Source organism: Archocentrus centrarchus, chromosome 1, assembly GCF_007364275.1.
Source record: "Archocentrus centrarchus isolate MPI-CPG fArcCen1 chromosome 1, fArcCen1, whole genome shotgun sequence".
Taxonomy (NCBI): Eukaryota; Metazoa; Chordata; class Actinopteri; order Cichliformes; family Cichlidae; genus Archocentrus; species Archocentrus centrarchus.
The window spans coordinates 1,212,034-1,328,340 of record NC_044346.1 but is presented as its reverse complement, the minus strand read 5'-3'; the positions used below and the strand labels follow the sequence as shown (position 1 = coordinate 1,328,340).

Here is a 116,307-nt window from a genome sequence, read left to right as displayed (position 1 = left end):
GATGCAGAAGATCTCAAAAAGAAACTACAGGAAGTGGAAGAAGCCCTAGAAGAGGAAGTCAAAGGAAGACTGGAGGCTGAAAATGAAAATGGGAAAATAAAGAAGGACTTGTTAATATTATTGAAGGCACTGGAAGAGGAGGTAAGGGAGGTGCAAAAAACAAAACATTACTGTGAAAATGCAAAGGAGGAAGTGGACACTGTTAATAAAAAACTGTTAGAGGTGAAGAACACATTAGAAAAAGAGAGAAGAGAAAGAAAGTGGGCAGAGTACGAAACCAAAAGTGTGAAGCAGAAGCTACAGGAAGTGGAAGAAGCCCTAGAAGAGGAAGTCAAAGGAAGACTGGAGGCTGAAAATGAAAATGGGAAAATAAAGGAGGACTTGTTACAATTATTCAAAGCATTTGAAGAGGAGGAAAGGGAGCGGGCAGAGGACGACACCAAAACTGGGAAGCAGAAACTGCGGGAAGTGCAGCGTGTGCTCCAAGAAGAAATGAAAGAAAAGCTGATGGCCAAAAAAGACTCAGAAGATCTAAAAAATGAATTATTGGCCACAAAACAAAAACTAAAGGTGGAAAAAATAGAAGTTTTTATAAATACAAACATGCCCGAGACTGAAATGACAGCAAAAGACTGTAAAACAGCTCTCAAACAGCTGAAACTAGAACACAAAGCAGCCAAGAAGAATTTGAAAGTGAAAGCAAAGAGGCCAAAAAGAAACTGAAAGGAAAAGTGAAAGAGGCCGAGCAGCAGCTGCTGAACACAATGAAAGAGCTGAAGAAGCAGAAGAAATCCACTAAGACATGAAGTCCACTTCCTCCTTCTCCTCCTTCCCTCTGTCTCCTCATCCCCCCCTCCTCATCCTTCCCTCTATCTCCTCACCCCCCCTCTCCTCATCCTTCCCTCTGTCTCCTCACCCCCCCTCTCCTCATCCTTCCCTCTGTCTCCTCCTTCCGTCTGTCTCCTCATCCCCCCCCCCCTCTCCTCATCCTTCCCTCTGTCTCCTCCTTCCCTCTGCCTCCTCACCCCCCCCTCTCCTCATCCTTCCCTCGTCTCCTCACCCCCCCCTCCTCATCCTTCCTTGTCTCCTCCTTCCCTCGGTCTCCTCATCCTCCCCCCTCTCTCATCCTTCCCTCTGTCTCCTCCTTCCCTCTGTCTCCTCACCCCCCCCTCTCCTCATCCTTCCCTCTGTCTCCTCACCCCCCCTCTCTCCTCATCCTTCCCTCTGTCTCCTCACCCCCCCCTCCTCCCACACGCCTTTCTCTTTAACACCCCCTAACCTTCCATTTTTTCCTCCCTCCCTTTCCCTCTATCTTCCCATCTCCTTTGTGACTTGTTTCAAGTTATATTTCCTCCCATTTTTTAGTTAAGTTTCCTTTTTTAGTGATTGAGTTTCCTAATGTTAGTTGTTAAGTTTCCTTTTTTAGTGATTAGTTCCTAAATGTTAGTTGTTAAGTTTCCTTTTTTTAGTGATTCAGTTTCCTAATGTTAGTTAAGTTTCTTATTTTTTAGTTGTTAAGTTTCCTTTTTTTAGTGATTGAATTTCCTAAATTTTAGTTGTTAAGTTTCTTATTTTTTAGTTGTTAAGTTTCCTTTTTTAGTTGTTAAATGTGATTGAACTGTATTGTGTTTTGATGTCTTCATATAATAAATGAATACAAAGTAAACAAAAGAGGTTTCTGTCAGTATGTTCAACAGGACGAGAGGAAGCACTAACTCATGTTTTTGTGTGTATGTCCTCATGGCTGCATTAATGGTGTACAACTCATTTTGTTCACAGTTGTGTATCACAGAAGTTACTATGAAGTGTCCCCACAAAAACTTTTGAAATTGCATTTTTTCACACAAACATCATTTAATTCTTCTGCTTCATTTTCAAACACATTCATCATAAACCACCTCAGATAGTAAAGAGACTCGGGACCAGATCCATCCTGATGTATCACAGACTGTAATGGATCTGCAAACTGGTCCGGATCAGAGTCCATTCGCCAGCGGGATGAATCCAGATGGATCAGATTTATGGATCAGGATCGCTCCTTGTACTTTGCTGCACAGCTGGTTATAAGCTAACGTTATGGCAGCTAACGTTAGGCTCGAGTGTCCTAAAAAGCCGCTTTCTCTCCGATACAGTTTGATAAATCATCACTTTGTGTCACACGACAGGTCAGTTGGAAAAACAACAGATTTGTGTTCACTGAAAGTTTTTGTTTTATAAAGAAATCTTTATTTCACATCATTTCATTCAGGAGTAAGAATAAAACTCCCCACTCCACAGAGTAGGTCCGGGGACAATTTCACTGCAGCCAATCAACGCATACGAGGTGAATAAACCCCTTCAATGATCTTTAACTCTAATTAGCATCACACTAAATCTCCAAAACAATTCTCCACGGCAAGAGCAGCTAGAGGCTCACAGGTGTGCTGCAGGGAGACAAATTTACACTATTAAAGGTTTTATTAAAAGACATTTAAAAACAGTTTTACTGATACACACTAAAATACCTGGTACCTCGATCTGCCCCTCTATTGACTACCAGCTTCCTCTACTACTGCCTCTACACAGATCTGAAATTAGGTCATCTATAAATACACAATTTCACAAAAACTTCTGTAAGAAATAAAACTTGAAACCTTCAGATATTCATGCCCAGGATTATGCCGCTCACATGGAGTGAGGTGTGCACCCGCCTCACTCCAATGGCCTGATCCCACTCGTAAAACTGTTTCTACGTGCAGTTGATTGTATATTTACCCCTGGAAGCACTAATTAAAGGCACAACCCCCCCTTTTTCCTTCAGTACCAACTGCCACATTCGTATGAGTTTATTCTCCAAGTGTCGCAGGTCAGTGATGATGGATCTTCTTCACCGCTAACAGCAGCAGAAACACCAGGGCTCACTGACAGAGAGGTCAGGATGTCCTCAGCAGCTCACCTCAGTATCACTGACACTGCTCAGCAGAGCTTCACTCACTTGTATTGAACTCCTTTTCCAAAGTTTTCCAGCCTCCTCCAGAGTAACACCTGGAAGCTTCTCACCGGCTCACTGACAGCTGAGTTACTGACAGCAGCACTGACTACACACAACATTTAAAGGAGCTTGTTGCAGCCCATCAGTGTGATGTTCACTGAACAATGACTTCATAAAGGAAATGGTCATAAACTGTGGCAAAAGCATCATCTTAAACATTTGAACTTCAGCAACAGTTGAAGACATTCAGACATCAGTTTTAGGCAATTAAGCTCAAAATCATTATTTACACGAACCAAACTAAGGAAACCAGTCAGACTGTCTTAAATTCAAGTTTGGAGTTATGAAACATCCTCATAACTCCAAACACAAAAAGAGCGCAAATGTGCGGGAACCACTGAGAACTGTGTTTGACTCACCGAGTAAGCTTCTGTTTGCATCTCATAACAGAAAGAGGTAACTATTACAACACTCCAGAATAACATGGAGCTGGGATAGGCTCCATCCTATCAGCAGATGGATGGATGGATGGATGGATGGATGGATGGATGGATGGATGGATGGATGGATGGATGGATGGATGGATGGATGGATGGATGGATGAAAAAGTAATGCATCCTAAAAGAAAATAATATTCAACTTCAGCCCTCAGCATTAACAATGGTTAGGCTCAGGTGACAGTGGAGAATTATGAGTGGGGCCCCTTCAAGGCTTGTCCAGCCCTGCTCTAGCTGCAGCATTTTGGATCAGCTGAAGGCTTTTCAGGGAGCTTTTAGGACAGCCTGATAATAACGAATTACAATAGTCCAGCATAGAAGTAATAAATGCATGAATTAGTTTTTCAGCATCACTCTGAGAAAGGATGTTTCTCATTTTGAAAATATTGCGCAAATGCAAAAAAGCGGTCCTACATATTTGTTTAATATGTGCATTGAAGGACAAAAATGACTCCAAGATTTCTCACAGTGTCACTGGAGGCCAAAGTAATGCCATCCAGATCAATCAATCAATCAGTTTTATTAAGTCTAAAATGACCCCTTTCAGGGTATGAGAGTACAGTTAACAAATGTTTTAACCTTTAACCTCTCTTCTTCCTCTCTCCTCCTCCTTCTTCCATCTTTCTCCATCTCTGAGTGAACTTCTCTCTCTCTTTTCTCTCCCTGGAAACACAGCAGCTGTTCTTTAAGCTAGCAGACACACTGTGTGACAAACTGCACACAAACAGTTTTTGTGTTTGCTGATATTTGAAATTACCTGCAACACGTTACTTGGGTCAATATCACCAAAAAGTGCATTTGGGACTTCGTAAATCGCCCCCAAAAAAGTTTCAATTTCCCAACTAATTTCATATCCATTGTATCAAGTTGACCTTTGGCTGTTGTAAATAAATGTTGGTCAAGCTCCCACACTTTGTATGAATTTACTGCAAGCAGGTAAAGAATGAGCACATTGTAAAATATGTCCACCCTGTCATGGACAAAGTCAAATGAAAATAAATACATTTTCATAACAATGTGATTACAGTGGCTTGCAAAAGTATTCATACCCCTTGAACTTTTTCATATTTTGTCACATTACAACCTCAATCATAAATATTTTTCACTGGAATTTAATGTGAAAGACCAACACAAAGCGGTATACAATTGTGAACCACCTTTTGCTGCAATTACAGCTGCAAGTCTTTTAGGGTATGTCTCCACCAGCTTTGCACATCTAGTGACTGACATTTTTGCCCAGTCACAATTAAGATCTATAATAGGATCTAAGGTGGCACTTATCCGCAAACAGGATAAGTGGAAGAGAATGGATGGATGGAAGGAATCTTGTAGCAACAAGGATGTTACTTAAAAGAAAAAAGAATCTCAGTTGTACTGATGCATTTCTCCCACAGCAAGTTAAGGCAGCAGGACACTCCTCTCTGTCTCTCTCTCTCTCTTTTTTTTTCCATTTTGCCCCCTTCTCTGTCTCACTGAGCTCAGGGAGACCCTTCTTCTTTCCAGTGTTTCTGTCTTTATCTCGTCCTCTGTCTGGAGCAGCATCATGGTGTTCCCAATATTGCCGTGCTGTCTCTGCTCCACCTGGACTCATTGCTTTAAAAAGACAACACAACACTCACCAATGATTGACCCTTTTTAGCAGTATGAGCCTAATTTGAGAAAAAAAAGTTCAAAGAACTCTTAAATTATCACCATCTCATCAAAATATGTAAAAGAAATGAAAGAAAATCCCAACTTTACAATACAAAGTCCACCCTGTCATGTGGGGTTTGGCGACAGGGTGGACAATGACAGGGTGGACATTTCTGGATGAATTTAGTATCTAAGAAGCACACGGTGGACCATCAGCTACCAAAGTTATTGGTTATTGAAGGAGACCACCTGCTGTTTTCAAAATATATTTAAACTTTCTGAAAACTTTTTCTATTAATCAGCTTTTCCTCTGACAGGGAGGACATGTTAAGGTTGACCACACCTAACTACCAACATAATTACATGAAAATAAGGAAATATAAGTGTAGCTGCTCACTGTAGCTGCCGCAGTTGTTTCAACCTCCTTGAAGAAAGACAGATTCAGGGTGTTGATGTTACTGATTTCATTAGTTGGTTTCTTAAAGGAGCAATTACTCAATGAGGACAGGGTGGACAGTAGTTTTAGGGACGTGCACAAAATGTTAAATAAAATAATAAGAATAGAGACAAAAAAAATCAAAATGGTTTGTTTTACCCAAGAATTTGGTAAGAGTAATAAGAACATTTAAAAAGTATTTTCATTTTGTGCCATTTAATACCTTATTACACTGCTTGAAAGGAGCAGACCAGCGTGTGGGACATAGCAAAAACAGACCAAAGAAAATGGTATAAAATTAGTGAAATTCATTTTAAGAAACTTGTTCTTGTACTGATGTGTGTGTCAGTGTATCCACAGTTATAATAATTTATTGATTCTGATGAGGACACCAAAAGGTACTTTATACTGATATTGACCCACTCCCTTTATTTTCACTCCTCTTCTGTAGCTCTAGATAGATGCTGAAGTACCACGACCACAACTTATGGACATCTGCACTCAGTCCGGCCACTGTTAGCCCCGAGTACAGAGCTATAAATGATACAGGAATGATCTGGTTTTGCCTCTTTCATGTCTTTTTATATGATAAAGCCTGGGGATGGATACACCAATATGATTGTCCCCTGCCAGCACACATAGGTGGGCCCCATATGGGATAAGGAAGGGAAAACATTATCTATTAAACACGAACAAATTCAATTTAATATTCTTCAACCTCATATATTATACACCATACAGACTGAGTAAACTATCACTGACAAATGCCAAAGGTGTAAGATGTCTGTTGGGGATGTTCTCCATTTGCTTTGGAGTTTTGCATTCACAATAAATATATCTAAAACAAAAAGGTGGATTCTTAGCAAAGAAAGAAGCAGTAAACTCTGGAGCAGCTCTCGATCACTGTCTTAGTTAAGGCACTGCAGGGAGCTGAGGAACACGTTTGGCTGTGTACGGTTCAAATGCAGTGATAGACGAATAAAGATCAGGAGTTATCTTCAGAACAAAGTTCACCTCATCCGGTTGGCTTTGGTCTCATCGCCGCCATCGACAGATTGATAAGTGTTGTTCACGTCAGCAATCTGAAACAGAGAGACGAGTGATTCAGGCGTGGCTGATTTGACTTCTCCCCGAGGCCCACCGGAGCATCCCGGACGAACAGCGAGGGCCCATGAACCCGACACTCTTCACAGACTGAAGGACAAACCAAACAGTGGATACAGGCTGAATCTGGATCACAGCTTTCCCCTCTGCAGTTGCACAAGCACAGTCTCATAAGTAGGAAACTAAAACGTCTCTGCTGTACACTGAGCAGCAGTGTGAGTGTTAAAAAGAATAATCAATGAAAATGAAAACATCCACATGAAGCTGATTTGAAGGTAAAATGAAGAGTTTTTAATCCTGTTTTTAAGGATCTCTGTCAGAGACGAGACAGAGCCATGGCACTCAAGAGCCACAGACAGAAATATGGGAAAAAAATTTCTCTATGAGAGAAACATATAACAGCAAAGATTTTGTCCACTGGGAAACAAAGAAACTTTTACAAACACTATCTTGGACTGTAGCTGCCATCAAAATAGAAAAAAAGTTAGAGGAACAGCAGACACTTTGGCACCAAACTGGGAAAGAGTGGAGGTGGCACAAACAACATCAAACATGAAAAAAAAGTGGCTGCACATGTGCAATTATATACAGGCAAAAACATAAATACAACCATGGGACTGATAAGAAAGCACAATCCAGGACTTCAGGAGGGTGAAACAGAAGAACATGTATTATTAAGATGTAGGAAGAGCTAGAAACAAGAAACAATATGTAAGAAATGATAATCAGCTCACAGGAATAAGGTCCTGGGTTCAAATCCAGCCGGGGTTCTTTCTGTGTGGAGTCTGCATGTTGTTCATGCGGGTGCTCCGGCTTCCTCCCACAGTCCTGTGTGAGGTTAACTGGTGATTCTAAAATGTATGAACGGTTGTAACTGTGTGTTAGCCCTGTGACAGACAGCTGACCTGCCCATGGTGTACCCCACCTCTTGTCCTGTGGCAGTTATGTTAGACTCCAGCAACTCTGAACAATGTGGAAGAAGATGGATGGAAACTTCCGTTTGTCTCGCTTCTTTTGTGTTTAGGACTAGAATTGTAAGTAGAATTTAGGAGATGAACGATGAAGCTTAGAGTGGTGAAAGTCTTTGTGGTATAGGAACCTCAGCAAATTTGTAAGTAAGAGCTCCAAGCCCTCACACCGCCCAGCAGGCACTGCACCTAAATATCAACTAAAGAAGAAGAACATGAAGCTTATCTGCTCCACCCTCTTTGGGTGCACCTGAACCTGTTTTCTCACCTGTTCTCCAGCTATCTTACTTCCAGTCTGTTTCTCTGCAGCACCTTGTTCTCCCATTCAAGTAAATACAGATAAAGTTCTTTAGTTTTTAGCCTAACCTGATGTAGCGAGCATCTTGTGTTTGGACCCAAAGTCCTCTAAAACACAACAAGAAGTGTAGACTTTGGATTGGACCTTTAGCAGTTGATCCAGTCTCCATTTGGTTTATGAAGGATGTGACTCCACTTTGTTTCTGTTAACAGGGATGAGGTGGAGGTCAAGAGCTCAGAGATGTAATGGAATTTGTGTTCCCACAAACCTTTTCTCCTGGGAAATCTGATGCAGCCTCCAGTATTGATTCCGTTCATCCACTTAATCCTGACCATCAACCATCTCTTGAAGCAATCAATTCAACTCCACCAATTCATTCAGAATTTTTATTTACAGATGTGCTCACTCAGGGGCGCACAGTTTGGGGTCGGAGGCTAAAGCCCAGTTTGACCCGATATAAATAAAACTGAGCTGAATTTATTGAACTGTGAAGGTTACAAATCTGTCCCCACAAGGACGGATTCTGCCCGCTTTGATAGCCTCTCCGGCTCTCTGACAGCTGCAGATTTAGGGTCAGCGTTCACAGACCACAAAGGTTAAAAGGTCAACAAGCTGAACTCTGCTGTTTTTTCTGTTATTAAATGCTTTTACCTTTGAACTGTCTCATCAGCCTGTTTGTCATCTGTTCAGGGTCAGAAGTGTTTTTCTCCACACAAAAGCTGCTATTCAAAGATTTACTAATGTTTCAGAATCAAGTCATTTTTCTCCAATTAAAAACCGCTCATTCTGCAGGAGACTGCAGTTAAGTCCATGTTTTTAAGTAAATGACAAACATTCTTGGTTGTATTTAGATGCCTTCTGTCCTGTGAGTGGAATTAAATCATTTTATTTGTCCTCCAATCAAATCTATCGCTGTGAGTCTACTTGAAGTTCAGCGTTGTGGTTTTTCATTTGTCTCTGTGGGGGAGATTTGAGGAGAGCATTTAATTAACTTCACAGCAAGGTCAGCCCTTCCAACATCTTCTCATCCCTGTGTGTCAGTTAATACAGTGTTTTCAGATCCTGCCTCTCACCATTACTGCTGTTCTGCATCAGTATGTTGATGCTCACGCCCCTGGAAGATAGCCGTCCATTTTTTCCGGCATGTAAAGTCTGCATTAGGAGGCTGGATGGGCAGCGGTGGTTTATCTGTTTAGGTACATTCAAAAAACAACTTGGTTCAGATTAGGTTTCGTTTAGTTTATCAAGATCGACATTAGCTGCAGCAATGCAGCAGCTGTTCTTCCTGTGGTCACAAATCTTTACACATTGACAGTGTATAACACACACATACACAACATCACATCATAACCAAACACACGTACTGTACAACAAAAACAGCTCATTAGAACACAACTGATGCCCCATATCAGGATTTACTGGTGTCATCAGTATTGGTAACAAACTCCACTCCCTCAGAGGTCTGTATAAAACTGTTCTTTTCATTAAGTTGTTTTGTGTTGTGGGTAATAAAAGTTGTCCTCCTGTAGCCTGTCTGATAGAAAATTCACGTCCATCTACACTAAAATACAAAGAACACAAATTTTTATACAGAATAAATGGAATATTTGTAATATTTCTCATAAATAGATTTGAATAATAAATAATCTATATGTTATACTTAACCAATTAAGACATTTATGCATCGTTACCGTATTTGTTCTATGCCCAGAACAAAGAACCATTCGTACTGCTCTATTTGCAGTTTCTTAATCTGATTAAATTCTATTCTAGATTTAACAGGGAGCCAATGAAGAGAAGCCAATATGGGAGAAATATGCTCTCTCTTTCTAGTCCCTGTCAGTACTCTAGCTGCAGCATTTTGGATCAGCTGAGGGCTTTTCAGGGAGCTTTTAGGACAGCCTGATAATAATGAATTACAATAGTGCACCCTAGAAGTGGACTAGCATCACTCTTTATCATCTTAACAGATAAGTTTCCTCTTACTGACCACCTTGGTCAACAAGCAGTGTAATGCAGAGAGCTTGGAGTGCAACTCCTGTATTTTCTGGTTTATTAAAACAAGCAATTTGAACCAGTGCAGGCTGCACCAGCACTTAAGAATAGCATCTGTGTGAAATCAATTGGTTGGCTGAGTGTAAGTTTAACTAGCTGTCATGCTATTGTTTTTTTAAATAGAAATAATACATGTTGCAGTTCTTCAGCAAGGAAGGAGACCAGAAACGTGAAGACATTGATGCCTAGTGCACTAATACAGGTGCTGGTCATAAAATTAGAATATCATGAAGAAGTTTTCACAATATTCAAATTTTCTGAGATACTGAATTTGGGGTTTTCATTAGTTGTCAGTTATAATCATCAAAATTAAAAGAAATAAACATTTGAAATATATCAGTCTCTGTGTAATGAATGAATATAATATACAAGTTTCACTTTTTGAATGGAATTACTGAAATAAATCAATATTTTCATGATATTCTAATTTCATGACCAGCACCTGTATACACGAGACTATCAGCAAACATAAAAGAATCATTGTTTTTGGAATAATTTTATTTGTATGAGAACATCATTCTTAAATGCTGGAGTTGGAATTCAAATGGGAGAATTGACTGACAGATGCATAGGAAACCAATGCAGATGAATAAATGGTATCTTTGTGGCTACATCTGGCAAGAAGAACTCATCCAAAGACAGCAAACACATGGCTCTACCTCAGAGCTCCTGGTGACCATAACAAACCAGTGAGATCATATTTACTCTGGGTCATGTACTCTGTGACCCAGAGAAGCTCGCTGCTCATTAGCCATAAATCACAGCCGGTGTTCCTTCTTCCTGCTGTACATGCAGGATGATTTACACAGTGAAAATGTACTTCATGAGGGCATCTAGGGCAATTTTACCTTGTGGCATGCTGACCTCTTTATAACAAATGTTGCCCTCTTAGCTGCAAAAGTGGATTATCATATACATTCCCCCAGGAAGCACAACTGTGAAAGAGTCCTTTTTCTAAGCAGCCCACTGATGGTTAACTCCTGCCACCAGAGAGTGGGCTGATCAGGCTGGACCTTAATTGTATGGGACAGGTCAGTGTGGACAGAGCAGTCTCTTAAATCACAATCCCAGTTAGACAAACCAAAGCGGGGGAAAAGAGGCTAATTCAAGAAACCACTGCAGAATGTGTCACTTTGACTTTAAAGCAAAGTTGATAGCATGAGACAGAGCACAAAGATACCAGGAGGAACTCTTTCACTTCTTTTCTCTGCTTTTAAAAGATGCGGTGCAGAATTTATTTTACTACCAGTGAAAGCATACTTACAAATCAAAAACAGTTTAAAGACATGAGTTCGCCACTCAGCAAAGTGAAGGGTGAGACTCTTCTCAGGTCATTCATGACTAAATGTGCAAGGATGTCTTCTGAAAGCCAGTGTACAGCAGATTCAAACCCAGACCCTTCTTACTGGGAGGCAACATTGCTGAGCACTGCGCCACCATGTAACTGCAGTTCCTCTACAGTCCAGCAGAGGCACTGGACTCCAGAGGAATTGCAGTTTGTGACACTTCCAGGTGAGCTTCATTTTTCAGTTCTGGAGTTTGATGCCAGCAGTGAGTCAGCGCCCAAATAAACATGTTTACAGCCTGATACAGAAACTGTTCTGGTCTCTGTAGCTAACCTCCCCCTTCATAACAGCTGTACGGGGGCCTGTTTAAACTATAAGGCTTAAAGTTTGGGGCATGGCCGCTGTGATTTACAGATGTGATGATGCATTTGTATCCAGCAGCTGTCTGCTAGGCTTCACCTCAGCTAACTGGAGTCACTGAACTGGACCTCTGGACTGTGTTTGTGCTGAAGCTTTTTGGAGCCTTTTTAATTACCTGATTAATAATATGACTGCTGTGTAGTTAATGGTACAGACTGTCCAAGAAGGCTGAGCTCCAGTTTTGGTGCAGAGTGAAATTCTGGGATTTTACTTTAATGCCCTGAGCTATAGTCGTATGGTGGAAGGAATACTTCGAGGACTTCCTGAATCCCACTGACATGCCTTCTGTAGTGGAAGCGGAGTCTGAGGACTAGGGAGATGACTTGAACATCACTGGGGGTGAGGTCACTGAGGTAGTTAAACAACTCCTTGGTGGCAGGGCCCCTGGGGTGGACGAGTTTCGGCCTGAGTTCCTGAAGGCTCTGGATGTTGTAGGGCTGTCTTGGTTGACACCTCTGCAACATCGCGTGGAGATCTGGGGCAGTGCCATTGGATTGGCAGACCGGGGTGGTGGTCCCCATCTTTAAGAAGGGAGGCCGGAGGGTGTGCTCCAACTTTCGGGGGATCACACTCCTCAGCCTCCCTGGTAAGGTCCAGGGTGCTGGAAAGGAGGATCCGTCCAGGTTCGACTATCCGTCCGATAGTCGAACCTCGGATTCAGGAGGAACAGTGCAGTTTTCGTCCTGGTTGCGGAACGCTGGACCAGCTCTTTATCCTCTCAAGGATATTTGAGTGTGCGTGGGAGTTTGCCCAACCAGTCTACATGTGCTTTGTGGACTTGGAGAAGGCATTCGACCGTGTCCCTCGGGGTATCCTTTGGGAGGTCCTGCGGGAGTATGGGGTGTCTGGCCTGTTGTTGTGGGCCATTCAGTCCCTGTATAGCCGGTAATAAGTCCGATTCGTTTCCTGTGGGTGTTGGACTCCGTCAGGGCTGCCCTTTGTCACCGATTCTGTTCATAATTTTTATGGACAGAATTTCTAGGCATAGCCAGGTGGCGGAAGGCTTCTTCCTTGGTGGCCTCAGAGTCTCATCTCTGCTCTTTGCAGATGATGCGGTCCTGCTGGCTTCATCAGGGGGTGGCCTCCAGCTCGCAGTGGAATGGTTCGCAGCCGAGTGTGAAGCGGCCGGCATGAGAATCAGCACCTCTAAGTCTGAGGCCATGGTCCTCAGCCGGAAAAGGGTGGAGTGCCCTCTCCAGCTCAGGAACGAGTTCTTGCCCCAAGTGGAGGAGTTCAAGTATCTCGGGGTCTTGTTCACGAGTGATGGGAGAAGGGAGCGGGAGATCGACAGACAGATCGGGGCTGCTTCTGCAGTGATGCGGACGCTGCACCGGTCTGTCATGGTGAAGAGGGAGCTTGGTGTAAAAGCTAAGCTAAGCTTACCTATGGTCATGAGCTTTGGGTAGTGACCGAAAGAATAAGATCGCGAATACAAGCGGCAGAAATGAGTTTCCTTTGACGGTTTGCTGGCCTCTCCCTTAGAGATAAGGTGAGGAGTGCAGCCATCCAGGAGGGGCTCAGAGTAGAGCCGTTGCTCCTCCACATCGAAAGGAGCCAGTTGAGGTGGCACGGGCATCTGATTAGGATGCCTCCTGGCCACCTCTTGGGTGAGGTGTTCCGGGCATGTCACACCGGGAGGAGGCCCCGTGGTAGACCCAGGACACGCTGGAGAGATTATATCTCTCGGCTGGCCAGAATGTGTAAGCTAGAGCCAATGGGTCCATCCTTTATATACAGTCTGTGGTAAATATGAATTCATGGTTTAAATAAGGTTGATGTCAGGTCTTTGTAATGGGCTCAAGATGACTGTATGTCTTTTAAAAAGGCCAAAACTGATTTATGTTTAGACAAAAAAAAACACAAAAACAAAATCACACATTGTCATTTAATGTTTGGTGTGTGCAGATGACAGGAAGCTTTTTGTTTCATATTACCAGCCTTTTAAACAAACCCCTCAGGTGTATGGCAGATCCATCTCTGTAAATTAATCATGGGATTGCTCTAATTCAGGAAACACTCTTTGACAGATTTGGGAAATGGAAAACCTCCAGCTACAAACAGTTGGTCGCCCTGATTTATTTGCCCTGAGGCAGGTTTGGGTTAAGCTGCAGTGACATCTCTAATGATCATCAAAGACAGATAAAGGTTATTCAAAATCCCTTGGCTCTACCTGGTTTTACACACTCAAAGCCTGTTTGTCTTTTTACAGTACGCTATATCGTTATTTATTCCTATCTGTGAAGCAGCTGGAAGCGATATAACTGCTCATGATTAATGAGGAGCATTAATAAAGGGCTGGGATGGGATGAAGCACAGAGAAACCACGGGGCAGCAGGCTTCAGAGCAGAGGAGCGTGCTTCTGAGACAGGGAGGCACAACCTTCAATTCGTTCAACATTTCACTGTCAGATGGTGAATGGCCTCAATGAGGGTCATCCCTCCCTCAGAGGAAGGTCACCTCCGCACACACTGTGCGCATGAAGCACCGCATGTTTGGTGTTTGTCTGTCTAACAGATCATGACTGCTTTTCACTTCTGGCTGATCTTTTACGGATACACTCGCAGAGGATAGCGATTATCATTCATGTGATACTGCAATTTGCCTCACTGGTGGCAGAAAATCCTCCTGATTAACTCAGCCGGAGTCGGAGTGAGGATTTCAGCACTGCTAAGGCAGAGGAGAGCCTCCAGCACCAAATGACTGAAAACCAGAGGGACAAAATTTCAAGGTATGCCTAATAAAAACAGAAATGAACTCCTTTCCGATTGCTTGCGTTTGTTGGTTGCAGAGCTGGCTGTGATGCATTGCCACAGAGGAAGCTGTGAGGACCAGCTGGTAGAGGGATGGGATCCCACATGAGGATCCTCCCAAACCAAGCAGCATCCCTAAACCTGCCATGTGGAATGATTCATGCCCCGTTAAACTAACTCTTCAAAGTTTTCTTGTTTTAACTTTTCTTCATGGTTCTTGGCCTTAGACGGAGTTTACCCTCCAGTCTGGGCTACATTCCCAACCAGAAGACTGAACCCCTGGATGAGAGGGGCCGACGGGCGCCATCACTGACCTTCCACCATCAGCGGTTGGTTATAGTGTCCAGAGCGCATTTCTGTACTTTTACACATAGATAGACTCGTCACTGCCATACAACTGACTGCAAAACCCCTTAAAGTTCATGTGACAGATTTAGCCACCCTATAAAAGTCCCAAATAATCTTAAAGCTGTGAAAGCTCCTCTGAAAGGGGAGCTGTGGAGCTGGGCTTCACTTACATCTCAGCCACAGCATTAAAACGGGCACTCTCACCTGCATTTAGAGCCGTCCACTTGTGATGATATCATACGTGACACATGGTAATGCCAGTTGCGAACAAGGCCCAAAACCTTCAGGCTCACTTTAAACTCTGACCTGTGTTTCCATGGTGACACAGGTCCTGACAGAAGGGGAGGGGGGGAGGGCTCATGGTCTGTACTTTCCTTATGACGTTGTGCTGATTGTGGGTTCAGACAGTCTTTGTCTTCATTTTGCAGCCTTGGAGGTTTGTGGATCAGCAGGATTTTATATCCTGTGCTGTTTTCACAGCAGCAGCATCACCTTCAACCTCCAACCAGCTCCAACCATGAGCTTCTGGTTTGAGGTTGTTGTAGTTATAGTTCATTATTTATGTGAATGACATTTGTAAGTTATTTGATATTTCAAAATATTTTTTGTTTTTGGGGGGATCTAAAGGAGCTACTGGATACGGTCACTTCAGAAATGTGACAAATTATCATTAAATCCAAGTGAAACTAAAATCACAATATTTGAGAATTACAAAAGAAATTCACAAGTGTGGATACGTGTAGGTGGGGTGGACATTAAAAGAGTTCATGAAAATACATTTCTGTGTGATAATAAACAATAAATTAAGCTGGAAATGTTATATAAAACAACAAAGTTCCAAAAGTATTTCAGTATTAAGCAAAACACATTCTGGACCACAAATGACTCCAGATTCTCTGGCTGTTGTTCACTGCTGTCATCATTATCTCTCTGTTTATAATTTAATGCTCAGTGATATATTTTTGATTTGTCCTCCAGAAGTTTTGTAACAGAGAGGCCAGTCCCTTTATTTCTGCTGCAGACTGGAAACATTTGGGTTTGAGATTAAAAAAAAAAAAAATCAATCTGAGACAAACGATCAACATCTCAGCTTTTATTTCCAGGTGTTTCCATCAGGACGTTCCTGACGGTGGTACTGACTGTGGCCAGTGTTTCATCTTCTCTCAGCTTCACAGCTCTCTGGTTTCATGTTGGTTACTCCTCTAACAGGACACACCTGAGCAACAAAACACACCTGTCAGTCAGTGGGTGGGTTCAGATCAAAGGTGTTATCTTCTGGGGCCTATTCCTGGAAGCAGGTTTAGCTACAACTCTGGGTTTGTTAACCCTAAAATGAGGAAAACTCGGGTTTTCAGGTCCAGAAAGAGCTAACTCCAACTCTGAGTCAGTTGCTGGGGTAACAGACTCTGTGAACCTAACCTGGCAGGTTTTATCCAACAACCTCTGAGTGTCTCTCTGACTCCGCCCCTCCTGCTGCACCTGAATCACCTGTCTGACACTCCCTTTCATTTCCTCCTTCATAAAGTGGCTGTCAGAGCATCAGAGAAGTGAATTCATCTGCAGACGTTTATGTTTCTACAAGCACTGAAATCCCAGTTAGACGTTAGTTTGTTATTTCTGTTCGTAACATGAAGCTTTTACAGTCGTTCGCTCGTCAACAGGCTGTAAGGACGGAGACAGCGATGATGTCACAGATTTATAATGAGGCAGCTGCAGCTGTCAGACTGTCAGTCAGTTCCTCTGAAACACTTACTGCAGTTACTGCAGCATCACTGTTACATCACACTGATCTGGATGAAGCTGCTGACACAGAACACACTGTGGATGGAAAAATGTCCGGATCCTGGAGATGATGGGAATGTTTGAGTGAAGATGAGGCTGAAATGATTTGAAGACTTGAAAACTGAGCTAAATGGATTTAAAGTGACTTAAATGATGTAAACATGAAGGTTATGGTGTCTGAAATTCAGAATATGAATCTCGACATATTTTCCACTGAAAATCACCTGAATTGGTGATCATTGACTCTAAAACGGATCCGCAAACCGTGCCTGAGTCCACCTGCACAGCAGGAGGATCCAAATGGATCAGGATCACGGATTCAGACACGATCAGGTCCAGATCCAGTTCAGGTTCCAGTCATTTCCCAGCTCATCCAGTCCGGATACGTTAATAATGGATTCATTTTCCTAATATGATCTGCATTCTTTAATTAAAATGCCTCATCCTCCCAAAACTGCACTGAAATATTTAAAACCTATAAAGATAAAACATTTATCATAGTATGTTTGACTTTAATGGTAAAACTTAACATTCATCATAATTGCTGCTCTGAATGTTTTCAGCTAAATATGAAACTATAGCTGACCTCTGACCTTTAACAGTAACTCAGTGAATCATCTCTGCTGTGTCTGTCAGAGAGCTGTCATCTATCAGTGAAGCTGATCTTAGATCAGATTAGAAACAAACTGGAAACATTAAAGCAGTTTTTCTGTAAATCTCATTTTTATCCAGTAATGACAGAAATACTAAAATTCTCAATTAAAAAATGACTAAAGTGAAGTTGTTATTCCATCAATAGATTCAATTTTTATTGTATAATTATTTAAAGAATTAAATAACCATAAACTGAACTGTCATAAACTGCAGCAAAAACAGTTTTTATTAAGTAACAAACTGACCTGGGGTCTGCTGCTGTCTCAGTCTCTCACACACAGGTCGGTCAGTAAACTCAGTCTGAGCTGTTTCTCCACAGTTTTATCTTCACTTTCTGTCTCCTGCAGTTTGTCCGTCAGGCTGAATAATTAGATTTTATAAATCAAATGTAAAATCAGGATTCAGCTTCATCTGATGGAGATTCAAGTTGTGTAAATGATGACAGCAGATATTATAAAAGAAATGATATATTTGATAACAAACTTTGATTCTGTCTATGATGGTGACAGAGTGGGTCAGGCTGATTAAAGTGACTCGTCATAATCCACACTGACACGCGGGATCCTCCATCCATCGGATTACAATGGAGGCCCCGCCCTTTATTTACCCGTTGCCATGGTGACTCCATTGATGATGGCTTTCTTTCGTTACTCACGCACTCAGGGTGATCATACTCAGAGTGGATTGAACTGACTCTGATCAGCTGTTCTGGAACAGGAAACTCAGAGTTGCCGATCTCAGAGTTTATACTTTAGCACGTGCTCTAGAAGGGCTGTAAAGAGAAGCAACACATCTGGACCAGGACTTTAGTTCTCACACCTAAAACAAAAAAGATTTGACATCTCCTATTTGACATATGCTAGAATCAGCGCTAACTGTGCAGTGTGTGTGTGTGTTTGTGTGTGTGTGTGTTACTGGAGGCTCAGTGTTTTCATTCTTATTTGACTTGAGAAGCAGATCACATGATCCAAGAGTCCAGTCTAATGTTAGAGTGGCCTGTGAGGCTTAATGCCAGCTGTAATCTGCTGGACGGCTCGCTGCTGTGCTGCGCATCCTTCAGGATGTTTACCATGAGAGCAAAGAGGAGGTCCGAGGGGGCCAGTGGCTTCAGCCACAATGATTTGACTTTTATTGGGCTGCTGGCTATGCTTTAAAGTTCTTGGTGATGTAAAGGATGTGTCTGACAGGCCGCAGCAGATTTAATGAGGGTGGAGCAGTGTGGGGATCAGATACTGACATCATATCCAGCCCTGACTGTTACAGGAGCTCATGAGCTCCGATGTTGGATGTTTTAACAATACAGTTTTCTACTCCTAAAAAAGTAGAATCTTTCGAGAAAAGCAGCATTTTTTCCATTAGTTTCTTGAACATGGGTCGGTGTCAGCCATGATGATCAGTAACTGCAACATTGGGGGTTTTTTTGAGCATGAAGAAACTTAGCAAGTTCCATCCATAAACTGTATGGGAGCAATGAGAGCAATCAGCTGATTAGTGCTGATTAGACAGTAGTAACTGAAAACTAAAATGCCAGATTTTCGCTCACCAGAGCTGAAACACAGACTTCTTACATGGTCTGGTAGAAATATGGCACAGCAGCCACATTAATACATAAAATAAAGATGGATGCTTGAGAGCCTGCAATCGTTCCAATGACCAGCATTGTACAGCATTGTGCCTGTCTTGTACAGCAGTCTATGGGACATTAACCCTGCTGCTCAGTAAAACCTTTCCTGGTGGGTTTATGCTCTGAGTTGCTAATTTCAAGGCTTATTGAATAAAATATGATGTTCATTTTGGAAATCAAGTCTCATTAGAGTCAAAAGGGAGAATAAAGCAGAGGATGTTGTAGAGTGTGCTGTGACTGAAAAACTGCTCTCTTATTCAGACAGACCATCACTCAGTGGCAATGGTAAGAAATGCTCATGTTTTCTATCTCAATCTGTGTGTTGATGCACTAATGTTGGCTAACTTGCAGTAGACTCAACATGCTGCTGCGATTGTAGGATTTAGGTCAGAGAGAGCAGAGATGTAGCAGGGGGCAATACTCATGTGACTGAAGGAGCAGCACGATAAAAGCGCTGCATTGCAATGCTCAGAACCTAATGTCTAATTCATATGTAGCACATTAGTGTGATGATGATGAATGAATGAATGACGCTGCACACCTCCACTGCAGACTGAGGAGGCAGCCATGTTCTAGTGCTGCTGCCGAATTCAGGGGACACTGGGACTCTGCAGCCGCTCAGCTTCAGCCAGGAAACATGAAGGGAAGCAGCACCAGAAGTAACAGGTTTATCAATCCACATTTCCCAGAAATATATTTATTTTTTCTCTCTTCTGTTTTTTAGTTCAGTGGACTTCATGAACTGTTGGTAGAAGGAGGGAGCCATGCCCCCACATCCCCTACTTTGTGCTGCAAGCATACAGAGGTTGAAAATAATTTTAAGGTCGGAGTCAAACTCTGCAGTTTCCCTGAAGTCCAGCAGAGGCGCCAGCACTGAGTCAGTCCCCATAGACTCCCATGTTTCCAGCAGAAATAAACATGTTTACAGCTGCTAGCTTTCTGCTAGCAGCTACACCTCAGCTGCCTTGAGTCCCTGAACTGGACCTCTGGACTGTGTTTGTGCTGTTGGAGCCTTTTGGGGCATTTTTAATGAGATTATCTGACCAATAATATGGCTGCTGTGGCTTCATTGGACTAACTGACAGTCCAAGAAGGTGGAACTCCAGTTTTACTGAGTGAAATTCAAGGATTTTAATTGGATGTTACTGAGCACTGATTATCAGGTTTCTGTGTGTGTGCATTGCAGCCACACAGTTGACGGGTTCAGCTAGCCTACTAGCTTCAAATAACCGACACACTGATGACTATACAGCTAAAACAGAGTCTTCAAATTGGGACTTGACAAACCAAATACATGACATCCATCTGCTAGTTCTCCCTCCTGAGGTAATTTGAATGTAATGTTACAGTATCAGTGTTCGGTATCCAGAAAAAACTTGTGTTGTGTTATTTGAAGCGGTGAGTCTGGTGATTTCTGAGCTCCCAGCAGGAAATTTTAATGTTCCTAGAAGTCAGTTTTCTGACTCCGAAAATCAGAAATCTGTCTGTCAAACCGAAAGCACAGCTGTAATTGCCAACACAGGCAACCAACTTCAGCTACAAGCATTGCATCCCTCGAACCTTTGCACGATCAAACAAGCCAAATGAAACGACCATCACAGTTTGAAATCTCAGTGTGTATTTTATCATTCCTGCAGCTAAAATCCCACACAGGAAGTCAAATTACTGGATGCTCTTTTCACATATGGGCTCAAGCCAACACGAGCCTATAAACTTTAGCCACTCTGACTCAATCATCTAAATTCAAGCTTCCACTGCATGTGTTTAAATGCTTTAAGTAAAATACCCTGAGATGGATTCTGTGAATTGTTGCTATATAAATAAAACTGAAGTGATTTTAATTTGGTTTGATGACTGTCACCGATTCATTTCCCTTTCAAGAAGCTTTAATTCTGGGTCTGAGGATGAATGGGAGTAATGAGGAAATGTGACTGGAATGATCTCTAGCTGCAGCATGCTAAGCATGCTGCATTGGTAGGAGGTCAACCCTCTGAAAATTAGGGCATGTAAAACACAATCTCACGGTTACTGTGCAACACGCAGGTCTGTTTTAACCCAGCTCGGACAATGAACCAAAAGCAGAACAGAAAAACAGGCAGAAAGGCTGAGTAATGGGTGCAAACCGAGTAGGTCAAGGATGAGGTCAAAGATGACAAGCAGACAGTCAGTGGAGGACGCTGACTGATTAGACTAAAGAGAGAAGAGTTGAATGGTCTGAATTTTTTTTGCTTTTTTTCTAAAGTAAGAAAATGTGAACTGAGATGAGGGAATGAAAGCACACAGGTCAGTAATATTGATTGTGTTTTGCACTGGGCGGTGCTTGGAAATGTGCAGTATGTCTTTTCCTTTCTGAGAATGTTCCGACATACCCCAAAATCTCAGTAAACCTCTTTTGTGTCCCTACAAGTACGACAGGAATGCAAGCAAGTGAAAGGTGCACCGTTTCCTCCAGGTTTTAAAGTGCAGTGCCAGGAATCAGAGTCCTGATGCTGCAAAGACATGAGGTAACTTATTACACTTGTGCTTAGATTTAAAGATTTTACTGGCCAATTTAAATGAAAGCAAGTTTGCTTTGCATTGTTTCCTGCTCTAGTGCTGTTCTAGTTTAGATAGCACCCAGGTTGTTTTGTTTTTTAAGGTCATTTTTTGTATTGTTACATTAAAGGTAAAAAAATTGTCACTATCAGTTCAGGACTAACGGTGCAATAAGATACTTTATTTTCTGTGAGTGCGACTCACTCTCCCGCTGCATAGAGAGATGACTCCTCCTTAGCCTGTCTGACCAGCTCTCATCATGGAAGAGACTTCCTGAAATTTGGAGGCCATGCCACCAAACCCATGTACTGGTGGGAAACCAGGGTGGGTGGGAGTGGAGCATCAGAGGAGCTGGTGAATGGGGAAATGACACCCAGTAGATGAGGAAACAAGCTTGGAAATCTAAAGAACAGCCTGTCGGCTTCAGCTTCAGCCCACCCTGCAGAAATGGTTCCTGCTTGTAATTTCTTTACAGTGAAACCAGTGAAAGCTTTATCCCTCTATTTGAAATCCAAAGTGCAGGAGCAGAGCTCCGCTCTCTCCCAGCGGCCTTCACAGGGACAGGCTGCATCCTTGCCTTGGGGGGCTCTTGGTGTAAATCCGAACTTTAGTCCGCATCTCTCTTCTTCCCACGGCTGCTTCGGCCGCATATGGCAAACTGTCCTCCACACAGGCTACATTACAGTCGCCAATTACAACCACATGCGCCTCTACGTGCTCCTGCCTAACAGAGCAGAATGACAAGGAGCGCAGAGACAGATGGAGCCAGAAAAAGAAGAGGAGGAGGATGAGGATGAGGATGAGGGGGCAGGATGGGGCTGTCATATAGAGACATATAGGCACAGAAGGGAGGAAAAGGCGTAATAATGCACGGGTGGGTGTTTGAAGCCCAGCGAGCTGGATCAAATCTAATTTCAGATGCGCTTCAACTGGAAAAATTAACCAGGTTGGACACGATTGGCCGAGCTGCCTGTCAGTCACGCCAATCCGGAGCGGAGGGCGGGACTGTCTGCCCCCGTGCCTCACCAGGGCACAGAACGAGCCCAGAGCGGGTCTGAGCATCTGTGGCGCGCGCTGTCCGCTCTCCTTCAGTTACCTGCTTTACCGCGCGGTGATCGGTAATGGGACCTAACAGAACGCGCTGACTTCTGGGGAGTCTTCCGTTTTTCCGGTATGTTTGAGAGTTACCCCCGGCGTGCCGTCTGAGCACAGCTGGAGCGCGAGCGCTGTTCGCGGTGCTGAAAGCATCCAGAGGCGCGAGGAGAGCAGAGCAGAGGTTCCCCGGCCTCTGGAGAGAGATGAGGAAGAAGAGGCTCTCTGCGGCGGGCTGTCTACTCGCCTGGAAAGTAGTTCTGTTACTCAGGTACGAGTTTTGCCGACCCTCCCCCCTCTTTACCTGTTAATGAAGAAGAAAAGTCGCAGGTTCCGGAGTTTCCCCTTCATGTCTTTGAGTGCATGCTGCTGAGATTAGTACTTACATGCCTGCACCGCACGCACCACGTAACACACATTTATCAGGACTAAAGTATACATATTGAGTTATTCTTGTGTTTTTTTGTTTGTTTTGTTGTTATTTGCGTTTATTTACCTGTGAAATATTCATTCAGAGGTAAATAATGTGTATTTATGTATGGGATTCATGGCCTAATTGTAACAGTTTTTTACAGTTTGTTAATTAAGGACAATGTAAATAAATACTTCAAATCAGTGATAAGATAATTACTTGAAATACATTGCCCATCGTTTGCTATAAGAAGCATATCCCTAAGCCGAACCCTAATCCATATTAGCTCGCATACACGTTTTAATGTACTGCCTTATCTGGGATTAGGGTTATGATTTACACTGTGGGCAGAATGACCTCTGCCTCCATAAGTCTGCCACTTCAGCCCACTTGTCACATGATGCCCTACTGATTAAGGGAGCCTGACACGACTGACTGAGTGTTATGAACACGTGTACGTGATAAAATGTTTTTGTGACCACAAATGAAGCAGGTATTTATCTGATAATATATCATATATAGTGGAGAGAGAGTGTCTAACTTCTTGGATGTGACCAAGTCAGCCTCTTTGATTCTGCTGCACTTAAACAAACTTTAAATCACCTGTACAGGTAAACTGACATTTAGTGTTGAAGTCAAATCATTATATTATGAATCATTAATGAATTATAAGGAATTTTCTGCTGCTATTCTGGGTGTGGGTAGTGGGGACAGCCCATGCTTCCCACTTCCAACCACCTCTTCTGGGGTGACACTGAAGCATTTCCAAGCCAGCCAAGATATGTGATTTCTCCAACTTGTCCTGCATCTGTCACAGGCTTCCTCCTGCTGCTCAGACATTCCCAAAACACCTCATCCAAGAGGCATCCAGGAAGCATTCTGGTCAGATGCCCAAACCACCTCAGCTCCCTTTGGAGGAATATCGGCTCTACTCTGAGCCCCCCTTTAATGACCGAGCTCACCCTCTCTCTAAGGGAGAGCTCAGACACACTTTAGAGTAAACTCCCTTCTGCTGCTTGCATCAGCAGTCTCATTCTTTTGGTCACTATGCAGAGCTTGTTTGCTGTCAACAGATCGATACAGTGCCCACATCTCTGCTTTAGCTGTGCCAGTGTCAGTCTCCTGCTACTTCTTCCCCTCGCTCATCAACAAGACCCCAAGATACTTAAACTCCTCCTCTTAGGGCAGACACTTAATCCTGACCCAGCGTGGGCGCTCCACCCTTTTCCAGCTGAGAAGCACGTCCTCAGACTTGGAAATGTTGATTCTCATCCCAGCTGCACCTGAAGTCAGCTCACTAGCAACAAATCTGGAGGACACCTGTTTTTTTATGATTTCTGATGATTTTATCTTTTTTATTTATTTATTGTATAGCTAAATAGTATCAGATATATTTGAATTGCCTCAAATAGGGTTTTAGTCGAAAGTCAGTGATGTCTTTTACCTGCAAGTAGGCTGCCTGGGGCTTAAATTAACTTATTATTGGCATGTGTGTATTTATAATCTGTTCAATGTTATTTTATTTTTAAATTGAACATCAGCTGGTGATATTGTCTTCTGTAATCTTTAACCTCTAGAATTAATACTGGCTTAAAGAAATAAAGTGTTCAGTCTAAACATGTTTAAACTTACTCATCACTGCCGGAGCCCACCGGCAGTCTTGAATCAATCCAGGCTGTGTGACATATCATGTGACCACATCTCTGGCACACACTGAGTCATGCATACAGGGATCAGTGCGCACACTCAGAGGGCCAGTCGGGGGAGAAATGACTCCTTTTATAGGACACACTTTGATCCTGTTTACCAATTTGTTCACTCCCTGTTTGGATGATTGGCATTATGCACAAGAATAAATATCACCAAAAAGTGACGTGACTGATGATGACGAGGCTTAACTTGGTCCCTCTCTAGCCTCGGCCATCATGGCTGCGAGGTGGCCTCAGAGTCTCCCAGTCACTCACCAACTGGGTCACTCCTCCAGCTCTGGTGTGACTCATTAAATTGTCTCGTTGTTCAGTACCAGTTAGTTCCCAGCCAATCCGCTCACAGCACGCCCTTACATGCCGCGCTCGCTCTCTTTGGCCACGACAACAAGGGAAGCGGTTTTAATTCACACGTTTGGTGAGAGAAGTGGGCCGATGAACGAATGTGTGCAGGAAGGATTCCTAAACGAAACGTGTCCCTTAGAGAGAGCGGGAGAGAGTCAGGCTTCGGTCAACAGGACCCATCCAGAGGAAATAAAAGATGTAAGAGGTTTCTGAAGGTGAATCTGTGGAAGGAGCATCAGCGGTCGCCTGCAGCTGCCTTTGTGTTCAAATCTCCGAAGGTCTCGCATCCGTTTCTTTCAGCCAGCCTGAGGTCAGCAAGAGCTATCATTAAAAAAAAAGTAGTGAGGAACAAAACTGCAGAGGGATCACTGTCAGCCTCTCTGAGGTCGCTTCACTCTCAGTGTGAAGTGGAAGTGAACATTCAGCATTCAGTGTGTTGCTTTTACAGATGTGTCTGCAGCGTAGCTCCAGAGCCAGTGGAGTTTTTTCTCCTGTTTTTTTTTACGTTGGAGAATTTATTTGCCTTTTCATTAATTGTTTGGGAGGGGCATCTGTGCCCTGTTTTGGGCACTGTCCAGCTCTAAAGCTAATTTAGTGCTACCGAACCTTCACTCATCCTGTGGAACTGGCCCAGGATCAGTGTCCATGTTTCCTGTAGGGGTAACACTCATGTATTTGTGACTTCCAGTCATCACTGGTGATTCTTCATTTTTATATAGTTCTTGTAAATGTACAACTTTAATCTCAAAGTATTCTCTCACTCAGATCCTCATCCCCATCCTCCAGCTGCAGATTTTATTTCTGACCTTTCTAACCCTTTTTAATATCAACAGAAACCACCAGCTCTCTAATCTATAACTGCATCATTTAAAGCTTCATACTTTCGAAAGTTTTATTTAATCCAGTTGAGCCCTGAAGATTTACGAGTACAGGAAGGAAGTCTGGAAAATTGGGATCGGTTTCAGAAATGTCATCTAATCACAGGTGTAAAGGTGCGAGAAGCAGAACAATCCTCTGACTTTTCCTCAAAGTGAGGAAATCGAATATTCACATTTAGTTTGTTCTGACTGTAATTTCATGCAAGACATCAAATAAATGTGAACTGAAGGTCACGGCTGTCACAACAACATTTAAGATGCCAGATTCACATCAACTTTAAGAAAAATGCCTTTTTTTTAACCTGTCCTGTCCGACGGCTTAAGCAGGCAAAATTATAGTCTGCATGCTGTGTTGTCCTTTTTGATACTTGGTTGTATTTTAGTACCTCTGATCTATGCAGTTAATACAAACTCGCTTGTATTAAATGCACTTGTTTCAAATTAAAATCTCTTGTGTTTCACTGGACTGAAACATGTTATTTCTTAAGGCTTTTATTGTGAAACATTTTAAAGAACATGTCTTGGAAAAGTCAGTCCAGTTTTAACAAATCAAATAACATGAGATAAGTGGGGCAATTGTTCTATAGTGAAAGAGGGAAAGGACATATGCAGTTAGAGCAGTGAGATTTGAGCTGAAGACTTTAAATCTTTAAAGTCAGTCTCAGATTTAATTATCTGGTCAGTTCGCCTATATTTGACTAATGTCAGCTATAGGCAGTACTGCGAAATTGGACCTCTCTCACGCCTTCAATTGGCCCAGAATGCAGCCGCTCGCCTTCTTACGAGAAATCCTTAAACTGAGCACATCTCCCCTGTGCTGGCCTCCCTTCTCTGGCTTCCTGTGCGTTTTAGGATTGATTTTAAGATCTCATTGTTTGTTTTTAAATCTCTAAATGGGCTGGCCCCATCATACCTCACCAAACTCCTAACACATTACGTTACTTCAAGGTCACTGAGATCTGCAGACCAGCTACTTCTCAGTGTTCCTAAAGAACAGGGGGGACCGAGCTTTCTCAGCCATAGCCCCTAAACTACGGAACAAGTTGCCCCTTTATGTTAAGTCAGCTTCTACTGTGCACTTAAAGTGCGTCTTAAAACTTATTTTTATTCCTTGGCCTTCAAATCGGAGTGAGAGCTATCTCTCTGAGCTGTTGTGTTGTTTTATAATCTTGTGATTTATTAGATATATTTAGATGTGTGTCTGTGTTTGGTGTATTTATTTTATCCTAGTTTCCCCATGTACAACACTTTGGTTAACGCTGTTATTTTTACATGTGCTTTATAAATAAATTTGGATTTGGATTTAATGTGTGTAAACTGGCCCTCTGCTCACTCAGCTTTGAAAATGAGCTCACTGGTGAGGGTGTCATTGATGTTCTCCAGCAGTTAAACAAATAGTCCTACACCCCCGCATACAGTCATACACCATGATTCAGAAGCTTGTAGAACCATCTTTAGCAGCAATAAGTTGGAAGTGACGTGGTAAATGGACTAGTTCTTATATAGAGCTTTTCTACTCTAGCTGAGCACTCAAAGCTTTTATACAACACGCTTCCATTTACCGATTCACACAAGCACTTCCTTCTGCAACTAAGTGCTTACTCTATCTAACATTCACACAAGCACTATTTCAAAGTGCTCTGTAATTAACATTCACATTCATATTCTGACACCTGCGTCGGAGAGCATCTTGGGGTTCAGTATCTTGCATTGCATTGAACCACCAACCTTCAGATTAGTAGATGACCCAGCTAGCAAGCGAATGTTCAGAAGACGTTCACTGAACGTCCCCTGAAAGTCTAATGTTCAATGTTCAGCACATGACGTTCAGTGAACGTTCAGTGAACGTTCATTCATCATGGAAATTTTTTTGCTGTGCTTTTATTTCATCGGTTGTTATATCTTTTACATCTGCAGTGTTGTTAACAATATTTTTTCACCAAATTTCCATTTTTTCTCTTGGTGCACCCCTGACGTTCTCTGAACGTCCTGTGAACGTTTGGAAATAATGTCTAACTGTTTCTGTAAAATGTGGCTTATGTAAATGTTAGCATGTAATCTTCTTAAAATATTTAAGATATATGCAGAAATATATGCACAAATTTATAAAATAAAACAGGTATTACAATTACAAGTACATTAAAATACAACTAAAATACAACTGTACAACTTAAGGCCCTTTCACACGGATGCGTAAATTCCGTGCGAATGTTTCGTGCGTTAAAAATATATTTTTTAGCAATCTGTACTTTTCCCGTTTTCTTTCTGTACCTCACAGTTACCAGGTTTGAATTTCGCGCATAACAAACAACGCGATTACGTAGGAAGTGACGTGGTATCAGGCGCCAACCGCCATCAGACACACAAGAACGAGATCGAACAACGCCATTCCGCCATTTCTTCGCACGACTACCAGTGAACGTCCAACAATTACGAGCTCCAGAAATATTCCTTTATTTCAGCGGATACCGACCAAAACTAAAGTGTTAGGTAAGTTTATTTATCACTGTTTGTGTTTTGATCAAAAACATAGTCATTAGGACGTAAAGTAAAATTTATTACGGTAAATACCATGCTTTGTTTGAAAACGATGGCCACCGCGGCTGAGCTGCGTTGTACGTAGTACTCATACATTTATGTCCATACGGTTTACAACCTGAATTTTGACTTAATCATGCATGTAATTTGTGCATTGATGCTTAGTCAGGCTTAGAGACTTTTAAATTTTGTGCTTGAATCTTTATTTTAGAGCACATTCCTGTTGTGTTATTTGATCTTTTCACGTGATATAATACTGGACCTTGGCTTCTTCCTTTTACAATACTATCCAGATCACCAGCCTGATTCATTTACCAAATAAAGTGTTGTTACATGGTTGTTTGGAAAATATTTCAGCATTCCCTTTTGAGAATTTTCTGGGAAGGATTAAGCGCATGCTTAGGAAGCCAAACTCAGCCTTGTCACAAATCATAAGGAGACTATCAGAGAAGAGAAAAACATCTCCCATTCACCTGCCAGAGGTAAATGCAGCAACAGGGCAGCATTTTCATGGCCCATTACCTTTGGGTGGCAGAGCATATGAGCAGTACAGTGAACTGCACTTGGACTTTGGTTGTATTGCTTCCTCAGAGGGAGATAATTGTGTGCAGGTGAATGAAAAGGTTGGTTTGGTTCAGAACATCATTACATCTGATGATGAAAAGTTTGTGCTTGTTAAGTTCTTTGGTAAGTGTGGTGATTTCTTCACTTATGCTGTGCATTCCAGTACTCTGTCAATTTATCGAGTGTCCCACTTGAGACTAGAGATGGAACTAGTCAGAGCCAGTGACATCACTTGTAAATGTGCTCTTTTCCCTGAAGAAGGCAAACCCACATTTGTGGCAATGCCTCTGTTGCACTCACTATCACAGAACACTACAAATGATTAGAAACCTTTAGCTGTGCTGGACATTCAGGTCATCGTGTAGTATTAGATGGCTTTGATAAATATTAACTTCTGAAGTCCTTTGAGTACATGTATTAGACTATTGAGTAGGTACTAGTATGTACTAGATTTGAGTTTGTGCTACTGGCACATGGATTATAACTTAGGTGGTGGTGCCAAGCAGCCTTTATTTTGGTTAGTAGTAGTCTAAATGAAGAGTTGCCAATAGGCAAGATGCTGCAAGCACTTCTGACCCAACAGGCTGCTAATAATTCTGTGGAAGAGCTGGACCCATTGGATGAGCTCGCGCTTCCAGCCTCCAGCTCAGAAGACTTAGAAGCTCTGAACCGGGCACTTGAGTCCGGAGCAGTCAGGAAAAAAGTGGTATGCGTAATTTACATGTTCACAAAGTAAAGTAAAAACCCTGATGCTTATGTTTACAGAATCAAGTGATGATGCCTGGGCAGGGCTGGGCTTTATTAGTGAATAAACCTGACCAGTACATGTAGCCACATGGTTTTAGGATATAGCAGTAATTGTTGGATCTGCCAGTGTTTAGTTTAAGTTTGTTTTGGTCTGTATTAGGAATGGCTTACTCTGTGGTGGAGTTCCAGCACAAACAAACCATTGATGGTGAGGAGCAATTTACAACAGAGGTTGACATTGTGGCTTCTTCGTGGATCCATGGCAAACCTCTCATGTCTGTAAATAAGTTGTAGTAATTTCTTATGGAATGTCTCTTTCTTACAGGCGAATTAACATTGATTTTGAGAGTGAGGACGAGGAAAGACAGTCGAGGAAAAACCTTCCTAAACCACCAGCTCCCCCTAAACCACCTGCGGTGCCCATCATCAGAAGTCACCAAGCGACATCATCTACCACCAGCAGCCACTTTCATAACACATCAAACAGTTACCATCGCCACCCGCCACCCATCTGCACCTACTGGGCATATCATTCATCCATTCGCTACGCCCACCAACTCCATCCAAAGTGAAACGGGATCTGGAACGAGAACTCCTCTATCAGGTAAATGTGACAAACAAAATACACACAAGAAGTGAGGACACTTCTAGTGAGTGCACTATCATGTCATATAATACGTTATAAATATAAAGCATTTCTGTAAATGAATATCAAAACGGTAGGGCAATGGTGAATTAATTGTGTGCTTTTAAACAGAAACATGATTCCTTGTTGCCTAATTGAAACTTGGTAATAATTACTTACCAACTGATATTTTATGTTTCTCTGATCTTTTATCATTCTTTTCAGAATACAACTTTCAGCTTAAAGTTTTTAGGGCCATAGAGGAGGTCAAGGTTATAGCCCTGAACAATGCCAAGATGCTGCAAGCACTTCTGACCCAACAGGCTGCTAATAATTCTGTGGAAGAGCTGGACCCATTGGATGAGCTCGCGCTTCCAGCCTCCAGCTCAGAAGACTTAGAAGCTCTGAACCGGGCACTTGAGTCCGGAGCAGTCAGGAAAAAAGTGGTATGCGTAATTTATTCAATAAAACTGGATACTGTATGACAGTCAAAATGAGCCTTTACCTTCTGTGTAAACAGTGACTTTTAAATTTTTTGTATTTCACATTTTAGGTGCACCATCTGGCAGTCATTGGAGGAAGGGATCTGAGAGCTGCTGTTTATAATATTTTACCAAAAATCGTCACAAACCGCCTTGCAGAACAATACAGCCTCTATGGACGGAAAGGCAAAAAGAATTTCTCTGCTCACAAGCACTTGGTGGCCGTGATATTTAGTAAGTACTAAAAGGTCAGAATTTAGACTGAAGCTTTAGCCATTGTGCACTTTTCTCTATAGCCCATGAAAATCATATTGTCTTGCCTCCTGACACCAACCACGGTACTCCAATTCACACTTCCAATTCTTTTTTGTCTGTATATTTTTCAGGGGCTGTACGAAAGAACCAAGGGTCAGATACTCTGAGTGATACTGAGATCCAGGCTGTGTTGGGAGATTGGCTGAAACATGCGAAGTGTCGTAAAGACAAGTCAGCCAATCGAGGACAGGACTGATGAGGAGGACGAACCCTAAATCGGGACTATGCAGCTGCAACATTGCTAGTTTGACCTGTTTCTCTGTACTAACAAGTGTTCTACTGTAGAGTACAAGACGTGTTTTTGTTTAGTAGTGTTTAGTGGTGATCCAAAAGCATTGTTTATCATACTAGAAAATGTACATGTATATAGTAACAACAAAATTAAAGCATAATTGTTTATCAAATCATTGCATTGCCTTGGTTGTTATTAATGCTTTGATCTTATCTAGGCCTGCACTTCACACTAGTTTCAGGCAAGCACGTAGGAACAAACATGGAAAACATTTGCAAGTATTTTGCAGTCTTGAATTATGCAGTTAAAAATTTTTAACATTGATTTTTCTTTAAATGGAATCATAGATCATTACAAATTGAACTGTGCACATAAATCTAAAAATTTTGTGGGAAATAGCTTATTCTGCAAAAAAAAAATAAATAAAACTGCAGCAAAATTCTTCCCTACCGGTTAAATTAAATTGTTCTTTGCTGAGTGTTAATTTTAAGTGGCTGGAATCTATATTCACATTTGATACAAGTGCGGATGAATCTCACTGGAAAATGGAGGACATATGTTCACAGGAAAACCTTAAAAATACATTCAACATGCCATGTTGGAAATATCATAAGTATAACGGTCACTGAACATCCTCACAGACGTTCATTGAACGTTCGGTGAACGTTGTCAGTGAACGTTCACCAGACGTTCAGTGAACGTTCATCAGACGTTCAGTGAACGTTCACGGTGAACGTTCACTGAACGTCATATGGTGTTGCAGATTTACGTCTGGTGAACGTTGTCAGTGAACGTTCACCAGACGTTCAAGGCGACGTTCACTGAACGTTGTCAGAACGTTCATTGCTAGCTGGGGACCTGCTCTACCTCCTGATCCACAGCCACCCTGTGACTTTATCATCAGGCTCTCATCCTTGTGGAGGAATTTTGGCCCACTCTCTGTCACAGTGTGGCTTCAGCTCACTGAGGTTTGCAGCAGGTCTGGACTCTGACCGGGCCGTTGCAGCACCTTCATTCTTGCTGCTGTGCTTGGATCTTTGTCCTGTTGATGACCCAGGTTGGTCCAAGCTTCAGCTGTGGGACAGACGGCCTCACATGTGCCTCTAGAATACTTTGGTATACAGAGGAGTTCATGGTCACTCAGTGACAAACATCTCCACTTTGGTCTCGTTTGTTCCAGAAGTCTTGTGGTTGGATCAGATGCAGCTTTGCAAACCTAGACTGTGCTGCCATGTTCTTTTAGACAGACCCTTCCAAACAGCTTGTTCAGTCTGTTTCTAACTGTACTGACATGAACTTTAACCTCTAACATGCTAGCTTAGACCTGTAGAGTCTGAGATGGAGCTCTTGGGTTTTTTGCAGTTTCTCTGATCATTGCAGAGTCTGAGCTTGGCATGAATTTGCTGGGACGTCCACTCCTGGGAAGACTGTGGCAGGTGCTCACACCTGCTGAAGATCAGTAAATCAGGTGCGTTTGCTAAGCAGCACCTGTCTGCTACTGACCCACTTAATTCCTAAGGAAGCAGTAAGGGTGGAAAACTTTCTTTTTCACGATTGTATAATGGATATTGGCTAATCATAAAAGGTATGATATCATTGGTTGTTGGGCAAATGTAGCTGGTGGTTATATTTGGATCATAATGAATAAAGTCTCTTGGATCCTGTGGATTTCCAGTTGAGCTGCTTTCCCCTCATACACAATGTGAAACTTTAGGCTCATGAGATTTTGAATCCCCAAATAGTTTCAGTAAATTCCCAAAGTCAGGTTGAGGCCGAGTGATACTAAAACGATTCCCTGTTCTGTCGTGTCGACTCTTTCTCCTCCCTTAACTCCACATCCTTTATTAATGAGCCAACTTTAGTTGGAGATATTCTTTTCTGCATCTTTTATTTTAGGCTGCGGAATGAAAACAATGGTGGTTTCCCAAAAGTTTAAACAAGCTGTGCATAAAAGGCTGCTGAACAGATCTGAACACAGGAGATCAAAGCCACAGCAAATCTTCTTATAGGGTCATGGATGGATACAAAGACAAAGTTTAACAGGCTTATGGTCTGTCATTCAAGAGCGCTGGATGGGCCTGCAGCCTGTCAGTCCTGTTTAATACCCCAGGGACTTTTTTTTCTGTTGTATGAATGCAGAGGGGCATCATCCCTCCCTCCCTCATATCATATCAACAGGATCTCTAGAATCGGATACTTTACACAGTGGCACAACAAAGTTTTCAGGACTGTTTAGGTATGCAAATATGCTTCAGTAAGATTAGATGAAGCCAGGTTCAAAACCTCATCTTGGTGACATATTGGAGTCAAAGATTCTTGATACATCAGAAAATAACATCAACAGTCAGAAAAGGTCATTTTTGGCCATGTTTTTAAGGTTAAGATGATCTCATGCATATCAACAAACTGTCAATAGAGGAGGGCACATCATATCACCTTAAATGTGTGCTAATATGTAACTAGTGTGAAAGAAGTCTTTATCAAAGCAACACAGGCTGAAATATTAAAACAGGAAAACATGTTTTTGACTTCTGCTAATTCATCTCTGTGTGACCGGGGGGGCTTTGCACTAGTCAACATGTTCACCAGTATAAGGGCTGCTTCAGGAAATTGAGAACCATTTTCCACAATTTCCTTAATTTTCCTGCTTAATGCAGTAAACATGCACACACACACACACACACACACACACACACACACACACACACACACACACACACACACACACACACACATACAAACTCTTTAATGTTTTGGTGCTTTCTTCTGTCTCCTTTTTCCATTACAAATCTTTGAAAGCTGCTGGCCTTCTTTGGTTTGGCCACAGTGAGGTTTTCTGTATTCTGTGGATTTAATGCAAATACTGGTATAGAGCATCCAAAGAAAATTCTTTGTTTTCCAATGAAACGTGCAGAGCTCTCCTAACTTTGCATGGATGAATGAAAATCATTGTGGCCTAAACACTAATATGAACAAAGGAAGGGAGTGTGTAATTTCAGCTCAGCTGTCGGAAAGAATGACATTAAAACAGCTGCTGTTCTTTGTTATTTTGACAGTGACAGTGTGTCGCTGTTACTCTGACTCACAGGCTGGATATAAACATGGATGATGCGTCACCGCTTTACATTAGCGAAGCCTAAATATGATGGAAACGGGCACTGTCATCTCACACTGGTGAAGTCGAGCCTGAAAAAAACAAACGCAAAGTTAACTTGGTGAACAAATTGCAGCAGCCTCCCTGAATTTGTGACATGTGGACTCACAAAGCTGATGTGACAAACAAACACACGGAAAACTCAAATAAGAAGAAAAAATATTTAGTGTACTTTGATTTTATTTTTATTTCTTGTTTTATGAAGCAAGTTTTAAAAAGTTCCCTGATCCTGCCCACAAAACCAAAAACCACCACAGTTTGGGCCGATCTCCCCTTCAGGTGCATCTCCTTGTGCACCTCTGAACAGTTTCCAGTATGACTGCTGTTGTCATAATTTTCCTTTAAGTCCTGCTCTGATCAGTTCCATAAGATGATGAGTTTATGGTCTCAGTAACTAGTTTGAAGGTATAATGGATACAACACGATGTTCGTTTAGGTCCCCATAAAGTAAAAATGGACAGTGAGACAGCGTACTATGTAAGTGCATTCTGCTACCATAATGCACCATGCTTCCAGCTCCTGAGTGTGCACTGTCCTTTGGTTTCTCAGTCCAATTTTAAGAAATGCTCAGCTTGAGGTCTCACTAATGAGTGGGTGAATCTTCAGGGAGCATTCCAAATGTAGAAGTGGTCCAAAGCTGTCCAAGGAGATGACCTTAAAGGGGAGATTGGCCAAGTGTAATGTTTTTATGGGCTGGGTCACAGAACATCTTCCATACAGTCTAAAATCTTAATGGATTCCTGGGTTCTAACATCAGGTATCGTGCGGAGATGCAACTCCTCGTAGAACACCCGCTCGTGATCGGCCTTTTAAAAAGCCCATTTGTTTTCGTCCATCATCGTACCCCATGGAAATGTCGAAACAAGTTTATTTACATTTGACTTTATGCTTTTCTCCCTTAAACATTCTTCTTAATACATACTTCATACTTGCTACAAAGAATGCTCTAAGTGTACATACACAAATATGTCACAAAGGTTTATGTCAGCCTAAGGAGGATGTCACAAAAAAGTCAACACTCCAGAAACTGGTCCTGAGGCTCCACATTGGGTTTTCTCATGTACTATCACAGGGGAATTAAAGTAGTGCTGAGATGCTAGTTTATGCATTCGGTATTTATCTCTTATTTCATAGCTCCTGGGACTTGGTAATTCAACAGACCAGCTACACTGATGCAAAGGATACACAATTACAATATGAGATAATATGGGTCAGTATAGCACCAAACACAGTGAAACATATTTAACCTGCAGACATAGTGCAGAAAACACTGCGTACAGCTTCCACTTTAAAGCTCAAAGATGAGCAGGTGTTAGTCCTGATGCATGCGTACAAATTGTTCCTGTTAATCAGAGACCAGCTGTCATGATTACATTAATGAAAATCATATGGAAACTACAAGCTCTTGGAGAGCACACCCTCCGCCGAGGCCATTCTCCTATACATGCCCTATCTCTATCTACGCACACCAAGGTGGCACAAAGTTAATAGCTGCTGCCTTTTCTCCATCCTTCACCTTTCAACCATGTTTCCACAAATTTAGACACAAAAGGCTGTGATCGGCCTTTTGACAAGTAATGTGACATTTAGCAATGCCAGTGGCCAATGGAAGTCTATTAGCTTTGTGCTGATTAATGCTCAAAGATGGTGGAACAGAGAGTTCAAAGTCTTTGTTGTTTCCATGGCAGAAAAGATCAGTGCCATCCCAGGATGTTTTTGATCAGTGAAATTTTACAGAGCCTGTCCTCCTTGAAAAAATGACCTTATCAGTCGTTTCTGCAGGCACGTTTTACAACTAATATCTCATTTTAAAATGAAATTAACCTCTAGCAGTCGTAAACAAAAGGCCGTGTGAATAACGTGTTCAGTTTTCTCCGGCAAATCCTGAAAAAATACTTAAATATGGATTTCCTCAGATTTACGAGGACAAAATGGCATTATATGCAACTGGAAAAGTTAAAATAATAAATAAACTATTTTTTTAATATGCATAACACTTTGCTTGAGCGCTCAAAGCGATTTGTGTAACATTCCTTATTTAGACAAGCACTTCAGTATTTTGCCCTTGGACACTTTGGTATGCTGACTGGAATAGCTTGGCATTGAACTATCAACCTTCAACCAACTTGAAGGCTCTGCCTCCCATTCTACTCTTAAGTATCCTAGGAACCACAAGCAAGCCAGCAGTCTGAGAGTGAAGTGCTCTGTTGGGGTGATACTGGACTATGAGGTCTTTGAGATAAGATGGGGCCTGATTATTTAAGCTGTGAATTTTTCTGCTTAAATTTTTTTTTGCAGATTTTTGGTCTGAGAGCAGACAGTCTCTATGGGGATGGGGTTTTGGGGGGATGGCAGGAAGAGAGAAGATGCAGAGAGGCATTTAAGACTGCATCTCTGCTTCCTGGTCTCAACCCTGGATAGTCACATTTTGGGTTTTTTTTATAAATTTGGCCAGATTTCTAGAAATGAGAGCTGCTCCATCCCAAGTGGGATGGATGCCATTCTCTCCTAATAAGTTTCCCAATTATCCATAATCAGGTGTGGAAAGGAGTGCATGTCTAAAAGGAGCGTAAGTTATCTTAGAGATTATGCAGAAGCTCATTTAAGTTTTAGCATACTTCTTAAATGCGTGTGTGGCATCAATGATTAAATACCCAAGAGCTCCAAAAATTGTAACAGCTGCTGACCTTGTTCAGGAAGGTTGATCATATGTACTGTTTGCTTGTTATTACCCACACTTTGTGGCCACAGGAGAGGGTAGAACTGTAGCTCGATCAGTAAATTTATGGCTTCGCCTACGTGCTCTGCTCAGCTCTCGCCTCACCACAACAGACTGGTAGAACATTCGCATCAGTGCCGACACACATTATTCGTAATGCAAGTGCATCAATATCAAACCAGCTTGGCTCAAGCTCAGTAATACAGTAAACAGCAACCGAACTCATCAAGACAAATGTGTGATTTTTTTGTTTGTTTTTATCTATTACACACGTGCTTGCATTGCAATGGATGCTCCAGCTGCAGTTTGGAGCTTCATATCTCACCCAAGGATGCTTCTACGTGTGAGCAGGTGGAGCCAGGGATTGAACTGCTGACCTTGCGATTAGTAAACGACCCATGGGCCTATCACTAAACTACCATAAAAGTTATTATAACCCTGCTACAAGTGTTCTTAACGGTGAGTGAAAGTTACCGGCTCTGCAGGCCGAGTCCTTTTGTCCTTCTATGCAAATACAATCCACCAGTTATTATAGAGACAGATCGTGTCCAGAGTGTGTTGTATAAATCTGAAAACGTGTGTGTGTGTGTGTGTGTGTGTGTGTGTGTGTGTGTGTGTGTGTGTGTGTGTGTGTGTGTGTGTGTTTGTGTGTGTGACCAGACCAGTCATTGAGCAGCTCACTGTTACTGCTGAAGGAAACATGTGGCTGGAAAGCACAGTTAAGTGGTGCTGTAGCTGGTTGTTTGTGCGTGGTGCTGGGGAAGTGATGGAGGTGGGCGGGAGGGGGTGGTCGCCACACTAAGTAAATATTTGGCTGAGGGCAGTAGTCGACCCCGTCCCTGTCACAGTACCGGGCTGCACTAGGTTGTAATGCCAAAAAATACCCCAGGGGGGGAGCTGGAAAATGTAGTGTTTTTGATGTATGTGTTCATCTAACAGCTAATTAGTATAAACAAGTACTACCGCTGCAAATAGATTCATATTAATGCAAGAGAAATCGAAAGAGGAACGTAGGCAGGAACTGTTTTCACCCCAAAGCGGGCTCAAGTGTCTGCAGACTCCTCAGTTCAGAGTCAGGACTAAAGAAATCAAGCCAGTGTATGAAGGTGTGAAGATGGAGTGAGAGGGAGGTGCCTGTCATACAGAAGTCCAACCACAAATATAAACACACTAAAACATGTTTTTATGGCTGTGAGGAGAGCTGCCTCCCCCAAAACCAGCTGAAATGAATCACATGACTGTGCATGTGCACTCACACACGTGTTAAGGCCCCCCTCCTGGTTTGGCCTGGCCTCTGTCTGTCTGTCTGTCTGTCTGTGATTGTCACCATCATGTCATGATTCGACTGTCCCGGGGGAGCGTTTACTGTAGAAAGAAGCTAACATGTCTAACGTTCCTCCGTGGATGCTCCAAAGGCTCAACATCCACTGTCTGAGGAGGAGGCTGGCTGGGCATTGAGATTTTATTGATTTAAATTTTTATTGATACACTTATTGACTGACACTTTGGCAAGCTAACCAATGCATTTTTTGTTTTAAAGTCTGTGATGACCCCATTCCTAGCCCCGACTGCTGGTGCTGTGTTTGGGAGAGAAGAAAAAGGGGTTTTATGGAACCAGCTGACTAATATGTAAATTCTTTGAATACGGTTTTTGTCCCCTGATTGCCAAAAATTGGGGGAACAGTTAGAAAAATAAAATGACACATTCTGAGGGTTAGGGTCATCACCCATAATAACGTAGACCTCAGAGGGTTTTCTTCATTCTCAGGATTTATGAGGATGTTTAATAATGCACCTTTAGCGCCTGAGTTCATCTCGCTAAAGTTTAAAATATTAACAGCCAAAAAAAACAAGTTAAAATCAAGTACTGACAATATCACCAAATGTGGTTTTGCTGGTTTTGCTGCTAGAAAGAGACGGGCTGGAAAATGTGAGGATACCACACATGACAAATGAAGCTGCAGCAGTCTGTGTGCATGAAGGCAGACAGCTGTTCATGAAGAAGCACGCTGTTATTCTATCAAATCTGCTCTTCATAAAATGGACAAAGCCGCCGTTAGACTTTTAGACTTATGGCCTGGCATCGTGGTTAGTACTGTTGTCTCACAGCTAGAAGGTCTTAGGTTCAACTCCACCTTCCACCTTGGCCCGGGCCTTTCTGTGTGGAGTTTGCATGTTCTCCACGTGTCTGGGTGGGTTTTCTCTCGGTACTCCAGTTTCCTCCCACAGTCCCAAAGCATGCAGTTAGTGGGGTTAGGTTAAGTGGTGATTCTAAAGTGCCTGTATGAGTGTGAATGGTCATTAGTCCTGTGGCAAGTTGGCAACCTGTCCAGGGTGTACCCTGCCTCTCCCCCTGTAAACTGGTCTCTAGACCTGTGTGACCGGGGCCTTATCTACCTGCTGTACTTTCTGAGCTCGTTATCTTGTTAGCTCAGAAAGTAGTCGGACACAGGAATGGAGACTTCCACACAGGTGCTCTGGTCTACAGCGCATAACTGGAGCAAAGTCGGAAAGATGCCTTTTCTGCATGTTAAAACCTCTGAGATGAAAAGTTGATGAAAAGTTACTCTGAGAAAAATAAAAAGCTTAGGGAAAAAAAGGTAAAGGTTTTAATTTATTCATTAAAACACTCACCAGTTATATTTTGAAATATCTCAGGATTTTAGGTAAGAGCAGGGCTACTCAGAGGGCCGAGCTTGAACAGGTGTGATGCAGGGCTGTAAGTGGCTGTTTACCTAAAAAAGTTTGGACCGTGGTTACAGCAAGAAGGGCGGCTCTAGAACAATGTTTCCTGCAGCCAATGCAGTGCTTTCTTGGAGAACGCTGTATCTGTACTTTTTTCCTGAGGTCACTCATCTTTTCATGAAACGTACTAACCTAACATGAGCCCACGTTTTGGAAGATTCTGCAGATAATCGGAGAGATTGTAAACACACAAACGGGATCCCTCAACCACCGGCTGGTTTGTGATTATTAGAGGATGGCTCTACTGTTACATAAATACTTGTATTGGTGCTTATCAACTTGAGTGGTCGGTGGCCATCCCCACAGAGGAGATAATCCAGCTGTTTGTACTGTTGCAGGCCTGTCAAAAATATCCTGCAGCTGTGGTAAATTACAGGGTTTTGAAAGGGCCTTCAGTGATGATCAGACGTGAAGTGCTTGGAGATCAGGTCATGTTGAAGAACCAGCTGTGTGTGGTTTAAATAGAAGTGCTAAAATGATGTTCCATTTGCATATGTCATAATTAAGTCATGTGTAGGTGAAGCGAAAGACAGATATGCATTCATATTTGAGGCTGAACGTCGAGACCAGGCCCCGTTTGTTTGTTCTGAAGCCAGAGATTAAGCGTGAGAAGAAATCATCCATGCAGAGTGGATGCTGTTCTGGTCGGACGTCTTCTGTGTCTCTGCTAAAGTGCACAAGAGCACTTTCACCTCCACAAGGCTCGAAATTGATTTTTCCTGTTTGCAGGACCTGCCTGACACCAAAAGCAGCTACACATCACTAAATAATTTGTAAACCCTCGATTGGTTTCAGAAGCAACAACATGATAACAAAGAGTCTGACAAACACGGCTTCGAGCAGAGAGTTGACTCAGCAGGAAACTTAGAAACTAAAGTTTAGTAATTCTGTCTGTCTGCAGCCACTGTCTGTGCTTCTCCTCTGGGATTTTTTACTTTTGATGTATTTTGTTGTGGTAAACTCAGCTGTTTTTCTTCCTTTTCAAACAATCTGCATTCGACCTCTGCGTGGCATATCAAACCCAAGCGGCAGGCTGTTGGCTTGCTGGGGGACAGTGTATTTTTTGGTGTTTGTGTGCCCCGCCCTCATGAGTCTGGTGTAGGTATGTAAATGTAACGATGAGCTGATTATCCTGTATTGTGGACAGTCTTGATGTCATGGTCCTGGGCCGTGTGCCCAGCGTTTCATGATTTATTCTTGTAGGTTCTGTTCTAACTGAGTTCTCTTATGTTCCTTGGTTTGGTTTTGATCATTCATCTTAGTTCCTGTCTTGTTATTTGTTGTTTACATTTTGATCTCCTTGTTCCCTTTGTCCCTGTCTCCCCTGTGTTTGTGTTCTTGTGTCTGTTTTGTCCTTTTGTCATGTCCCTGTGCTCCTGTGTTTTTGTATTGAGTTTTATTCCCAGTGTTGTCTCATGTCTGTGCTTCTCTTTGTCTGTTTCTCTGTGTCTTGGTCCCTGTTTAGCTCCCTCTGTGTGCCGGTCCTCTGTGGTGTTTAGTCTGCGTGTACCATGTTGGGCTACTTCCTGTTTTATTTTGATAGTTTCATGTTCCCTGTACTTTGTGTTTAGTTTTGCTTCCCCTGAGTCATTAGTTTCATTTCTTTCACCTGTGGTTCCCTGCTGTTTCCACTTGCCCTGATTACCTAGTGTGTGTATTTAAGTCCTCAGTTTTTCTCTGTTCTTTGTTGCGTTGTTGTCGTCACTGTATCCCTGCCGTGGGTCTCGTTGCCTAGTAGTTTGTTTATTTTTAGTTCTGGCACTAGTGATGGTATAATGAGGCCCCGTGAATGTGTCGAATCTTTCCGGCCAACTGATTCGCCAAAAACCTGATCACACGAAGCCCCATTTAACAGCTCATTTAGGAGTGCTGACATCTGCTGGACATTTGATGTATAACATCCTTGCTCTTCTGTTACATGTTGGCTGGGGGATCTTTTAGCCTAATTATGCAATTTTTTCAAAATCTCCATTGGAATAAATAAAATTAAAATATGATTAACAAGAATAGCTTATAGAAAACTTACAGAGCTCTTCTTGTAATAGCAAATATGTTTGGTACATTAACGCACTGGGATCATCATTCTGATTATGAAAACTGCCAGACAAAAAAAAGAAAAGAAAAAAATGGACCTGATTCAATTAAGGCCTCTTGGCCAGGTCATGTTTGTAAATGAGAACTAGTTCTCAAACATTTTACCTGGTAAAATAAAGGTTTTTTTAAAAATTGTAAGCCAAATTTAATAAATCTATGTTGATCGCGGTATATTAATAAAACATAAGATAAACTTTAATGATCCCACAACGGGGACATTTGCATATTACAGGAACTTAAGAACAGAGAAGGATGAAGTAAAATAAAATGAAACATAGAAAACACTATATACAAAATTACACACACATATACACACACACACACACACACACACACACACACACACACACACGTATACATCAAAACTATATACAGTAGAGTATAGAGACAGTATATGGTGTGTTTGTGGATAAACAGTTACAGGAGGTGCTTGGGTGGAGGTGGAGGTGCTTTATTAATTTTTATTCAGGAACAAAAACAACCGAAAATATTGGCTCTGAAGCGATTCATTCATTCTGGTATAACTTCCACAGCCCTAGAAAACACTCACAGAAGACTGAAGAAGCAGGGGTGCTGAAACTGAAGCTCTGATTTGTACAGGGGCTTCTGATTATGCTGCTATAACAGTGGATCAGACTCGGATCACCCAGAACGCTTCCTCTGTTTCCCACGTCTTTTTCAACAACTCGAATCACATAATGAAGCAGTCACGTGATTTCAGAAAACACAGGCTTCGTTTGGACACGTCCCCTTTGCTCGGTACAGGCCTCGGGGCTTCAGTACAAGACGTAACATCACTATCTGGCACCCATCCAGCCCTGTATAGCTTGGTTATTGTCCCTGACATTCCTTCAATCAAACACCTTCAAGTTCTGTTCTTCCTCTGAGTCCTGCGCTCTGAGTCCACCCTCTTTCAGCCACACAGCAACACCATGACATGTAATTTGGCATTTTGGAGGAATCTTATATCAAACCATTAAAACGTATATAAAGTCCAGTCTTTACAGACGTCCATGTCACCGGCTGCTGGAGATCCAAGACATCATGAAACTCTGATTAGAAAATCAGGAAGCATGACTTGTTTTGAACGTTTAGCTTTTGGCTTTAAACTTGTGGGGAGAATGTGACTCACACTCATACACATGCAGTATGGGTTGATTTGAGGTGCTTTTACCATCAGGTTCATTGTATTATGCACAATTTAAATATACTTCATGAAAAGTTCTTTTAGCCCAAAGTTCTAAAATGAAGTTATGACGAAGGCGAAAAGAGGACGAGAATTTTTGAATCATCTAATTTTTAAAAAATTCTTTTTCAATAGTAGTTCAGAGTCTGAACTGTCCCAAAACACTCCCTCACATCCACAGACCACGCACCATATTGATGGATTATTAATGGATTGTTGTCAATTTTATTTTCCTAACTTTTGCTGAGAGCGTCTCTCATGCCGTGCTGATGGAGAAAGGATGTTACGTAATGGGAGGGATAAGCCGAGGTCTCCTAGGCACTTGGTATGGCCAGATGCAAAAGGCCTCTTCTCTCTGTCTCTTCGTGTCTGCTTCATGGGGCTGTTTTGTTGCATAATCAGGGAGCTAGTTATAAATAATTCTGTCAGCACTTCAAACCGATCCTCACCCGGATGGGGCCGGGCTTTTTAACATCTTGGTCGGAGAGAGCAGGTGACATGTTGTTGGTATGTTCAGAGGTTGTATCCTGTGGGGTTTGTGGATGCTGCTGCCTAGAAAAGAAACATTTACTGCATCTCATGGTATCATTATTTTTTTGGCCATAAATATAAATATATATCTGTGTTATGGTCACAGATTTGACATGTAACTGCTTTACAGTAGAAGCTGTTTGGCTGCAGTCTTTCCTCTGAACGTGTCGGATACACCGTGCATGCTCAGCTCTGACGCTGCCAGTTACAGAAGGTTATGTTGAGCAGCTAACCATAATCCATCAGCTGATTGGTAGAACAGGATCAATATGAACTATATTATGAATCCAGTGCACATTTCAGCTCCCGTCTAATCAGGAGGGTCAGGTTTGCATTGTGTATCCCAGATTTCTTTTTTCCTCAGTGTTGTTGTGCAGCTTCTCTGTGTGTGTAACCTTTAGATTCAGACTTTCTGGCACACACAGAGGTCGTTGCCATGTGACTGCTCCATGATTATTTTAATGTTGGGATCTTAGAAAAAGTTGCAAGTGTCAGGCTTTAACCTTCAAGAGCGGGTTAGCAGCCAAATGCTGTGCAGTGTGAAACAAGCTCAACGTAGTTGGCCTACTCCTACACACGAGCCCCTTTTAATAATGCCTGAGTCTCCTAAGAATGTCATATTAGGAGGGTACAGGACCTTGGTCCATTAAGTATATTTTAAACTTTCCAAAAACAATAATGTGATAGTTTGTCAACTGGGAAATCCACCCGCTCTTATTTTGAAAATGAAGTTGCTAGCTCCAGTCCTTTCCTGTTCCTACAGGCAGACTGGCGGCTTCTGCAGCGCCCCCCAGTGTCACTGAACTTTCTAGTCTCTCGTCCTACAGTCGGCCAGAACAGCCCGACAAAAAGCATTTTGTTAGCATTTATGTGCTGCTGCTGAAAAGTAAATAAATACAGAAAGAGATCATTTATGAATCTCATAAACCCACATTTTATTCTCAATAGAACATAGAAAACATATCAAATGAGAAAATGTTCAATTTTCAGAAAAATTTGAGGTCACTTTGAATTTGAAGCTGTTACAGGTCCGTGTTTCCCGCTGTGCAGCATTCACTCTGCTTTAGCAACAGTCCATAAATGTCTGGGAACTGAGGAGAGCAGCTGCTGGACTTTGGGAGAGGAATGTTGTCCCGTTCGGCAGTCCGGGGTCTGCTTTGTCCTGTTTTTGGTTCCTGATGCTCCAAATGTTCCCAGCTGGTCAAAGGTCTGGACTACCGTGCTGCTGGAATAGCTGCAGGATGCAGTTTAGCATCATCCTGCTGAAATATGAAGGCCTTCCCAGAAGAAGACGGCATCTGGATGGGAGCAGATGCTGCTCTGAGACCTGGATTTACCTTTCAGCACTGATGGAGCCTTTCCAGATGTGCCAGCTGCCAGTTCCACTGATGCATCCCCATACCATTAAAGAGGCAGGCTTTGAACTGCTGTTAACAAGTCACATGGTCTCTCTGCTGTTTAGTCTGCAGAACTCGGTATCCATGCTTTCTGAAAAGAATTTCAGATTTGGATTTGTCTGACCTCAGACCAGTTTTCCACTGTGTCTCAGTCCATTTTAAATGAGCTTTTTCTTTTTAGCACCACTAACTTTTCCAGCCCTTTGCTGTCCAGTCCCAGCTTTTTGAGATGTGTTGCTGCCAAATTCAGAAAGAGCTCACATTTCCTTTCATTTTCTAAGTTTAAACATTTGATGTTTTCCATGTTCTATTGTGAATAAAATATGGGTTTGTTTATAAGTCAGTGCATTCTGTTTTATTTATATTTTACACAGAGAACTGACTTTTTGGAATTGGAGGTGTATCTTCTACTGTAAGTGCCTTTTGACAAATAAGTAACGGAGCAGGATAATCAGCTGCCTCTCCAGTGAGTCTCTCTGCTGATTGTCTGCATCTCCACCATGTGGGACAGCAGCTGGCAGCCTCAGTGAGTTCTGGTCACATGAACAAGTTCCCTGTCTGCTGCAGGCTCTGGTTAGAAGATCTCCAGAGTAGAATAATCACTAATCACCTTCTGCAGATGGTCAAGTTGGAGTACAGGATGAGATCTTCTCTGAAGATGCAGCTGAATGATTTTGAGGACTCCACCACAGCAACCTGAGCAGCGGGGAAAGTCTGAAACAGAAAGGCTCACAGCTAGCTGGTTATCAGTGACTGAAGTTTAAAAATGAGGGGGAACATTGCTCCCTCAGACAGATACAAAAATGCTAAAAATATTGTCTACTACATTTGCTTATGGCAGGTGCTGTGTGTGTGTGTGTGTGTGTGTGTGTGTGTGTGTGTGTGTGTGTGTGTGTGTGTGTGTGTGTGTGACCAGTCATTGAGCAGCTCACTTTTAATGAATACTGTCTGCATTAAATTACAGTAAACATACTCAGCTGCTCCCTTTAGGTTTCTTTTGTGTGTGAGCGATGGTACTTCCAGATTAAAGGCTCATCCATTATTGATAAGAATCAGCTGGTATGCCCATCTACATTGCTTCCTATTGTCCTTTTGTGTTTTAAAGTAGGAGAGCATGCAGGAGAAAGAGAGCAGAAAGAGGAGGAGGAAAAGAGATGGTAAGAGGTGGAGTGGGGAAGAGAGGGGAGGAGAGCAGAACAAAAGATTGGGAGAGGTAGCGCTACAGCAACCTAAGCAGCTTAACGTCTGATTCAAGATGCTGTAAGCTGACAGCTGAGACTGTCACTGCGAACGGTACCGACCAAAGAAAGAAAGCGTTTCGGGCTGAGGAGCAGAGAGGATCACATGGTAACAATGACAAATGAAGTGAGACCAGGGCCTGTAGGTGATCAGTGTCATTCTGTAACAAACTGCACACAGCAGTTTGGATTTTAATACACTCTGCTGGTTGTTCCTCGACTGTTTATATTGGGCCACAAAGTTCATCAGTCAGGAAAAACTGGACTTTCCCATCCTGTGAGCACGGTTACGGTTGCGCTCCCATTTTTAGCCTGCATGGTTTAAATCCGGAGCCAAATGTTGTCTGTATGAAAGCTGGAAGGCAGAGACACAAAAGCAACTGTGAGATTGGTGACCAAAATGATTGGAAACGTAAAGACTAATCTAGGAATAGTAAAAATATTTCATCAGCATCAGATGGCACCAGTGATGGAACTGAGGCGCACATTTCGGCACCTGCATCCACGGCCACAAACAATACCGTGCTGTTGTCTCATACGTGACGTTGTTGTGACTCCCACACCGAGCAGACACAGACAGACTCACACAGACAGCAGCCAGTGTGAGTGTGTGAGTGGTGGTGATGCGGGAGCCAGGAAGCAGCCCTCCACCCGGGTCCCGGCGGCGTGTTTCTGTGTCAGCGCTCTCTGGCCGAGGGCACGCCGTGAGCTTGTATCCGAGCGAGATGCTGCTGAAGTCAGTCGTGACAGTGAGAGCAGATTTCTGTCCCAGCTTGTTTTTGAACTTGTGATTCTTCTCAGATCACAACACGGTTTTTGTTTCTAGAGATGAAGAAGCTGACAGGGAAACACTGCTGTGTGTGTGTGTGTGTGTGTGTGTGTGTGTGTGTGTGTGTGTGTGTGTGTGTGTGTGTGGTCTAATCTCATATTATGACATCAAGTTTCAGTATCTGGTCCTGAAATCAAATGAATTTGTATAATAAGTATAAATGTTATTTTATGCCTGTGCAGTTACTGTTTGGTAAAGCTTCAGTTTCAGCTTTGTAGCTGGCATGTTGGTTTCATTTGGAGCTGTAAGTCACCATATTTGGCTGGCAGCAGTTCTCAGCTAATGCTAACCAGCCTGGTTATCATTCCACATCACACGGACGCAGATACCTGCTAATCACTAACATCCCAGAATTTCACTCAGCAAACTGGAGCTCCGCCTTCTTGGATGGTCTGTTATTTCAATAAAGTGCACAGCAGCCATGTTATTGGTCAGATAATTGCATTAAAAATGCTCCAAAAGGCTCCAACAGCACAAACATGGTCCAGCTCAGGGACCCCAGTTAGCAGAGGTGAAACCTAGCATGATGGGTAGAAGCCTGTGTGGGCTTTTAAATTTGAGGAATAGAAATCATCTCCAGGGAATTAGAGACCAAAGCAGTTTCTGTATCAGCTGCAAACATGTTTATTTCTGCTGGAAAGTTTTAATACGAGAGTCTGTGGGGACTGACTTTCATTTTCCAGCCCCGGGAGGACTGCTGCTTGATGTAAATCAAGTGAATGTCACATGAATGCTGACATATGGTACTTTAATGTATCATGAACTATTATTTTAAATCTTCTGAAGCAAAGGAGAAAAAGACTGTATGCACACGAGTCTGCAAACAGGCTGAGGTCTAAACGTCTCTCAGTCCACGGTCGCGCCTCTGTCCCTCAGCTCATCTGAAATGAATGAGTTGTACACTTTTGGTCGTCATGTCTCTGCTGTCACTGCTGCTGTGAGTGTATCTGTAGAGGGCAAAGCGTGATTGAACTCATGGTAAAAAACCATATTCTGTCTCTCACGATTCTATAAGGTTTCTCCCCGACGGGCTAAATGGAAGCTAATCCAAATGCCACGGTGAAGGTTGATGATCCTGAAACTACACATGGATGTAGCTGAAAAACTGTGTGTTTGTGTGTGCGTGTGTGTGTCCGTACGTGTTAGACTGTATGACCCATGTTGTGTGCCGAGTTATTTTTGGATATGTTCCCTCTTGTCCCAACTGACAAACACACACATGCACAAGAGCAGTTTCAGGATCATCAGGCTTTACCTTGGCATTTAGAAGCTACTACCCATTCACCCCAGGAGGCACACACACACACACACACACACACACACACACACACACACACACACACACACACAAATCTGTACAAAATGCGTGTTAATTTAATGCCAGCAGTGATGATTGTAATTAACTGTGATTAACATGTGATTAACATCCTGTGACATTAATGGGTCTGATGCACACGCATACATTACGCACATCAGAGGACACCTCACCAACAACACATATCACACACGGTGTTAGTGAGCACACTAGAAATGCTAGAAATGGTTATGGGACACTGGAATCCCATTTTTAAACATTTTTTAATTTCTGTGAATTATTGAATTTATAATGGCTGTTTGTTTGTATCCTGAAATGTTCATAATGCTTCAGTTTTTGACCTCAAAACAAATAAAATGCCATTACTGGAGTAAAACTGGAGCCTAGCAGACAACTAGCAGCTACAGCCGCCTGTGTCGCCATCCACCTGTCAGTCAAAGAGGCCACGCCCCTAATAACGCAAACTTTAAGCCTTGAAAACTGAAGTAAAATAAAAAGATACAGAGTAAATCTCCTTAGCTTTTGTCTTTGTTAATTTGGTAACATTTGTTCTCACAACTTCCCCGATGAGGATTTGATGGACATGATCACTGAGACTCTGGATGTCTGTGGGAGTCAGCAGCTTCCAGAAAGTTCCAACTTTTTTTGGTAGATTTCCTAAATACAACAATCCTTAAAAACACTGACCTGGAGCGAGCAAACCCACTCTGGAAACTAACTGAAACTAAACTGAATTAAAAACAAAAAGTCAAAATAAAATAAAAAACCTAAAAACTAATTAGAAAATATAAATAATTCCTGCTGTAAAGCTGGACATTTATAACGGGAATCTCCCACTGTGTGCGCCCCTGCTCACAGAAACACATTTCCATCAACTGCTGTGTCATCACTGCAGATTTTTCCATGTTAGAGAGCAGAATTACATAAAGTTGTTTGAGTCAAGTCAGATTCATTTGTTTGGCACTCTTCAGACACTACAGTGGTCCACTGCTCCACAGCTTGTGTTTTCCACTATTTCCTGCAAAGGTCAGGAAATAAATGTCAGCTTTGACGTCAGAGTTGATCAAGTTGACTCCCTCGGGGTGGCAGAATTTTGCTGCACTAAATTATGATTTAACTGAGATTCAGAAAATGATTAAACCATTGAACTGTCTGCCAGGAGTTTTAGATTCAGAAGTTGTGGAGGCTTCATCTTTGGGGTATTTATGAATCTGGTGTCAACTATGCAGCGTCGATAACCCGAGTCAGTCAGTTTTATAACTTGTTTTATATCAGCTGACAAGCAGGGTAGCAAAGTAAACACATCCTGCTGTGAAGATGCCATAACCATTATGTGTGTTGTGTTTCAGTGACAGTGTGGGTCAGTGTAAGGAGGTGGACCATGCTGCGAGGACGAGGCAGGTCCCGATGTCTCCCTCTGACTTTCTGGACAAACTGATGGGAAGGACTTCTGGATATGATGCCCGGATAAGGCCGAACTTCAAAGGTAACTGCGGAGCCGCCTGAACAGGAACACGTTCTGACCCTGCGAGGCGATGACCAGTGCAGCATCACCGTTTTCCTCTCATCATTTTCACATGCCGTAAAATTCTTGTGATTTTACTCAGTCACGCAAACAACTCCCAGCATTCAGAACTAAACTTTAAATCAGCTCCGTGCACAGTCTGCAGCTCAAGCTTCACAGCAAGGGAGATAAACGTTTATGATTACTGATTATGAAACACCTGCAGCGGTGCCACCTCCAGTTTCTCCTCCTTCAGACGCATAGAGACGCCCAACTGGCACAATGACATTAAACACAGCAGTGAAACAGACAGCCTGATTTTATTCTCCACATAAATTCATATGCAGTTTTTGACACAGATTCTTATAAATGACAGGCAAGAACAGTTTTGACATCAGCTGTTCCATTAATCAATATTGCTACAAGGTGTATTTTAACTAGTCAGAAGAAAGTGTTTGCATTAGTTTCTCAGTTATGATGTTTTGAGGTGGAAGCTCTTCATCTCTGCTGTTGTCATCAGACAACAAACATCTTCTCTGTTATTTGAACTTCATAAGCATCTACAGAAGAACCACACACAGCACAAATCTGCAGATGGTCATGAAGGACAAGAATGAACCTGTCATGGTCCTGGGCCGTCTGCCCAGCATTTTGTGTTTAGTTCTGTCTTCCCTGAGTTTTGTTGTTTTTCAGTTGTTTTGATACGTTTGTTCCCCTCGTCCCTGTCTCCCCTGCTCCATGGTCTTGTCATGATGTCTTGTCCCTGACCTCCTGTGTTTTCATGTTGAGTTTATTCCTAGTGTTGTGACTAGTCTGTGTCTCTGCCCCGTGTCTGTGTGCCAGTCCCCCGTATGTAGTCTGCGTGCGCCTTGGTTAGTCACTTCCTGTATTATTTTGACAGTCGTATGTTCCCTGTGCTTTGTGTTTAGTTTTGCTTCCCATGTTGTTAGTTTCATTTGCTTCACCTGTTTTGCCCTGCTGTTTCTTCCTGCCCTAATTACCTGCTGTGTATTTAAGCCCTCAGTGTTCATCTGTTTCTTGTCGCGTCGTCTTCAGTGTTCCCTCGCTGTGTGTCTCCCTGCTCCTCCTCAGGTTTTGGTTTAGTCCCTTCCCAGTATAGGTTTGTTTTGTATTTTTCCAATAAATCCTGTTTCTTTGAGTCTGCATCCTGGGGTCCAATTCTGCCTGCCACACACACGCCATGACAGAACGACGCGACCATTTCAAAGACCCCGCGGACTCAGACCTGTGTGAACGGCAGCTAGCTGTGCAAGCTCACCTGCAGGAAGTGGTGAGGAGGAAGCCGTGGCTGGCTCCCGAGTATGAGGGACAGCTCCGCCGCTCTCACCGCGCTTGGGGAGACTCCAGCTGGGTTAAAGGGTCTCCGCGTCAGAGCTTGCCGCTCTCTCCACCTCCGCCGCCACAGCCCTGTTCATCAGCCGCACTGCAGCAACCGCCCGATACCACTGCCCCACCTCTGCCCCAGCCTTTAGGGATTAAGCTGGGCGGGTTCTCCCTGGCATCAGATTCGCCCCCGCCCGAACCTTTCGGGAAAAGGCTGGGCGGGCTCACTTCCTCATCAGACAGTCCTTTGCCTGCTGCTTCTCTTGCCAGCTCTGCTTCCCTTCCTCTCCCTAAGACGCGGAAGCAGCGCTCGCGATTCCGGAAGAGGAGCACGGAGCCAGCAACCCATGACAAGAAGCAGGAATCAGTCACTGTGAGAGAGATGTCCTGTATTGACTCTGCCAGCCCTCCAATGGATCCTGCAGATGCTTCCGTCTTCTTGGACCGGGAACTTGGGCCAGAGGTTCGAAGATTCTTCAGAATCTCCTCCCGGATTTATAACTGTACTGACTCGAAAGCCTTTTCCATTGGATTTTCTGCTGTGCTCAGTCTCTTAGACACCCACCCTCGCTTATTGCTGTCACCCACTATTGCCGGCTGGATGGCTTCTGCTGTTCGTGTGGAGGCACAGATTAGAGCACTGAACTCTCTGTCTTCAGCATCACCAGCAGCAGCACCACAGTTACCCACGCCGCCTGCACCACAGACCTCTGTAGCTCTCCCCGCTTCAGCTCCCTCAGCCTCAGCTTTCCCTAGCTCTCAGTCAGTTTCCACGCAGTCAGCTCTCCCTAGCTCTCAGCCTGCTCGCCCTCAGTCAGCAGCAGCTCCAGCCGCTCTAGTTCACCCTGCCTCAGCTTTGCCCCCTCCAGTGGTTTCTCTTTCTGTGATCCCCTTGGTCAGTTTAGTTTCACCTCCAGTCCCTTCATCTTCAGTTTTAGTCTCAGTCCCCTCATCCTCCTCAGCGTCAGCCCCCTCGTCCTCAGTCACCTCAGTCCCCTCATCCTCCTCAGCTTCAGTCCCCTCGTCCTCAGTCACCTCAGTCCCCTCTTCCTCAGTCACCTCAGTCCAGTCAGCTTCCCCGGTCCCCACAGCCAGTGCTTCAGCTTTGCCCCCTTCAGTGGCGTCACTTCCCTTAAATCCCTTGGTCTCTCCAATCAGTTTAGTTTCATCTTCAGTTCTAGTCGCAGTCTCCTCGGTTTCCTCTGTGCCCTCTGTCCCCGTAGTCCCTCAGGTCCCCGTAGTCCCTCAGGTCCCCGTAGTCCCTCAGGTCCCCGTAGTCCCTTCAGCTCTCCCTAGCGCCCGGCCTGCTTCCACGCAGCCGGCTCTCCCTAGCGCCCGGCCTGCTTCCACGCAGCCGGCTCTCCCTAGCGCCCGGCCTGCTTCCACGCAGCCGGCTCTCCCTAGCGCCCGGCCTGCTTCCACGCAGCCGGCTCTCCCTAGCGCCCGGCCTGCTTCCACGCAGCCGGCTCTCCCTAGCGCCCGGCCTGCTTCCACGCAGCCAGTCGTCTCCCGGCCTGCTTCCACGCAGCCAGTCGTCTCCCGGCCTGCTTCCACGCAGCCAGTCGTCTCCCGGCCTGCTTCCACGCAGCCAGTCGTCTCCCGGCCTGCTTCCACGCAGCCAGTCGTCTCCCGGCCTGCTTCCACGCAGCCAGTCGTCTCCCGGCCTGCTTCCACGCAGCCAGTCGTCTCCCGGCCTGCTTCCACGCGGCCCCTAGTGCCAGTTCCCTTAGCTTCAGTCCCTTCAGTTTTGGTCCCCTTAGTCTCCCCGGTCCCTCAGGTTCCCTTTGTTCCCTCCTCTGGTCCCTCAGCTCCTTTAGTTGTGGTTCCCCCTGCAACCGCAGTCCCAGTCTCCTCTGCTCCTGCTCCCCCGACTCCAGTTTCCCCGCAGTTAGCTTCGGTCCCCTCACCTCTCCCGCAGTCAGCTTCCCCAGTGTCAGCTTCCCCGTCCTCAGCTTCCACACTCCTAGCTCCCTCCGTGTCAGCTCCCTCAGTGTCAGCCTTAGTTCCCCCAGCTCCCTTAGTCTCTCAGGTCCCCTTAGTCTCCTTAGTTCCCTCCTGTACTTCCATTCCTGGTCCCTCGGTCCCCCTAAGTCCCTCAGCCTCCCTGCAGTCACAGTCCATAGCGTCAGCTCCCTCGCCCTCCATAGCGTCAGCTCCCTCGCCCTCCATAGCGTCAGCTCCCTCGCCCTCCATAGCGTCAGCTCCCTCACCCTCCATAGCGTCAGCTCCCTCGCCCTCCATAGCGTCAGCTCCCTCGCCCTCCATAGTGTTAGCTTCCACGCACCCACCATCACATGCACCTGGTCCATCCCCCAAGCAGCCCCAGCTGCTCAGTGAAGTAGCTGTGTGCCCTACACCGCAGACCCAGCCTGCACATTCGGAGCCTCACCTTGTAGGCCCCGTTCAGCCCAAGGGTCCGGCTCAGTCGGAGCCGTGTTTGAAGCCCAAGGGTTACGCTCAGTTGGAGCGTCGGGCTCGGTTCGAGCCTCCTGCCTCGTCTTGCGGCCGCCGCCTGGAGCGCGGTCGGCCCTCAGTCTCGCCTCGCCGCCGCCGCCTGGAGCGCGGTCGGCCCTCAGTCTCGCCTCGCCGCCGCCGCCTGGAGCGCGGTCGGCCCTCAGTCTCGCCTCGCCGCCGCCGCCTGGAGCGCGGTCGGCCCTCAGTCTCGTCTCGCCGCCGCCGCCTGGAGCGCGGTCGGCCCTCAGTCTCGTCTCGCCGCCGCCGCCTGGAGCGCGGTCGGCCCTCAGTCTCGTCTCGCCGCCGCCGCCTGGAGCGCGGTCGGCCCTCAGTCTCGTCTCGCCGCCGCCGCTGGAGCCGCGGTCGGCCCCCAGTCTCGTCTCCTCGCCGCCGCCGCTGGAGCCGCGGTCGGCCCCCAGTCTCGTCTCCTCGCCGCCGCCGCTGGAGCCGCGGTCGGCCCCCAGTCTCGTCTCCTCGCCGCCGCCGCTGGAGCCGCGGTCGGCCCCCAGTCTCGTCTCCTCGCCGCCGCCGCTGGAGCCGCGGTCGGCCCCCAGTCTCGTCTCCTCGCCGCCGCCGCGGGCGCCGCGGTCGGCCCCCAGTCTCGTCTCCTCGCCGCCGCCGCTGGAGCCGCGGTCGGCCCCCAGTCTCGTCTCCTCGCCGCCGCCGCTGGAGCCGCGGTCGGCCCCCAGCCACGATTCCTCGTCGCCGCCGCTGGTGCCGCGGTCGGCCCCCTGCCACGATCCCTCGTCGCCGCCGCTGGAGCCGCGGTCGCCCGCCTGAGAGGTTTGGACTCTGCCTTTTGGCCCCTTGGCCTGGACGGCCCCCTGAACTATGGACTGTTTGTTCCCCCTGGCCGTTGCTCTTTTTGTTTCTGTTTTTGTCATAGCTCCTGAACTGTTCCTTGTTTTGAGCCCCTGTTTTGGACATTGGAGCTCTCCGGCCTTGTGCCGTCGCTTTTTGTTTCATCCAGTTGTTTTTTTTTCTCATCCCTGTGTTTTGTCCCTGTTTTTGGACTTTGTCCCGGCCTTGTGCCCCTGCTGTTTTTGTTCTGACATTGTGATTTTTGATGTTTTGCTCCCTGCCTTTGTTGCTCCCTGCCTGGTTTTGTTTTTGTTCCGGTCCCTCCGTCCTGGTCCCCCGCCTCCCTCCCTGGTCTGGTTTTGTTTCCTGTTTTGGCCGTCGGGTGCCGGCCTTTGAGGGGGGGGTGCTGTCATGGTCCTGGGCCGTCTGCCCAGCATTTTGTGTTTAGTTCTGTCTTCCCTGAGTTTTGTTGTTTTTCAGTTGTTTTGATACGTTTGTTCCCCTCGTCCCTGTCTCCCCTGCTCCATGGTCTTGTCATGATGTCTTGTCCCTGACCTCCTGTGTTTTCATGTTGAGTTTATTCCTAGTGTTGTGACTAGTCTGTGTCTCTGCCCCGTGTCTGTGTGCCAGTCCCCCGTATGTAGTCTGCGTGCGCCTTGGTTAGTCACTTCCTGTATTATTTTGACAGTCGTATGTTCCCTGTGCTTTGTGTTTAGTTTTGCTTCCCATGTTGTTAGTTTCATTTGCTTCACCTGTTTTGCCCTGCTGTTTCTTCCTGCCCTAATTACCTGCTGTGTATTTAAGCCCTCAGTGTTCATCTGTTTCTTGTCGCGTCGTCTTCAGTGTTCCCTCGCTGTGTGTCTCCCTGCTCCTCCTCAGGTTTTGGTTTAGTCCCTTCCCAGTATAGGTTTGTTTTGTATTTTTCCAATAAATCCTGTTTCTTTGAGTCTGCATCCTGGGGTCCAATTCTGCCTGCCACACACACGCCATGACAGAACCTCCTCGCGGCTGTACTGAAACACAAGGCCACACTTTGTGTTCAAACTGCCGAGTTTGTTCCTAAGAGGAGTTTTTACTTTTGTTAGATTAGTCGCACCGTCATCATGTTGTTAGTGCACGACCAGCTAATTTGTGCTGCTCTTAGCAAACCTTGGTTATTTTTAAAAATGCATCTCTATTCATAAATGTGCACATTGTTAGTAGAACATCCTCAAAACTGTTCAGTCCCAGCTGCACATTTTTGCATTTGTGGCATCGTGCTGATTCATCCTGCCCGCAAAATTTGGCCCAAGCTGAGTCTTTATGCATCTGCGCTGTCTGGTAATTCATTTTTAACATTTATTTTAAGGGCACACTTTTAGAATATGCTAGGCTTCACTCGAAACAAGAATTCATGTGCTGATTCTGACTAAATAGTGCACAAATGTTGAAAATGATCATGTGGTGACATTTCATATTAAAAAGGTTCACCGTAACCTCAAAATGCTCTTTTTTTTCTGGCCATTATTGAACACCACACCCCAGAAACAGAACGAGAGCTGCATGTAAACCACAGCTGGTTGGCTGAGGAATACAGTCATGAGATGCAACGTCTAGTTCTTTAATAAAAATGTCTTTTAACACATTTCTCCACCCATTGTTATGTAACTAGGTTTAAGAATGAGGTGTGCACACTGGTGCATGTTTAATTGTTCAGCCTAAATCTGCAGTGCATCCCCCACAGCTGTGCCAAGTAAGGTTTATCTGCTGGAGGGCACAACTTTAGAGAAGCAATCCTTCATGTACGCAAGTAACATTCTAGTTACACAAACATCTCTAATGCATAGACACACACACACACACACACACATAAGAAAGAGAGATAGAGGTAGATATAGATAGATATTCAGGACCAATCTTAAACTCAAATGCAGGTGTAGGTCAGAGCAGAACAGGACTGCAAGAGTTCAATTTATTTATAAAATGAGTAATGGATAATTCAAGAATAATTAGTTTCTTTGAGTTGTTGGGCCTTAGTGAGTGGAACAGAGGGTTGTATGGACTGATTTTTACAAGTGTGGCCTTCAGGATATCAGGATGAGGGCTAAGGGAGACCGGGGAATGGCTGGCCTGAGCCGATTAGGGGGAGTAGTTCACCGAGTTGATCCAGTGGAGCTGTAGGACAAGGCAGCTTCTCCCAGAAGCTTGAGTCAGGCAGGCCAACAGCTAGAACATGAGGGAGAAGCAGGTTTTGAGAGGAGCATAAGCAAGTGTGAGGACAGGTGTATGAGAGCCAAAAGTCCTCCTGTAATCCGACACAGAGAAGGGAAGGAGTGGGTGTGATGAACTAGGATGAGGATGAGGATGACATATATGCTGTTTTATTTACGTTACATCCATCTTATCAGGGTTTCTCTCTTGGCAGGTCCTCCAGTCAACGTTTCCTGCAACATTTTCATCAACAGCTTTGGCTCCATCGCTGAGACCACCATGGTAAGTAACAGCGACACTTCAGGACTTTCAGCAAATGATACCATCATTTTTTTTTTTTTTTAAATCATAAAAATATTCAAATATGGCCTATACAACTTAGCTAAGGCTGATGGGGTATTGTCAGCCTGCAAGTGGCGACTTTCAAATTCACACCATAGATGCATCTGCTAAAAGTCTTGGTTAAATTAGAATCTTGGCAAAAGTCTTGTGAACGTGATAACTGGAGAACGAAGTCGCCGAGGATTTTCACAGTGATGCCATAGATGCATCTGCTACAAGTCTCAGATGACTTAGTTCTTACCATGATAATGTCAGTCACAGGCAGTGACAGTATTCTCAGTGGTTTATATTTATCAGTTTTGGCATGGGGTGACTGTAGCTCAGTAGGTAGAGCAGGTCACCTACTGATTGGAAGGTCAGCGGTTCGAATCCTGGTTACTCCAGGCTACATGCCAATGTATCCTTGGGCAAGATACTTAACCCCAAGTTGCTCTCCAACCGTTCTGTCGGAGTATGAATGCGTGTGAATGCTAGTTAATTAAAAAAAAAGCACTTAGCTTAATTAATGATGGAAGTGCTTGTATGAATGGGAGTGCATGGGTGAATGCAAAACAGGTTGTATAAGTGCTTTGAGTGCTCTGATTGAGTAGAAAAGCGCTATATAAGAACTAGTCCATTTACCGTTTCTTATTCCTGATTCTTACTCAGCCATTTGCTTTTGAGTTGATACAGTGAGTAAAGTCACTGAGGCTCATGTGCACCCCACTAAGATCTACTGAGACCTCTAATTATGTGACCTAGAACTTGTGCTTCCAGGGGCTTCATGTCCCCTAAAGGCTCTACTGCCAGGAGGCTGAGGGGGGGTCGCTGGCAGCTGACAGTATTTTTTTCTTCAGTGTAAAGCAGATCGTCCATATCAATTGAAAAACATTCATCATGAATCGAGCTGAATTCATTTTTCAGTGGTGGGACGCTAATCACTGGCAGGGCGTTTACTTGTGAGCATTAAGAGACTCCCTGCAGTTTGTTGCAGGCACATTTTAAAGTCAGCACATTCGTCCTTGACTGCTCGATTGAGTAAATAAATGTGTGGAGTTTTTTTCTCCTGTGCAGAGGGCTGAATGCTGTGGTTGTGCTCAGTGCACGGACAGGAAGCTGTCACGCTTATTCAGCTCAGACGTCACGAAGTTAGAAATGTAGACTGAGGGCAGTATTAGTAATTTAAGCCTTTCGTCACTTCCTGATTAGTGTGTATTGTCGGCATGTTCTCATTCCAAGGGCAGCAAATATGTTAGTCCAAGCAGCTGGCATCACATGGACATATGCAAGGTGTCCTTTGGTATCGGTTCTCGCATCTCTTAAAGCATCATTTGTCAATGTGCAGGATTAAACCACAGTCTCTTTCTAAGCCTGACTGATTGCCTTTTAGTGCCTAAACCCTAACTTTGCCCATTTGCAGCAGTCGCTGCCTTGTAGATGTTTGGGGGGGGTCTCATAAGGTCAGAATGGCCATGCTTCTCTAGAAATCTGTCCACAGTTTGGAGCTGTACTTTGCTCACTGTTAGAGGAGGAACTTGTCTCCAGTCAAGCTCCATCTGCAGGGTGTTGTAAACAGTGCGATAGCCTTCTTTGTTGAACATCACCTTTGTCCTATAAAATCTCCCACTGTACCATCACCAAAACACAGCACAGCACATACAGTCACAGTCAGGATTTCCAGAGAAGTAGTGACCATGGTTGGAGTTTGCATTTGCTTCCATTCTCTACTCTCGCTGTACCGCAGACTCTTTGCTGTGTGTAAGCGGGAACAGTTGAGCTGCATGGGTGCAGCATTCCTGATGTTTTCCTGTAGGAGGGGAGCCAGATGTGTTGTGGGAAGTAAGGCACCGCCCCCTTTTCTCTGTGATGAGTGTGAGTGATGGAGGAAGATGCTGCTTTATGACGATGTCAATCTGCATCTCTCCTCTCTGCCTGGCTTGTGACACACTGGTGGAAAACTTGAAATTTTTCCACCAAGCTAATAAATTGAGATTATTTTTATTGTTTCAACAACTCATATATTTTCTACTTTTTAACCCAAACCTCAGCTCAAACCTGGATTCGTCAGTCTCTAACATTTTCTCCAATCTTCTGCTGCCTTTGTTCTTTCACTCGCCTTAATCTTTTCCTTTTGTTGGCCCGTCTTTTGCTTTTTCATTCCAACTCTGTCTCAGAGTCCAGGAGCTCAGTGGGGGGCCTCCCACCTCTCTTTCTATTCTGGTTTGAGCCCGTTTGTAGTGCTTTGTGAAGGGAGTTGTGCACACAGTTTTATGAAATCTTCAGTTTGAGGACACTCACCTGCACAGAATAAGAATAGTTCAGAAGAAAGCTCTTTTCTTTTTTGTTCTGGTTAAAATCAAAGTCACACTGTAACAGTCACACAGAAGGACTAGTTAGAACCATGAAACACACCGGTAATAAAAATATGGTTTGTCTATGAGGAGTAAGAGGTTCATCTCTGAGCGAAAAGTGACAAACTCATGAGAGTACAAAGAGATCATACCCAAATCCATGACATGCAGATGTATAATGAGCCAAAGTTATTACTTCCGTGGATGGACGAGGTCGTGCTGTGGGAACAGGGTGATGGTTCCTAAAACTGGGCCTCTGTACACCTCTGCAAATATTCCATCAAAAAATCATTAATAATTCACAATTCAATTCATCCTCACTTACAACAGAGCGATTTATTGTTTTAAGTAAAACCAAATGTGTTTTCCTTTCAATAACCTTTGAAGTGAGAGATCGGAGTGAAAAGCCCAGACGGCGCTGAAAATGCTGAAAGCTGATTTTACTTTACTTTAAAAATGATAACGCTTGTTGCCTCAACAAAATCAACTAATGTCAACTTATGAGGGTCCTAATGATTATGTGTAATTATGATTATTTTGGGTGTGCAGCGCTTAAAGAGATAACTCACATGAACTTAATACACGAAATAGAGTAAAAGAAAGCAAAGTTGGAACACATTATACAGGTTAATCACACACTGTTTAAATGACACAGTGTTAGGAGATAGATGTGATATACTGAGATAGTTACAGGAGTTTTAGATTTATTAAAATCCCTGAGATGAGTCTGTCGTGGTGGCCTGTTGCTAAACTTTTACACAAATACAAGAAAATACTGCTACCCCAATTCAAAAAAATAAATTAAACAAAATAAGGGGCTCTGTGGAAAAGTGGGACCAAACAGAAACAGCTGGAGGAACGTTTGCAGTTAATCAGCTTCACTGGCAGCAGGTCAGTGACATGATCGCGTATAAAAAAAAGCATCTTAGAGTTTTTCAGAATGAAGATGGGCAGAGGTTCACCAACCTGCAGCAAACTCTGTCTATAAATAGTGGAACAGTTTCAGAATAATGTTCCTCACTGTGAATATCATCTACAATAATAATAATAATAATAATAATACCATGAGAAGATTCAGAGGACAAATCTCTGTGTGCAGGGACGAGGCTGTAAACTCTGATCTTCAGGCAGCACTGCAGTAAAAACAGGTCTGATTCTGTCCTGAAATCACTGAGCACGGCTCAGCGTACCATCCACAGATGCAGGTGAAAGAAGAAGCCATCTGTAAATCTGATCCAGAAACAGCACCATCTCTGAGTCAAAGCTCTTTAAGATGGACTGAGGAAAAGTGGAAACTGTTCTGAGGTCAGACAGATCCAAATTTGGGATTCTTTTTTTGGAATATATGGACGCCACGTCTTCTGCACCAAAGAGCAGAGGGACCATCCGGCTTCTTATTAGCACTCAGTTCAAAGCCTGCCTCTCTGATGGTATGGGGGTGCATCAGTGGAACTGGCAGCTGGCACATCTGGAAAGGCTCCATCAGTGCTGAAAGGTAAATCCAGGTTTCAGAGCAGCATGTGCTCCCATATTTCAGCAGGATGATGCTAAATTGCATCCTGCAGCTATTCCAGCAGCACGGCTTCATAGTAGAAGAGTCCTGGTGCTGAACTGACCTGCAGTCCAGACCTTTGACCAGCTGAGAACATTTGGAGCATCAGGAGCCAAAACCAGGACAAAGCAGACCCAGGACTGCTGAGCAGCTAGAATCCTCTATCAGACAGAACGGGACAACATTCCTCTCCCAAAGTCCAGCAGCTGCTCTCCTCAGTTTCCAGATGTTTACTGACTGTTGTTAAAGCAGAGGTGATGCTGCACAGAGGGAAACACGGACCTGTAACATCTTTGGAGTCATGTTGCTACCATCAAATGCTACCTCCATGTAGCATTTATGTTTTTTTGTGTTCTATTGAGAATGAAATGTGTGTTATGAGATTTGCAAATCATTGCATTCAGTTTTTATTTACATTTTACACTGACTGAACTTTTTTTGGAACTGGGGATGTAATAACTCAATAAAAGTTGCCAAACTACAAAAACTACTATTGAATTTAGTCAAAATCCACCAAGGCAACTTAAATAAGGACAATGTTTGCATTTACATTATAAATGCAGACTGCAGCAAATAGTTTTGGAAGACTTTCCTCCTGATCCAGCTGCACTGCCCCCCCCATAAATTCAGAGTCCACTTTAAGATTGTGGTTATGGCTTTTAGAGCTCTTCATGGACAAGCACCAGCTTACATCAGTGAACTTCTACATCAATTCAATTTTATTTATATAGCGCCAAATCACAACAAACAGTCGCCTCAAGGCGCTTTGTATTGTGGGTAAAACCCTACAATAATACAGAGAAAACTCAACAGTCAAAACGACCCCCTGTGAGCAGCACTTGGAAGAAAGAACCAGGCTCAGGGAGGGGGGGTCATCTGCTGAGACTGGTTGGGTTGAGGGGAGAGAAAGACATGCTGTGGAAGAGAACCAGAGATTAATAACAATTAATGATTGAATGAAAAGAAACAGTGCATTATGGGAACCCCCAGCAGACTAGGCCTATAGCAGCATAACTAAAGGATGGTTCAGGGTCACCTGATCCAGCCCTAACTATAAGCTTGATCAAAAAGGAAAGTTTTAAGCCTAATCTTAAAAATCCATTCCATATATCCCTGTAAGGCCTCTGAGGCCATGTGATCAGGACCTACTGGTTTTACATCATCAAGGCTCAAAACTGAAGGAGACAGAGCTTCAGAGCTTTACTTACTTACTTTTGTCCTCCACTTGTTTCCTCATATTTTTAAGGACACACTGTCACAGTCATGTGTTTTGAGTTTATTTTTGATCTGTAGTTAAGAGTGTTTCTTATTTATGATTTCCTGTGTTCTTGTAATTATAATTTGGATTATCTGCTGGAGTTTGTAGTTTCTTGATAGGTTATTTTGGTCCTTGAATCCTAATGATCCTGCCTCCCCTGTGCCTCTGTCTCTCTTGGTGTTTACTTACTTCCTGTTTTGCTGTTCTCGTATGCATTGTGTTCAGTTTTGCGTCTCTTTGTCTTGTTCGTTGGATTCTGTTCACCTATGTCTTGCTTCCCCAGCTGTGTCCTCTTTCCCTAATTACCCTCCTCAGTTCTTTGTCATGGCCTCCCTTATGTTATATGCGCCCTTCTTCTGTGTTTTCCATTTTGTCTCTGAGTTTTTGCATTTCTGGCTCCAGTCTAGCCTTGTTTTTTTATTTTTTTCCTCATGAGTTCCAGCATTTAAGTTGACCTTAAGCTTATTCTCTGTCCTCGGAGTCCTGCATTTGGGTCTGCAACCAGCCTTCCACACAGCAACATATGACACGCACTGTGCAGCATGCCAAGATGTGCCACATTTTCAGCTAATAGCTCTTTGGGAATCACCTCATTGATGCACAAATACTATCTATGTCGGTCAAACTGTGTTATCTTTGGCATTTTTCATAGATTCAACTAAAGAAATGGGAACAAATGATTTGTTTTTGTGACAGGCTGTGAGTAACAAAGTGCCTAAAGATACAATTTAAAATAGTTTTTTTGCAGAGTTGTCTGTTATGTGTAGACAGCGCTGGTTCAGTGGCTCAAGACTTTTGGACAGTACTGTATGATAATAAGAGGCTCATAAATGGTAGTGAGATGATAATGACTAACTGAAGCAGCATTTAAAGGCCGAATAAACAGTTAAAGGAAGAAAGAAAAGCTTCAAACTGCGAGCAGACAGGAAGACACTGACAAGTGGAGATAATGACAGAGGGAGGCAGACAGAGACAGAAATCAGAAGAGACAGACAAGCAGACAGGAATAGCAGATGTGCAGTGAAGACATTTACTGAGTCTGACAGCAAATACTTTAAAGTGACATGAAGGCGGTCCAGCATGCACACAAGCTGCTTTGTACACCGATATTGTATGCACACACAAACATGTCTGTAGCCCAGGATCAGTTTTATGGGTCTCACACTACACTGCGCTGACACTTAAAAGTGTCCAAGATCCGCAGAAATGTCCCCAAATTCTCAGAGTGATGCACATGTGCTCTGACTGCCGGAGTCAGGCGGAGGAAAAAGCCTTTCTTCATCTGTTTTCTAACCTGTGAAAGTCACTCCAGCTCGTCTAGGCTGTAGGAGTGCTGCAGAGCTGTCCCACCCTGTTAGGAGTCCCCCCACCCAGCGGCAAGCGATAGGACAAACAAGAGTGGAAAAGAGTGGAATTCAAAGTGCACTTAAGGAGACGCTGGTGGAATAAAAGTAGCTGTGATTCTTTCCAGGATGTCATGCATTCATACTTTATCAACAAAGACATAAATTTGCAACAACGATGGTGATTTATTTTCCCTTAAAACACGATGCATATTCAGAACTTTACTCAGCAAATGCAATATTAATATTTTGCTTGGTTTGCCTGTGTCATTAAGATCATCTGTAACATCACGACTCACTGCGCACAAACAGCGCTCCTCTGAATATTCTTCAGAATGTAACAAAACATATTCAGAGAGTTTTGCTTTGACAGACAAGCAAAAAGAGAACATGAAATTCAAACAGCCCCCAAACAGAACAAGACCAGCTCTACAGGAACAGCTAGTTCATGCATTTGTTGCTTATAAGCAAGACTATTCTAATTCCTTAATATCTAAAAACTCACTGAAAGCCTTCAGTTGATCCAAAATACTGCAGCGGGAGTGCTGACAGCGACTAGAAGCTGAGACTGTATTTTCACCTGTTAAATCTACAACTGAATTGAAAATTCTCTAAAAACACATTCAAAACCATCAGGTGACCCTGAACCATCCCTTAGTTATGCTTCACTCTTCGTGTGTTTGTACGTCACTGCTGCATGTCATCAGCTTTATCTTCTATCTCATAGTTTGAGTTCTGTCCTCACTCCTAACCAGTCGTGGCAGATGGCTGTTGAAGTTTCTTCCTGTTTTAAAGGGAGTCTTTCTTCCCCACTGTCACCAAGTGCTGCTCATAGGGTGTCGTTCATGGACCAGAAACTGGTATTTACAACTGTTTTTTTTTTAAAAAACTGTTGCTTTCAGCATCTTAAACCCAGAAATGTCAGTATCAGGTTCAATAAACTGACTGGTTTTTAGATCTATAAATATATGTATAGATATAAATATTTAGGTAAGTCTGAATTGATTGAATTTGTGATGCTTCGCTCTGCTCTGACACCGGATCACTTCCTGTGGCGGTCCTGCATAATTAGCTGAGCAGAGCTGGCCGTGATCTGTGGAGCCTTCTCTGAAGATGGATGGACAAGCTGATGGATGATTGAAGTGACAAGGTCTAAGTGCTTTCTGCACCGCCGGGAGTTGTTCTGATGGATACGCTGTTTGTGTGTGTGTGTGTGTGTGTGTGTGTGTGTGTGTGTGTGTGTGTGTGTGTGTGTGTGTGTGTGTGTGTGTGTGTGTGTGTGTGTGTGTCTGCCTGCCTGCCAAATGAGAACTGTCATGAGAAATTTCATAATGTACAATATTGCTTTCATTTGACTTTTATTACTTATTGGACACACATGAATATTTCATGACTGTGTGTGCATGCGCATATTTGTGTGTGTATGTGTGTGTTTACATGGTGCCAAACTCATTTTGTGAATGTGTCATCCTGTCTGCGTGACGAGTCTCCCTGCTTTACATAACTGCAGGGGAAATCTCATCATTATCATTTTTGTTTGTTTTTCAAATCCACGTTTCAGTTTCTGACTCTTTCAGTTTTTGTGTTGAGGTTCTTTGCAGTTTGCATTTTACCAAACACAAGCACCTTAATCCCATCAGTTAAAATAAGTGTGCACTGGCTCCTGCAATATGTTTTACAACGCAGCAATTTTCTATTTTATTGCATGCATAGATAGATAGATAGATGGATGGATGGATGGATAGATGGATAGATAGATAGATAGATAGATAGATAGATAGATAGATAGATAGATAGGTAGGTAGGTAGGTAGGTAGGTAGGTAGATAGATAGACAGATAGATAGATAGACAGATAGGTAGATAGATAGATAGATAGATAGATAGATAGATAGATAGATAGATAGATAGGTAGGTAGGTAGGTAGGTAGGTAGGTAGGTAGATAGATAGACAGATAGATAGATAGACAGATAGATAGACAGATAGGTAGGTAGATAGATGGATAGATAGATAGATAGATAGATCTCACTAGGGAAATCACTGTCTTACAGTAGCAGCATTAAGAATAAAAATAATACAGTCTATGATAAATAAACATAAATTCCACAGATGCATAGTGAGGGCCTTATACTATGAAAGTGTGTGTGAATATGAATACAATTGTATTGTATACGAATGTATATATGAATTTTCAAATTGACTGTTTTCCAAAAAAGCAGGAAAAAAGCTGTAAAGCACATTATTAATATATGATTAAGATGCCAAATTAAAGTTATTTACTTGCATTCCTGAATACTAAAATTAGTTTAAGTGGTTGAATGTTATGCTTGATTAACGTCTCAGAGAAGTCCACTGTGCCGGGTCACATTTGGATATAAAAGCATGAATTCAAATCACCGGCCGCAGCTGTAAATAAGAAATTGTTCTTCATCTGTTGGCCTGGTTAAATAAAGGTTTAAATAAATTGATGCTTTCTTTTTTTTAACATTAATTCTTTGTTTTATTTTGTTTTTTAATTGCTGCATTCTCATGAACTTATAATTAATCCATTAAAAATCAAATTAAGAAGCAGCGGTGTTGCCACGCCATGTTGAATCCAGCATCCAAGATGGACTTTGCTGTTCCACCTACATGGCTAGAGACCAGACACATACGTAAATTGCCAAAGGTGGAGGGGAAGAGAACTCTGGGGGGGTTCACATTTAAATTCATGTCTGCACCTTCAGACTGAAGATATGAAGCAGCATACCTTTGTTTTATCCTCACTTCGAGACTCATCTCCTGAGGAGTTTTTGAGGTGACTCTGGGGTAAAAATGTAAAACACCACAAAATTTTTAAATGACACATATCTGTTTGTTATTTCAAATTTATTGCTAAGTGTTGATATTCAAATATATCAAAATATAGTGTGTACAAAAATGTTTTTTTTTTTTTTACACAAACAGTAGTAGGAAGACAGCAGCCAGCCGTTATGGGGTACAGGCTAAATCTAATGTTTTTGATTTTTCTTGGCTGACTAAAACACGTTTGTCCTATAGCGGCCACCGTAGCGAGGATTATGCACTTGAATTGGGAGGGATCAGAAAACAGAACTCAGTTGAGTGCAATCTACTGCCATGTAGCTGTGAAAATATTACACGTGGTAACTTTAAGTCTTAGTTGATTCTGCGGCTGAAGGAGGAAGGAGCTGTAAATTCTCTTTTTCCAAATTCAGTCCGAACCTTTGGGACAGACAGAGGGAATGACTCTTGGGACATAAGAAAATAACTTCCCACACATTTTGATGAATGTAAATCAGCCAGATGGAAGCAAACCAAGAATAGCCTTATAAACAGGAATATACCCGTGGCTAAGTCTACGACACGACAAATCAGACAACCCAACCTGAGCATACAGCGTACGGTGGTGAGTAAGAGCTTTAAAGTTCGTGATGAATCTCAGTGCTCCATTGTCGAACGGCTGCAAACATCCAGAAATGCCTCAGATTTGCCAGGGAGCACAAACACTGGACTGTAGATGATTAGATGAAGGTACTCTGGATGGATGAGTCCAAGTTTGAAATCTTTGCTCAGCATTGGTGGGTTTATGTCTGCAGAAAAGCTGCAGAAGGTTTTGATGCTAGATGCATTGCACCCACAGTGAAACACGGCAGGGATTCCATTACCAACACGATGACCCCAAACGTGCTTCAGAGCTGTGCAGAGACTGACCAAGAAAAGGAATCTGGAGTACCGGAGCTGATGGACTGGCCAAGTCAAAGTCTGGACTTTGGATTTAGTGGATTCAAAGATGGATCGCACAAAAGTTTCATCCAAAGAAAGTCTCGGGGAACAGCTCGAAAATCTGTTGATATGAACACACAAATAATCCTGTTATCAAGCCCAAAGGAGGCCATGCAAAATATTAAGTTTTTGTTTATTATGTGTGAATAAAGTCTTGTAGTTGCTTCAGTTTGTTGTTAGCCTAATAAATAACCATATATTTTAAACAGGTTTATGACAGATTTCTAAAATATTTGTGTTTTCTTGTTGTCAGGACAGGTTGTCTAATAAACTTGTTGATAGATACATCAGAGATGTAACGCAGACATGACTTCGGTCTGCTGGAGACAAATGAAAAGCAAACTTCACACTCACAGCCACGCAGGAGTGTTTTTAAAACACATCTTTAAACATGAAACTCCTCAGTAGGCTGAGCAGGGACTCTCCACCTCAGCAGCACTAAACTTATCAAACTGGTTTTTGGAGGTTTTTACAGACAGGTTCATTCAAGCATCATCACAAGCCTGATTTCTACAGTATTTCATTCTTTAAAATGTAGAAAGATGATCTACTTTTGTCTGTTGACAGTATTTTCTAATTTATGGAATCATAAACAGATTAAAAAAAACTGCACTAAAAACTTTGGGCGTATTTTGTGAAAGTTATGTAGACTGGTCAATGTTTAGACAGATTTGCATATTAAAACATTTCAGAAAAATCATGATAAAAATGATGTCTCTGATGTACGCTATGTTCCCAGAAGTATTCACTTGTCTGCCTTCACATATGAACTTGAGTAACACCCTAATCCATAGGGTTTAATATGATGTCGACCCACCCTTTATAGCTATAACAGCTTCAACTCTTCCGGGAAGGCTTTCCACAAAGTTTAGGAGTGTTTATGGAAATTTTTGACCATTCTTCCAGAAGTGTATTTGTGAGGTCAGACACTCATGTTGGATGAGAAGTCCTGGCTCACAGTCTCTGCTCTAATTCATCCCAAAGGTGTTCTATCAGGTTGAGGTCAGGACTCTGTGCAGGCCACTCAAGTTCTTCCACACCAAACTGGCTCATCCATGTCTTTATGGAGCTGCTTTGTGCACTGGTGTGCAGTCATGTTGGAACAGGAAGGGGCCATCCCCAAACTGTTCCCACGGAGTTGGGAGCATGAAATTGTCCAAATGTCTTGGTATGCTGAAGCATTAAGAGTTCCTTTCACTGGAACTAAGGGACCGAGCCCAACTCCTGAAAAACACCCCCACACCATAACCCCCCCTCCACCAAACTTTACACTTGGCACAGTGCTTGGTGATGTAAGGCTTGGATGCAGCTGTTTGCCATGGAAACCCATTCCATGAAGCTCTCTATGCACTGTTCTTGAGCTGAGCTGAAAGCCACATGAAGTTTGGAGCTCTGTAGTGATTGACTCTGCAGAAAGTTGGTGACCTCTGTGCACTATGACCCTCAACATCCGCTGACCCCACTCTGTCATTTTACGTGGCCTACCACATCATGGCTGAGTTGCTGTTGTTCCCAATCACTTCCACTTTGTTATAATCCCACTAACAGTTGACTGTGGAATATTTAGTAGCTAGGAAATTTCATGACTGGACTTGTAGCACAGGTGGGATCCTATCATGGTACCACGCTGGAATTCACTGAGCTCCTGAGAGCGACCCATTCTTTCACAGATGTAGAAGCAGTCTGTGTGCCTAGGTGCTTGGTTTATACACCTGTGGCCATGGACGTGACTGGAACACCTGAATTCAATTATTTGGATAGGTGAGGGAATACTTTTGGCAATATAGTGTATGGAATCATCCATCCATCCATCCATCCAGCCATCCATCCATCCATCCATCCCTCCATCCATCCATCCATCCATCCATCCATCCATCCATCCATCCATTCACCCATCCATCCATCCATCCATCCATCCAGCCATCCATCCATCCATCCATCCATCCATCCATCCATCCATCCATCCATCCATCCATCCATCCATCTTTCTTTTCCACCACATATCAGTAGTTTTGATGTTAATTGAACCTTTTACCACTAGGGGACAGTGTTTCTCTGATAGGTGAGTTGAAATGTTTTTGGGTGTGTGCTCTTTTTTAACTTATTTTGTTTTATCTGCATTTCCAAGAGGCTTTGCCTCATGCCAGGGTGCCATTGTAGAGAAAAATGTATTATTATTATTATTATTATTCAGGCTACTCCCTGCTTGCCTCAGTGGAGCACCTGCCTCCATCTCACTCTATCCCAGTATCATTGCTGGTCCCAGGCTTGGTACCAGCAATGGGACTACACTGGCTTGTGGCCTGGACCTGCCACCATTGAATTACCAATGCAAAGGCTGCAGTGACTCGCAGTGCCACCTTGTGGTGCAATGGCCTGGCCCAGCACCAGTTTAACTTCAGGTGACTAAAGACTGTCTTGGCCATAAAGTCAAAGCAGTTGTTTTTTCTCATTGTGTTGGTAGTTATATTTAATTTTCAAAGTATTTTTAAATGCAGGAGTTTACAAAAAGTACCTCATATTTTAACAGCAACAATGTTTCAATGTTTGTAATGCTTTTTGTGTGTGTCACATTTTTTGTCTAAAACAGTTTTAGCTTTATATCACATAAACAGAGGAGACAGAGGATCAGAGATCCAGAGTTGATTTTTGAATACCCAGTACCACACACACACACACACACACACACACACACACACACACACACACACACACACACACACACACACACACACACACACACACACACACACACACACAGGGCTTATAGTCAGGTTGGTTCACTGTGCTCCACGCTATCTCTGATAAACAGATTTACTACTGTTAAACTGTTTTCATTTGTTCACTCAGTCTCTCCATCCTCTAATCCATTGTGTGTGTGTGTGTGTGTGTGTGTGTGTGTGTGTGTGTGTGTGTGTGTGTGTGTGTGTGTGTGTGTGTGTGAGGGAGCAGTGTTTGGTTTTTAGAAATGATGACGTTTGTCCTCACTGGAACCATTTTTATTTAAACCCTGTGCGGGAACATTTTTGTGGTTTTAAGCTGTGCACCTGTGTATCGGTTTACAGCTGACCTCTTAAATGTGCTTTACTGCTTCAGTTCGGGCCACTTGGGTGCAATAAATGTACACAGTAAAACCTTTTACTCCTACATATTTAGAGGTATCCTATGTTTTTCTGCTTTTTGGTGCAGAGGATTGATCTGTGCTTCACTCAAAGTAGCTCCCTGCTGTCATAGATGGATTACTGCACGGGCAAAGCGAGCACATGTCTGGGGCCCTGATTGTTCTTTAAATGTGTACAGTATTAAAATAATGCAGTAAAAGGATTTTGGTTGTAAAATTGAATGTTTTGTGAATTATACCGTGTTTCTTAAATATCTGAGGCCAGAAAACTCAAACTGTGGGCGGTGCTGCAGCCCTGAGACGAGTGGCTGTGATGGAGCAGCGGTGCTAACATTCCCAGTTTGAGCTCAGAGGGACGCTGGCTGCTCTCATCTCCTGCAGGAAAAGGTGCCTGATTGTAGATTACGTTCCCATACAGTACTGTGCAAAAGTTTTGAGCCACCCTTTTTAAAGTGCTCTTGAGCAATAGCTCTCTAGGCTTTCTGAAGGTTTTCAAAGTTTTAGTTTTCTTCTTCAGTCCGGTCCTTATTCTGGAACATTTTCAGAGGAATGTTTCTTTTTTTTTCCTTTTTTTTTGTTAAGCTGCTTGATACTGACCTATGAACTGCTGGAGCATGAAAAAGGCACCTAAAGATGGACCAGGGTTCTGCCTACAACTTGGCAAAGACCCAATTCTAAATGTTATCTTTGGGCACTTTGTTAATAGCAGCCTGTTGCAAAAACACACAATTTATTCCCAAAATGCCAAAGATAACACAGTTTGTATTGTATTTTTGGACCAACAAGGTAATTTTCAATGAGATGTTAGCTGAAAACCTGGTAAATCTCAGCATGGTGTGCAGATGTCCTTAAAACATTAGGAAACTGGACAAGTGGGAGACTAAAAGAAGTGTCAGGCCTAAAAAACTCTACAGCAGATGAACAGTATCTGAAAGTCGTTTCCTTAGGAAACAGGAACAAATCCAGCAAAGAGCTGACACAGGACCTGAGAGGTGCACCTGGACCTTCAGCTGATCTACTGTTCACTGAAGCCTCATCAGAAACGGTCTCAGGTGTCAGGGAGCTGTTCTTAAGGAAGGGAAACAGGGAGGAAAGGCTGAGGTCTGCCGCATTACACAAGAACTGCAGGTCTGATGGAGTCTACAGCCATCTGTGAAACACGGTGCTGGGCTGAATGTTAAAGGTGGTCATACCAAATATGGACTTTCAAGCTTGTTCGAATTGTACAAACTGTTTTTGCTTTATATACTTTATTTCCATGTATGTTTGAACGTGTTTCAAGAAATCGCTGCACCTACAGCATTTCCCGTTTTCCTGCAAAATATTAAGAAACAATTTCACGCCGTGGTTTATTCTTTTCACCCAGACTCACACTGGTGGATGCAATTTAGGACTGACAGGCAGACGGGAGGGATCGAACAGTTGAGGCCCGCTTCACCTCCTGAGCCACAGCCACATGCAGTGCATACTTTGTGCATGAGCGGGTCGGAGGGTCGGTGGCAGGTTTGAGCCTTGGGTCTGTGCTTGTGATAATCTGTGCAGACTCACAATAGTTTCTCATCTTTAAAATCAAAACAGTGAGCTTAAAGGATCTTTGGTGAATTTTCTCGTGGTTCGTGACAGCAGCTGACAGCTTTAAAGTGGACTTGTATACTATTTATTATCAATTCTGAACCTTCTTAGAAGAAATGCAACCCCAAACTCCAAAATGCATTTGTTTTCTTTCCCCTTTTCTACATGAACCTGCAGTGAATACAGTGAGAGTGCGAGTTTGCTCTGGGAAACATTTTAAAACGGGAGAAAGATTCTGTGTGTCGTGCATGGTGCCCATACCATGTGGAAACTAAAATAACTGATAGCTGAATAACTGAGATGCTGGACGCTCTGGCTGCCAAGAGAAATCAGGAGTGTAAGAACACTGAGGAGAGCCCCGGGTCAGGCAGTGGATCGCTATACGGTGAATAGGATTTCCTGCCCTGATTAGATTTCAGCATCAGTGAGCACTGAGACACAGACGAATCTGCAGCATGATTCCCTGGCGTGACGTTTGTTCTCTTAAGAGTTAAAATGTGATGTAACTGTGAGAAAAACAAGTCACCTGTGAAATGTAATAACCAAAACAGCTTCATCCTCAACTCCACTTTTATTTTGCCCCCTTTTGTATGTCAACAGGTTACACAACAATCTAAATATCTGAGCTGAATTTCTGGCAGAGCTGTTGTATTGCATCGCATTAGATTTCACAGAGGGGCATATATACAGCTGTTGGAACACATTTGTGAGTTTGTGTTGTCACAGTGCTTCTTCAGGGACCCACAGCAGAGGTACAGACGAAAGCAGCACGTCGAGAAACGTCGGCAGCGGTTTGCGTTGCTGCCACACTTGAATCAAAGCGTTAGTTTCATCAGCCACATGTGTGCTCTCTGCACAGCGACTCCGGCTCCGCTCGAGGTCTACTGAAGTGGAAGAGCAGTGATGTCACTTCCAGTCAGTGAGCATCGCGAGCAGCGATGCTCACTGCCTTTTACAGTGCATTCTGGGAATTTTCTATGGAGCTGTGGTGCAGTGGAGTGATAGTTCATCGCGGGCACTTGATTCGCCATCGAGGGAACACTCGCGTTTCCCACAGATGGCTGTGCTGTTTTTATTTAAACCATCCAAAAAAACTGAAATCAGACAAATGGAGCCGGTTCTTTCTCAGCTTTGTGAACAGTTTCTGAAATCCTTGCTGTCTCATGCAAAGTCTCCCCATCCCCCAAATACTGTAAGCTGCACATTTATTATTTTGGCAGTTTTGCCATTGATCTGAGTTATCTGCGTGCCAGCCCACATCGCTCAACTGATTCCCACATTCAATTTGCAAATCTCATGTAGGGCGTGCTGTTTAAGCTGCTTCTGTTTGATTGTTTTATTGTAGGGTCTTTGCCTTACACTGTAAAACGCCTTGAGGGGACTGTTGTGATTTGGTGCAATATAAATAAATTGAATTGAATTTAGCCTCCCCACAGCTGCGGCACACGTGCATGCCACTTTGCAACCCACATCCACCCCAGCTGCTTCTTTGACACTGCCTGAAGTGATTGTTGTAAACACTGATACCTGATCTGTTCTGCGGATATCAGGGATCATTGGGCAGAAATATAGTTGTTGGTAATATTTTTTAATGCTCTTTATGAGATTCGTGCTCTGATCATCAGTGTCTCTGGAAGGTTAATTTAATCGCATAGAAAGGTTTGAGTCAGGGAGAAAAGGATGTTTGATAGTTTGAGCTAATGAATTTGTTCATTTTCTGTAGCGTTCCTCCAGAGATCGTTTTTATTCACTGTTCACTCCTGAAATATCAAAAAATCAGTCACCTCAAGGACCATCTAGACAGATTTGCCAGGCACGTTGCTGCACGCTTGTGTCTGTGTATACTGATGGGAGTAAAGAGGCTTCAGCGGCCTATAAGGTGTGCCTGTGCATGCAGAGATGGAGAATCCAATTGGAACATGTGCTCTCTGACATCTTTGTATCAAGCTATCCACCGACACAGCTGATGCACAGGGCTCAGAATGATTTACACACCTCTGTCTCATCTGTATCGAGCATTTGCAGTCAGGATAAAAATATAACTGAGCAGCTTCACTGATTGGTTATAGGAATCAGGTTCCAAAAAGTGCATGAAATGACATGCAGTCCAATTTATATTCACCCTGTTCTGACAACATGAGCATTCATATATGTGTGTCCAGGGAAATATGCAGCAATATGCAACAATGTGCAACAATATGCAGGGCCTCCTTTATCTTGTTTTTCATTTCCTAATGCTTCAGTGGATGAAAGGTCTGGACTGCAGGCATGTCAGTTTAGACTCTATAGACTGTGGAGACATGCTGTTGAGCATATACCTGTTGATAATGTAAATGAGGCTTCGTGGATGAACAAGCTGCCCCTGCCGTGTGAACTAATGCCCCCCCTCCTGCACCATCAGGGATGCTGTCTTTGAACTGATAACAAGCCAGATGGTCCCTCTCCTTTTTGGCCTGGAAAGCGCTGAATCCGTGATTCCCAATCAGAGTCAGGCCACAGGACAGTTTTCCACTTAGTCACAGTCCGCCTTAAATGAGTTTGAACTTCATGTGTGGATACAGTGATGAGCTGCGTTCACTGCTGATGGTTTTCAGAAGCGTTCCTGAGCCCATGCAGTATTTCCAGCACAGAATCAGGTCTGTTTGTATTGCAGTGCTGCCTGAGGGCCTGAAAACCACCAGCCTCCTACCTCTGTGCACACGTCTGAATCTTTGAATGACATTTTGAACTGCAGATGAAGAAATCCAAAAATTCTTTGCATGTGACAAACATTCCTCATAAACTGTTGGTGGTGAACCCCTCTTCTTTCTTCTGAAACACTCAGCTGCTCTGATAGAATCATGTGTATAATTCTACACCGACACACACACGGGTGAGCTGCAGGAATATGTTCTCTATTTCAGCTCTTTATCTGTCGGAAACAACAAGAATCTGCAGTGAAAATAAACAAAATATGAAGCATGGAGTGATCACATGTTCACAGTATTAAGGTGTGTGTGTGTGTGTTTCTGCAGGAATGACAGTGTAGAAAACATACAAGTTTATTTAATGCACAGAGACTTTATGTTATTGTTATTGTACATTGTTCGGTATCTTTGTTGTCTTTGGACTGTTGAAGTAAAATGTCAAAATGAAGCAGTTACATTCAGAATAACCCGGAGGGGGAACCGTATCATTGCTCTGCTTGTTCTCATGTACATTTTTTTCTGTGCGTGTATATTTTTAATTATCTGACAGTTCAGTGTGTAAGAAGTTGTCACATGCAGCTCATTAGTGTATAAATTTCTGTGTGTGTGTGACATATTTGTGTTATTTTGTGTGTCTGCAGGACTACCGAGTGAACATCTTCCTCCGTCAGCAGTGGAATGATCCCAGGCTCGCTTATTCGGAATACCCCGATGACTCTCTGGACCTGGACCCCTCTATGTTAGACTCCATATGGAAACCAGATCTGTTCTTCGCCAATGAGAAGGGAGCCCACTTCCACGAAGTCACCACAGACAACAAACTGCTCAGGATATTTAAGAACGGCAATGTTTTGTACTCAATAAGGTGAGTGTGGCAGCAGGCGCGGTGCAACTGCTGGTTAAGAAAATCCTTGGTGACACAAATTATTCAGTCAGAAAGAGATTTGAGTCATGTGACTCTGACCTCTCATAATGTCTTGTGAACATATTTATTCCCCTTAATTTGAAGGTACAGGGTCCTTTATGCGTGAAAGCAGGCGCTGTGTGCAATGCACTTACATGCACACATGTTTTCATAGCCAGAGGCATGCAGTGAACTGAGTACAGTAAGAAACAGGATGAGATGCAGAGGAATACATATCTGCAGTATTTCCGTAATGTCTATTTAATAATCATTGATGTGAAAATGTTTGATTATCTTTCTGTTTTTTTTTTTTTTAATGAGTGCATGCTTCAACATGTGTGGCCAGCACATCTCAAAGTAATGAGGAATAGGCAGCTCGTCCTCATCCCCAGGGCATCAGATACAGCCCTTAGTAAAAGCTGCTGCTGTGCACAGCGTGTCCTTTTGCCTCCTCACTGTAGCAGACTGCTGCTGCAGTAATGGGGCATTTAGAATCAGTTGGTAAGTGTCACTTTTTGGTGTGCAGGGTTAATGCAGTGAAGGGGGACATTTTAACCCAAACCACAATCTTTGCTAAAACCTAACCGCGATGTTTTATGGCGCCAAAGCATAACCAATGATGGAAAGTGAAACACAACTGAGCGCTAAACTCATCATCCTGTGGAAACAAAGGGAAAAAAGTCCCAAATGCAACAAAGCTGCTGATACATTCAGTGTTTCTGTGCATCAAGGCACAAACACCAGAGGACACATTTTGCTCACTTATGACACCCTCAGCGTCTGAGAGCACAGCAAAATTTGACTAATCTGACTAATACAGTATAATAGTAAGAACTAAGAATAAATATTTATTCCTAATTCTTGTGTTTAGTTCAACTATTTATGTCCTTCCCAAGTCAAAGAGAGGATGCCTTCATGTGTCTACATGACCCTAGTCTTCACTCACAGCTCCTAGGATTTAAACATTTGATGCTAACAGCAGTTTGTCAGCTTGACTGTAATCTCTTTCCTGAATATTTTTTTGTTATATATTTAAATGTGCAACTAAAATAGAAGAAGCAGGTTAACCTTCTGGCTCAAACAGTGCAGGGAACGGGAAGAGTGCTGTTCTTCAAAGGCATGACAACCACTCTGTCCCAGTTGGCTCGTTAATATAAAATAATGAGAACTACTGTGTACTTTACGTGGGCACGATGTCTGTAACTTTAAACCTATAGTCACTGTGTTCAGTGTCTCCTCTCTGTCTTTTCAGGCTAACATTAACTCTGTCATGTCCCATGGATCTAAAAAACTTCCCAATGGATGTTCAGACATGCATCATGCAACTGGAGAGCTGTAAGTACACTACGAATTCATACTCATGCACATAAATTCAGGTATGTGATAAGCTATCAGGCAGTCAGATCTTGATGAACAGTGTTTCTTTATAAAATCACCTTTCATTCATAGCAGTGCAGTTCTGAGAGTTTTTACATCGCATTCCCTTCCAGACACAACCCCAAAGGGGATTTGTGTCTCCAGCTGGAATCAAACCAGTGACCTTGTGCTTTCCAAGTAAATGTGCTAACCACTACACCACTGGAGACATCTTAAGGATAAGGCGGGCAATTAAATATTCACCCTAGCAAGTTGTCGCATTGCTCTAGATTTTACTATGTGAAGAATACATGTTCAGGACAAGGCTCAGAGAGACACAAGGCAAGATGACGAATCATCATCTAGGAGCTCCGACTCTGTCAAATCTGAACAAAATAAATAAGAAAACAGGCATAAAGATGAGGTGTGCCCATCAGGAGTATCACTGTTCAATTCAATTCAGTTTTTTCAATTCAATTCAATTTTCAATTCAATTTTATTTATATAGCGCCAAATCACAGCAAACAGTCACCTCAAGGTGCTTTATATTATAGATAAAGACCCTACAATAATACAGAGAAAACCCAACAGTCAAAACGACCCCCTATGAGCAGCACTTGGTGACAGTGAGAAGGAAAAACTCCCTTTTAACAGGAAGAAACCTCCAACAGAACCAGGCTCAGGGAGGGGAGAGAGACAGGACAAAAGACACACTGTGGAAGAGAGACAGAGATTAATAATAACTAGTGATTAAATACAGAGTGGGGTATATACATTGGAGTCTATTAGATAAATATGATTCAAACCACTGCAGTGCAGTACCTTTAATACCTATAGCAAGCTCTAATCTCTGTAATAAAATGTTATGGTCAACAGTATCAAAAGCTGCACTGAGGTCCAACAGGACAAGAACAGAGATGAGTCCACTGTCAGAGGCTGTAAGAAGATCATTTGTAACCTTCACTAATGCTGTTTCTGTACTGTGATGAATTCTGAAACCTGACTGAAACTCTTCAAATAAACCGTTCCTCTGCAGATGATCAGTTAGCTGTTTTACAACTACTCTTTCAAGAATCTTTGAGAGAAAAGGAAGGTTGGAGATTGGCCTATAATTAGCTAAGACAGCTGGGTCAGTGATGGCTTTTTAAGTAATGGTTTAATTACAGCACCTTGAAGGCCTGTGGTACATAGCCAACTAATAAAGACTGATTGATCATATTAAAGATTGAAGCATTAATTAATGGAAGGACTTCTTTGAGCAGTCTATCAGGAATGGGGTCTAATAGTTACAGTGGTGTAAATGTGGGGTGTAAAGTGTTATAAGGATGAGCAAAACAAAAGCCAAATGGAAAGTAAAATATGCCGATGAGGGCACGAGAGGGAACTGGATGATCAGGCCAGGTGAGGTCTTTGGCTCAGGTGCTCCAAATCAAACTGATTGCTTCAGCTGTGTTACCTCCAACACCTTTAGGGACACTTCAAAAAACAGTGTCCTTGTCTCCTCATCAGCAGCAACCGTCACAACTGACACACTGTGTCATTCTGTGTTGCTCATACATCCGCACACTCTTCTTCTTTCAGCTGCTCCCTTCAGGGCTGACCACAGCAGATCATCCACCTCCATCTCACCAACCCTCACACATACACAGAAAAATCTGAAAAAATTCACATTCAGAACTCGCCTGAGATACGTCATATTTGCCAAGCCAAGCCAAGTTTATTTATAAAGCACTTTAAAAACAGCAACCACTGACCAAAGTGCTGTACATAAGACACATCCATCCATCCATTTCCATCCATTTTCTTCCGCTTATCTGGGGCCGGGTCGCGGGGGCAGAAGCCTAAGCAGAGAAGCCCAGGCTTCCCTCTCCCCAGCCACCTCCTCCAGCTCATCCGGAGGGACCCCAAGGCGTTCCCAGGCCAGCCGAGATACATAATCTCTCCAGCGTGTCCTGGGTCTACCACGGGGCCTCTTCCCGGCCTTTGTAAAATTTACAAAGATAAAAGATTTAAAAATTTACACACAAATAAACAACTATAAAATGCATAATTTATCCTAACAATAAATCAATAACATAATACATACCAATAAAACTATAAAATGCATGATTTATCCTAACAATAAATCAATAGCATAATACAAACAAATAAAACCAATAATAAAAAGCATAATTTATCCTAGAAATAAATAAATTACAAATTTCAATAGACAGCCGCTCCTATTAATCAAAGGCCAAGCGAAACAAGTGGGTCTTAAGAGCAGACTTAAACGTGACCAATGAAGAGGCCTGTTTAATCTCTATTGGCAAAGCCTTCCAGAGTTTTGGAGCTGCCACAGCAAAGGCTCTGTCTCCTCTGAGCCTCCGCTGTGTCCTCGGCACATCCAGAAAAAGCCGATCAGCTGATCTGAGTGACCGGGAAGGAGTATGTACGTGCAGCAATTCGGAAAGATGAGGTGGGGCAACGCCATGACGTCACTTAAAAACAAATAAAAGGATTTTAAAATGAACTCTAAAATACACGGGCAGCCAGTGCAGTGAGGATAAAACAGGGGTAATATGCTCTCTCTTTCGCGATCCCGTCAATAGGCGCGCAGCAGCATTTTGAACCAGTTGCAGACGGGCTAGAGCAGACTGGCTAACACCAACATATAAAGCATTGCAGTAATCCAGTCTAGTGGTAATAAAAGCATGGATCACAACTTCAAAATGCTTCTTCGATAGTATATTTTTTATTTTTGCCAGCTGCCTCAAATGAAAGAAGCTAGATCTCACCACTGCACTGATCTGATCCTCCAATTTAAAATTCTCGACCATAATAAAACCCAAATTTGTGACAGACGGCTTTACATATTGTGATAATGACCCCACGTCCACGGGGGAAGATCCACCGTGGACGCTAGGGCCAAAAACAACCACCTCTGTCTTTTTCTCATTAAAATTCAAGAAATTTAGAGCCATCCATATTTCCAAGTTTTCTTCAGTAACAGATGAATCCAGCTGTGCTAACAGCTACTTGGTGACCATGTGCCAAAATGTAGCTACAGCTGACATTTAAAGAACCCATTTGGTGAGCTGTTGTGGGAAACTGCTCTATTGATTGTGAAACACACTTGTGCTGCAGGTTGGCATTTGCAGCTTTTATCAGCTAAACATTTTTTGAGCAGTTCTCACTGACAGGAGATCCACTTCAGAAAGCGAGGCTGTGGCTCCGGACAGCTGTTAATTTCCTGAGATAATCAGGAGCTAATTACAGCTGAAATCATTTCTGCTGTGGCTCAGAATGAAATTAAAACCACTGATCCTTGTAGATAAAGCTTAAATCCGCCCATCCTCCACAGACAAATAGCTGCAGCCTGAGTGTGGATTCGGACTTCTGTAAAGGACGGATACCACAGCTGCTCAAAAGCAACGAGAAGAAGAAGCTGAAAGTAAAGTTTCTCAGGTTAATGCTGTATGGTTGAACATACAGCAGCTCAGCTCTCGCTCCACCTCTCATGTTTTATTATTCAGCATAACCGCGTCGGCCGCTCCTGTTCGTGATCTATGTGAACACGTATATTCCATACTCCAGTGATACGTCTGCTCCGATTTATCAGCGCACCCACAGAGACTCGGTGCATGACATTGAATATTTAGCGTGCTGCTTCTGTCTGCGCACGCAGGAAGTTGATGCTGCAAAGAACAGAATGATTTAAAAGTCTGTTGACGTTGCAGTGACTGTGATACTCTAGAAATCTGTGGATGAAGATAAGATTCATTCATCCGTACTACAGTATTTTTAGTATGTCCCGTCTCCCCCATAATTTGGCATATCTTTTTAAGGAAATGTTCATGTTTAACAATATTGATTCAGCCTGCCCAATCAGGAGCTTGGCTTTGCCTCAGGGGACGGAGTCCTCAAAGAGCTTATTCATCCTCACTGGTAGTTTCAGTCCTCTCCCACCCATCCAGAGGCATTTCCATACTTAGGCCTATTTAAACACACACACACACACACACACACACACAAACACACACACACACACACACACACACACACACACACACACACACACGAGATTATTTGTATTGTTGCTTCCTGTGATGTCAGAGGAAATGTGGGGACACGCACACATAAACAGAGAGAGAGGAAATGAGTTGAGTCATGGTATGATGCATGTTTGAGGAGAGAAAATCTCCCTTAGTCCAATCTTCATTTCACCTCAATATTGTTTGTTTTGTAACACTATATATAATTGGAGGCTAATGTGACGTGCAGCCTCACTCTGCTCAGGTCATTTGTGTAATGTGGAGATGTGAGTGTTTGGGGCTGATGCAGACACTGTGACCAGCAGAGCTCGTAAGTGCTCTGAGTTGACAGTCAGAGACGCTCCTGCGACCTGAGGCGATTGTAAGATTAAAAAAAATCCCGAGCTGAGCACAGATGCTCGTGTGGAAGGCTGCAGGCATGGTCTCCTCTGATTTTCTTTCTTCTTCTTTTTTTTTTTAACATGCATACACTTTTCACACACTTTTAGCTGAAGCTTAAGAAGCATGATGAACTAATTCTTTTTGTGTATGGCTGCAGGCATGTACCAGCACGTACCAGCTGGTTTCTGCGTTCACCAAAAAGCCCCACAGTGCTCTGACTGCACGGACGTGGCTTGCACTCTCTCCACCATTACCCTCACACATTAGTTTGATTCCAGCCATAGCACTCACGGATACAGTAGAAGAGACATCATCATAGAAAGCTGAATATAAGATGTATGTGTGAGTAAATAGCATGAAAATAAGAATAATATCAGAGCATCTGTTTGCATTAACATCCAGCTTCCTGCATCATCCAGCCACCTCTCCCCTGTTCCTGCGCATTCACTGTAGCTTTGAAGCACATTTTCAATGCAGCCTCTGATGTGTGTGGCGATATCTACGCTGGTGGTGCATTTGGCCGTGAGCTCTGTCTGAAAGGTTTTCAGCAGCACTAAAACTACCCAATGTCATGAGTGGTGAGGACAGGACCCGAGTACAAGTTGCAGAAACAGGGGAGGTTATTAACAAAAAGGAGGCGTTACTGGCAAAATGAGAAGTCCATGAAAACACAAAGTCCAAGTGTGAAAACTGAACCTGGCACTAAGAAAACAAGTAGAACTAAAACAGAGCAGGAAATCAGCATCGTGGCAGAGACAAGACTATAAATACTCAGAGGAAAAGTCGAGTCTCTGTGTAAAATGTAAATAAACTCTGGATGCTGTGATTTGGAGCTCCCATAAACCTGCATTTTATTCTCAATAGAACCCAGGTGTTTAAACTGAGAAAATTAATTTTCAGAAAAATATGAGCTCAGTTTGAATTTGAAGCTGTTACAGGTCTGTGTTTCCCATTGTGCGGCATTCCCTCTGATTTAACAACAGTCTGTAAACATCTGGGAACTGAGGAGAGCAGCTGCTGGAGAGGAATGTTGTCCCGTTCTGTCTGATAGAGGATTCTAGCTGCTCAGCAGTCCTGGGTCTGCTTTGTCCTGTTTTTGGTTCCTAATGCTCCAAAGCTGGTCAAAGGTCTGGACTGCAGGTCAGTTCAGCACCTGGACTCTTCTACTACGAAGCCGTGCTGCTGGATTCATTTTAGCATCATCCTGCTGAAATATGAAGGCCTTCCCTGAAGAAGACGGTGTTGGGATGGGAGCACATCCTGCTCTGAGACCTGTTTATACCTTTCAGCACTGATGGAGCCTTTCCAGATGTGCCAGCTGTCAGTTCCACTGATGCACCCCCATACCATCAGAGAGGCGGGCTTTGAACTGAACTGATAACAGCTGGATGGTCTCTCTGCTCTATAGTCTGGAGAACTTGGCATCCATGCTTTCTGAAACAAATTTCAGATTTGGATTTGTCTGATCTCAGACCAGTTTTCCACTTTGTGTCAGTCCATTTTAAATGAGCTTTTTATTTATTTATTTTTAGCACCACTAACTTTTCCAGCCCTTTGCTGTCCCATCCCAACTTTCTGAGATGTGTTGCTGCCATAAATGGTTCGTTTCCTCAAATTACTGCCTTATGTTTTTGTTTACATTTTACACAGAGACCCAACACAGCTGGGCACAGGTGAGACAGTTACCAACAGGTGAAAACACAGCGAACAGTCACAAAGGAGGGAAAAGATCAGAATGTAAAACCAAGACAAGACATGGAAGAAAAGCATCCTTCAAAATAAAACAGGAAATAACCAAAAGAATAATAATGCTGAAACATGGGAGCCAAACAGAGACAAGGAAACACAGGAGGATGTTGTTGAAGCAGTAGCTCCCTGCAGCTCCAGAAAAGCTGATTTTTACCATCTGTGACAGCATGGCTGGTATTGTTTTCACCTTGTGCATGCGTGCATGCGTGCGTGCGTGCGTGCGTGGAGCAGAGACACCTACGTACTTGAACTATAAATACCTCAAAGGCAGATTTGGGTTTTTTGGCAGGTGTTTGTGTGTATGTGGTCTTACTGTGGACAGACTTTGTCAAAACTATAGCATCACAGCCACGACGAATGCAGCCACTGAGCACCTCAGTGGAGAGTAGAAAGAGAAGAATAGGCAGCTGTGGTTGTATTAGAGTGAAGTGTGGAGATGGTTTCAGATGCAGCAAGGTTCAGTTTACAATACACAGCTGAATGAATTCATCTGTGGCCTTCCTCATGGTTCATACCCCTTTTCCACAGACGCGATGCTGCTGGCAAATCTAGACTCAGTTCCACACATTTCCACCGTATCAGCCGGAGCTGGTATCTAAATCCTGGAGCCTCCATGGTACAACAGTGCAGCACCGAGCTTCTGTTTATGTGGTGCCAACACCCCCTATTAAATGAACATGCTCATAACTAGTGACCTCAGTTGACTTCCTAAGTTAATCACCATCTTTGCGTGATCACGTTTGTGTGAGTTGTTCAGCTTAATGAAGCCAGATAATGAAAGAATATCCCGGGTATGCTTTATGGTGCAGGCCCCCATGAATATTGCAGCAGCTGTGAACACACGGAGAATGGAAGACACATCTGCTACCCTGAAACACTGGAGGTCCAGAGACACAAGTGTGCAAACAAAATGCAATCTAGATAAATGAGTAAAGCTAACTCCTCACTACTCTTTAAAAATGAAAAACAGCAGAAAATCCTGTCAGAGATTTTACTCTATGGCCTGTTGCATTTTTTTATTTTTTTTATTAATTGTCTCTTCTTATTTTTTTATTTTTCAGTTGGTTACACCATGAACGACCTGATCTTTGAGTGGCAGGAGAACGGACCTGTTCAAGTGGCCGAGGGCCTCACGCTCCCACAGTTCATCCTCAAAGATGAATCAGACCTCAGATACTGCACCAAGCACTACAACACAGGTAACACATGTGCACAGACACACACACACTGCCAGAAGCATCGGGATGCAGGTAAGATGCACACAGGGTGAAATGGTTGCCATGTTTCATCAGTCATGTTTGTGCTGCAGGGATCAAGTCAAGGAAAATAAAATGTAAAAAAAAAAAGAAAAAGCTGCAAGAGGGGGAGAAACAAACCAACTGACCCAGGAGGGTGCAGTCCTAACCACACACAGCAGACAAATATGGATGTGGTGTGTGTGACCTGGGGCTCTGTGTGGGGGTGGGAAAGCTCAGTGACTCAGAAGAGGTTCAGAGACGGACCGTGATTATAGACATTTGATGCATTTCTAAATGACTAAAAGCAAGGCAGTCTTGTTAGTTAATAAAGTGTGGCCACAGTTTAAAAAAAAAAAAGTAATCAAATGATCACCTGTCCATTCGCTCATCCAAAACCTCGAGTGGGGCAGTTTTCCAGCTCTGGATATGGTCTGCAGGATTTTGAATCCATAATTGAGAATGTCTCTGCTTTATTGCAGGAAAATTCACTTGTATCGAGGTGCGCTTTCACCTGGAGCGTCAGATGGGCTACTACCTGATCCAGATGTACATCCCCTCTCTGCTCATTGTCATCCTGTCCTGGGTTTCCTTTTGGATCAACATGGATGCCGCTCCTGCCCGAGTGGCACTGGGCATCACCACCGTCCTCACCATGACGACGCAGAGCTCAGGCTCCAGGACGTCACTGCCTAAGGTCTGTGTGTGTGTGTGTGTGTGTGTCTGTGTGCGTGTGTGTGTGTGTGTGTGTGTGTGTGTGTGTGTGTGTGTGTGTGTGTGTGTGTGTGTGTGTGTATATGTCTGTGTCTGTGTGTGTCTCTCTGTGTGTGTGTGTGTGTGTGTGTGTGTATATGTCTGTGTCTGTGTGTGTCTCTGTGTCTGTGCGTGTGTGTGTGTGTGTGTGTGTGTGTGTGTCCGTCTGCATGCAGTCTAACCGGACCCCCTCCTGAGGATAAGAACAAACAGAAGATTTGCACTTTTTCTGGGGAGACTTTGTGTCTCTGAGTCCTGCTTTTCTCCAGGATACGGCACTAAACCTTTAACTGTTGAAACCCAAACACTGTGTTTTTCTGTGTGGGGGAGGGGGTCCTCTCTCTCTCTGTATACGACAGGCGTCTGGCACTGTCATTTCATTATTTTGTTGTGTTAAGAAATTCCATTATTTGGCATGTAAAATGCATTACGCTTCTCCTCTCCACAGACCTTCAAGACACAGAGAACATCTGTAGCTACTGAATGCATAAAACTAAAGAATAATACATGACAAGTCGTACGTTCTGTGACTGTAATGGATGATGCAGTTCACAGTAGGTGGTCTTTAGCTGCTGCTGCCTGTCCAGCAGAGATAATGCTATATCACACATACACAGGCTGCCTCTCTGTTCTCACACAGATATACAAACACAGTGTAAAAACCTCGCAGTCTTACTCGTGACTCCACACGGAGTCCCTTTACTTTCTGTGAGGGTTTGGTTGCATTTTCTTCTCCTTTCTGCTGCAGATTTAGGCTTTCAGGTTAGTGACATTAAAGGCCGTTTTTCTTCCTACATTAAATATACTTTAACTTTCTTATATTATCGTTGTTGGTCATTTCCATAAACTGAGTAATACATTTGGATAAAAGCCTCAAGTACAATATTTGGACCAGAAGGTGGAGCATTAGGTTATCAGCTAACACGAGCTAACCAAAACAAAACCAAAAAGCACAAGAGTCCGAAACAGGGAGCCAGAATCAAAACAAAAGTTGGCAGCAAAAAGCTGAGCAAAAAGTCCAAAATAGAATGCTGGGAAAGGGGCAAAACAGAGGCCAGATAGTTCAAGGGCCAGCTGCGTCCAGGAGGCCGGCCAGCCAAAACAGAGATACTCTGGAGGCCGGCCACGAGGCAAGTCAGACAAAGCAAGTCAGGAAGCTGACCGTGTGGCCAACAGCAAAGGCCACACGGTCAGCCACACGTGGCCAGCAGAGACGGTGGAGATGTTTTGGAGGCCAGACACGACCCTACGATGGCTTGACCAGAGACTGACGGTGGAAGAATGGATGGAATCCACCAGAAGGCCAGACAGGATGCAGGCCCTCAGGGAGTCAGCGATGACCCAAGGCAGGTAACAGAGGAAGCGACTGGATACAGTCATTGGAGACTGGCATTGGAGGTGGTGCCGAGACCCTCTGGAGGCTTAGCAGAAGGCTGATGGAGACAGCAGCGTTCAGGCAGCTTGGTTGGACTCACAGGCTGGGACTCTGGTGAATCAGAATCCGGAAGCTCGGAAAGAGCAGGACCCTCTGGAGGCTTAGCAGGACGCCAACGGAGACGGAGAAACCTCAGGCAGCTTGGTCGGACTTACAGGCTAGGCCTCTGGTGAAGCAAAACCCAGAGGCTTGAACAGAGCGGGGCCCACTACCTCTGGCCCAGGCGACATGGAACCCACTGGAAACTCTGGCGGAGCAGGACCCATCGGCTCTGAAGAGCACTGAAGAGTCTGATGCTGACGAAGTCTCTGGTTGAGGCGCTAAAGCAACCGACTCCAAGCACTGACGAAGCGATGGTACTAAAGACTGCCACGGCTGCTGCTGACTGGGTTGTCTGTGAAGGCTCTGCGCCTACTGCTGCAGGTGTCTCTGAAGAGGCAGCAGATGCAGATGACTGTGCAGACTCTGAAGGCTCTGGCACAGATGATGGTTCCTGTGGTGGCTTTGACAAAGATGAAGACTGAGGTTGTGAAGCAGGCACTGCAGACTATGGAGACGCTGAAGACTGATGAGGCGGTGCTACAGATGCTGACTCTTAAGACTTGGTGGACCAGCGGGATGCTGCAGCTGAAGACTCAGATGCTGGTCATTCTGGCTGTGGCTCCATTTTGGTGGGGGCTCTGGAGTGGATGAAGACTGAGGAGGCACTGCAGGGGCTGAGGACTGAGGTGGAGGAGCCGGAGCTGCAGACGCTGAAGACTGAGGCGAAAACAGTGGCGCTACAGACACATGAACCTTACACAAAAGGATGAACGCAGAGACAAAGGCAAGACAAGGGTGGAAGGAACAAACAACATTAACAAGCAACCCAGAAAAATCCAGAAGCACCAAAATCCAAAACCCAAACCTCCAGAATACATAAATCACCTCCAATTCAAAACCTCAAGACCCTGGCTCAAAGACCCAGGGTCCATGACATAGCAGTGATGCAGCATAAGTCAAATGTAAACATAAAAGTAGCTTAACACTTCAGTTTAAGAATAACAAAAGTACACAAACTTTGCGACTCTTCAGGAGCTGCGCAGTACTGTCACATAATAAAACTGAAAAATATTTTCTGCCTGCGATGTTGGATGTTGGCTGCTTAAAGCCCTGTTTTTCACCATCTGCAGCAGTAATTTCCATCCACCGTTTGCCTTGCTAGTTGCACAGCTAGCGAGTGCAGCTAGCAAGCGCTCCAGTGATGCTCACTGAACTCATTTGTTCACCAGCTGCCAGCAGCTCCTCCTCACAGCCCGGTTCGTTGTTTCCACTTTCTTGCATACTTGCAAAGTTTCTGTGTTTTGTTGGAGGTTGTTGGAGGAGCTCCCTGCTTTCCTTCTGAAAATTTTACTGCATAATGTTAAATAATAGAAAAATACCCCCCCCCCCCCCCCCCAGTACCTTCCAGTCCCACTGCCCTATCCTATCATAAATCCTTCCTTACAATTTGTTATATGTGTTTTTAGGCTTTAAAACACAATCCCCTTACAGTTTCCAGTGCTGTGGTCCTCTGTCCTTCATTCTAACTCCTTTACTACCTGCCCTGCAGCTTACGTAGGCCGCACGTATCAGAGAACATCCACGCAAACGCCAGCCGAGTGTTACCTGTTTCAGCACGCCTCCTTCCTGAAGTGCATTGTGCTGCCATCCCTTCCCCAGGAAAAAAAACACACACCCTCAGCTGCTCACGATGTGCAAGAGTAAAGCCATGATTCATAGAGCAGCTCGACTTCTTCCATTGCTCCGTGTGCTTCACACACAGCACACTGTGAGGCTCTCGTGCTTTTCTATCACAGCTATCATTAGACTTAAAACCATGAAATTACAAACTGCACCAGGAGAAAAAAGAGAGATAAAGCTTTTCCTGGGAGTCTATATTTCGTATCAATCAGAGAAACACGTTTAGACCTTCCTACCATCTGCTCGCTCAGGGAACTTCCAGGCGTAATGATGCTAGTTTCCTGGAAACTGAGTGGTCAAGTAGGCAGTGATTTTCTGTCTTATCTTGAATACAACGTGCTGTGGAACAGGTTAGACCTGCAGCAGAAGCTGCCACGGTGATGTGCTGCGCCTTCTTGAGACTGAAAACTCAGGATTAACCCTGAAGTTACCTCAATAGACCGCCAAAACATCCTGACCTCTGTGCTCCCTCGTCCCTCTTTTCCTTCATCATCTTACCGGATGTTTTGCATGCACAAACTAAAGTCTGTTTATTACACATCATGCATCTGGTAGAGCGTGAGTGAGAACAAGCCCCATAGTCTTGTTCTGGTATCGTGTATGCATGAGAAAAAATCAGACATGGAGCACTTGGTTACATAAGCCTTATTAACTCATCAGGACACTCATCCCTCCCTCACATACTGTACACACACACGCACACCTCAGCCATTTGGGCGAGCCTGCACATGTGTGTGTGGAGGTTAGGAGGTTTCTCATGTTTCCAGTGCTTAACAGAGCTTTGCACTCCAGTATGTTACATGTGTCTGAATAAGTCATCGTCTCATAAAGGAGTGCAGTTGCGTCTTTTTGACACCATGGGCGTCACAGTGGCACACACACACACACACACACACACACACACACACACACACACACACACACACACACACGGCTGAGCATGTTGGGCAGCAGCTGAAGCCCTGAAATAAAATCTGTAATTATTGTATAAAAATACGAGTGCAACATCTGTGCAGTCACTAACATCAAAACCACAATTATGTCTGAGGCTCACCGTGTGTGTGTGTGTGTGTGTGTGTGTGTGTGTGTGTGTGTGTGTGTGTGTGTGTGTGTGTGTGTGTGTGTACAGGTCTCTTATGTGAAGGCCATAGACATCTGGATGGCTGTGTGTCTTCTCTTCGTCTTCTCTGCACTGTTGGAGTACGCCGCCGTCAACTTTGTGTCACGGCAACACAAAGAGCTGCTGCGCTTCAGACGGCACAACAAGAATAAGAGCAAGGTACCGAAAAGTCCCACACTGAACAGCACAGTGAACACAGCATCATCCAGAGTGAGCAGGCAGCAAACTTAATGACAAATACCACTTCAGCACCTACACATTTTCTGACCTGCACAGGCGTGTGGATCCACGCACAGACTGGTGGAGCGTGCTCTGGTCTGAGGCTGCCATCTTGTGGTGACATGTAACTATCGCAGTGTGCTGTTCAGAAACAGCATGAGGTGAAAGGCCCGCAACCCACTCTGATGAGTGTAACTCTGTGCTGGTGAAGTCACTGAAAGGGCAGAAATTAGGGCTGCTCCTCATGACTAATTCAGTAGTTGATCACACAGGAGAAAAAATCAGACTCGTCTAAAAGTCAGAAACGCAGCATGTCGGCTGAGGTTAAATCTTGTTTGTACCGACACTGTTGATGTTTAAGAGCCATTTGAAATATTTAATTCAGCGAATTTTCTGCCTCATTGGACGTACACAGTTTAGGAATCTTTGAGTCCGTGCAGAAAGAGATCTGGGTTCAAATAAAGTTGTGTTATTGGGAACTTGAATGTGATGTATTTCAACTTCTATTATCTTAATTCAACACGTATTTGTGGGGAAATGACATCAAAACTGTATTTTTGCTTCATCACGAGGAGAAAAAAGTCCTTCACATTAGTTCACATTAGTTTGCAGTGAAGCTCATTTTCTTTAAAGAACTGTGAAATCTTGTGTCTTCACGGAGAAACGCTGCCTATTAATAAAATGTCAGAGTGTAGTTTAACCGGCTAATATTTCTGTTGCTGGTTAATCAGAACAGCGGCGGCGGCCTTTGAGCTCCTTCACCTTTCTCTGATGGAAACAGGAACTTGTGCTCAGCACCTGCAGCTTCTTACGCTGCTGTCAGATGTCTGTGTGAAGATCACGTCCATCAGTTCCTCTAAAACGCACTGAATGTGTTTCAGTTTCATTCAGCTGTTTATAAAATTTGAAAAATGCTCCATTTGTCTGCAAATTCTTTATTATGTCCATTTTCATCAATTACAATAAAATATTAAACTTTATTTTTGAAGCACTTCTCAGAAACGTGCACGAGAGGAAAAACCTCATCAGCCAAATGGTTAAAAAATCAGGTAATTAAAAGAACAGCAAACATTATTTGCTTTGGGTTTATATGCATTAGTAGGCAGCAGATGGCTGTCATGCTATTCATCATGAAGCTGTGCTTAAAAACAACTCCAAGTGGCACCTCCGGACCTGAAAAGTGGAGCAGGGCTCTGTTAGGCTGCAGCATCGTGAAGGAAACGCGACACAGTCGGACGAGTTCTGTGTGATTATTTCAGGATTTTTACAGTAATCAACAAAATGAAACTGATTCTGTCCACGTTTTTAAAATGTCCTTCTCTATTTTTACTCTCATTAGAAAGAAAGTGGGTTGAAGTCGAGTGGGAGAATTTCAGGGAGGCTGTAAACACCCGATTTAATACTTCCATCTGAGGTTCACGTTTCCATCGGAGAACAACGTTCCAAAGTTTGACGAAGGAGAGCGGGAGGGAGAAATTCATGAAGTTAGAAGCAGACCTGTCCCCGTGTGTGACAGCAGACATGAAGAGTGGCTGCTTCTCACTGTGCATGTTTGAGTCTTCTCACTGTGTCAGTGCATGATGGCTGTAACTGCATCGGTCTGCTGGTTCTGTGTTTCTCTGGCCATCCAAACTGTGGATGAGCCCGTGGTCGATGCATGATCGTGACCTCTGGGGGGCCGGGAGGGGGGGGGGGGGGGCATTCAGTCAACTCACAGACACAAACTGCACATGCTAAGATTTATTACAACTGTGTCCTGATGAAAATGAGCACATAGTCAATATGTAACTGAGTTTATGATGAGGAATCAGATCCTGTGGGTTTGAATATGATTTCTGAATGTTTTATAAAGTTGAATCAAGTAGGTGTAACTGCCTCTGAAAATTATATTTCAACAGCGTTCATGTGAACACAATGAAACGTTAAAACGCACACATGAAAACACGGAGAAGGAAACTTTTGTGAAAAGACACAAAAATGCTTTTTGAAGGTTCCTTTTAGCACGCAGGCGTGAGCAGTTTATCACTACACAACACTCCCCTGCAACAAAAGCTGTTTTCATTCAAATGAGGTTTATTTCAGCCCACAGCAGCATCTTTACCTCATACATTTTTAATATCCAGTTCTTCAACATGCATTGTTTATGTCTGTATTTTTGTCAGTCTGTGAAAGCAGCTGACCTGGAAAAGTTCACACAAACATTTCCCTGCGTTGACTGAATGAGTGAGCGGCCCGGCCCCGTGCTTGGATGCAATCCGCTTTTCTTTTGTTCTTCCTTTTGGTTTCTGTGTGTTGATGTGTGGTGTGCATGCTGTCGGTCGGTAGATCAGAGGAGGTGCGGTTGATCCAGAGGAGCTAGCTGAGTCCCTTCGTCGTATTAACACCGACAACGGCCTCAAAGCGTCAGACCCTCTGTATGGATCTATGACCAACATCTACACCAGCAATCACAGGGTAATGCCACACTGCACGGGTGTGTGTGTGTGTGTGTGTCTGTGTGTGTGCATTTGTGTGCATATTTCACTTGCATGAGCTAACCAGTCCTCTTCCATCAGTCTGACGCATACGCTGGGTTAGACAGAGGCTTTAGCTGCTTTCAGGATCAGAATCTGAATGAATTCATAAGATCAGATTCCAGATGTGTTAAGGATTCTAATTTAGATATCTCAGCTTGATTTAGCACAGCATGGCTCAGTTTAGCTTGGCTTAGTTTAGGTGTCAGGATCCGTGCTCAGAAACTTGAATCTCAGAGATGGGATTTTTTTTAGCAGCTCATTTTCTTTCATTTCCCCTCAGCTGCATTTCCCCGTCCCTTCTGCAGCACCTTTGCAGCAGGTCACTGAACTACTGTCAGCATTTAGCTTCAGCCTCAGCCTGTGTGGGTTATCTGTCAGACAAAACTGCTGCTCTGTGTCCAGAAATATAGATCAAATACACATCACTCGGTGATGAGGCTGGTCACAGGCTGCAGAGCTGGTTTCACAGCCCTTTACTGTGGCCAATAAAGTTTATGAATAAAGTAACAAAAATCTAAACTGAGTTCAGAACACGACTACACAAAAACCAAAGGAGCGCTGAAGAAACACAGACTGAGGAGAATGCAGCTGTTCATCCACCAAAGGGTAACCTTGGTCACAGGAGGGTAACGAGACACAGGTGAAGGCGACCAATGACAGCGGGGCCGGAGGGGGAAGTAACACAGGAGACAGAAAAGCTCATTTCGGCTGCTCCCGCGCCACAAGGGGTCGCCACAGGAGGTCGCCCCACATGTTTGTTTTATTTCGGATGCCCTTCCTGATACAATCCCAGAGGAGATTTGTGTCTCCGACTGGAAGGGAAAAAATAACAGTAACCTCACAGACCGGGGGTGGGGGGGGGTTCATGAAATCTACAAATACAAACAGTGAAGACCTAAATCATAACAATACTCTAAATACTGTACAAGAAATAAAAATCAAATCTAAGCAATAAACAAAACTGAGATCATGATGCTCGCCTCATTGATCAGAATATTAATAAGACTTCATGTTTTGAAGCACTTGATGGAAACACTTTGAGAGCCACCCAGAAACAGGAAATCCTCGTTAAATGAAAATGTGAAAGGTTTTTTCTTTTATGCGTTTTTGATGTTTATGGAAACAAGTGTGAGGCTTTTAAAGGGAGGTGCTCTTACACGTTTGACTGAGACTGTGGGTTTTACTGAAGGAGACAAACATGCAGCGCGTCAGCAGCCGAGTCTGAGCCGCCTCCACCCACAGTTTGATCTCTGAGGACAGATTAGCCTGCAGGGGGATTTCATTAACAGCTGTCTTGTTATTCTCATTAATCCTCTGATTATCTGATGTCACCTTTCACAGAGTGTCTGTTGTCCATCATCAGCTCATTTTATCTTATTTACCTGTTTACAGTGCTGTGAAACAGTATCTGGCATTTTTAATAGTAATAATAATAAATACAGTTTTTTTTTAATGATGATTTCACTCATTAAGGGAACAAAGCTCTCCAAACCTATCTGCCCGTTGTGCAAAAGTAACTGCCCCCTAAACCACTGGCTGTGCCGCCCTTGGCAGTCCGAGCTGGCGGTGAGTGTTTCACGCCGCTGTGGAGGAATTTTGGCCCACTCTGCTTTGCAGAATTGTTTGAATTCAGCCACATTGGAGGGTTTTCCAGCATGAACGGCCTCTTTAAGGTCATGCCAAAGCATCTCAGTCTAATTTAAGTCCGGACTTTGATTTAAGATGGCGGCTCCCCGTGTTTCATTATCAGATGGAAAGCAGATGTGCTCTAATATTATTAGATGCAATAAATATGAATATTGGAGTTCTGCAGTGTGCGAACAGGCTCTGCGCCTGCCCCACATGCTGGTGAGGATGTGGGTGGATTGTTTTCTTGTTTTTGGACTTTGACTCGGCCGAAAGCTTCATTTTGTTTTTCTGAGCCATTCAGACACATACACCTCTGATGTGGTGCCTTGCTCAGAGGTCCAGGCAGTGAACTGATTATTAAATAATCTGTGACCCCCTCCTCCCCCTCCCCTTCCTCCTCATGTCTTCAACAGGAAGTACATGAGAGCAGGCTGACCTCTGCAGCTGCCGTGACCTCCACTCCCAGCAACAGCAAGGACTCGAAGGCCAGCGCCAACAACGCCGTGACTGCGCTGAACACCCCGGGAGCCACAACGAACACTACCCAGAATGCACCTGGAGTAGGTGGTGGGGGTAAAAGCACGGAAGAAATGAGGAAGCTATTCATCGACCGAGCCAAAAAGATTGACACTGTGTCGAGGGCCGGCTTCCCTCTGGCCTTCCTCTTCTTCAACATATTCTACTGGGTCCTGTACAAGATACTGCGACATGAAGACGTGCATAAGCAGTAGAGACAGAAAGAACACCAGTTATTCATATACTCTGTGCACACACAAGCATCTGTGTACTTCATAAGAGGACACTTCATCAGCTACATTTGTTTCCTTTTCCCTTAACCTCAGCCCTGCGAGCAGTCAGGATGACCTCTGTACTTAAATCTGTGACAGCATGAAGAATTAGCGGAGGATAGAATAGTCAGATCTTAAAATGCCTGAAAACCATGAACAACGTTAAAAATAATCTGATAATAATTCTGATAATCTTTGATAAGAATTCTGTGACTAGTTTTGTGGCATTAAAGTTAAAAATGAGAGGGAGTATTGAAGAGCGCGTGGCAGACGTGACTAGCACAGAAAGCTCTCGTTTATGACTGAGTCATAACAGCCATGTGGAATTTATTATTTCTGGTCTAATGATATTTTAGTGTGTGTGTGTGTGTGTGTGTGTGTGTGTGGGGAGGGGGGGGGGGGGGGGGGGGGTCTGACCTGCCAAAGATAAAGAGGGGGATTTCAGTTGTGGCTCTGTTAACTGAAACCAGCTTGATCAATAGTGTGAAGGTTGCTGTGACTCACGCAGCTGAGCAGGTGCTTGTTGTTTCTGTTGCACAGTGAATCTCAGCCAAACACTAACCGAAAAAAAAATGACACCAAAGCAAAGTGCAAGAAACTGCAATTCCCCTAATGGCCACTACAGGGCGTATCCTAAAGTAACCACTATGACCAACTTCACCCTTCATAACAACCAGATCTGGCTAAATTCTATTCAGTCTTACAGTTTGCATTATGAGGGCTGTGGCCGGACAGGTGGACACAGGTGGGACCGTGTTTGTGCTGTTGGTGCCTCTCGCCCCCTGCTGGCACCTTCAGATCTGCGACTGTTATTATCAAAAACAGGTGTGCAAAGGGCAGAGAGTCAGTGAGGGGGCGGAGGCACTGAGTGAGTGGGTGGAGACTTGACAAGAAAAAGTCATGAAAAGTCTGAACTTTCATAACCTCCTCTTGGAGCTGAAGGCCTTTTACAGGCAAACCACATCTGAACTGACACGTCATTGAACTCGGGCAGGAAGTGCAGGGTTCCCCTCTGTAAACACAACAGGTACAAACACTCATTTGTTCTTCTGTCAGTCAAGCTTATCAATGAGTAAACATAATTCTAGTAGCATTCAGTACTCATTTTATCTTCATGAAAGTTAGCACAGCCTTTTTATAAGCTAGCTCTTTGCTTTTATTGTCCATGTAATTATTGTTCTTACCTCGCTGTTCTTTTTTGGATGTTAGTGGTTTTACTGCTCTGAACACGCTTATTGCAGTAGCCCCCTTTAAACCGAGCCAAATGTCTGCTAAAGGAGAAAAGTAAAGAACCTTGAACCTCAAACAAACAGGACTTACAGTGCTGCTGTGGAAGCCGTGAGTCACATGCTTCAGTCCCTGCAGTGAGCTCAGACACCATTTCCCTTCAGTCACAGTGTTTACACACGTATTCTGTTAAGTCAACACAGCACAAAGCTTTGGAAGCTTAAACAGACATCATGATTAGTTAGAAAAATAACCAGTAAAAATGATCCAGACTTGGAGTGGCTTAAACCAAAGTCTGTAGATGGTCTGTGTTCTGCCTTGTGGATGTATCTCATCAGCATACTAATGTAAAAGTCTGAAAAAGCCAGACTCCCAAATTGAAATGCGGCAGGCAGAGTGCAGTTAAGCTCTGGCTCCGTGTGGAGACGTGGAGCTTAGATCTGTCTGTCTCTGCTCCAATTAAAACCTCTGTCTCGCCACCACAGCCTGAAAGGTCTGAGAGCAAATCAGTTTCAGTGGGAGCTTTCAACTTCGCGTTACGCTCTCCATATCCTCTCACCTCTGAAACAATATTCAGTATACAGAGGATGATCATAGCCACCGTACCATACCATTAGTTTGTGAAGGTTGGATTTTTTTTTCCTATGATTTTTAAATGCTCTCACGTTGTTGTTGTTTTTGGAGCTGTCTCAAACAGGGTTCAGGCTGAGTGGAAAATGACTACAAATCAGAACCTGCCTGCAAAGAAACAGAGGCCGAAACCTGCACAGCCATCATGTTGGTCTTCTGAAGCCAAAAGTACAAGCGATTAACTAGCATGAGCTAGCTTGGTTAGCAGACTGCATGTCACAATGGACGCATCACACAGATGCAGATACCTGCTAATAAGTAACATCCGTGACCCTGAACCACCCCTTAGTTATGCTGCAATAGGCCTAGGCTGCTGGGGGGTTCCCATGATGCACTGTTTCTTTTCATTCACCTTATTTTCTCTGTTTATACTCCACTCTGTATTTAATTTTTAGTTATTATCAATCTCTGGCTCTCTTCCACAGCATGTTTTTGTCCTGTCTCCCTCCCCTCAGCCCCTCCCTGAGCCTGGTTCTGCTGGAGGTTTCTTCCTGTTAAAAGGGAGTTTTTCCTTCCCACTGTCGCCAAGTGCTGCTCATAGGGGGTCGTTTTGACTGTTCTCTGTATTATTGCAGGGTCTTTACCTACAATATAAAGCTCCTTGAGGCGACTGTTTGTTGTGATTTGGTGCTATACAAATAAAATTGAAAAAAAAAAAAATGGAATCCAAATAAAATCCTCCAGTTTCACTCAGTAAAAGTGAGGCGCCGCCTTCTTGGATGTCTGTTAGTCCAATGAATCACAGCTGCCATATTATTGGTCAGATAATTGCATTAATAATGGCTCCAACAGCACAAACACGGCCCAGAGGTCCAGTTCAGGGACACCGGTAGGTGTAACACCGGACAGCTAGCAGCTACAGCCGCCTGCGTCACATCCACCTGTCAGTCAAAGAGGCCACGCCCCAATAATGCAAACTTTAACCCTTAATCCAGTTTAAACTGGTGAGTTATAAAAGACATCCTCCCCCGTACAGCTGTTATGAAGAGGAAATTATCTACAGAGACCAGAGCAGTTTCTGTATCAGCTGTAAACATGTTTATTTCTGCTGGAAAGCTTTACCATGGGAGTCTGACTCACTGCTGGCGCCTCTGCCAGACGGCTGAGGAACTGCAGCACTGACTTCATCTTTCAGCTTAAAAAACTTCAGCTGAAGCAAGTTTCAGTCGGTGAAGATTAGGTTTCCTTTCCATTTAAATCACGCTCGTGCTGTAGAGTGCTTCAAAAAGAAATCATAGCCAAACCAAACCTCTGTGTCCGTAACGGCTTTCAGTTACTCACCATCATAGGATTTGTCTGAGTCAGTAGGTGCAGTTATTGCAAAAGCTTTCATTTCTGTACTGATCTCCTCACTGACGAGCTCTCAACGCCCTGATGTTTCTTTACACAGGTGGGAATCTGGGCTGTGCTCTCTCCATACAGGACCAGTCAGAAGACACACTCGAGTGTTTTGACTGGTGCTGTGTGATTAAGACAGAACTTCCAAAGAGAGAGATGCTGTCGGGGCTGATAAAAAGCCATAAAGTGATTAAACATTATCCCCACAAAAGATCAGATAATTTCACAGCACTGTTAGGTGCAGTGCATTCATTTATGGTGGAACAGAGGTTGCAGGTTTACTAAAAACACTCACACACTCCCTTTAAGAACATCAAGTGGTTGGGTTCATTTTGATACATTTCCAGTCTGTAGAAGATCAAGTGTAGTCTTCATACTGTAGTCTCTCTTCCACTAATTGTTGCTGTGACATTCCTCCCCCGACCTGAGACTTTTCTGTCTGTTTCAACACTGTGAAAAAGGAGCGTCCAGCCTCAGCGCTGCAGATGTGAGATGGGAAACGAGTGTGGAGAGGAACGCCAGCACGCTCAGGCTGACTGCACACAGAAAAGACTCCTCAGACTCACTCGGATTCGCCTTCTCATGTCTTACAGCTCAACTGCCAGTATTGTGTTTCTCTCTCAGTTCAGCCTGCCTCACACACACACACACACACACACAGCTGTCAGCCCCAAAGCACACTGTCCACACTGTTTCATTGTGATATGAGTAAGAAAACGGCCCCAACCCCTCTGCACTGTAACACTGTGATTAATGCTGCAGCTCCTGTGGTACTTTCCACCTCACCCTGTTCTTTATTTATGGTTATGATGGCATGTCAGACTCAGGGTTTAGGCCAAATGTTACAAAATTGATAAACTGTAAGACGGTAGACTTCTTCTGTTCTCCACCTGTTCAGGAAAAGTAGCCAACCAGAAACAGTTCACACTGAAAGGGACCAAACATTCACTGTTCTTGATCCCCTTCATTCTACATTCAAACATGTGTTGGATGCTTCGTCCTTATGTTCTGTCACATATATACTGTTACAGTGTTCTTACTGAACATGGCCAAAGTTCCAATATTTGACAGTAATCCCTGTGAGCTAAAAGCTCAGGCTTCAGACTGCTCTAAACACTTTGTTTGACATGTTTCCTGTGGCCTTCTCAGCCACCAAGCTGTTTACGAGGAGCAGCCAATCAGAAGACAGTTGGCTTAAAGGAGGTGGAGCTAAAATTGTTGTTGCAGACAAAGGATAAATTGAGGGTATTTTGAATTGAATTATGCAAAGCTACTCCAGTAGAGTCCAATAATTAAAATACGGAGCAGCAAATGAGCAGAATAAGTTAAGTGTAGCAAAACTTTTCAATAATGAGGTGACTGTATCTTAAAGTAATGATCATGAGCGAACAGCACAGACTGCTCTGAATCCTCTGTTTGCAGTGTTTATTCCTGGTGGTGTGCTGAACTGATGTCAGTGTAGCTCAGAGGAGGGGCAGCCAACCAGAAGAAGGAGGTGGGCTCGCAGGGAGGGGGGCCCTAAAAAGAGACATGAGCTAAAACGGCTAATATCAGACAGAAGGGAAAGTGAGAGGCTGCATAAAGGGCCAGTTTAATAGAAAGAAGGATTATTTTGAACCATAAGTCATGCAAAGCTACTCCAGTAGAGTCCAAACATACGGAGCTGGAAGGGAGTAGAGCAGGCCCACCTTAAACAAATTTCACTTACAAAAAGAAAAATGGTGATTATGTGAAACAGCAAGATGTGTTATCAGTACGAACGGTCCCTGTCTGCAGATGTGCTGTGTGGCAGTTCTACGATGAAAGGGTTTCGACATTTAAAGCTCATTTCAGAAAAACTGGAGATTCCTGAGAGCTGCGGAAAGATTTTACATCTTCATTTTCTGGAAGCTGCCACAAGTTTATAAGTTTTGTTCAGATCAGGATGGTGATACCATAGTTTGTTGCCCTGCTTTTCTTTTGATTAAATTTCTGCTGGCTTATGTAATTTTGACCATTGACTTCATACCATTTCTTTGGAAATTTGTTGTGCTTTCTAGGAAACGGTTTGGCAACTTTAATTGCTTTCAGCTGCTGACATGAGCAGATACGACAACAATCAGACTGTTTGCGCCTGAATCACTTCACTTTTTTGTACTGCTGCAGTGATTTTGAGGTTTGCTTTTGTTCTTTTTTTTTTTTTTTAAATAAGGAATAAAATGTTTGCTGTGCTGAGCTGACAGTCCCACACAGGCTTCACTCTGCACTCTGAGTGCTGTGGAAGGGAAAAGCGTGAGTGCAGGATGCAGGCGGGCAGCTGTGGTCCTGTTAGAGAACCAGCTTTCACACTCAGACCACGTTTGTACAAACTATTTCCTGAAAGGATGTTCAGTTAGCTTAACGCGGCGCCTTTTCCGTGCTGTCGCTGTTGCTGCATTATTTACATCACTGTTTCCCCCCCAGAAATATTTGCGTAGTTCTGATGAAAACAGCCTCTCTGCTGTCCTGATGAGGACTTGTGTTTAACATGAGAAACAGTCTGCAGCTGTGTGCGCATCAACTTACTCCATACACCAAATCTGCTCACAATTAGTGCATAATATAGAATTATGGCTCAGTGGGCCATAATTCTGGGGCTGCGATGACACGTTCAGGTTTTCCACATTGAGTCTGTCAAATATAGCTGGACACACTAAATAGACCACATAGGAATCTGCTTGTTTTGATGAGATATCAGTTGTGTTGGTGCTTTATTTGCTTTAATTTGATGTTTTTGCTGGATTTCACGGGGCACCTGTTTTAAATAGGTTTCAAGCTGATTTTCAAATAAGCAGCTTTTTGAACAAAAACTCATTCAAAGTCAGAAACCTGTGTAGAACTTGGCTCATTGGTTATTTGTGGTTTGGATTCCCATTTCTTAATTGGCCTTGAAAGGTGGTCCATCTTCTTGAATAGCACTGGTAAAAATATAACACAAAACATTTTTGTCTACATATCTGCAATCATAGCCTGTATATAAAAGATGGACTTTGAACACTGCCAAAGGTTTTTTTAGAGCCAGAAGTGACCATATTTGGAGAAGGTTGAGTGTTATGTTATCATCTAATGTTAGCCAGCCTGATTATCAGTCTGCATCCACAGACTGTGTGGGAGCGTCACATAGACACCTGCTAATTAGTGCTCAGCAACATCCAATGAAAATTGTAGAACTTCACTCAGTAAAACTGGAGCTCTGCCTTCTTGGACCATCTGTTAGTCCAGTGAAGAGCACAGCAGCCATGTTATTGGTCAGATTAAAAATTTGACCAAAAAGGCTCCAACAGCACAAACACAGTCCAGAGGTCGCCCCTAATAATGCAAACTTTATTTAAACAGGTGAATTACAGAAAAATCCTCCCCCCATACAGCTGTTATGAAGGGGGAAATTAGCTACATAGACCAAAGCAGTTTCTGTATCAGGCTGCAAACATGTTTTTTATTTCTGCTGGAAAGTTTTAACGTGGGAGTCAATGGGGACTGACTCACTGTGGCGCCTCTGCTGGACTGCAGAGGAACTGCAGCCTGTGCTGATGTTTGTTTTGTTAGAGCAGTCGATGCCAGCCTTCATCTGGTCAGATTTCAGTGAATCTGGATGAGTTTACAGCACTGTTTTCACTCTGTGACAAACACACACACACAAACGCGCACACATACTACATTTCTGTTGTAGGTCAGAGGTTATTCATTTTGTCGAAACACAAAAGAGGTTTTAAAATATTTTGACATTCATATTGATGTGTATCAGTCATAAATCTGTGTGCTTTGTTCTCAGTTTGCTGTGTTCTTTTTCTTCTGTTGGGGAGATGAACACTTTTCTACGTGTGTTTATATGTGCTGACAGACTCATTCAGACTGTTTTCAGCTCAAAGCCAGATCGGCCCTGGAGCCATGAGGTCCCTCACTGGAGTGCCATCTGGATTCTCAGTATGAAGAAAATAATAATTTCACGGTTTCATCAGCCATGAGTTTTTAAACTGTTATGTTTGTATTTCTACTTGCACTGTGGTGAACGTGTCGATTTGTGGAGATTCAGCAGTGTGCGTATCACGACTCTTAGTTCAGTGCCCTGTAAAAACTAAGCAGACTGCAGTCCGAGCTGGGTGTGTTCTGCTCACGGACCGGCTTCAGAACCGAGAGGTTTCATTTCATCACTGCATCCTTGTTGTTGTTTGAGTCATTCTCTGCTGTATTCAGTTTGAAAGAGAAAAGCATTCAAGCATCCCTCCTACACACACGTTTTTGTAAAATAAGATGTGCATATTTTACATTAAATTCTCTCAGATTAAAATAAACTTGTGAGCCACTTCTTAACAGCGATGGTCTGCTTGCTCTTGTTCCTCATTTTTACAACATGATTCAAGAGGAAACCACAAAAGAGACAACTGAGCGCTCAGCACGTCCTGATTTTGACAGTCGTCTTTGCCCAACAACTGCTGGCGTCATCACAGAGGCAGCTGCAGCCAGTGAGGGCGAAATTTCAAAGACAAAAGTCTCAAAGTACAAGCTGAGACCAACTTGAAGTTCACACTATAGATTGATATCAATTTTTATGACATTATTAAATGCATATTAGCTTCTTCGATTAGCATTATGCTTTATTTCTGGATGGAACCAAAGCATAATGAAACAAGTAATTAGACCTTGGTCACATTTTGGGTGAAGACCCATTGGGTGGTTGTTGTGCGTGAGCTTAAATAATAATACCCGAAAATGGAACTATATCCAGTTCACACTGGATGAGTTCATGAGCGCTCCCTGTGGTTCTTAAGTATTCGGGAGTCTTTGGTAAATGTAAGGAATTAAAACCAGAGTGACTAACAAAAATGAGTAAGCTAGCACATCACAAGTCGGTGCTAACCATTTTAAGTGTACTTCATTAAAAAAAATATTAGATTAAAAAAATTTGATTTATATTCATATTTAAAGAGTATTATATAATTATCTAGTTTTAGCTAGCAAAGCACCTCACTTCCTACCAAGCTAGTTATGTTATTAAATGGAATTTAACTTTTTACTGTTTAAATTCACCTCAAATTTGTAGATTAAAAAACAGTGCTGGGGTGGGGGGGTATTTTTTAACATTCTCACAGCAGAGCTAGTAATACGAGCATCAACATGTACTTTTTCAGTTGTTCCAGCAAAATGGAGACAAAAAAAGGAGAATAAGACTGACCACATGGACTACATGGAGAGCTCCTCTAGCTGCAATCAGGGCAGTGATGAGCGAACAGCAACTAGCAAAACAGATGTGTTTGACCTCACTCTTTTGGGAACACATCGTAAACGATTGAAAAAATCAAGGTGTTTGGCCCACGGTCTGGAACTGTCAATTCTTACGCTCACTTTGAACACAGATAGTCACAGATAAATTAATATATGCAAGCTAGAAGTTGTCTGAGTATGGGGATAAAGCAGGCAGATCCCTGGCTTATTTTAAAAAAAGACTGGATAGCTTCTCAAACTATAGCCTCTGTTCACTTCAATTCAATTTTCAATTCAATTTTATTTATATAGCACCAAATCACAACAAACAGTTGCCTCAAGGTGCTTTGTATTGTGGGTAAAGAACCTACAGTAATTACAGAGAAAACCCAACAGTCAAAAAGACCCCCTGTGAGCAGCACATGGTGACAGTGGGAAGGAAAAACTCTCTTTAACAGGAAGAAACCTCCAGCAGAACCAGGCTCAGGGAGGGGCAGTCATCTGCTGTGACCGGTTGGGCTGAGGGGAGAGAGACAGGACAAAAGACATGCTGTGGAAGAGAGCCAGAGATTAATAATAATTAATGATTAAATGCAGAGTGGAGTATAAACAAAGTAAAAAGAGGTGAATAGGAAGAAACATCAGTACATCCCCCCACCCCCCAACCAGCAGCCTAGGCCTATAGCAGCATAACTAAGGGATGGTTCAGGGTCACCTGATCCAGCCCTGTAACTATAAGCTTGATCATAAAGGAAAGTTTTAAGCCTAATCTTAAAAATAGAGGGTGTCTGTCTCCTGAATGGGAGGCAGAGCCTTCAGCTGAAAGCTGAAGGCTCTGCCTCCCATTCTACTCTTAAGTATCCTAGGACCCACAAGTAAGCCAGCGGTCTGAGAGCAAAGTGCTCTATTTGGGTGATATGGTAATATGAAGTCTTTGAGATAAGATGGGGCCTGATTATTCAAGACCTTGTATGTGAAGAGAAGGATTTTAAATTCTATTCTAGATTTAACAGGGAGCCAATGAAGAGAAGCCAATATGGGAGAAATCTGCTCTCTCTTTCTAGTCCCTGTCAGTACTCTAGCTGCAGCATTTTGGATCAGCTGAAGGCTTTTCAGGGAGCTTTAAGGACAGACCTGATAATAATGAATTACAATAGTCCAGCCTAGAAGTAATAAATGTATGAATTAGCTTTCAGCATCACTCTGAGAAAGGATGTTTCTAATTTTAAAAAATATTGCACAAATGCAAGAAAACAGTCCTACATATTTGTTTATGTGTGCATTGAAGGACAAATCCTGGCATTACCTTACTGTGGTAAGGTAATGCCAGGATATAACCATGTTATTAAGATTTGTGGGGGCCGAATATACAAACTTTAGTTTTATCTGAATTTAGAAGCAGGAAATTAGAGGTCATCCAGGCCTTTATGTCTTTAAGACATTCCTGCAGTTTAACTAATTGATGTGTGTCATCTGGCTTTAGATAAAGCTGAGTATCATCTGCATAACACTGAAAATGTATGCAATGCTTTCCAATAATACTGGGAAGCATGTATAATGTTAATAAAATTGGTCCTAGCACAGAACACTGTGGAACTCCATAATTAACCTTAGTGTGTGAAGAAGACTCCCCATTACATGAAACCTATTAGATAAATATGATTCAAACCACTGCAGTGCAGTACCTTTAATACCTATAGTATGCTCTAATCTCTGCAATAAAATGTTATGGTCAACAGTATCAAAGCTGCACTGAGGTCCAACAGGACAAGAACAGTGATGAGTCCACTGTCAGAGGCTGTTAAGAAGATCATTTGTAACCTTCACTAATGCTGTTTCTGTACTGTGATGAATTCTGAAACCTGACAAGTGGTCCCATGGTCTCTGAGGAAGCAGAGCAGGCCTGACCAGGTCCAATGATATTATCTGTTTTTTACTTTAGAGCGGTTCAGTTTGCATCACAATTTCGTTAACTGGACTGTGGTGGCTGTTATAACAACTGAGGTTAGATCAAAAACTTTCAGCTCCAGAGAGGACGTCAGCAGGGCTGTCCTGTCTGGTGATAAACCTGTTAGCCGAGACCGATGTGGCCCTGCATTGTCTCGGATCATAATCTCATAAGATTACTTTATATGCTGATAATGTTTGATTATTCTTGTTTAATCCTGCAGTATCAGTGTCTAAGAAAAATTATATATTTGTTTAGCCGATTCTCTGTTATAAAATTAATTTCTTCAAATCTGAGGCTATACCCTGAAGGAGTCAGCACTAGACACCTGATATCTTTAAGTTCTCCTTTTAAATGGTGTCTCATAGGTTTGTCTACTTGAGTATATTTATACCAATCCAGTTTGATTGGATGTTTAAGGATAATTTTAATCCACTTAACGAGACTATATAAGATTAAGCAACTATAGATTGAGATAAGTGACTATATTCTCCCAGTATTTCACAGGTTTGTCTAAATGTGCAGCATATTTAAACAGACTTCAACATGCTTTTTTTCTTCAGCAATGGAGTCTTGCGTGGTGAGCATGCACACAGGCCATGGTGGTTGAGTGGCATTACTTATTGTTTCTTTGAAACAGTTATACCTGCTGATTCCAGGTCTTTCTGCATCTCTACACAAGTGGCCCTTGGGTCTTGGACAACCTTGATACCTGTCTTCACTCCTCTGTCTGAAATCCTGTGGGGAGCACCTGTTTTGTGGCTCATTTATGGTGAAATGATGTTGTTTTCCACTTCCTGATTATTGCCCCAACAGGACTTACTGGAACCTTCAGTCGTGTAGAAATATGTTTTGCAACAATAGGCTTTGACAGTCTTGCGAGAGCTCGCTGGTTTACCCATCATGAGATGTTCTTGTGTGACAACCTTTTTATAGGTCTGAACCAGCTGACATTCATTTACACTAAGCGGCAAGATTGCTTTCTATTTACTGATAGCTGGTGCCATGACTTTCCATGCCTTTTTGCTCCTCCCTTTCTTCATGTGAATGTGCTATTTTAATGAGAGATTTAGTTTTTACAAAAAGATGCACATCCTCTGCTATTATCATTATTTTTATTATTATTATGGTTACTTTTATTGGGTTTTTTTTTCTGTTGTTGAAAAGTAAAAAACACCAACAAAAAGAGCACTGCTGAAGCCTTGCAGCTGGGTGCATGTACTGTTTTTAAAGTGGTGATTTGCTGAAATGTGGAGACTGGATGTAAAGATGGACTTGACTCATCGGTTTGTTCACTTCCCCTGAAGTCAAAAGCGACCATATGTAAATGAGGTGGAGCTCTAAAGCTAACAGGTGAATAGTAATAATAATAATAGTTTCTCATCTTCATTTCTGCCAGTTTGTTTGTTGTTTGCTTGTTTTTTCTTCCAGAGTAATGAACAAATTAACTCACTATCTTGGCTGTTGTTGTTGCTTCACCCAGCATTAGAAGAAATCTTCAAAACTTAGCGTCGCCACCTGCTGGCCATCAAAAGATTGCAGGTTTAAGAATGCAGAAGAGGAACTTTTGTCCATCATTATTATCCAGTTTCTGGAAAATAATGATTCTTACTTCCTGTCCTGTTTGGTGTCTAGTCCAGGTTGACCTCACCCGGTGCAGGAAGTATAGCCTGCAGTGTTGTTTAAGGTACTCAGAGATCCCAGAAAATCTAAAGGCTGACTGCTGAATACACTCCAGATCATCTCCAAGAATGAAGGAAGGATGTACAATAAGAAGGTCATGGGAAGAGAGCGAGAGAGCGTGTACAGGAAGGCAGAGGAGGGAAGTGTAGGGATATTCCTCAATATAAATAGTGAAGTTCATTAAGACACAAAAGCTTTTCCTTTCCAAATGTGCCTTTATTTTATTTTTAAAGAATAAAAGAAGGAAAACACTTTGGATCAGGTGGTATTTTGAAATATTTGGTCAACATTTATCAGCAGCTGGTTCCCATTCAGTGTGAAAGTGGACATGCAGAGACCTGAACCTCAGTGTATCGTATCACCGAGTAGCACTGCTGGTGTTGTGTAACACCTATTAAGCTTCACAAAAGAAATCCAAACCCAGACACGGCGAAGAACTGAATGTGAGATTGACAGCTCTTTAAAGAAGCTGCTGTCTGGGGTTTTTTGCTTCTTCTCTGACATCATGAAATGCAGACTTTATATAAACAGCAACATATTTAAAAAGCTCAGGTGTTCTGATCAAACAGGAGGAGTGGAAGAGAAGAAGAAAGGGTGTGAAGAAGGAGGGAGGAGGCAGGAGGGCAGGTAAAACAAGTTGGATTAAACCTGTAATTATCATTTTACGGAGTTTACTTAACCGCTCTCTCTCTCTCTCTCTCTCTGTCTCTTGCTCTCTCGCACTCTCTTTCTCTCTCTCTCTCTGTCTCTCGACACACATGCAGTGTTTGTATAGACTGATAAGCGTGGGGGGGGCCGAGGAGGAGGGAAAAAACAGCTTGGCTAAAAGAGTGAAAACACAGAGGGGTGAGAAACATGTGATTGAGTTAGAGAGAGCTCAAAGGTGCAGGGAGACGCAGAGGAGGACACAGAGAGAAGAAAACTCTGAGTGAGAGAAGAAGAAGCAGCAGCAGAGGCTGAAGTGTGACAGACAGAGGGAGGAGGAAGAAGAAGAAGAAGGAGTGCTGCTGCTGTGCTGGAGCAGGTCTCTGACTGGAAAGGTGGCTCTGGTGACTGGGGGGGGCTCAGGGCATTGGAGAGCTGTGGTCCAGTCACTGCTGCAGAGCTCAGCCAAGGTCAGTACTGCCCGAACTTTCCTGGCTCTCTGAGATGAAATCTTCCTGCTTCTGCTCTGTTTGTGGCTCAAACAGCCACCTCTTGCCTCCTCTGCTCAAACACAAAACTCTGTTGACCTCCCTGCCTCTGACTTCACTTGAATGCCTCTGATTGTCCTCTGTGGGTTTGATTCAGTTTGAATGCTTTCAGTTCCTTTGATGTTCTCTGTTTTTTTATCTTTTCACTTGAAAAGCATTTGTCTTCTCTGTTTGACTTGTTTCAATTGAAGTAGAGTTTTCAAGGTCAGTGCGTGGATTTCACTGAGACCTTTAAACAAATTTCTAAATGATTTGAGATGAAACCAGAGACTTTATTTTTCTGGTGACATTTCAAAGGCATCTGAAAGCATTCAGTTAACTTCAGAGGGCTTTCTTCACAGTTTGTCTAAGTGTGAAAATGTTTGCCACTGACTGAGCTGCATGCCGCCAAAGTTGTCAAACCACAGGACTAATATAGTCTGCTGATAAGAAGTAAGTATAGAACTGTAGCCAAAGGGCTACAAGACAGTTCTGAAGAGCATCGCTATGAGTCAGTCTAAAAGTTTTATTCTCCAGGTGGTTGTGGTGGACCTGAACAAGGCCTGCGGTGAGCAGTGCAAGGCACAGCTGGACGCCGAGTTTGGAGAAGGAAACTGCACGTTCATTCAGTGCGATGTGTCCGACGGAGACGCGCTGCAAGGTAATCCTGCCTGTCATACTGCAAGACAGGAGATACGAGCTGACATCACTCAGTGACACAGTCTGAAAACTCTCATCGACACTTTCAGTTTGTCAGTGTATTGGCAGCTGTTCAGTTAATTGTGTAATGCAATAGCAGTGCACTATGTCAGGGCTGAATTTAGTCACTCTTTCCTGATGAATGAGGAAGTAGCTTCCATTGCTTGCATTAGAAACAGAATCATCATCACCACTGCTTTTTCCCAGAGTTCAGAGAGCAGCAAAGTTCTGAACACTCTGATTTATCTTATCAACAAACTGCTCCCATAATCCCACTCAGGCTGAGCCCCTCCTGTGTTTGCTTTGGAGCCACATGACCTTTAATTTTACTTCTCCTTGAGTTACCCTCTCCTTTTCTGCTGATCTGCTGTTGTTGTGCTAGTATGTGTGTGAGTGTGGGTGTGTCTGGGTGAGAAAGATGAGAAGCAGAGAATTTAAGTGTATGTAAGTAAAAAAAAGTGTGTCATCAGAGTGAGAGAGAGAGAAACAAGGATTCATTGTCTGACACTGAAAAAGTCGATCCCTGCAGGCAAACGGCTGTGGAATGCTGTTTGCTGCTGCTGCTGTGTGTGTGTGTGTGTGTGTGTGTGTGTGTGTGTGTGTGTGTGTGTGTGTGTGTGTGTGTGTGTGGTAAGATGAGAATAATCATGTTTATATGCACGCATGCATCTTTGCAAGCATGCAGCTGTGTTGTTAGCACGTCTGCTTTTTTGTGTATACACCTTCAACACTAATTGCGGGGTGTCCAGGTGAGGAATGAGGAAGACACGCAGGTTCAACCAGCGCAGGTTTTTCCTCGGGGCTTTCTTGCTGTTGTTGTTCATGGAACCACTCATGTGTGCCCACATGCGAAGATAAATCAGCTGCTGGTGGCTGATTGTGTAACAGCACAACGTATATCTGCGCGTACACTGTGTGCGTTCGGCCAACACGTCTGAAGTCATTTTGGTTACACACAAAGCGTGTGGGTCTAAACCCTGCAGTGTCGGGATTCCTCCCCTTTGTTTAAACTGCGAGAGGGAAATATACAAATTATTTCATACGTAATTCAAGTGAGATTTTCCCCTGCAGTTCATTGTGAGACCATCCAAAGAGTACAAAAAGAGACAGAGACCGCATGTTACTGTGTTAGTGCCACATTATAACTACACTGTGTTAGTTATAATTTAACATTTTTACAAATCCATCTCCCACGAGCTCATAGCGACAAGGAAAAAAGTTCATTCTTACTGCAAAATTATTAAAAATGAAAAACTGGAAATGTCCCGCTTGTGGGCGAGTTTTCCAGCTGAGAGTGGACTGGTTCACTGGGATGTTTTGGATTCCTCTCCTAAGACCACGTTGCCTCTCAGACATCCCGAGGGTCCTGTGCCTTCAAGGCAGCCAGCTGAAGCATCTGATCAGGATGCCTCCTGGGTGCCTCCCACCCTGAGGTAGACCCAGGACTCCCTGGAGAGATTATATAAATTATATATAAAGTTCTGCTGGGTAGAAGGACCTGAGTTGAGGCCGCTGTGCTTCTGGGAACACTCAAAGATTAACAAAGATTTGTGCCATCGTCATGATTTGGAAACTAATACATGGTGTCACTCTTCTTGTCTCTGTGGAACAGATGCCTTCCAGAGCACCGTGGACCAGTTTGGCCGTCTGGACATTGTCATCAACAATGCTGGCATCGCTAATGAAAAGAACTGGGAGAAGACCATCCAAGTCAACTTGGTGAGATGGCAGGATGACACCATGCTGTTTAAATGCTGTTTAAATGGGTCAAAATAACAAAGCTGGTGCGTTTACGTTGGCATTTGATAGCACGCTGCCTCACTGAGATTCCTTAAAGGTGAAAGTGAGATCAGAGTGACTGATGACCTGAGGGTGGCATTGCAAAGGAAGTTCAACATACACACAATATCTTTCCCGTATCTGGCTTCAAGGTGGATATCAACATGATAAATCAATACAGGTGGGCTGTGAGCATGTTCCCTGAAAGAGTGTTTGCATCATCTGACCAATCAGAAACATGGGCAGGTCAACTGGCAGCAGAACAGCTGATTTTACAAAGGAGGATGCAACTACAGGATAAACACAGGATACAGACTGTGTGTGTGTGTGTGTGGTGGTGTGTGTGTGTGTGTGTGTGTGTGTGTGTGTGTGTGTGTGTGTGTGTGTGTGTGTGTGTGTGTGTGTCAGTAAGACTGGAAAAAAGCAAATACTCTATTTGGAGTCTGGCCAGTTTGAAGCCATGAAGGAAAGCCCGCAGACATGATGGTGCTGTCACAGCTCTGTCACTGAGACACTGGACCAGCTGATTCCTGCTGCCTAAAGCAGACAAACATTTCTTATTGCAGTTTTATCTTTTTGTCCACTGAAAAAGAGCCTGGGGAAACCTGCTGTGACAATATGCAATGTTTAATCAGAATAACTAAAAAAGGATAGAGCTGTTCTTTTTTTTTTTGTTGTTAGAAGATCGAGATCTGAACTATGCAGAGAAACATCGAGATTTTCCAGGGCGTGTAGAACAGGGAATGTGAGGTGTGGCCTAAAGCTCAAAGCAAGCAGGTAGTCAAAGCATTTTATCAAAGTGAGGTAGAATGCAATCCAGATGTAATCGCAGCACAAAGGTTTATGATGTGGCAGCAACATAATACCACATAGTTACAGGCAGTTGGGGAATGTTAGGCCGTTTGCTTTGGTTGGCTTCCTCTCACGGTGGTGATTGAGTTGTTGTGGCAAAGCACCAGAAACTAGATACAGTTCAGTTAGTTCATCGATCCATGAATACAGAAACTGAAAGCGATGACTAAAAATCCTTCCAGAGCCTGCAGGTAGATTCTGGGAGGTGGAGCTTTGTGCCAAAAGCCGACGTGTGCAGTAAAGAGTGTGTTTACAATATGGCGTGAGTGTGGCACATGAGTGTGTTTGACACACTGCAGCTTGAGTTCATTAGCTTTCAGGCTTTGATTATAGACTCAGTCTAAACATGAATAACTTACCATGATTATAAAATAATGGGCCTTCTGCTTACTTCACTGATGATTTTATAGACCGGTGCTTTTCAGGCTTTTTGTGTTCAAGGCACCCAAAGGGCAAAGTAGAGTTTTAAGGAACATCTGAGAAATAAAGGCTTCAGGTCAGTTCTTCATTTGACTGCCCTGGCCCTTGTGCTGGATGTGCACATTGCATGACAACTGTCAATGACACCAATCTACTCATGTACACATCTACTCTCTCTGGTGTCTGTGTGGGTCAGGCTTCAGAAAGCATCTGATGTCAGTGAACTAGAGATAAGATCTCAGCAGATAACCGAGTCGCAGCAGATAACAGAGAACACACCCGTCTCTGGTTTGGCTGGTAAAGATAACACTTAATCTCAGGCAGTTAGCGGTCTCCTGTCATCTCCCGTGGCTGCATTACAGCCCCTGAGAACCAGCAGCAGAACCTCCAGCTCTCCATTTAGTCCCAACGTAACAAAAATCTCAGATTTAGTGCGAACGAGGACATGAAAATGGTTCAGTTACCAACTTTTAGGAAGTATGAGTGTCACTGAGTACATGAAACTATATCCTTTAAATGGGCCCATCACTCCCTCCAGGCCAGTTAGACTATGTCAGCGGTTCGTTACACCACACCAAGCCCAAAGCTCTGCAGTCTTGTTATTGCTGACAGCACTGCTGGCCCGGGAACAGTGTGGACAGACGTGATACTGTAGCTCCAACACTGTCCATGTCAGGCTTCACCATCGAGACTCTGTAAAGATCATGCTGCTGGTTCCAGGTGTCTTTATTTAGACTTACTGACACCAAGTCTAGCCTGAACAGATATAGACCTTCTCATCGCTGGAAAACCCTCAGTGTGATAGACTCTGTGCTGCTGCACGTTTCTTTAGTGCACACTGATTTAAATGTGTGTGTTTGTTTGTCTTACACTGTTTGAATTCTTAGAGGAGAAAATACATCAAAGTTTGCATCAGCCGTGGGTCTCGCAGGGCTCTTTCTGAGGCGCTGTCTTTACATACTTTAGTCATCATTCACACTCTGATCCTGAGATAGAGGCTGATACACACTTTCTGCATTTACAGCCCACACTGCTAACCACATTAAAAGTGTAATTTCTCACTGCTTCTACCACCACTTCTATTTCTGAGAAAACAAACTCCCAGTGGTCTAAGATCATTTTCATTCAAACAGTAAGATCAACTAAACAATTTTAAAAGTTTGATTTGTTCAAATGTTGGAGTTTTAAAAGTCTCTCCACGCTGGTTTTACACATTTCTTTGCTTTAAAGGCACTCAGGTATGTTCATACCTGATATCCCAGCACCCCAAAGAGCTTGTTCGTCCTCATAAATGTGCAGCGGGGCTGAGGTCGGGCGTCTGTTTATCTCAGTTTGTGTCTCCTGCTGGTCTCAAGCTCACACGGCTCTGAAGAAGACAAATCCCAACTCAGTCTGAGTGATAAAAGAATTGCTTTCTTCAGATGATCATCGCTGAAACTTTTTTACTCATGAGCTTAACTGCTTAGTAATAGTGATGGCGCTCTGATGAGAGCAGGAGGTGACACAAGGTGCAATCAATTAAATACATGAAATCAATATTTTAAGAGCGCTGTTACAGCCCTGAACTCAGCTGCCACCCACTTCCTCTGAGGAGCCACTGCACAGCTCCACTCACCAACACTATGACAGCTGGAGCTGCTCAGTGTCAGTGTGTGTGGGTCAGTGCAGCTAAGAGCGGTGCTCTTTTCTTAGGTTTGTTTGCTAATCATCTGTTTTCTGTTCAGCATCCTTGAATTTGTTCTTTGTTTCATTTCAGTGTAACTTTCTATCTCAGTTTGAGTGCTTTTTTCTATGCCCACACTTTCACCCAACATTCCCGTACGGACAGGCCAATCGAGTGGTTCAGTAACTTTTCCAAGGATACTGTGACACGCAGGTTGGAGGAGTCAGGGATCGAACCACCAACCTTCCAATTAAGTAGACTGCCTGCTCTGGAGATGGAGCAGGCCTGTTTGGTGTCTTTCTTTCTTTTCTCCCAGACTTGGTATTGTTACTGTCCTCATCCCCAAGTCATTTTTGGGGACGCATAATATGCAATAATATGAAACTATCTTGAGCTCTAATGATGAAATAATTTCTGTTGCTGTATGTCAGCCAGTTATCTAAGAGAGCTAAGAGTCTTTGCAGGCAGTCAACTGTGAAAAACTCATCTTTAAAGCATGTTATCAGTGGCCTCACACACATACTTTGTTTAACTTCCTCATTACAAGCTGGGGCCTCGTGAAGTTTACCACAGTGACCGACTGCATGCGTCTTTGTCTTTATCTGCAGACCTCAGTGATAAAGGGAACCTACTTGGCACTGGAACACATGAGCAAAGAGTACGGCAAGGAAGGAGGCACCATTATCAATGTATCCTCCATGGCAGGTAACACACTCACTGACACACACACACACACACATGTGTGTATGCAGCAAAATGTCCCTCACAGCACTTTACCTGAATCACCACTGCTGCATGTGGCCAGTGGCTCTGAGGAAGAGGCCCCCTCATCACCTTCCAAAATTAGATGATTGATTATTTCCACTACAAGTAGCGTAATCACTTTTTTCTTCCTGTTAGTTTAAAAGTCAGTGACATGCCCCGCTCTCTGTTCCTGTCTTCCTGCTTTTATCATTTTATTTTCTGACTCTCTTCAGTTTTATTTTGGCCTTCTGATTTCTTATGATGGTTGTGAAGTGAAGTAAAAGGTGGCATCACGACTGTTTTTATGAACTGTTGTCTTAAGATGGAAATGAATCTGCAGAGTTCTTTAGAAGCAGCAGAAAACACAGCAGACCATCAGGACTGACCTTGCTGGATACTTGGTAGGAAAAATGTGCCTTCATTTCCTTGGAAAATTGCTGAGTGACAGGAGCGTAAAGGAAATGAGTTTCCAACCTCTGTGATATGAAGGTTTGCAGAAATCAGCTGGAAGCACGTGGCTCTCCACATACTTTCTCCTTTCAGAGACCCCGAGGTGTGCTGAGCTGCAGTTCTCAAAATGTCACGGATGGTAAAGTGTTCTCTTTGGAGGTCTGGCTTATGAACCCCCCCCTGTTCCTTAGATGTGAGTGAGTGTTATGGTAGAAACACATGAACTAAAAAGCAGCAGTGACAGGTTGGCAGCTGCCGGCTCTGAATCATTCTGTAACCTCCATCTCCGTCATGGAAAAGCTCTCCAACATCGTCTCCCCATCACACTCAAACACATAAAAACAGATAACTCAGGAGGAGTTTTATTGTTTTATTGTCCTCGTGCTGCTCTTTAAAGGCCTGTGAGAGCTGCAGTCCTTCTCTACAAAACCCCACCGGAGCCCGGTCGCTCTGAGGAAATAACAGTCCCTACACAAGCTACCACAAAGAGATTAGCACTGTTTCTAAGAACGGAGCACCTTAAGGCTGTGGGAATGTTTCTGGATTCCCCCTCGAGTAAAGGCAACATGCTTTTCTTAATTTCAGCAAATAAACTCCACGCAGTAGATGTTAGTGGATGAGGCTGTTTGATTAGAACACACACACAAACCTTCATTAAATGACTGTGACTCATGTCTGCTGTTTATCATCACCACTGTTCCCCTGCATGCTGCAGGATTCAGAGCTGGTTCTTCTTTTGTTCCAGGTCAAATGTGACCTGTTTCTCATTGTTTTGTGGCCTCGGGTCTGAGCAGAGGCTGTTGAGCAAGTGTTAGATTTCAGGTCAAAGGTGCTGCTGCTCGGCGCTGTGAAAATATTTGTGCATTTTCACAAAAGTACTGAGTGATTTCCTTCCTGGGGGAAGTTGCTACAGCTAGTCCTTGCAAGTCTTTATTAGAATGGACTTTCTGTTGGTTGCACCAGCCAGACGTACACGTAGTCTTTTTGTCCACACCTATGCAAGTTCAGCAAAGCCAGGATATCACTTCCTTTTCTGGCTTCCTAACATCACTCTGAGATCACATGATGGTGGCTGTCAACCCAGCGTTTCCCAGTCTAGCCCTGGGCCCGTTCATGTGGTGGAGGCAGAGGTTTCCAAGCTGCAGCTGTTTCTGTGTGTGTGTCTGTGTGTGTGTGTGTGTGTGTGTGTGTGTGTGTGTGTGTGTGTGTGTGTGTGTGTGTGTGTGTGTGTGTGTGTGTGTGTCTATTACAGTTAACTGGAGTTGCTTCACTGTAATGAGCTCATTCTTTCAGTGTCAAACTATTTCAGCTGTGCTGTGAGGTGCTTCTTTAGATTTGTGTGTCCACAGCAGGAATGAAGTCAATGCTGAAGTGCCTTACTGTCCAGCAGGGGGCGACTCCTCTGGTTGTAAAAAGTCTGAAATCTCTAAGTAAATAAATTCAATTCAATTCAATTTTATTTATATAGCGCCAAATCACAACAAACTGTCGCCTCAAGGCGCTTTGTATTGTGGGTAAAGACCCTACAATAATACAGAGAAAACCCAACAGTCAAAACGCCCCCCTATGAGCAGCACTTGGTGACAGTGGAAAGGAAAAACTCCCTTTTAACAGGAAGAAACCTCCAGTAGAACCAGGCTCAGGGAGGGGCAGTCATCTGCTGTGACCGGTTGGGCTGAGGGGAGAGAAAGACATGCTGTGGAAGAGAGCCAGAGATTAATATCAATTAATGATTAAATGCAGAGTGGAGTATAAACAAAGTAAATAAGGTGAATGAGAAACAGTGCATTATGTGAACCCCCCAGCAGACTAGGCCTATAGCAGCATAACTAAGGGATGGTTCAGGGTCACCTGATCCAA

The 116,307-nt window shown here is 43.5% G+C and overlaps 2 protein-coding genes and 1 long non-coding RNA gene across 3 annotated transcripts in view; all 3 read left to right on the top strand.

Annotated features, from left to right (window-relative positions):
- Positions 1 to 22,434: 22,434 nt before the first annotated feature.
- Positions 22,435 to 94,972, top strand: glra3 (glycine receptor, alpha 3). Its single transcript, XM_030731627.1, has 9 exons — positions 22,435 to 22,723; positions 49,854 to 49,990; positions 57,012 to 57,079; positions 75,426 to 75,649; positions 76,941 to 77,023; positions 84,267 to 84,404; positions 84,923 to 85,137; positions 89,480 to 89,629; positions 94,248 to 94,972. The coding sequence occupies exons 1-9, from the start codon at positions 22,659 to 22,661 to the stop codon at positions 94,563 to 94,565; spliced, it is 1,398 nt and encodes a 465-aa protein (XP_030587487.1). The 5' UTR covers positions 22,435 to 22,658; the 3' UTR covers positions 94,566 to 94,972.
- On the top strand, positions 28,155 to 30,573 carry LOC115781781 (uncharacterized). The gene is made up of 3 exons (XR_004020098.1): positions 28,155 to 28,283; positions 29,968 to 30,246; positions 30,493 to 30,573. It is a non-coding gene; the product is annotated as an uncharacterized LOC115781781 (long non-coding RNA).
- Positions 94,973 to 107,426: 12,454 nt separating the features above from the next.
- The window catches only part of LOC115789250 (momilactone A synthase-like), a 10,471-nt gene continuing 1,590 nt past the window's right edge, over positions 107,427 to 116,307 (top strand). The window contains 6 exon segments of the mRNA XM_030742578.1: positions 107,427 to 107,596; positions 107,649 to 107,689; positions 107,692 to 107,783; positions 108,378 to 108,501; positions 110,152 to 110,258; positions 113,862 to 113,958. Coding sequence (XP_030598438.1) covers positions 107,427 to 107,596; positions 107,649 to 107,689; positions 107,692 to 107,783; positions 108,378 to 108,501; positions 110,152 to 110,258; positions 113,862 to 113,958 — 631 coding nt within the window.

Excerpts from the sequence above, each read along its gene's own strand:
- glra3 (XM_030731627.1), top strand. The coding sequence starts at position 22,659 with ATGAGGAAGAAGAGGCTCTCTGCGGCGGGCTGTCTACTCGCCTGGAAA. Across the intron at positions 75,650-76,940 it reads AATGTTTTGTACTCAATAAG|GCTAACATTAACTCTGTCAT; the intron begins GTGAGTGTGGCA and ends CTGTCTTTTCAG. Across the intron at positions 85,138-89,479 it reads CCAGGACGTCACTGCCTAAG|GTCTCTTATGTGAAGGCCAT; the intron begins GTCTGTGTGTGT and ends GTGTGTGTACAG.